Source organism: Balaenoptera musculus, chromosome 5, assembly GCF_009873245.2.
Source record: "Balaenoptera musculus isolate JJ_BM4_2016_0621 chromosome 5, mBalMus1.pri.v3, whole genome shotgun sequence".
In the NCBI taxonomy this organism is placed as follows: domain Eukaryota; kingdom Metazoa; phylum Chordata; class Mammalia; order Artiodactyla; family Balaenopteridae; genus Balaenoptera; species Balaenoptera musculus.
This window is the reverse complement of record NC_045789.1, coordinates 14,641,568-14,785,746: the sequence shown is the minus strand read 5'-3', so window position 1 is coordinate 14,785,746 and position 144,179 is coordinate 14,641,568. Positions and strand designations below refer to the sequence as shown.

The following is a 144,179-nucleotide window of genomic DNA, read 5'->3' as shown; positions in this document are numbered from 1 at the left end:
GGGAGACTGAACCAGGAAGGAATAGCAAATATAAACAGACCAATCACAAGCACTGAAATTGAAACTGTGATTAAATATCTTCCAACAAGCAAAAGTCCAGGACCAGATGGCTTCACAGGCGAATTCTCTCAAACATTTAGAGAAGAGCTAACACATATCCTTCTCAAACTCTTCCAAAATATTGCAGAGGGAGGAACACTCCCAAACTCATTCTACGAGGCCACCAACTCCGTGATACCAAAACCAGACAAAGATGTCACAAAAAAAGAAAACTACAGACCAATATCACTGATGAACATAGATACAAAAATCCTCAACAAAATACTAGCAAACAGAATCCAACAGCACATTAAAAGGATCATACACCATGATCAAGTGGGGTTTAACCCAGGAATGCAAGCATTCTTCAATATATGCAAATCAATCAATGTGATACACCATATTAACAAACTGAAGGAGAAAAACCATATGAACATCTCAATAGATGCAGAAATAGCTTTAGACAAAATTCAACACCCATTTGTGACAAAAACTCTCCAGAAAGTAGGCATAGAGGGAACTTACCTCAACATAATAAAGGCCATATATGACAAACCCACAGCCAACATCATTCTCAATGATGAAAAACTGAAACCATTTCCTCTAAAATCAGGAAAAGACAAGGATGTCCATTCTCACCACTATTATTCAACATAGTTTTGGAAATTTTAGCTACATCATTCAGAGAAGAAAAAGAAATAAAAGGAATCTAAATTGGAAAAGAAGAAGTAATGTTGTTACTGTTTGCAGATAACATGATACTATACGTAGTGAATCCTAAGGATGCTACCAGAGAACTACTAGAGCTAATCAATGAATATGGTAAAATAGCAGGATATAAAATGAATGCACAGTAATCTCTTGCATTCCTATACACTAATGATGAAAAATCTGAAAGAGAAATTAAGGAAACACTCCCATTTACCATTGCAACAAAAAGAATAAAATACCTAGGAAAAAACCTACCTAAGGAGACAAAAGATCTGTATGCAGAAAACTATAAGACATTGATGAAAGAAATTAAAGATGATACAAACAGATGGAGAGATATACCATGCTCTTGGATTGGAAGAATCAACATTGTGAAAATGACTATACTATCCAAAGCAATCTACAGATTCAATGCAATCTCTGTTCAAACTACCAATGGCATTTTTCACAGAACTAGAACAAAAAGTTTCACAATTTGTATGGAAACACAAAAGACCCCGAATATCCAAAGCAATCTTGAGAAAGAAAAACGGAGCTGGAGAAATCAGGCTCCTGGACTTCAGATTATAATACAAAGCTACAGTAATCAAGAAAGTATGGTACTGGCACAAAAACAGAAATATAGATCAATGGAACAGGATAGAAAGCCCATAGATAATCCCACGCACATATGGTCACCTTATCTTTGATAAAGGAGGCAAGAATATACAATGGAGAAAAGACAGCCTCTTCAATAAGTGGTGCTGGGAAAACTGGACAGCTACATGTAAAAGAATGAAGTTAGAACACTTCCTACCACCATACACAAAAATAAACTCAAAATGGATTAAAGACCTAAATGTAAGGCCAGACACTATAAAACTCTTAGTGTTTTAGTGAAACACTTAGTGAAAATATAGGCAGAACACTCTATGACATAAATCACAGCAAGATCCTTTTTGATCCACCCCCTAGAGAAATGGGAATAAAAGCAAAAATAAGCAAATGGGACCTAATGAAACTTAAAACTTTTGCACAGCAAAGGAAACCATAAACAAGACAAAAAGACAACCCTCAGAACAGGAGAAAATATTTGCAAACGAAGCAACAGACAAAGGATTAATTTCCAAAATATACAAGAAGCTCATGAAGCTCAATATCAAAAATACAAAGAACCCAATCCATTAATGGGCAGAAGTTGTAAACAGACGTTTTCCCAAAGAAGATATAGAGATTGCCAACAAGCACATGAAAGGATGCTCAACATCACTAATCATTAGAGAAATGCAAATCAAAACTACAATGAGTTATCACCTCACACTGGTCAGAATGGCCATCATCAAAAAATTTACAAACAGTAAATGCTGGAGAGGGTGTGGAGAAAAGGGAACACTCTTGCACTGTTGGTGGGAATGTAAATTGATACAGCCACTATGGAGAACAGTATGGACGTTCCTTAAAAAACTAAAAATAGAACTACCATACGACCAAGCAATCCCACTACTGGGCATACACCCTGAGAAAACCATAATTCAAAAAGAGTCATCTAACACAATGTTCATTGCTGCTTTATTTACAATAGCCAGGACATGGAAGCAACCTCAGTGTCCATCGACAAATGAATGGATAAAGAAGACATGACACATATATACAATGGAATATTACTCAGCCATGAAAAGAAATGAATTGAGTTATTTGTAGTGAGGTGGATGGACCTAGAGTCTGTCATATAGAGTGAAGTAAGTCAGAAAGAGAAAAACTAATACCATATGCTAAGACATATATATAGAATCCAAAAAAAAAAAGAGAAAAAATGGTTCTGATGAACCTAAGGGCAGGACAGGAATAAAGACGTAGACGTAGAGAATGGACTTGAGGACACGAGGATGGGGAAGCGTAAGCTGGGACGAAGTGAGAGAGTGGCATTGACATATATACACTACCAAATGTAAAATAGATAGCTCGTGGAAAGCAGCTGCATCGCATGGGGAGATCAGCTCGGTGCTTTGTGACCACCTAGAGGGGTGGGATAGGGAAGGTGGGAGGGAAACGCAAGAGGGAGGGGATATGGGGATATATGTATACATATAGCTGATTCACTTTGTTATACAGCAGCAACTAACACAACATTGTAAGGCAATTATACTCCGATAAAGATGTTAAAAAAAAAAAAAAGACATGTATGTCAGGTCCACGAAGTATTTAAGCTTAACTTACAAACAGTGCTTGTGCAGGAAAACCTGGCTTAAAAGGCTGAGGAGAGACATTCCTTTTTCCTTCCAGCTGCTGATCTTGAGACCTTTTCCTTCTCTCCCTCCACCCTCCCTCCTGCCCTTCTTCGAGGCCAGGTTCTTCCTGACTATTCTCCCAGCACCACTTTAGTGTAAAACCTATGGCAAGAGAAGGGTGAGGGCCAAGGAAGAAGGGAAGCCACTCCCCAATAGCCCCCTTGCCCTCCTCGCTGTCCCACTACCGGCTCATCTGTCTGCCGGATCTCCATTGCTAAGTCTAAGATCTCCTGCATCATCCAGAGCCTCCACCTTACCCTGATGCAGAGCTTCTACTCTGACTCCAACGGTGAAATGCCAAAAGGAAATGTTTGAGGAAAAATTCTGAACTTTCCTTTGAAGTATAGACCATCTTACCTCAGTCCATTTTGAACAGTACCTAAAAGGCCAACATTATCACTAAGTGGTCTTGTATTTCCTTAGAGTGTAAGTAAAAAGTACATAAGAGGCAGAAAAAAGGCCTCTTTAACCCCCAAAAGGGGCATAATTAGTAAAATTACAAGTTGTAGAGGTGGGAAGATGGCGGAAGAGGAGGTGGGAAGATGGCGGAAGAGTAAGATGCGGAGATCACCTTCCTTCCCACAGATACAGTAGAAATACATCTACACGGGGAACTGCTCCTACAGAACACCCACTGAATGCTGGCAGAAGACGTCAGACCTCCCAAAAGGCAAGAAACTCCCCCCGTACTTGGGTAGGGCAATAGGAAAAAGAAATAACAGAGACAAAAGAATAGGGACGGGACCTGCACCAGTGGGAGGGAGCCGTGAAGGAGGAAAGGTGTCCACACACTAGGAGCCCCTTCACGGGTGGAGACTGCGGGTGGCGGAGGGGGGAAGCTTCGGAGCCACGGAGGAGAGCGCAGCCACAGGGGTGCGGAGGGCAAAGCGGAGAGATTCCCGCACGGAGGCTCGGCGCCGACCAGCACTCACCAGCCCGAGAGGCTTGTCTGCTCAGCCGCGGGGGCGGGCGGGGCTGGGAGCTGAGGCTCGGGCTGCGGTCGGATCGCAGGGAGAGGACTGGGGTTGGCGGCGTGAACACAGCCTGAAGGGGCTAGTGCGCCACGGCTAGCCGGGAGGGAGTCCGGGAAAAAGTCTGCAGCTGCCTAAGAGGCAAGAGACTTTTTCTTACCTCTTTGTTTCCTGGTGCGCGAGGAGAGGGGATTCAGAGCGCCGCCTAAATGAGCTCCAGAGACGGGCGCGAGCCGCGGCTACCAGCGCGGACACCAGAGACGGGCAGGAGACGCTAAGGCTGCTGCTGCCGCCACCAAGAAGCCTGTGTGCGAGCACAGGTCACTCTCCACACCGCCCCTCCCGGGAGCCGGTGCAGCCCGCCACGGCCAGGCTCCCGTGATCCGGGGACAACTTCCCCGGGAGAACGCACTGCGCGCCTCGGGCTGCTGCAACGTCACGACGCCTCTGACGCCGCAGGCTCGCCCCGCCTCCTCCGTACCGCTCCCTCCCCCCGCCTGAGTGAGCCAGAGCCCCCGAAGCAGCTGCTCCTTTAACCCCGTCCTGTCTGGGCGGGAACAGACGCGCTCAGGCGACCTACATGCAGAGGCGGGGCCAAATCCAAAGCTGAGCCCCGGGAGCTGTGCGAACAGAGAAGAGAAAGGGAAATCTCTCCCAGCAGCCTCAGAAGCAGTGGATTAAAACTCCACAAAAAACTTGATGTGCCTGCATCTGTGGAATCCCTGAATAGACAACGAATCATCCCAAATTCAGGAGGTGGACTTTGGGAGCAGGATATATTAATTTTTCCCCTTTTCCTTTTTTTGTGAGTGTATATGTGTATGCTTCTGGGTGAGATTTTGTCTGTATAGCTTTGCTCTATAATAGCTTTATTTGATTTCATTTTACTTTATCCTCTTTCTTTATTCCTTTCTATTTTTTCTCCCTTTTACTCTGAGCTGTGTGGATGAAAGGCTCTTGGTGCTCCAGCCAGGCATCAGGGCTGTGCCTCTGAGGTGGGAGAGCCAATTTCAGGACACTGGTCCACAAGAGACCTCCCAGCTCCATTAAATACCAAACAGCGAAAATCTCTCAGAGATCTCCATCTCAACATCAAGACCCAGCTTCACTCAACGACCAGCAAGCTACAGTGCTGGACACTCTATGCCAAACAACTAGCAAGACAGGAACACAGCCCCATCCATTAGCAGAGAGGCTGCCTAAAATCATAATAAGGCCACAGACACCCCAAAACACACCACCAGATGTGGACGTGCCCACCAGAAAGACAAGATCCAGCCTCATCCACCAGAACACAGGCACTAGTTCCCTCCACCAGGAAGCCTACACAACCCACTGAACCAACCTTAGCCACTGGGGACAGCTACCAAAAACAACGGGAACTATGAACCTGCAGCCTGTGAAAAGGAGACCCCAAACACAGTAAGATAAGCAAAATGAGAAGACAGAAAAACACACAGCAGATGAAGGAGCAGGGTCAAAACACACCAGACCTAACAAATGAAGAGGAAATAGGTAGTCTACCTGAAAAAGAATTCAGAATAATGATAGTAAGGATGATCCAAAATCTTGGAAATAGAATAGACAAAATGCAAGAAACATTTAACAAGGACGTAGAAGAACTAAAGAGGAACCAAGCAATGATGAAAACACAATAAATGAAATTAAAATACTCTAGTTGGGATCAATAGCAGAATAACTGAGGCAGAAGAACGGATAAGTGACCTGGAAGATAAAATGGTGGAAATAACTACTGCAGAGCAGAATAAAGAAAAAAGAATGAAAAGAACTGAGGACAGTCTCAGAGACCTCTGGGACAACATTAAACACACCAACATTCGAATTATAGGGGTCCCAGAAGAAGAAGAGAAAAAGAAAGGGACTGAGAAAATATTTGAAGAGATTATAGTTGAAAACTTCCCTAATATGGGAAAGGAAATAGTTAATCAAGTCCTGGAAGTGCAGAGAGTCCCATACAGGATAAATCCAAGGAGAAACATGCCAAGACACATATTAATCAAACTATCAAAAATTAAATATAAAGAAACATATTAAAAGCAGCAAGGGAAAAACAACAAATAACACACAAGGGAATCCCCATAAGGTTAACAGCTGATCTTTCAGCAGAAACTCTGCAAGCCAGAAGGGAGTGGCAGGATATACTTAAAGTGATGAAGGAGAAAAACCTACAACCAAGATTACTCTACCCAGCAAGGATCTCATTCAGATTTGATGGAGAAATTAAAACCTTTACAGACAAGCAAAAGCTGAGAGAGTTCAGCACCACCAAACCAGCTTTACAATAAATGCTAAAGGAACTTCTCTAGGCAAGAAACACAAGAGAAGGAAAACACCTACAATAACAAACCCAGAACATTTAAGAAAATGGGAAGAGGAACATACATATCGATAATTACCTTAAATGTAAATGGATTAAATGCTCCCACCAAAAGACACAGACTGGCTGAATGGATACAAAAACAAGACCCATATATATGCTGTCTACAAGAGACCCACTTCAGACCTAGAGACACATACAGACTGAAAGTGAGGGGATGGAAAAAGATATTCCATGCAAATGGAAATCAAAAGAAAGCTGGAGTGGCAATTCTCATATCAGACAAAATAGACTTTAAAATAAAGACTATTACAAGAGACAAAGAAGGACACTATATAATGATCAAGGGATCGATCCAAGAGGAAGGTATAACAATTGTAAATGTTTATGCACCCAACATAAGAGCACCTCAATACATAAGGCAAATACTAACAGCCATAAAAGGGGAAATCGACAGCAACACAATCATAGTAGGGGACTTTAACACCCCCACTTTCACCAATGGACAGATCATCCAAAATGAAAATAAATAAGGGAACACAAGCTTTAAATGATACATTAAACAAGATGGACTTAATTGATATTTATAGGACATTCCACCCAAAAACAACAGAATACACATTTTTCTCAAGTGCTCATGGAACATTCTCCAGGATAGATCATATCTTGGGTCACAAATCAAGCCTTGGTAAATTTAAGAAAATTGAAATAGTATCAAGTATCTTTTCCGACCACAGCGCTATGAGACTAGATATCAATTACAGGAAAAGATCTGTAAAAAATACAAACACAGGGAGGCTACACAATACACTACTTAATAACGAAATGATCACTGAAGAAATCAAAGGGGAAACCAAAAAATACCTAGAGACAAATGACAATGGAGACACGACGACCCAAAACCTATGGGATGCAGCAAAAGCAGTTCTAAGAGGAAAGCTTATAGCAATACAAGCCTACCTCAAGAAACAGGAAACATCTCGAATAAACAACCTAACCTTGCACCTGAAGCAATTAGAGAAAGAAGAACAAAAAAACCCCAAAGCTAGCAGAAGGAAAGAAATCATAAAGATCCGATCAGAAATAAATGAAAAAGAAATGAAGGAGACAATAGCGAAGATCAATAAAACTAAAAGCTGGTTCTTTGAGAAGATAAACAAAATTGATAAATCATTAGCCAGACTCATCAAGAGAAAAAGGGAGAAGACTCAAATCAATAGAATTAGAAATGAAAAAGGAGAAGTAACCACTGACACTGCAGAAATACAAAAGATCATGAGAGATTACTACAAGCAACTCTATGCCAATAAAATGGACAACCTGGAAGAAATGGACAGATTCTTAGAAATGCACAACCTACCGAGAATGAGCCAGGAAGAAATAGAAAATATGAACAGACCAATCACAAGCACTGAAATTGAAACTGTGATTAAAAATCTTCCAACAAACAAAAGCCCAGGACCAGATGGCTTCACAGGCGAATTCTATCAAACATTTAGAGAAGAGCTAACACCTATCCTTCTCAAACTGTTTCAAGATATAGCAGAGGGAGGAACACTCCCAAACTCATTCTACGAGGCCACCATCACCCTGATACCAAAACCAGACAAAGATGTCACAAAGAAAGAAAACTACAGTCAAATATCACTGATGAACATAGATGCAAAAATCCTCAACAAAATACTAGGAAACAGAATCCAACAGCACATTAAAAGGATCATACACCATGATCAAGTGGGGTTTATCCCAGGAATGCAAGGATTCTTCAATATACGCAAATCAATCAACGTGATACATCATATTAACAAATTGAAGGAGGAAAACCATATGATCATCTCAATAGATGCAGAGAAAGCTTTCGACAAAAGTCAACACCCATTTATGATAAAAACCCTGCAGAAAGTAGGCATAGAGGGAACTTTCCTCAACATAATAAAGGCCATATATGACAAACCCACAGCCAACATTGTCCTCAATGGTGAAAAAATGAAACCATTTCCACTAAGATCAGGAACAAGACATGGTTGCCCACTCTCACCACTATTATTCAACATAGTTTTGGAAGTGTTAGCCACAGCAATCAGAGAAGAAAAAGAAATAAAAGGAATCTAAATTGGAAAAGAAGAAGTAAAGCTGTCACTGTTTGCAGATGACATGATACTATACATAGAGAATCCTAAAGATGCTACCAGAAAACTACTAGAGCTAATCAATGAATTTGGTAAAGTAGCAGGATACAAAATTAATGTACAGAAATCTCTTGCATTTCTATACACTAATGATGAAAAATCTGAAAGTGAAATTAAGAAAACACTCCCATTTACCATTGCAACAAAAAGAATAAAATATCTAGGCATAAACCTACCTAAGGAGACAAAAGACCTGTATGCAGAAAATTATAAGACACTGATGAAAGAAATTAAAGATGATACAAATAGATGGAGAGATATACCATGTTCTTGGATTGGAAGAATCAATATTGTGAAAATGACTCTACTACCCAAAGCAATCTACAGATTCAATGCAATCCCTATCAAACTACCACTGGCATTTTCCACAGAACTAGAACAAAAAATTTCACAATTTGTATGGAAACACAAAAGACCCCGAATAGCCAAAGCAATATTGAGAACGAAAATGGAGCTGGGGGAATCAGGCTCCTGGACTTCAGATTATAATACAAAGCTACAGTAATCAAGACAGTATGGTACTGGCACAAATACAGAAATATAGATCAATGGAACAGGATAGAAAGCCCAGAGATAAACCCACGCACATATGGTCACCTTATCTTTGATAAAGGAGGCAAGAATATACAGTGGAGAAAAGACAGCCTCTTCAATAAGTGGTGCAGGGAAAATTGGACAGATACATGTAAAAGTATGAAATTAGAATACTCCCTGACACCATACACAAAAATAAACTCAAAATGGATTAAAGACCTAAGTGTAAGGCCAGACACTATCAAACTCTTAGAGGAGAACATAGGCAGAACACTCTATGACATAAATCACAACAAGATCCTTTTTGACCCAGCTCCTAGAGAAATGGTAATAAAAACACAAATAAACAAATGGGACCTAATGAAACTTAAAAGCTTTTGCTCAGCAAAGGAAACCATAAACAAGACCAAAAGACAACCCTCAGAATGGGAGAAACTATTTGCAAATGAAGCAACTGACAAAGGATTAATCTCCAAGATTTACAAGCAGCTCATGCAGCTCAATAACAAAAAAAACAAACAACCCAATCCAAAAATGGGCAGAAGACCTAAACAGACATTTCTCCAAAGAAGATATACAGATTGCCAACAGACACATGAAAGAATGCTCAACATCATTAATCATTAGAGAAATGCAAATCAAAACTACAATGAGATATCATCTCACACCGGTCAGAATGGCCATCATCAAAAAATCTAGAAACAATAAATGCTGGAGAGGGTGTGGAGAAAAGGGAACACTCTTGCACTGTTGGTGGGAATGTAAATTGATACAGCCACTATGGAGAACAGTATGGAGGTTCCTTAAAAAACTAAAAATAGAACTACCATACGACCCAGCAATCCCACTACTGGGCATATACCCTGAGAAAACCATAGGTCAAAAAGAGTCATGTACCAAAATGTTCATTGCAGCTCTATTTACAATAGCCAGGACATGGAAGCAACCTAAGTGTCCATCATCGGATGAATGGATAAAGAAGATGTGGCACATATATACAATGGAATATTACTCAGCCATAAAAAGAAATGAAATGGAGGTGTTTGTAGTGAGGTGGATGGAGTTAGAGTCTGTCATACAGAATGAAGTAAGCCAGAAAGAGAAAAACAAATACAGTGTGCTAACACATATGTATGGAATCTAAGGGAAGATAAAGGTCATGAAGAACCTAGTGGGAAGACGGGAATAAAGACACAGACCTACTAGAGAATGGACTTGAGGATATGGGGAGGGGGTGGGGTGAGATGTGACAGGGTGAGAGAGTGGCATGAACATATATACACTACCAAAGGTAAAATAAATAGCTAGTGGGAAGCAACTGCATAGCACAGGGGGATCAGCTCGGTGCTTTGTGTCCACTTAGAGGGGTGGGATAGGGAGAGTGGGAGGGAGGGAGATGCAAGAGGGAAGAGATATGGGAACATATGTATATGTATAACTGATTCACTTTGTTATAAAGCAGAAACTAACACACAATTGTAAAGCAATTATACTCCAATAAAGATGTTTAATAAATAAATAAATAAATAAATAAATAAATAAATAAATAAATAAAATAAAGTGGAACAGCGACTAAGACCACAAAAAAAAGAAAAAGAGTTGTAGATGGGTTAGAATAATCACTTCAGATAAAATAAGAAATGGTTAAGTTAATTTGTACATTATTTCTTTCCTTCATTCCTTCATTGTCTTAATAAATATTTATGCAGATGTACTATATACCAGGCACTGTGTTCTATTCTAGGTTTAGAAAGTTAAAAAGGAAAGAATTATGCTGCATTGATCAGAACATAATTTTCAATAGCTTAACAGAATAATGATGCATTTCTTGCTTATGTCTAGGTCTGACGAGATGTTTTGGATGTGCTGATTCAGAGATCATAGTCTCCTTGGAATCCACGCCTGGATACGCCACACTTAGCAGGCTCATAGGCAAAGAGAACAAGGGAGAAGAGGAAACCACAGGATGTTCTGTGTCCAGGCCTGGAAGTGGTCTACTATTCCACTCGCCAGAATCCAGTTGTGTAGCCCGACTGCAATGACAAGGGAGGCTAGGAAAAATAAGTTCCAGTATGTGCTGGAAGAGCAAATGAAATTGCTGGAAATTGCCAGTCCCTGCACACAGGGAATTTTCAATGATATATATAATCATAAGACAATACAAAGATTAGTTCCAGGCTCCTAGTATTGCTTTCTATAACTATTTGTTGGGTGAATAAGTGAATTCAGAGAGGGACCAGAAGATAGGGTTTGGGGAGGTGAGATGAAGAAAATAGTGGGAACAGTTGTAAGAAGAAGTTGGATAGGTTTTCAGTGTTTTTCAATGGGGGACTTTCTTAGAAGTTTGGGTCAGACAATTCCTCATTATCTTAACTCCCCTTTGCATTAAGGACATTAGCTCCAGGGTGCTATAATAGTTATACTTCCATTGCACTTACTATGTGCCAAGCATTGTTATGAATGCTTTCTGTATATTTCACACATGTAATCTTCACAGTAATCTTATGAGATAAATATTCTCAGTCCCATAATAATAAGAAAATCAAGGCACATGTTAAGTAACTTGCCAGTCACACGTCAGTCATTGTGACAATGAAAACACTCCCCAACATTTCCAAATGCTGCATAAGGATAGAGTTCTAACTTGGTTGACAAGAACCAAATATAATTCCACTGTCATCTGGCTTCAATTATTGAAGCTGAGAACTCAGTGGATCATGTATATTAGGGTGATTTGGCTACTTTTAAGATCTTGCCTTTGGTATTTTGAAATTTCACTACCATGTGCTTATGGAGTGTATTTCTTTTTATATATTCTTCATTGGATTCATTGGTCTTCTGAGTCCTGAGGATTGATATCTTTTTATCATTTCCAGAAAATTTTCAGCCATTATCTCTTTTAAGTTCCCTCCCCTATTCTCTATATTTTCTCTCTGTGGAACTTCCATTAAATGTGTGTAGGTTTTCTCCCTCTACCTTCTACATTGCTGATCTTTTTCTTTGGTATCCTTGTGTCTCTAGTTTGCATTTTTGAGTTTCTTTAGCTCTACCATCTCCCAGTTTACTAATTTTCTTTTCAGCCATTTCCAATCTGGTATGTATCCAAAACATTGAGTTTCTAATGTCAAGATTATATTTTTCATTGTTGAAATTTATTTTACTACTTTTCACAAATTTGCTTAATCAATTGTTCTTTTATCATACTTTGAATTATTTTATATCTTTAAACATACTTAATTCTCCCTTATTATCAGTTCTAATATCTGTAGTTTTAAAGAAGTGAATATAGTAGTTTGTTGTTTCTGTTGACTCTCACCCCTAGTACCTTGTTTTCATGTGTGTTTACTAACTTTTTATTGTGAGCTGATTTTCCTTGGAGCTTTCCCCGTGAGATTTCTTTGACAACCAAGTCCAAATTGTTTTCCTCCAGAGAGCACAACTATCTGGAAGTGCTTTAAAGTAAAAAATTTTTGAGTGGGTGTTGGGGGTACAAAAATCATGTGAATGCAGGCTTAAGGTTAGGAATTATTAGAACTTTTCTTTTTTTCTGTCTTCACAGAGTGTGACAGGTATATCTCTCTGTGAGAATGGTTAATTTTTTCCTATGTCACCTAATGAGAATATTGTCCTTTTTTATTTTTAAATAGATCTTTATTGGAGTATAATTGCTTCACAATACTGTGTTAGTTTCTCTTGTACACCAGAGTGAATCAGCCATATGCATACACATGTCCCCATATCCCCTCCCTCTTGAGCCTCCCTCCCATCCTCCCTATCCCACCCCTCTAGGTCATCGCAAAGCACCGAGCTGATCTCTCTGTTCTATGCTGGAGAATATTGTCTTTTAAGTGTCCAGATTTTATGCCAGGGTTTAAACATCTACCCTAGTCAGGGCCCCAGTTTTTTCTCTTTACCACACAGGTGGTCCATTAAAAGCCAGTGCCCGCTTTCCACCTTCTTGGGTTTTTTTTGGCCTCTGAAGATTCCTTAATTCCTCTGCCAGCATTAATCAAGAATCCTTTTTGAAAAATATTTTATACAATATCGTGAGGTGTGTCCTACTAGGAAGGGTTCCTCTGAACCTCAGACTGCCATATTTCCAGCAACAAAAGTCAACGTTGAATGTTTTCTCAGAGACCAGACCTTAAAGTCTTTGCATGCTGTACATCGTATGCCTGTTTATGTGAACTGGTGGATTATATAATATATTTTAGACTATTATAAATGAAAAAGCCACAAAAAGATTCCCTACAAAGGAACCATAAGTATAAAATATTAAAATACAAGCACAGGCAGACAAAAGGAAATTACAAAGCTGACTCTTCTCCTGCCCTTCTTTGACAACTATGTTAGGAGGTAAAAAGCAAATGATAATCTAATCGCATACGAGAGGAAGAGGTAGTCTAATAAAATTAGTCAAACAATCAGGAAGGCCACTTGAGACATGAATTTAAGCCATGATGTTTAGCAATAAATTCTGTGCTATGAGAGAATTATATTTTAAGGTATTAGATAATTATACTAACACACTTAGGTAATTTTATATGGAGGGAATACATACTTACATGCTTAGTTTTCTTTCTTTCTTTCTTTTTCTTTCTTTCTTTCTTTCTTTCTTTCTTTCTTTCTTTCTCTCTCTCTCTCTCTTTCTTTCTTTCCTTCTTTCATCTTGCTTTCTTGTTTTCTTTTCTATTTAAGCATAGCTAATTGTAAAACAAATCTTGGAGACCACTGTTATAATCAATTATCTTACATTTTTGTAGACAGTAAAGAGCTACTAAAGGTTTTGAGCCAAACAGTGACATAATTATATTGCTATTTAGAAAGATTAATTGTAAAATTTAGGGTGAATCTTAAGGAGCAAGACTGGTTTCTGATGATCTAACTTAATGTTCAGGACAGCTTCCTCTTTCTGTGTCCTCAGTTATAGCTTGATGCTAGTTTCTAACAAACCTAAAAAGTGTGATTGGCATTTAAATTGGAATTACCATCAGTTATGTTATGTTAATGAGGTGACTTCCTTTACTGTGTTTTAAAAATCATGACCCAAAATAATTTATTTTAAAAAATTAACTGTGCTTCAGAGTCATGACCAAAAACACTTGATCAACTGTTCAAGCAGAACTTTTAAAAAATTATTGTCAGTAAGTCTGGCCCACAATACAGTGTAATTAATTGAATATTATCAATAATTTCGCTTTAAGGTTATAATTGCTGTGGCCAGTGTACTGTGGTTCAAACTAAGAGAATGAAACTTCTAGCAGAAAATTTAGTAATTTTTTGTTTGTTTCCTTCTATATGGTATGTTTCATATTCATTCACAAGATTTCGTATTCCTTTTCCTTTCTTTTGAGGAGATTAAAGACAGGAGATTAAGGACAAGTTTACCATATTTGTTCTCACAGCATCGCAGCGAGGTAAATAAATACATGTTCAACATCACAGTGTTGGATCTTCTTCCACATTATGATGCTCTTTTCCTCAGAGCAGCCCAGGAGAGTTGTAAGGTTGCATTGCTTTTATTGCCATGGTGCTTAGAGACTACATGTGTTGCTAAGGACCTCTGTCTTTTCTCTGGGAGAAAAGCTATAATTGATAGAAGAGTTCGATTTGGAGAGATAAGAGAAAATAAAGATACTAAAAGGAAATGCCCCTAAAATTGATTTATTTTTATTTTTTTCTTATAAATTTATTTATTTATTATTTATGTTTGGCTGCGTTGGGTCTTCGTGGCTGTGCGCAGGCTTTCTCTAGTTGTGGCGCACGGGCTTAGTTGCTCCGCGGCATGTGGGATCTTCCCGGACCAGGGCTTGAAACTGTGTCCCCTGCATTGGCAGGTGGATCCTTAACCACTGCAACACCAGGGAAGTCCCGATTTTTTTTTTTTAAAGATAAAAGAAAAAGGGGCCAGTGAAAGAGGTCTTGGCTTGAGTAAGCGTGTTTAATGTGGTAACAATGAGGGTGGTCACATTCTTGGTTAGTCATTAAGGATTTTGGAGGGCTAAGAATGAACAAAAGCAAACACAACCAAGGAAATCAAAAGGATAATTTACTCTCTGGAATGCATACACACACAATGTCAATGATTCTCGATCAATTAAATACACCCAAACATGTAGATCCAGGTCCTAAAAGCTAAGGGTGTGTTATACAAAAGAGTGAAGCTGTAAGTAATAATTTCTGGACTACCCAGAAAATCAATGATAAAAATTTTTAAGAAGCTTTGAAGGGTCTAATAATGGCCCTTATTTTGGAAACCAAACTAAGTGATTATGGTATGTGTTAGCTAAGTAATGTGTGTGATTTTTCTTTCCCCAGTTTCCACCACTAAGGGTTATGCCCTCTGTGCGTTCTGTGGGTAGGTTTTCTTTATTGGGAACCAGAAGTGAATGATTTAATCATTATTTCCTTCTAACATGTAGGCAGAAACCATATTTGATGTGCGTTTTTATCTCTAGAGTCTAGGACAGTACTTGACACCCAGGAGTAAGTGCTGAATGATTTTTCTTTAATGAATGATAACTTTTCATTACAATATTTCTCTCAGCCAAAATAATTACCCAATAGGTATGTTTTACTAACCAATTCTTTATAAAAAGTTGAGTAGCTTTGTAAAGGATCTTTCTTGTTAGAGAGATCCTGTAAGGTCTCCATGCAGACATAAGGAATATAAAGACTACCAAATTCTGGCAGTTCAAGTGAATGAAAGGAAGAGGTGTGGTGTGTTTATTCAGGCAAAACAATAATAATTGTCTGAAAAAATTAACCCCATAATAATTTTTTAAAAGAGGAAAATAACAAAAGTCAACATTAATACACAATTAATGATAGAACAGCATTCTGTTATCTTTCCCAAAGCAACTTATTCTTGTTTTTCCTGTAAGGAGATACAGGATTGTCATGCCTGAATCCTAGACCAGCCATTTCCTAATTGGTGACCTTGGGTAAGTTACTTACTTTTTCTGTGCTTTGATTCTCTCCTGTGTACCATAGAGATTATAATAGTTCCAACTTTCTGGGGTCCTTGGAAGGATTAAATGAGAAAATATATTTGAAATATTTAGAAGACTGGACAGACTCACATGTAGTAGAGGCTCAATAAAGTTAGCTACTGTTACTATTCCTGAAACAACAATTTAGATAAACTTACCAATGAGCATTATTCATTAGAATCAAATGGCAAAGGAAACTTCTGAGCAAGTTAGTGCTTTACTATTTATGCACATTCTTTTTTCAAGGACTGAGAATATAACTTCACAGCACTGCATCAGATTAACTAACTTTGCCCAGAGAGAACTTACTACCCCACCATGCTCTGGACACAATGGCATAGTAGAAGCTATGATTCTTTCCTTCCCTGAACTCCTCACGTGTCTCTTGCCTCCTCTGCAAACTATAAATACCTGGGAGACAAAGATGGGCTTGATTTAATTCACCTCTGAATTCCAGAGCCTATCACAGTATCTGGCACCTTGTAGATGCTCACTAGATGTTTACTGAATAGATGATTAGCTATCACCCCATTTTAGCTCGCTTTGACTGTTCTCCTGAGCTCCAGAGGCACAGAACCATATACCAGCTACATGTCTCCACTTGGATGTCCCAGCTACCTCACCTCACCAGGGTGATGCCTAGAGAGTTCCTCATTCTGCATTGTTGTCTTGGTGTCATGTAGCAGACACCGACAGCATGCGTTTTCAAAAGTATCACTGTTTCTTCACTGTCTCTGGAACTTGCATTTTCTCTCCATTGCATTGCAAGTTTCCTCGTCTCTTTGTGCCCTGCCTTTCGTTTTTACAGCCCTCTCTCCCCACTCCCAAGTCCAGTGCATTCTCCTGCCAGAGTATTCTTTCTAAAATGCAAATCTAACCACAATGCTTCTTTGTATAAAATCTTCCAATGTCATCCCAAGAAGTTTGGCTAAAATTTTAATTCTTTAGTATGGCATCATAGGCACTTACTTTTTCTCCTCTCGATATCTAGCCTCTTCTTTCCCACACTCCAGCTCACCCAGACATTTGGGTGACTTGCAGTCTCTGAACAGGTCCTCTACTTTCACAGATTCAAGATTTTTATATATGCTGTTTTCACTGCTGGGGGCATTCTCCCCTTCCCTTTACCTGGTCAACTCTAAAGTTCTGTATCATCTCCTGTGGGAAACATTTTCTACTCTCTCCATTTGGATTCCGTTTCCCGTGTGCTCAACTCTAACACATTCCCAGTCATATAACTGTCTTTTTACTTCCCTGCACCCAGTGTTAGACTGAATTCTTGAGGTCAGAATGAAAAGAGCACTAAATGGGGAGTCAAAAGAAGTAGCCTCTACTCTCAGCCTTGCTGTTAACTCTCATCTTACTATAGACAAATTATGAATGATGCTGGACCTCAGCTTTTATTGTATTTATTACAGTGCTCACCTAGATTATCTTTACGTGGAATTGCAATAATTCCATAGGGAATACTTTAAAAATACATTTGTGGTATCTTTTATTCTATTCATTTCTGCAAAAGCTGATTTCCATAAGACAAAGCCACCTGGGCAATACTTATTGACTGCTAGTCACAACTGACAAGGAGACCAAGACCCAGCAACTCAGAGCAAAGCAATGTAGTCAGGAATATTCTTCTGCTCTCTGCCATATAATTTTCACCAACTAAAATCAGTATTGTAAAGGCCAAAACCAAACCAAACAAAAACAACCAAGAGCCTTGTAATATATGAGCATAAGGTACAAAGAGGCAAAGCCAAGAAAGGAAGCCAGATACAGGCAGAAATTTATCAGGATGTGCCTGTATGATGATTTAGGGATTAAGAGCAATACTTTAAAGTCAGACTTCCTGGGCTCAAATCCTAACTCTTTTATTTATTAGCTGTAACATATGGACAAGTTCTGAGCCTCATTTTCCTTGCTTATCAAATAGGGATAATAATAATAAAACATACCCCATAGTGATGTTGTGAGGATGAAATCAATTAATTCATATGAAGTCTTTATAAAATGCCTGGTGCCAGTAATTTATGAAGCTATAGGTATTAAGAGGAAATAAAGGACAGTAACTTAATCAAACCATAAAACGCAGCCACTGCATTTCAAAACACAAAGCCAAACGTGGTTTTCTGAAGAATTAATCTATTTAATCAGAGATTATTAGATAATACTGATTGAAATATTGACCAGAATCATCCTTAATGTTGACATTCTGCCTAGCCTGCCAGTAGTTGTATGTTTGCCATAAGCTATGTTACAGAAGAGTGTAATATTTGGAAAACAAAAAAAAGCAGAACCCTTAAGATAAGTATCACTGACCAAGAATTGAAACCTTACTTCTGCACCAAGCCTTTTGAATTTAGTTGGATAGTAATCACTTTATGTATGATCAGAATTAAAAATACATTTACATTAATAAAAATACCTATAACCTGCTGGAATTACATTAAATTGTTCATAACAGAAGATTGTTCAAATAAAAACAAAATCAAACTAAACTTTTCAGCAATGTATTAACTTAGACTTACTGCAAAATACCTTATGGTCTATCATGAAAAAATCTTGGAAAGCAACATTCTGAGTCGGTGACAAATAACAGTTGGGGTCAGTTTTACATTAAAAACATACACCTGGTTGGTTTAAGAATCTACTTGAGGTATTTGACAATAATCTCCTGGATCATAGGACCATCAACTCTGTATTGAACATTGATCCCAACGGGCTAGAACTGAACATCACTTCAGCTGTGTACATACCTTGGCCTGAACATGGACATTGAACCATTAACCAGTTTTCCATACAAATATTTTTTGTAAGATTTGGACATCAAATTAAGTCCAACGTGTTTCAATTGAAACAGTCATATGGTATCTCTAGAGGAATAGTTTGGCAAATACAAATGTAAGTATTGAACACATATGCTAGAAAGGCAATAGGCATTTTCTTGGAGCTAAGGATACGAGTTTTAATTCAAAACGGAGCTCAATTTAAGCAGTTTATTTATTCATTTATTTTAATGAATCAGTAAGGACAAGAGTTATATTTTATGTAGCCAATAAATGTTATCCTTCAAAACCAAGCCAAAGACACTCAGAAAGATTTTGGCAGGAACCTAAGAACCACTGGTATGGTAGTCTCTCAAGACTCAAACCAAATAACATATGATGAAAGTTCAAACTCAGTCTGGAGAATATTTTCAAGCTTGGTTTTATTCAGGATGAACTTTTAAAGTATTTCTTTTTGTGGTAAAATATATGTAACGTATATATATATATAAATTTACCATTTTAGCCATTTTAAAGTGTACAGTTCAGTGGTATTAAGTACATTCACATTGTTGTGCAACAATCACCACCATCCACCTCCAGAAATTCTTCATCATCTCAGTGAATGAGTAGTTTTAGAATATATACAGGTTTGGCTTTTTCCAAATGGATTCCCTAAAAATGTCTTTTTAAAGAAACTTTTGATGACTTCACAGTTCCTTAAAAGAATGTGTATCTGAGTTCGCAGTATAAGTTGTTTGTTCAAATGCATGCTCTGCTCGTTCTGTTCTTTAATTGTCTACTTGGGAGCGCTGGAAAACAGCCCTACTGGGAATAGATGCAAAGCAGTGTTGATGAGCAGAAAGTTACCTTGGATTATATTTACATCCAATGCGAAGCAGTGTAAGCATTCCGCAGTGTAAAAATAGTGATATCAATTATGCACATGAGTGATCACTATTCCACTTTATCAAATAATTTCTAGACCTACTATCATAGTGGTCCTATTTTTTAAAAGCTACATCTGAAGAAATTGAGAAAAAAGAGAACACCAATGGTTTGATGTGTCCAACTCTCCTACCAAGCTAGATAATCATATCTTTCATTTCAAGATGACAGCAGGTCTCTAAATATTATGTATAGAATGGAATTAATAGAGTTAATATATGACTTCTCGAGTTGGAGGAAAGCTTTGTGCTTTGAGTTGAGCTTGGAACAGGCATTATAATATTACTGAATTGGCTGTAGAGTTGGTGAGATTACCTTGATTCTGAATCTAATTTAGGGGCCAGTTCATAGAGATTGAGGATTCTTAGATGACATGAACCGTAACACCTACAGAGCTCAAGTATGTCAAGAAATTGAAGTTCCAGGCCATTCCTACTCAGAGGGACTCCTTAGGTGTGTAATTCTTTTTTTAAAAAAAATTAATTAATTACTTAATTTTTGGCTGCGTTGGGTTTTCGTTGCTGTGCGCAGGCTTTCTCTAGTTGCGGCGAGCGGGCTTCTCATTGCGGTGGCTTCTCTTGTTGCAGAGCACGGGCTCTAGGCACGCGGGCTTCAGTAGTTGTGGCACGTGGGCTCAGTAGTTGTGGCTCACGGGCTTAGTTGCTCCGTGGCATATGGGATCTTCCCGGACCAGGGCTCGAACCCCTGTCCCCTGCATCGGCAGGCGGATTCTCAACCACTGCGCCACCAGGGAAGTCCCGGTGTGTAATTCTTGAAGGAAGGGATCTTGTCAGCCTTGTTCATCTCTGTACCACTGATTTCTGGAACAGTGCCAGTCACACAGAAGGAACTCAAGAAATGTTTCTAGAATGAAAGAATAAACCCTTACCCACCCCCGCACATACACACACATCTCTTGATACCACCGGCATGAGGGTACAAATGAGATCACATTAACATTAATTTTGTGAATTTAACAGGTTCAGTGCTTCCTCTGTCTGACTAATTTATTAGCCTCCCTCTCCCCAAGTCTCCTGCAGTTTTTGTAGGTGTCCCTAACATGTGTCTCACTTGTGTATAAGAAGTCTACTCCAGCTCTTCTGACCTGGCTTCCTTGTTGCTGCTTCCTGTGGCACAAACAACTTGAGGGAGTGTCTCTTTATTCTCTTTGCTGAGAGAATGTGAGCACGGTGCTGCGCTTGACAAGAGTGCTTGTCCTGATGCTTCCGTGGCTGAAAAATCTTGAGTGTGCCGAATGGCAGAGTGTATATTTCAGTTTTCTGAGCACTGGAGCCATGCGGCATCCCACAAGGAAATAGGGAGAATCCTTCTTTCACGCCAACTTGATGTTACTCTTGGATGCTAGGAATCCACAAAGCCTATCTGATTTTCTTCAGTGTCCACTAGTACAAATATGTCTTACTTGTACAAAAAGGTTCTCAGTTACTGCATTAGTTCTTCCTTGCCGCTGCACGTGTAAGTGTAAGTGCATTGCATTTTAGCCAGACCAGTTTCCCTCCTGCTGTCTTGTTTAGATTTTTTTTTTCTCTTGGCGACATTCTTTGTTTTCATTTTTCTCCATTTAATGTTCCCAAAGAGAGCTTTCGTTATCCATCTGCACTTTAAAATTAATAAAGCTTTCTTTCTTTCTTATTTTTTTAGATAAAACATGCAAATAGCTTTCTTCCCATTTCCTAATGGATTGTCTTGTGCGTCTTCCCAGGTACATCTACTCCACTCTGGAGGTCACAGCCATGAGGGACTCTGTGCCCATTATTAAGCTAATGTCTCCCAGCTACAGACCCACCCTTCTTTACTCAGCTGGAAGTGGACTGGGGTTGGTTGAACCACCTCCTTCCTTGGCCAGCTAGTGGCCTATTAGGTTCTGCCAAGAGCGGGCACGAGAGGGAGACTTCACACCAGATGAGGAAGGAGGGACTTACAGTTTCCTGTTTCTTCTTGTTGGCTGTACCTCTGAGTGTCCTCTAGCAACACTTCTTCACTCTGAAAGTGGCAGTCCGTTCCAGTAGTAGCCCTTGATTCCAGGTCCTGGTTTTTGGAACACTCACAGGACCAGCCTCACTCTCTCCCCTCAGGGACACTAACTCCAGCTGACTGCCCCCCCACCCCCCCACTCCCCCCACCCCCCCCCAACACTCCTCAGAGATCTGTGGTCCCAGCTCCATGGCCTTAAGGGTCTGAGTTTCAGCAACATGGACATTTGCTTCAAGCTTATAAGTTTAAATAACCTCTTTCCCTTTGTTCCTCCAGGCCAGAAGTGGTAACTACTTCCTGCATATGCTAACTCCATGGTATTCTAAGGTAATTTTTTGCCTTTTTGGTCCCTCAGTAACTAGTGAGTATTTCTATTTCTTAAATTCTCTCTGTTAAGATAACTGGTGTGTGGTCTCCTGATCGGACTCTGACTGACCCTGTCTCCCTCTTGTCGATGACTTCAATGTAACTGGCTTATCTTGCTATTTACCCTGAGTACGCTGGTTTCATGTTTGCTCTCAAAATACCAAATTTAGCCTGATGGTCAATATTAATCTCAAAATGACTGTGACGGTTAATTTTATGTGTCAGCTTGACTGCACCACAGGGTGCCTAGTATTTGGACAAACATTATTCTAGGTATTTCTGTGAGGGTGGTTTTAGATGAGATTAACATTTAAATTGGTAAATTTTGAATAAAGCAGATTGCCTTACCTCATGTGGCTGGGTTCGTTCGATCAGTGGAAGGTCTGAATAGAACAAAAAAAACACCAGCTTTCTTGAGCAAAAAAGAATTCTCCAGCAGATGGCCTTTGGACTTCATCTGCAGCACTGGCTCTTCTGATTCTATAGCAGGTGACCTTTGAACTGGAATTGCAGCATCAGCTCTCCTGGGTCTCCAGCCTGCCAGCCCAGCCTGAAGATTTTGGACTTTGCAGCCTCCATAATTGCATGAGCCAATTCCTTCTAATAAATCTCTTTAAATAAATAAATCCTATTGATTCTGTTTCTCTGGAGAACCTTAACTAATACAATAACTATTGGATATTTCTTGAAGAAGTATTAACTGTTCTGGTTTTGCCTCTTATACACTCTGCTACATTGGCTGGTTTGCTGGAAGCTGTTACTTCTCTTGCCAAACTTGGTGACTATTTATGGACAAAGTGTTCCTGGAGTACCTCTTTTCTTGAAAAAGAGCAGTATATTTTCTATATGTTATTTTATTTTGAAATTTCTCCCCTTCTTGTAATTAGCAGACAGGATCACATTGATATTTAGAGAAAGAGCTTACAGCACTGTATTAGTCAGCTAGTGCTGCCATAATGCTGCATAACAAATTCTCAGTGGCTTAAAACAACAAACATTTTAGTATCCTCCTTCACAAGTCTACAGGTCAGCTGGGGTGGCTCTGCTTCAGGCTTTCTGTGTTCATTCTGGGACCACTGGCTACCCAGGGCATGATGTTATGGCAGAGAGCAGGAGAACAAAAGGGAAATCCAAACTGTGCAAGCACTTCTAAAACCTCTGGTTGTATCATGTCTGCTAGTATTACATTAGGCACAGGAAATCACATGGTGAAGTCCTAAGTCAAATGGAGGGAAATTACACTCTGTCTACTGTGAATCCACAAGGATGGGAAAGAATAATTCTATAGCACATATGTAACACATATAAAGAGATTCTTGAAAATTAATAAGAATTTTTTCCATCTTTTTAGATGGAAACCCTAATAGAAAAAATGTAGAAAATTCACAAAAGAAAAAATATAAATGACAAAAAAACATAGGATGTTCAACCTCTTCTGTAGTCAAAGACATGCTAATTTAAAACACTATAAGATGAAAGACCTGTACACTAGAAACTGTAAAGCATTGTTGAAAGAAATTGAAGAAGACACAAATAAATGGAAATATATTCCATGCTTTGGAAGAATTAACATTATTAAAATGTTACCTAAAGCAATCTATAGATTCAATACAGTCCCTATCAAACTTCCAGTGACATTTTTAACGGAAATAGAAGAAAAAATTCTAAAATTTGCCTGGAACCACCAAAGACCCCAAACAACCAGGCAATTCTGAGGAAAAAAAAAAAAAAAAACAGAGCTGGAGGTATCACACACCCTGATTTCAAGCTATATTACAAAGCTACAGTAATCAAAACAGCATGGTATTTGCAGAACAACAGAGAGATAACAACATAGGTCAATGGAACTGAATTAAGAGTCCAGAAATAAATCCACACATATGTGGGCAATTAATTTATGATAAAGGAGCAAAGAATAAACAATGAAGAAAGGATAGTTTCTTCAATAAATGGCGTTGGGAAACAAAAAATGAAATGATCACTATCTCACACTATAACACAAAAATCAACTCAAAATGAAATTAAAGACTTGAATGTAAGACCTGAAACCATAGAACCTTTAGAAGAAAACATAAGCAGTACGTTCTTTGACATCAGTCTTAGCACTATCTTTCTGCATGTGTCTCCTTAGGCAAGGGAAACAAAAGCAAAAGTAAGCAAATGGGACTACATCAAACCAAAAATCTTCTGCACAGCAAAGGAAACCCTCAACAATATTTAAAGACAAATCACTTAAAGAGAGGAGACATTTGCAAATTGCATATCCAATAAGGGATTAACATCCAAAATATCTAAAGAACTCATACAACTCAACAACAACAGAAGAAAGCTAATTAAAAATGGGCAGAGGACCTGAATAGACATTTTCCCAAAGAAGACATACAGATGGCCAACGGGCACATGAAAATATGTTCAACATTGTTAATCATTAGGGAAATGCAAATCAAAACCACAGTGAGATATCACCTCATGGCCATTAGAATGGCTGTTATAAAAAGGCAAGGAATAACAATGTTGGAGAGGATGTAGAGAAAAGGGAACCCTCACACACTGTTGATGGGAGTGTAAATAGGTATAGCCGCAGTGGAAAACAGTATGGAGATTCTCAAAAAATTAAGAATAGAACTACCATATGATCCTTCTATCCCACTTCTGGGTATTTATCTAAAGAAAATGAAAACACCAATTCAAAAGGATACATGCACCCTTATATTCATTATAGAATTATTAATAATAGCCAAGATATGGAAAAAACCTAAGTGTTGATCAATGGATGGATGAATAAAGAAGATGTGGTACATATATACAATGGAATTCTACTCAGCCGTAAAAAAGATGAAATCTTGCCATTTGTAACAACACGGTTGGACCTTGAGTGTATTATGTTAAGTGAAATAAGTCAGACAAAGACAAATACCGTATGATTTCACTCATATGTGTATTTTAAAAAACAAACAAACAAAGAAACAGAAAACCAAAATAAATGAATTAGCCAAACCAAACAAAAACATGTGGGTACAGAGAATAGTGTAGTGGTTACCAAAGAAGGGGTAGGGGAGGAGGGAAAAATGGGTAAATGGGATCAACTGTATGGTAATGGGTAGAAACTAAATTTTTGGTGTTGATCATGCTGTAGTGTATACAGAAGTAGAAATATAACGTTGTCCACATGAAACCTATATGATGTTATAGACTAATGTTACCTCAATAAAACATAAATAAAATTGAAACATATCAATTTTTAAAAAGGGCAAGACTAAGCTATAGTTTTTAGACATGCCTAGTTGGATAATAAAACCACAAATATATGCAAGGAAGGATTACTATAAAAAGTAAGGATAGTGGTTACTTTTGAAGGGAAGGAGTATGTTAAGGGGAAATTACAGGGGTTGGCTGACAAAGTTGTATTTCTTGATCTGTTTAGTAGTTAGGATTGTGTTTACCTTATTATAATGCACTAAGATGCACATTTGTTCTGTGTGGTTTTCTGTGTATGTATTTTACTGTACAATAAAAAGATTTTAAAAGTAAAAAACAAAACAAAAAACAACTATGAGATGTTTTTACTCATAAGATTGAAAAAGAATAAAATAATTAACATTAACTCATATTAGCTGGAGAATGAGTTTGTGCAACCTTTGTAGATGTCAGTCTGGCAATGGGTATTATCATTTTGAATGCATATAACCAGTTACTCAGCAATTCCCCTTCTAAAAATTAAAAAAAAATTGTGCAAAAATTTATGTACCAAATATTTACTATGGGAGAAAAGAAAAAATTGGCCAAACGAATTGAAGAAAAATTTTTGGTGTCTTGCTTTTGCCTGAATATTATCATTATATACATGGCAGAGCTAAATTGATCATTTCATCTGTGGTATATAATCACAAATTTTGCACAGTGACATAGAAGATTAAATCTACCAATAAAGTAACAAATTTACCACCACCAACATAATGAATTTCCTTTCCGCACTAAAAAATGTGCTTTTACTGTGAAATGTTAAAAAATATCTCTACAGGAAGGAAAAAATGAGATTAAAAATAAAGATAAAACAGAAAAAAATGAAAAAAGAAAGGTTATCAGGCAACTCATTTTAACAAACTTTTTGGGTTTCATTGTGGGACTTTGAAAAGGCTGACTTTTACAGCTTTTCACCCAGAGCTTGCAAACCTTAGCACTTAACACACTTTGTCAGAATCCTGTTTAGCAGATATTATGAAACTAGCATGGAAGGAAAAGATGTGCAGCATAATTGATGTTGAGCATTTTCCAGAAGTTTCTAGTAAAAAGTGACCTGAAGTGGTCGACTCAGGCTCATAATTCTGAGGGACTTCCCAACCAGGCAAGCATGCAGTGGGGTGGTGGAGGGACAGCTTCCCAGTTGCTGCTAACAGGCTATGGATCTGATAAGATCTGTATTACAGACTTCCTGTGTGCCTTAAACAGCCCTACAACTCTCACGATTATGAAATAAGCATACCAAATACTTGAACTGATTGCAATATTCTCACTTTCAATTTTTATGGAAATTATTTTCCCAAACTATATATCATAAAAATATTATTCAATAGTTAGAATACTTGATTCTCTGTCTCATACCTTGCATAGCCTCTGTTTCCCCAAGATTCTCTCCGTTCCTTTTGTTTTAAAGACAGAGGGGTTGGTGGTGGGCAGAAGTGGTTGAGAAAGAATACAGGGCTCTAATGCTTTCTCTGCTGACTTTTGACCAATCACCTTTTTTCTGCCCTGAATCTCAAGTTCACTTTTGTGGGTCCTGGGATCCTAGGGTCTCGTGGGATCTTCAGGGTTATTGGGGTGGCATCTCCTCAATATATGTCCTTCTCCCCACCTTTAGAGAAACTTGGGTCATTACTTGACTACATGGATTTAATCAAGTGCCAGTCCCACAACTTGCTTCCTGTCTGCCACAATATTTTTTGAAATGTTTCCTATATGCTTGACTCCTCCCCTTTTTCTTGTCCTTTCTGACTATACCTTCTGTATACTTGCACCGCCTTTTTAGTCGGGCTTGGGGATATTAACAAGTGTTGTTAATATGTCAGGCTTAACCAGCTGTTTGAAAGAACAAGTCTGGAAATTTAAACGACAGGATTCAAACTAGCCGTGAATAATGAAAAAGAGAAAATTTTAAAAACTTCAAGTAAAGGATGTATAAGAATTTTGATTTTTCAGTTTCCGAAAAGGCGATCAATCCATACATTTAATTTGAGCACATCCACTATACAACTTTTAAGACAATGCACGAAAAAGCTTCAACACTTGTTTTTTAAATGTTTCTTTCTTTTGTGGTGGTGGTGTGGAGTGGGTATGGTGGTGGTGGGACACATTTCTTTTAAAAGCACATTTTTCAGGAGTTTTGCTATCCTGATTCTTTGAATTTATAAATAGGGCTTAATGAATAGGATCCAAAGAATGAGAACTAAAACTAAACACTCAACTAGCTTAAGTTCAAACTTCACTTTTTGAAGTTCATAGGGTGTTAAAAGATGCCTTTGATTTCGGTGAAAGATAAAAGATGGTTTTGATTTTTTTTTTAAAAAGAATGTAATACTTTACATCTGCTAAAACTGATAAAATGAACCATAAACAGCGACTTAATCTTGGTAGCTGATATTCATCTGAGCACAGTTTTGCTCAAGCTGTGTAACTGAAGAGACTTTGCTGTTGTCCAGAGCACACGTCTCTCATCTACTGTTTTAAAACGGAAAACAAGTAGAAAGTTAAAATTGAGGTAGGATTACCACTACATTCAAATAAATAAAATAAAAGACAAAGATTTGACTCTGAACACTTACAAAAACATAGTAGCATATTAACATGAAGTTTAAGTCAATATAACATAGTTTCATATGAATTTCTATTTATTTGTAGAAAAGAAACCTGGCTTTTCAAATTGAGCCTCACCAAATGTCTGCAGTTAGCAAGTCTCCATTAATTTAAGATCTGCTCCTTACTCTGGGCTTTTGGGAAATGGAATTAGGTCACTCAATATTTCATGAACCACTAAAAAACCAAAATATAATTTATTAGAATATACTAAAAATACACTTGCCAAATAAATCACAAAATTACTGTCAGTTGTTTAGCAAATCTTCTTTCCAAGTGTTGCATCAAATTATAGAGAACTGGGTCCTTTTAACAAATAGCGTAACCAGTAGAGGGATAAATTTGCATGGGAAAGGGAATACTTGCACCTGTCTATCAAAGCATCTTTTATCTAAGATAGAGATGGAAACCTGAAAACTGTCTTACAAAGTTTTTTCTTTTAAGGTGTTCTTACCAGACACCCAAAGGCACGTGTTATAAAAAAAAAAAATCTTTACTGGAGACATCTAATAGGGCTGGTACCAGTGTTCAATACATGTCGGTTGTGTGAATGTCAATTGAGCGATAATCTCATGTTAATTACTCATTTCTTTGTGCTTTTCATTCCTTGGTTAAACACAAGTATTTGATTGAGGCAGTTTGCTCTCTTTGAAAGAAATAGAACTTTGAGAGGAAAACAAATGGATTTTGAAAAGGAAGTGAATAGCCAAATGGTCAAAACCACCCTTGCAAGCAATTAAACAAAAATGCTGTGATTACAGCACCGTGGTGTCTGACATTGTTACATGGGCCATAGGGACCATTTTAACATTTAGGAAGCATTCAGTTCTTTTCAGAATCACATTTATCTATCTTCTTTCAGTTGTGACATCAGTCTACAGATGTCAAATTTTTACCATTTATATAAATTCTTCGAAACCCCAGGCCTTAGAGACAATTCTGGATCTTTTCCTCCAGACTATGGTGTTACATCCTAATTGAGGCCTGTAGCTTCCCATGAGCTATTGAAACTGTTTATATTAACAAGATGTACATACTGCCAGGAAACATACCATTTCCAGCCTTTGTGGACTAAGTTCCAGCATTTAACAACTGATGTTTTCTCTCCATATGGCTCAGGCTCGTGAAGGACCAAAGTAGTCGTGGAGCAAAACTGTATCTTGGAGGCCAGAAAAAATTTTTTAGCATAACTTTGTTTATTGTTTTCTGGATCTTTCTGTTCCTTCGCTATAGATGAAAACTGCTTCTCCTTTGCTTATAAAAACTGTATTTATGTTTATATTCTTGTATAAGTCTGTGCTCCAAGGATTGAAGCTTCATCTAATTTCTGTATTCATCACTTAGAATTCTCCTTTCACTGGAGCTCTGTTTCCCTTGTAGACACAGGACAGCAGATGTTAGTTGTGTCAGCAAAACCAAGATTTCCTGGTTTCCTTTGTTCTAAGCAATTTCCTCACCTTGCATTACAGGCCAGTCTGAAAGATTCTGTTAGAAATCCTACATGTTTCATACAAAGGCATGCAAAATCAATTTCTAGAATGAAATGGTAAAGAAAACCAAAACAAAAACATGCTTAAGAGAAAGAATTTAGATCAGAAGTTTGCTTGATATGTATGGCCAGGCTAAAGACAGTTAAATAATCCTAAGAAATAGTATCAGCAAATTATAGAAGCCTGATAGAGTAAGAAATATAAATAACAAATACATAAGTAACATACACATAAATATTTTAAAAATTTATTTAATTAATATAAATATAAAACTGTATTTCTAATATATTTATAAATACACTTATATTTATATTAAATAATAATATAATAGAAATATATGTATTATAAATATATATTTATTATATATTTCATTCTAGTGATGTATTTATGAGACCGTCTAATGCAGTGATTAATAGCAAAGACTCTGAAGGCACTCTAGCTGGCTAAAATATTGGCTCTGCTGCTGTGAGAATTTGACAAATTAAAACATTAGTACTAGGTACATGATTAGCACAAATAATCAGTGTTTGCTGTTATTAGTCCTTTGTAGAGTCCTGGAAATTTTTGGATACATTCTTCTCCAAAATCTTGTTTTGCTAGATTTCATGAGAAAAACACACCTCTTTGCCTTAATATGTTTTCAAAATATGTAAAAAATCCAAATATGCAAATCATTTTAATAGATACAGCTTGGTTGCTTGCTTCTCGATAAGTTCTAGGAAAGGGTTTACTGTCACCAAAAAATTCTCCCTAAATTACACTCCTGTCTGCATTACTTTAGTGCCTGTAAATAGGAAATCCATCCCTGGGATTATCAGAGAGGGTGACCTACCTTTGATCTGAGTATCTTGCCTTTGCTGCTAGATTAGAGGACAAAATAGCTTGTGTCCTTGTAACCCTCAATCCAGAACTTTGTGTCCTTTTGGACTTAGTTTTCATGTAAGACAGAGAAATGTCTTCAGGGAAAAATTATGTTATTGAACAATAGAGCAGAAAGTGACTTTGGAGGTCACGTGGCCTACTCTTACTTTCCTAGAACTGACATTCTGAGAAGAGGTGAACTGCTTTGTGTTTACATGACAGGGTGAAGGCAGAGGTGGGATTTAATGCATGGTCCTTCCTTTTACAGTGTGTGTTGTGATGATACAGAGGGGACAGGAATTAAATCTGGAAGAATCTTGAAAAACAAGTTAACTTACTCTGTTTTAATACTTATTGTCCCCATTCTTGACAGAAGAGTCAACATGCAATCTCATGAATAAGATTCAAATGTTTAAGAAATTTTACATCTAGAAATACTTTCATGACAAGCCCTAGTCAGTTATGTAACCAGAGTCAAGTTATGTAACTATTTGTGATGTTATTTTGTGGGCATTAAATGAGATAATACATGGCAAGCCCTTTGTTCAATGCCGGCCCACAGGAAGCAATGAACAAATATTAGCTATTTTTATTACTATTATTCGCTTGTATCTGGGAATCCTCTTTCCGCCAAAAGGCTAGGCAGTAAAACATTTACTCACATTCTTGGCGATAATTACTGTATTATTCTTCACAGTACCTGAAGAGCCAGGTAAGAAAAATAGCACTATCACTGTGGAAATCTGGGAAAACACAGACGCTAAAAATTTGCAAGCACATTTCAATTACCCAGATAGGTTAGGAGGAGAAAAAGAAACATATTCTTCATTTCCTGCCTTCTCAATCCCAGGTTTAAATACTTTAGTTTTAGATGTTTTTAGTTTCTCAAATAACTGACTGTGAAAAGGAAATTGTTTGATTAAGTAAAATATACCCAAAAGCTTTAGAAGCTGAGAAGGAAGCTCTGTGGTCTTCTTCTGGAGACTTCCTTCTTTTTCCATCAACAGTGCAGCTAGAACAGTAGAAATGGGTTTGGTTGAACACTTCCCCTTTACCAAAATAAATAAAGAGGAACTAATATGTGAGCTATTTTTAAAATATTATATTTATTTTTCCATTATTAAAGAAATATGTAATAACCAGTAATATTTATCAAGCAGAAACCACTTGCCAAGCAGTGCAGAGTGACTTGAATATATTAACCTGTTTAATCCTTTCAACTCTGAGAAATAAGAATGATTTTTATATCACGGTTTTAGAGAGGAGGAAACTGACGCTGAGGGATCTGCCTAAGGTTCCAGAGCTGGAAGAAAGTAGGGCTGGGGTTCCAATTCCAGGGCTCCAGCCGGCAGTACTCCAGACCTGAAGCCTCATTAGTGCTTTGTACGACCACACTACTGCCCAGGTTGGAGAATAAGGAAAACAAGAATAAAATTGGACTCTGAGTTAATGTTGGGTTTCGAACAGCAGTTGGGAACTTGCTAATTATATCAGAGTTGTAAGAGTTTTCCAGCATGGGAACCGCTAGAGACAAGGAAGATACATTCAATCAGATTGTAATAGTCCTTCCAGCGATTGTGTGGACATTGTGTAACAAATTGTCACATTTATTCACAGTTATTTCTCATGTGGTCCAATCTGGACGCACAGGGTCCAATCTGGATACACAGGGTGTCCGTGAAGGGCACGTGGCATGAAGAAATAACCGCCCCGCCGGGAGAGCGTGAGATGGTGATCCACAGGGGGTTTTCACCCTGCATTTCTCACCTTTCTCTTCCCCCCATTCAAACAGAGAGTTGGCCCTGTGCATGTTTCCTTGGGAGAGGATGAAGCAGCATGAAAAATAAAAGTGGCTCAGCAACTGCTTTTCTTCCTGGCTCTTAGTTCCAAAACCTAACCACCGAGAGGGCAAGAATCCGTCAGCATAGGCTTGAAGGAAATCAATCCTCCCTTCAGACAATTGCTAATGATATTAACAATCGCTACCACTCACAGATCTCTATGCATTAGACACCTCTTGAAGCACATATGTATGTACTCATTAAATCCTCTCAAAACCCTATGAGGGAGTTACTACTAATATCGTAAGAATGTGCCATGCCGGCGAGGGCTTTTGTCTGCTTTTGTTTACTGCTTTACCTCTATTATCCAGAACAGTACTTGGCAAAGATTAGGGACTCCATAAATATTTGTTGTAGAGGAAATCTGCATCTAAGGATGAAGGAATCGAGGCGTAGACAGGTTAATAACGTGCCCAAAGTCCCACAGCTGGTGGTAGGCCAGGAGATTCTTCAGTATCCCCACCTGGGCTGGGGATAGAAAGAGAGGGAGGGAAAGCTGTGGTTCCTGAGCAGAGGGGATGCTAGGACCCTACTGTGTTGCCCAGGAGGTGGCAAGACCGCACTGAAGGGATAGTTGTGTTGGGAGGCGGGCAGCTGGAACTTTAGGCAGCATTGTAAGGGACTAAACTGCCACACTTGGGCAGAATGCGGGTAGGGAAGCAGCAGGGTGCTGCTGGTACGAAAGCCACACACACAAAGCCAGTGGGCGGCCTCCAGGACAGCCCGTGTTGATCAATGACCAAGGATCAAATGGCCACCCCTCCCCTGCCCGATGATTTGTTTTCCATCAGCCAAGCAGAATGGGTTGTAAAGCAGAAAATTGTTACAGAAAATGAGGAAAGTGCTATTTTTTTTTTTTGCATATCTGATATTTTTTCCACTGAAGCATTATGTAGGGAAAGAGTATTAAATGTGTCATCAGAAGGCCTAGGCTTTAATCCTAGCTTATCCCACCCCAAATTCCTGGCCCGTTTATCTAATTTCCTTGTATCTTGTATCTCTGTTTCCTTATCTTTAAAATGGGGATTAAAAATAATCGAGGTGAGGACAAAAAGACTTTTTTAAAGTGTAAGTTAAAACTCAGTGAAAGATAACAAATACAGTGTGTTAATTTTGTATAGCTTCCATTCCATTTGCACTTGATTTTGAGTTACATATATCTTTTTGGCAGGTAAGGGGCTGTACTTATGTCTTCTGAATTAGACTTTTTACAGACTAATATATTTAATTTCATTTCTTATATTTACAATAAATGGATGAAAAGACACTTTTCAAAGTTTAAAGCACTTAGAAGAGGAAATATTACATGATTTATCGGTTGCTATTGTTGCCTATGAGTGTCATTTTCTGGAAGTTGAAAGCCAGACTGTCATTAAAATGTTTCATGGATAATCTGCAGGTTCAATAATGCCCAGACAGGTATTACACTGGATCTTTTCACTGTGCTGTTCTAATATTGTAGCTGGAATTAATTCCTGCACTAAGGACTGAAAACATAAATTTCTAAAACATTTAGGCATTTGTTACTAATCTGTATCGGATTATCAGCAAGATGTAGGGGAATCTTCCGCTCCAGGTTTACTTTAAACCACACGATCCTGAAACTGAGCGAAGGGCTCTTGTGCCCACAGCACAGAAAGCCAAACTCTGACAGTGGGAATTTGCATCAGAGGAAGGATTTATTGCAGGGCACCAAGCAAGGGAGTGGGAGACAAGCCTCAGATCTACTCCAACTTGGTCTTTGCGTTAGGGTTTTTACTTTTTAAGGGGTAGAACAAAGAGGCTGGGATTAATTATTGTTTTGTGACATTTCTGTGGCATTTCTTAATCGTAGTTTTGGGAGTCATAGGATGTGTCTGGCCAGGTGGCCTACGCTCGGGGGTCTGTTAGCTCACCTCGCCCTTGAAAAACAACCTTAGTTTGTACGTTAATGATGATATCTATAATAGCCATTTTAGTACGTTCATGAGGTTATCGACAACAGCAATCTTACTCATCCGACTCCGGTTGATGAGCGTTCTGTTAGGACAGCATTGAGGTCAGGGGGTCAAGAAGGGGAATACAATTTTGGACTGAGAAATTAATTACAAACTCAGTCAAGGAACTTGGTTCTAGGCAGACTTAGTTTCAGCCCTTCTAAGAAAACATAGTAAGTGAAATATACTACCAGCAATGAGAATTTAGAGAGTCCTTGTAAAAATATGAATTGTGGGGAAATATACATTGGGGTCATTCATTCGTCAAATCTATATTAGTGCTTATGATGTGCCTGGCACTCCTGTGGACACTGAGGACACAACAGTAAACAGTGAAGTGCCCGCCCTTGTGGAGCTGACCTTCCACTGGGGGAGGGTGAAAACAAACAAATAAAATACATTATGTTGTCAGATGCTGTGGCGAATGAAAATCGAGCAGGTAAAGGATGAGTGTATTTGAGGAGAGGTCCAGGGAAGGGTGGTCAGCCAAGGACTCGCCAAGGAGATCTAGTGAGGCGAGGAAGCAAGCCATGTGTGTACCTGTAAAGAGGGTTTACTTGCACTCACGTTTTCCTTCTCCCCTAGGGCCTGTGGTTCTAAGACTTTAAAAATAAATGAACATGTAGCTATAGGCACACTTCAGCACCTATAACTTTGACTTTCCCAACTGTATGCAAATACCTTAGGTTATTTCCACACAGAGATCCTATAAAATGCCAAGAATAACTAGAATAACAACAAATCTTTGCAGACTTGCACTTTTTGGCAGGCATATTTCATCTAAGAAATGAAGGAAGAGACTTAGGTGGCAGTAAGTCACCTCTTCTCACATTGGCTTGTGACCGTATCTTACTCATCATATAAACCCAAGATGCAGTCACGTACAAGAGCATAGAAGATACTAGAGACTCCACAGAGACGCAGCCTAAGTAAGTGATCTGATTGAACTGTACAAAGATTAGAAATGAGATAGTCTTCACCCTGCATTTTAGGTTTATTTTTATTACTGTCATATGCTGTACTTGTCTGAGTGACTGTCTTATAATCTGTTATTGGATTGAATTGTAAAATGGTTAATACTAAATTCCTTATTTGGAAGCTATCTGTCCATCAAAATGACTCACAAAATTCTATCCCTTTTTTCAATTACCTGCTGAAATCTTTAAGGTGCATAACAAAGTATTTGAACATTAGCCTCCTTTGCCAGAGAGTTGAATTTGGATTGTTGTCACTTCTCTGGCAGAGACACTAGAATTTTTGAGACTGTTTTACTGTGCTCTTATAGCAATATACAGATTAGAATAAAGGCTTAGCTAAAATTAAATGGTTTTATTAAGATAGTTTGTATGTTCATTGACTGCATGAAAATTGCTTCTGGGATTAAACATTCCTGTGTTTTGTTTTTGTTAATCAGCTGAAATGTATCCATGTTGTATAAAGTAAAAAGAGCCACAAACCTAGGAGAAAGAAAGGAAATACCCAAGGTAGAATTTTTTGAAAACACTATTATTTTCTATGTAAAATATTTAATTTCTAAACTAGTTTAGCATATATCAAAAGCTATATTTTCTTTTGTACTTAATGGCTACATTCATATGAGTTCATATGTGGAAGTTTCTATCCAGGGTATTTGCTAGTCATCCATCCATATGTTCCTTAAGAAACTGTATATCTTCTTTACCCCGACCAGGGATCGAACCCATGCCCCCTACAGTGGAAGTGCTGAGCCCTAACCACTGGACCACCAGGGAATTCCCTATATCTTATTTTTCAAAAAGAAGTCTAAGTCAGCTTTTTATTTATCTGCTGAATCAGGAACTTCACATGGTTTGCTTTGGAGTGGGAGGAAAACAGTGGTTAGTTTCTAAATGTAAAGGAGATCCTTAAGCACGATCAAACTTTTTCCTTCTTGTTTCTATATCATTTCAGGAAATAGACACAGCTTCCCCTACATGGGATTCCTAACACAGAATGACAGTGGCAGGGCTCAGAAATGAAGCTAACAGGAAGTAAGAGACCAGCATGACACTGGAATTTGCATAGGCCAATTAAATCATATTCAGGTCTATAATCCACCTGGGTATTACTTCTATGTATTATGGGAAGTCAAGGTCTCATTATGTATATTTTTCCTCTTTTGTCTCCAAACCATTTTAGTCTAGTCCCTTTATGCCCCCACTATAATATCTTGTCTGTCGTATATCTGAGGTTCTGTTTCGAGACTTTATGCACCTCCCTATGTCTAGTCCTGAACAAATATCACATTACCGTAATTATGTGGCTTTATATATGTCTTGCTATCTGGTGGGTCAAGTCTTCTCCTTCTGTTCTCTTAATTTTTCTTGGCTATTTTAGTCCTTAGCATTTCCATTTGAAATTTAGGATCAGATTTGTCTGTAGAGTCTCTTGGATTTTGAATATAGACAATCATTTCTATTGCAAATAAGGACAATTTTGTCTCTTCCTTTCCACTCCTTGCGTGTGTTATTTGTTGTTGTCTAATCTTATTGAATTAGCTAGGCCATCCAGGACCATGTTAAATAGTAGGGGTAAGAGGGGGTTTCTGGTTATTCCTCACATTAAAGAAAATGCTTCCGTTTGGTTCCCCATTATGTATGACGTTTGCTCTGTTTTTTGTAGAGACTCTATTAGATGAAGGAAGTTTTCTTTTATTCCCAGTTTACTAAGAGCTTTGGGTTTTTTGTTTGTTTTGGATTTTTGGTTTTTGAGAGTTTTGGTCACAAATGACTGATTAATTTTATGCTTATTAATTAAGCATTTATTTAACATCTGTTGAGAAGACAATATGGCTTAGAGTTTTTCCCTTTTAATCTATTGATGTAGTATAATATACAGATGAATGTTTTGGTGTTGAAACATCTTGCATTCCTGGGATAAGCCTCATCTTGTCATTACACGTATGATCAAGCCACTCAAGATCTTTGTACATCCCCTTCTCGACCAGGCCCCGCTTCACTCACATGACTATCCAGTTCTCTTAATTATACGGCTTAATCAGAAACTCTCTACGTGCTTGCCCCATGCCCCTGCTGCTGGTTTCCCTGGTAACTGATGAGCCCACCTGTTGTCAATTCCCCCTATAAATGGTAGCCTCCTTCTCCCCTGAGTAGCAAAGATCATTGCTATGTCCTGTTGCCGTCTGCATTGCACGGTGGGATGTTTCTCCAGGACCTTTCGCTTGAGACTTGTAAGATCCTCTATTCAGTAACTATTGATGTCTCTGTCACTGACCCCGGGCTCTTTCTTCAGTCTTGTAGAGGCTGGGTAACTACAAGGCTTGCAGGCCTACAGGGTGCAGCCCAACATTATATTTAATATCTTTTTATACACTACTAAATGTGAATAGCTAAGAAGTTATTTAGGATGTTTATATCTATGTTTATTAAGTGAGCTTAGTCTATAATTTTCCTCTTTTAACATCTTTGCACTTTTTCCATTTTTCTATTCTTTGAAACTACTTGTAAAAGATAAGGATTACCTTTCCCTTGAGGATTAAGTAAAATTCACCTGTAAAATCATCTGGGCCTGGTATCATTCATGGGTGTGACTAATTACCAATGCCGTTTCTTTACTCCTTGTTAAATGCAGGCTTTCAGTTTCTTTTTGATTTGATTGTGTTAGTTTATGTGTTTCTCAGTGTTTCCATTTAAGTGTTCAGAGTCACTGATAGTTATTTGTAGTGTTAGCTTATGATTTTTAATCTATTTTATCTGCTATTATGACCCCTTTTTATTTGTAATTTTAATTGTCTGTGACTTTTCATATATTTTCCTCCTTATCAGTTTTGCTAGACTTTTGCAGTTTGACCTTTTACACATTTTATATAAAAGCCTGCCAGGCTCTAGTTTCAAGCAGTACGACCCTCCAACCTCCCACCTTGTGTGGAGGATTTTTATTCCCCTTTATCCTGAAGAAGCTAAGCTCCTGGCTGCCCATTGCCTCTCTCAGAATTCCACGCCCTGCTCCCTGTATCTTGTTTCTGTTCATTTCGTCCAGGCAAAGTTTATCTTGCTCTTAATTCTAACTTTATATCTTCTTTTTACGTAATTTTCACTTTTGATGCCCCTACAGCAGAATAGGTTTATCAAAGAACACGATCTTGAGGATTTGAGTCCAATCAAACCACACAGTACGGGAGCTCTGTATTGGTACTTTACACACAATATTTTCATTGCCATCTTACAGGTGAGGAAAGTAAAGCCAGGAACAAGTAACCTGCCCAAGGCCACTCAGATAATAAGTGGCAGGGGTGACTCCAGAACTGGTCATTCCTTTCCATCACCTGCTCTACCCTGAGCTAAAGCCTCACTGCATCCCTTGTGGGGTAGGGATATGTTTTAATTTCATCCTTGTAGTTCATGATCCTTATGAAATAAAGGCTGTAGCAAAGTGAGATTTACTGTTAACAGATATGCTGCTAAATGCTATGAGGGACAAAATATGTTCTTGTACTCGTCTTTAGACTTTGTTGTAAATTTCCTTGTGTTTTCATTGGCCACTGAAACATTTACTTGGAATTCCTCCTGATAGTTTTCATGCGAAAGCTTATAAAGTATAGGATCTTTAGAGTCAGCAAATGTTTCCAACAGTGTTTACCTTTAGTACTTATTTTTTTGTGTTATACAATGTGCCCTTATATCCTAAAAAGACAAAAGTCTTCAAGTTTGGAGTTTTCTACTTTTAAAAATCAAGAAGCCAGACTTTTTGCTCAGTAGAAAATATAATTATGCAAGTAACTACAGAAATGTGGTGTGCAAGTACAGCTTCATTACTGAGTTATGACAGTTGAAGGATGTTCTTGAAGGAAAGATAAGCATTTGCCAGATGTCCATTGGCCTGTGGTAAATCTTAGATTTAAAGATCTATTTGCAGAGAAATATAGACAGCTACCAGGCTGTGCTAGGAATTTTTAGATGTCTTCTTTACTTGAATGAAATACAATATAAAATAGAATGCCTTTGCAAATTAACAACAAGCAACAACCCCTTCATTTTCATGCAGAATTATGTGATATTTGACCAAATGAGAAAAGTTACGTTTAATTTTTAATGTTGATCCTATGGACATATATGAATCTATATACACACATAATATTTATAAGAAATACATAATTTCTTTGGAAGCACTAACAACTTAAAAAAATCAATTAAAAAATTGCGTAAAATGCTTTTCAAATAAAAACTCCAACTCAGAAGGACACTTCCACTCTGAAGGCTATTTTTGTTCTTTCAAGCTTTAAAATAGATAGACCAAGGAACAGTAACAATTACGTTTTTTATTTCCTACATAAGAGTGTTCCCTTTATTCTGTAAAATGTTTTTTTCTGAAGGAAACTTATTACTTTACATTTTTTATGGACTATTTTTGTGTTCTCATATCTTTCCCACTATTTCTAAGCTCAGCATTTCCAAGAAACTTGGAAAACAGTCTCATTGTTCTGATGGGCACTTCATTTAGTGCCCCAGATGTGAATTTCCTATATACATATTTCTCCTCCAAAGGAATTTGGGGCCGTAAATCTTGGAATTTTCGTTAGTTGACTCTAGTGAATTCTTGACAGAGAACATCCCCTCACGTACTGATGTGTGGCATGTGCCACAGTCCACTTGGGCGGTGACAAGACTAGCTAATGGAAGTGGACAGGACGTGGAATGTTAGGGTGACTGTCTCTAACGAGGAGCACCCGCTCCACAATATCTACACACGGAAAACCCGGGCCCAGAGAAACGGATTCGCTAGGAATCACCGTCGCCATCATTTCCTGGATCCTGAGGGGGTCTAGATAGGCAATCGGTTATTTCTGGTCGTCCTTTCCACAGACACTTGAGATACACATGTACTTGAGATACGAGCTTAGCAATCTAGATTTTTATAATTCGTGTTTGATCTTTTATGTGATGTGACTTCAGATGGAATTTTGTTTTGCGACTTGAGCTCAACTTTTTTTTTTTTAAAGAAATTTATTTATTTTATTTACTTATTGCTGCGTGCGGGCTTTAGTTGCAGCGAGTGGGGGCTACTCTTTGTTGCGGTGCATGGCCTTCTAATCGCGGTGGCTTCTCTTGTTGCAGAGCACGGGCTCTACGTGCACGGGCTTCAGTGGTTGCAGCACGCAGGCTCAGTAGTTGTGGCTCACAGACTCTAGAGCGCAGGCTCAGTAGTTGTGGCGCATGGGCTTAGTTGCTCTGGGGCACGTGGGATCTTCCCAGACCAGGGCTCGAACCCGTGTCCCCTGCACTGGCGGGCGGATTCTTATCCACTCCGCCACCAGGGAAGCCCTGAGCTCAACTTTTAATCTAATATTCCATTAATATCTCAGAAAGACTTCCTTAGTAGAGAATAAAGTATTTAATCTCACCTCTTTAAATAAATGTTATTTATGATTTTTATTGAATTACTATAATCATTAATTTTTAGTGTGATGTAATTGTGGTGTTTATTCTTGACTATAGAATGAATTCAAAGTTATTAACACCTAATAATTAAGTGTTTAGCATTGTGCTAAATGCTTCACATGTGTTACCTCATTAAAACCCCAAATCCATATTAATCTCTATTTATCAAAAGTGGACTTTGAAATTCAGAGAGATTTTGTTGAATAGCCCAAAGATACACAGAACCTAAATGGAAGAACTGAACTTCAAATGAAAATGTTTCTTTCTCAGTTGCCTAATCGTTATAAGATTACAATACATTCTACTATTAGTGCTTAAAATCATTAACTGTGAAGCTTATAAACAATGGAAATGAAAGAGTACAAATCTCAAACTCACAAAATTATAATGACCTCCATCTAACCAATATAGCCAGTTTTAGCAAACTTTCTAAAACGTAAGAAATGTTTGCTTTCTTTCTTCCTCGCTCCTCTATAGAGAGAATAAAGATGTATGCCCACCATTGTCCCATCCCAGCAGAGGTCCCCAAGATGGGGTATGTTTGTATGTGTAAGCAACCCAATAAAACCCAGCAGCATGGATGCAGTAAAAGAAGAGAGAAATATTTCCTCAAGCCTTTTTGACTCCCTGAGGGAAAAGCAACAGGGGAGGGAAGAGAGGAGATGACAGGTTGACATGGCTGGTTTTACATGCCTTGTGCGTGTACCCTGCTCTTGCAATCCTTACCCAGCTGTCCTCACAAACTCAGCTGTGTCACCAAAGCAAACAACAAACCAAATGTCGACACCATTCATTATGTGTCTAAAGGCAGGACAAAAAAATTCTTAAAATGCCAAGTTTTTGACTCCATTCTCTGAAGTTTGGTATATAGATACCCTATTACTCCGATGTCTTTTTACAAATAAAACCTGAATTTGATTATTTCACTGGAATATTCCATGTAGTTCTTAAAGAGAGTCAAGATTTTATTTCTATCAAGTTTTCTCCATATGTTATTGGAGTAGTGATTTATAATTCTGGTTTTGAAATATCTTCTAATATCTCTGATTATCTCAGAAGATGCCATAAAGTTTTCGAAAAGTCCTCCAAGAAAAATGTTGAAACATCTCTAGAGGGCTGTTAAAATAATTCCTCTATTTTTCTCCTTCCAGAATCACACCATGCCAAACTACAAACTCACTTATTTTAATATGAGGGGGAGAGCAGAAATTATTCGTTACATATTTGCATATTTGGACATAAAGTATGAAGACCACAGAATAGAACAATCTGATTGGCCTGAAATCAAGTCAAGTAAGTAGCACAAATGTAGTTCATGGAAATGTATGTAGAGAAAATGTTTCCAGAACCTTTTGTCTTTCCTCAGGGAAAGGAAAATAGAAAGGTTTTTAAATCTCATGTAGCTTTACACTGAGAAGCAGCAGTTCAGGCAAGTTAAATAAATGCTATGTGACCCAGAAAATTTCCTATTGAGGTGAAAACACAAACCTGACAGAGGGAGCATATAAAAATAACATAACATGAAGCTTTATCAGAAGAGCTGAAATGGAGGAAATACTGAAGTCAAACTTTTGACCATTGGAATAGACTGGGCTTGCTCAGATATCAATAATATTTGGATGATAGATCAGATAAGCTGCTGTAACAGAAAACAAAACTCAAATGGCTTAAATAACAAGGAAATGAACTGTACCACATAACTGAAACTCCAGAAGTAGGCCAGGTTTCAAAGGATGGCTTTATCCATTTTTCCTCCTCAGTGTGTTGGCTAAATCATGAAGCTGGTAGCAATACGTTTGCTGCAATTCCAGCCTCGCAGCGTTGAGAAGCAATTTTGAGAAGCTAGAGGAGAAAACACTGCTTCCTTAAGTGTTCCCAGAAGAATGAGGAAAAACTTTCCAGGTGACCTCAGCAAACCTCTCGTGTTTCACTGGCTCAGATTGGGTCACGTGTCCATTTCTGAACCAATCATTGGCAAAGGGAGTGGGAGGAACCTTAGAATCATCTAATCCACCTCTGAAGTAGGGGATGGAAGCAGTTTTCATGAGGCTTTGTGACCATATGAGAGAGGGGTGGATACGTGAACAAAACTGGGGTCTGTCTGATCAGAGGAAAGAGCAAATTTACAAACTGGGCAGGTAACACAATGAAAACATGCTACTTAGCACTCAGGACAGTGACGAAGAATTAGAAATATTATTAAACAAACAAAAGTGTGTGGTTTTCAGTTAAGTTGTAAGTCATCCTCTAGATGCTTGCCATGTTCCCTGGAAATACTAACTAAATATTAAGTGTCTAAAATTTATATTTTTATGCTAGATTATTAAAATTTCAGATAAAGATGAAGCTGAAGAAAACAACTATATAGCATTTGTAGGCTATCAGAACTGGCTAGTCTGCAGACCCTATTTCATTTAATTTCTCTAGCACGTCAACATGGGATGTATTATTGTTTCTATTTTATAGTTGGATTAACTGAAGCACACAGAGTTTAGGTATTTTTTCCAGGTTCACAGCCCTAGCAAGGTACAGCTGATTTTCAAACACAGGTCCATCTAATACTATAGCCCAAGTTATTTGCACTAGATAATGCCAACAAAAATAATACCATGATAATTGACGTATTCACAATAAATATTGCCGCTTGACTTTTGGATGCATGAGTTTCTCTGAAGTCATTGTCCCTGTAATTACTCTTTTTCTTATCAGAGAACTCTTCTCCGATGGGATGGAATATCTTATTTCCTATTCTTCTGAAACTTTACCTTTAAGATCCAAGCATTTCTTCTGATATCAGAATTTGTACATGAGCTTCTGTGGACATAAAATAGGTGAATATTAAATTTATCCATTAAATAAGTCAAGATGAATAGCAAGTTGTGGAGGTATTACATATAACAAATTCTGCCTTTTAGTTTTTAGATATAAGTTCTTTGTATTCTTTATACCCTATTCTACCTTAACTTTTCATTATGTTATTAAAAATGGAATTACTGCATTTTCTTAATGTTTTCACATATTCTTAGAATTGAAAGGGATCTTAAAGTTAGTGATGGTTAAGCTACAGTATAAAATACTTTAACATACACCCAACACAAAAATGGCTTAAAGAGGATAAAAATTTATTTCTTTTGCATAAAAGCCCAAGTTAGTATAGCAGTTCTGCCCCATGAAGTTGTCAACGATGAGGCTCTTTCATTTCTGTTCATCTGCACCCGTAGTGGGTTCTTATTGACACAGTGTGAATAGTTCACCCTCCTTCCATATTCCAACTCACAGAAAGTGCAGAAGAGGGAAGAGAACACACCTCTTCCTTTTAACAGCCTGACCAGAAAGTTGCACACATCACATCAGTTATATCTGTTTGGCAAGAAATTAGTCACGTGATCATTCATTGCTGCGAAAGAAGCTGGGAAACATTGACTTTATTGTGGACAAGCATTTGCCCAGCTAAAAATCCAGGGTTTTATTACTTTGAGGAAAAAAAAGCAAAGAATAGGTATTGGAAAGCAGTTTCTATTACAAATTGTATCTGGTATCATCTCCTGTCCAATTTAGGGACGCTCTCTGGTGTTTGAAACTCGCTATGACCATCCCCTCTGCTATAATCTAGAATATCATTGGATATTTCTATTAAAATTTTCTTCCTGGTCAAACCTGGTAGACTGTACACATGTGTTTAATCTCTCCTTTAATAACATTAACGTACTTAAAAAAAAGTCACCGCCCCCCCCAAGGACAAAGAAATCAACCTTGAATATGATAGCACAAAATTCTGGAAGCTAGAAAGCCGGTCAAAGAATGGTAAGGTGACTTACCATTAAGGCCAGTGATGCTCAAATATAAGCCTGGAGGAGAAAAAGGCCAGCCAAATCACTCCAGAGATCCTCCAAAGGGTCAGGAATTGGTTGCAAAAGATAACTTCAAGAGCTGAGCTGATACAGGGTTGCCTGGAAGAATATGAAGAAGCAGTATGACCACAAGTTTCCTCTCTCTCCCTGGAAGAAGCATGGAGATTACTTTCAAGAGGATAGACCAGAGGATTCTAGGACACCAGGCATGTCTCGGACACAGTGCTATAGTAAACATGGAATTCAGTGGAAGTCTAGAAACTAGATGGTGATACCAACAGCCCTTTCCCCTGCTCTACAATCAATGGCAACCAGGCTAATATCCCTCACACAGGAAATGGGAGGAATTCTCTCTGGGGAAGCTGACCAGTCTAAGAAAAATGTCTAACAGATACTGAACAGATGGGGATCCCTCAATGAATTTGCCTAGCCCAATCTGTGGGCAAGCCCCTCCTACGCACACTGAGATTCCAGTTAGCTTTTACTTCTTTGCCCTTTTAAATAGCAATGGCAAGTCAAAAGTTAACCCATATTTGAGAAAAGTCTGTAATATAAAACAGACCTAAAACCAAACACCTCTGGAGATGTCAAGATGGTATAGCAAGAAAACAACTTCAAAAATATAAAATCCTCAGAGAAAAGAGAAGATATTCTATACAATCTAAAAGGAATGTACGGACACAAAAAGTTCTTGGAAATTAATGTCTGATACAAAGAAATCAATAAAATGATGAAAACTAAGTAAATCCCCCAAAAAGCACAATAGGAAAAAAATGAAAAATAAGAGAATAAAGATAAGGAAAATTGAGAATGAACCAGTTTAGGAGGTCTAACATCTCCATGAAATTCTGGAAAGGGAGAACAGAAAGAAGAGGGGAGGAAAACTTAAAAGAATCTTCTTTATACAAAATTGAAATTATCTCCATGTGGTTTTCATACATTGGTCTTGGACTTACCATTTTAATCCATGGAGAACAAATTATTTTTTCTCTCACATCCAATTACTAGAAGACATTTAGTATCTAGACATCATAGAGAAAAAGACATTGCTGTATAGTCAGTTTAATGAAAATGCTCTGAAGATAAAGAAGGTCTTTGGCTGAATTCAGAATCGAGTCCCTAGGTAACTCATTACCTGTATCTCTATTTAGATATCAACTTTTGGAGCTTCCTTGATTGTTTCTCCTATCATCATTGTGAAATTCAGTCCACCCTTCCCATCCCTGACTCTACTTCTTGATTTAGGTACTGTTTCCTATGGACTATCTGAGATCTGCAGTCACATCTAGGTTCAAAGGACAACTCTCTTCTCTTCCTGGAGTGTTCCATTTATTTCCCCTGGTTTGGGTTTGCGCACCACCCAAGTAGAACAAGCTTCTGTTACACTCTGTCTGCTATTTTACGTGTAGTGCTTGTGCCTGCAAGCATAAGAACAGCACAGAGCAGAATGGGACCATCACTCCTGGCACAAGTGTAGACATTTTTCTAAGACGTTTTACCAGGATCACAGTAGCTATGCTGGCAGCCATATCATACTGAGGCCTTGCATTCAGCACCACTAAATCTCTTAAAGCTTTTTGACAGGTGCTCCTGTTAAGTTACAACCCCAACACCATGAAATTCTTTTTTTTCTGGAACCAAATAAAGGACTTAGCATTTGTCTTCTTAAATTTCTTCTTGTTAGATGCAGCCCACATTCCAAATGTTGGCAATTATTCCAAGCTTGGCTCAAATGCTTCCAGTAGCTGAAAGCTTACCACCGCATAAGAAAACACATTCCATTGTAAATAGCTCCAAAGGTAACAGAATTATTCTTTATCTTGAGTTAAAATATGCCCTTTAGGACTTCCCTGGTGGCGCAGTGGTTTAGAATCCGCTCGCCATCGCAGGGGACATGGGTTCGAGCCCTGATCCGGCAAGATCCCACATGCCGCGGAGCAACTAAACCCGTGCGCCACAACTACTGAGCCTGCACTCTAGACCCACGACCCACAACTACGGAGTCTGTGCTCTGCAACAAGAGAAGCCACTGCAATGAGAAGCCCGTGCACCGCAACGAAGAGTAGCCCCAGTTCGCCGCAACCGGGGAAAAGCCCGCGTGCAGCAACGAAGACCCAACGCAGTCCCCCACCAAAAAATTTAATTAATTAATTAAAATATGCCCTTTAAAAATTTATTCTTGGTCCTCATTCTGCATTTTAGAGATAGTCCGAATAAGTAAGATTTTTTTTCCCATTTGATATCTATGCCATATTGGAGATGGTTTTTATGTTCCACTTCGTTTGTTCTGTCTTCTTCAGTGAAGAGTGGTAGAAGTTCTTCAGCCAATCCTCATATAATGTGATTTTCAGACCCTCTCTAACTTGGATACTATCCTCTGGACTTGCTCTGATTTTTAATATCTTTCAAAAACATGGCTCTTAGAACTAGAAAACAGCTGAGCAAGAGTTCCAACTGGATTTCACCTCTCACTTGGCTCTCACCTCTACCAGGTGTGTGATCTGGACTATTTCTATAACCTCTCTTCATCTCATTTCCTCATTTATAAAATGAGATGGTAGTTAATACCTACTTCATAGGGTTGTCATAAGTACCAGAAGACTGAACGGGCACGTTAAATATTTAGTACAATGCCTAGCACAAAAGGAAGCACCCCTCAAAATGTTAGGCATGTTAATTCCCTCTTGATTACATACTTTGCTTCAAATAAGGCATCACAATTTGTATCAGTTTTATTTGGGACTTTGTTTTGCTCACTGCAGTATCTCAGACACGTGGAATAGTACTTGGCACACTTATTAGCTAAGTGTTCAAAGATGTTTTTATTCCTGATGTGAACTGTAGTTCGTCTTGTACTTATTCAGTGCATACGAAAGACGCTTGAAGGTTGATTCTAGTAGTTGTGTTACAGTCATGGGATTATGAGTGGCACTTTATTCTTTTCCCTCTTTCCAAAATAATTATATGTCCCAACCTAAGGCACTGGTTGGGAAAATTGTGATTAATTCATATGGCAAAATGTATGCTTTAAAAAAAGATGTATTATTGATTTAGAAATATTTTAAAAGGTATTATCAAATTAAAAAAGTGGTTTACAGACATATACATTATGATTTTGTTTTGATATATATGGGAAAGCAATTAAAATATTAAAATGTTTATCACTGTGTGGTAGAATTATTTTTATTTATCTTCAACTTAGAATTTCTCTATAATGAAGAATAATAAATTATTCTCTGACAAAAATATAATAGGTTTAGATAAGAAAACAAAGTAGGATTTACAGATAAATATTAATACACCTGCTATGAGTCTGTCCTATATTTGTACAAATATGCTTGTTGCTTACTATATACTTCAAATGGTCAATAAGAATTTGGCTAAGTTCCTTACCATAACTCAATATCAAACTCTTCATATTCCTCAGACTATGGTTTGAAAGAATAATTAATGTAATCTCTGAGGACTGAAAATTTAATAAGGCTTTAAAAGTTTTTAAAAAAATTATATAGTAAGTATGTGAGATAATATATAATACATATCGATAGTATCACTGTAAACCTGGGTTTTAGACCCAGTTCTGTCACTAACTCTATAGCAGCTCTTCTAACAACTCTTCTTTTCCCCTTTTCTAAAAAAATTGAAGTATAGTCACTGTTCAATATTTACAAGTTACAGATGTACAATATAGTGATTCACAATTTTTAAAGGTTATACTCCATTTGTAGTTATTATAAAATATTGGCTGTATTCCCCATGTTGTACAGTATATACTTGTAGCTAATTTTATACCTAATAGTTTGTACCTCTTACTCCCCCACCCCTATCTTGCCCCTCCCCTCTTCCCTCTCTCCACTTGTAGCCACTCATTTGTTCTCTATATCTGTGAGTCTGTTTCTTTTTCTAACAACTCTCTTTTTTTAAACTTGTAAAATGTAAAGATTCCACTAGAGGATGCCTAATGTCCCTTCTAGAATAAATATTCAAGAATTCTGTAACGTTACTATCATGTTTTATTTCCACAATTATCAGTAAAATGGAAGTATTATAACTTGATTTTGTTCTGGAAGTTAATTCTTTGCTCATTTTATTTTAAGCGCTTCCATTTGGCAAAATTCCCATTTTGGAAGTCGATGGATTGAACCTTCACCAGAGCCTAGCAATAGCAAGATATCTGACCAAAAACACAGGTAATATATTTACTGTGTGTACAGTTTTTGATAACTGAAAAATAACCACATGGCATATATTCAATATTCATTAAGTAACTTTATTACTGAATGGGATTAAAATATAGTGCAAAGGAGAATGGGATTAAGTGCCAGAGAAGTATAAATATACCATCTCTACCAGTTTAATTTTCCCTGAGTTCCCTAGACAATTAATTTTATACTGCCTGCAGTCTCTCCTGCCCCACACTTCCTTGTCCTCAATCCCTTATTGGAATTTAGCTGAAAAATTAGACAGATGTGTCTGAACCCAAACTTCCGCTAGCATGCATATCATAAGTTATCAGAGAAGATTAATTAATGGGAAATACGTGTGGCATAGGCAGGCTGAAGTGACTCATACTATTAAAATCATGTACCCAATGTCTTTCATCCTAATCATGCTAAAAAAAATAGAAAGGAAGTCTTCTTTGCCTCCATAAAGTGCCATCTGAGGCATCCTGAGTGGGTAGTTGGCTACTGGATTGTTTATTTAGCACATGCGCTAACGTGATAAGATGAGGAGAAATAAAGGAAACTTAGTTCTCATCTTTGCCTGGTGCCCTTCCCCATCTTATGCTCTGCTGTCTTCTCTGTCCCCTCACACTCCCATAACACTCTTTTTGAGGGAACGGCCACATTTGGCTTCTTTTAAAGCCCCTTTCTTTGTAAATAATCTGCAGAATCACCATGCCCCACTCCTGACACTGACACCCTCTTTGCTACCCCCAAAACCACTATGATCCAAGCTGTAGAGACATGGTTAGCTTACCAATAAAATGGGCCATAATTACTAGACCTTCATTTTTGGACCAAAGTAACGTATGTATGTTAAAAATACAAAAATTTGTGTTACACGAACACGTTTCAGCCAACAAAATTTTTTGGAAGTTTAAAAGCGATGGCGGGACTTCCTTTGTGGTCCAGTGGCTAAGCCTCTGCACTCCCAATACAGGGGGACTGGGTTCGATCCCTGGTCAGGGAACTAGATCCCGCATGCCACAACTAAGAATTCACATGCAGCAACTAAAAAAAAAAAAAAGATCCCACATGCTGCAACTAAAAATATCTTGCGTGCCGCAACTAAGACGCAGCAGAGCCAAATAAATAAATAAATAGATAGATAGGTAGCTAAATATTAGAGATGGAGATGACTTCTGACTATGGAAATTTGACTTTGAAGTGAAAATGACATTTGAGTTGAGCCTGAAAAGATACCTAGAATTTCAAGAGACAGATTTGGACTTGAGCAGTGTTTCTCAAATTTTACGTGCATCAGGATCACTTGGAGGCTCATTAAAACAGATTGTTCAGCCTTGACTCCAGAGACTGTGATTCAATAGGCCTAGGGTGGGAAATCTGCATTCTTACCAATTTCCCAGATGACGCTTATGCAGCTTGGTCCATGGAACTCACTTAGAGAATCTCTGGACTAGAACATTCCAGACAGAGAAAAAATGGCAGGAGAAAAAGAAAAGAACTTCAAAATTTGCTGGGTGGAACGGAAGTAGAAAGAGAAAGGGATGGAAAAACAGATTGGAATCTGGTAAGAAAGAGCCAGAGTATTAACGTCATCCCTTAAACAACTGTAGAGTTGTTTTCAAATTGAGATCTAATTGACCTATAACATTACATTAGGTTCAGGTGTATGACATAATGATTCAGTACATGTATATATTGCTAAATGATCACACAGTAAATCTAGTCAACATCCTTCACCTCACATAGTTACAGATTTTTTTCCTTGTGATGAGAACTTTTAAGAACTACTCTCTTAGCCGCTTTCAAATATATGGTATTCTTAGCTATGCTCACCATGCTGTACATTACATCGCCAGGACATATTTATCTTATAACTGGAAGTTTGTATCTTTTGACCACTTTCACCCATTTTACTGCCCCTACCCCTGCTCCTGCCTCTGGTAGCCATCTGTTCTCTGTATCTATGAGTTAGTTATTAGGAGTAATTTTTAAAGATTCCAATATGAGTGAGATCAAACAGTGTTTGTCTTTGACTTCAACTGTAAATTTTTATCTGGAAAAGCAACATAACCATGGCTAAGAGCTTAGGAAGATTATTCTGGCCATACTTTGTATTTGTTTGGCATGACTGCAGGGGTGGCTATTTGGGAAATATGAGAAAGTTTGTGAAGATAGAATCATCCTAGGGTTAGAAGACAGATACTGGCATGTGGAGGGCAGTCTATTTGAGCAGGAGAGTAAGGGCCAGGCAGACGACAACTTGGACATATTTCCTTATTCCCATAGCTCCTTCTCCTTCTCCTCTTCCTCCTCCTCTTCTTAAAAGAAAAATTTCCTTAGCTTGCAATATCCTTTCCGTTGTCTGTCTTTCCCAGTTAGCCATAAGGGCCATGCAGGCAAGGAACTGATCTCCTTTGTTCACTGCTGTAGCCCCAGTTGGGGCCGACCCAAAAGGATACACAGAGAACTATCCAAAAGGAAGCGGAGAATATGGTTCTGGAATTTAGGACTAAACATGTTGAATGAGTCATCTGTATAAAATTGACAGCTGAAGCCTTAAGTGTGGAAGTCAAAGTAGGGATGAAAATGAGTGAAGAGAACTTATGATACAATTCGGAGGGATTTCTCAAGGTCAGAAAGAAGAATCAGCCTTTGAACATCACACACGTGAAAATATAGATAGTTTACAGAAGAACGCTAATTACTAAGGCATTTTCTTTCACTTTTAACAGCTTTATTGAGGTGTGATTTACATACAGTTCACCCATTGTCAGTATATACAGTTCCTTGATTTTTAGTAAATGTATACATTTGTACAAAAGCAACCTATTTTATATTTTTATTTTTTATTAAAGTTACAAGTTATAGGCGTACAATATAGTGATTCACAGTTTTTAAAGTTATACTCCATTCACAGTTATAATAAAATATTGGCTATATTCCCTGTGTTGTGCAATATATCCTTGTAGCTTATGTTATACATAATAGTTTGTACCTCTTAATCCCCTACTCCTATATTGCCTCTCCCCCCTGCCCCCCACTGGTAACCACTAGTTTGTTCTCTATATCTGTGAGTCTGCTTCTTTTTTGTTATATTCACTAGTTTATTGTACTTTTTAGATTCCACATATAAGTGATATCATACAGTATTTGTCTTTCCCTGTCTGACTTATTTCACTTAGCATAATACCCTCTAAGTCCATCCATGTGGCTGCAAATGGCAAATATTCATTCATTCTTTTTTATGGCTGAGTAATATTCCATTGTGTTTATATATACCACATCTTCTTTATCCATTCATCTGTTGATAGACACTTAGGTTGCCTCCTTATCTTGGCAATTGCAAATAATGCTGGTATGAACATTGGGGTGCATGTATCTTTTTGAATTAGAGCTTTTGTCTTTTCCATATGTATGCCCAGGAGTGGAATTGCTGAGTAATATTCCATTGTGTTTATATATACCACATCTTCTTTATCCATTCATCTGTTGATAGACACTTAGGTTGCCTCCTTATCTTGGCAATTGCAAATAATGCTGGTATGAACATTGGGGTGCATGTATCTTTTTGAATTAGAGCTTTTGTCTTTTCCATATGTATGCCCAGGAGTGGAATTGCTGGGTCATATGGTAGTTCTATTTTTAGTTTTTTGACAAACCTCCCTACTGTTTTCCACAGTGGCTGCTCCGATTTACATTCCCACCAACAGTGTAGGAGGGTTCCCTTTTTCTTTTTCTCCACATCCTCGCCAACATTTGTTATTTGTGTTCTTTTTGATGATAGCCATTTTGACAGGTGTGAGGTGATATCTCATTGTGGTTTTGATTTGCATTTCCCTGATGCTTAGCGATGTTGAGCATCTTTTCATGTGCCTGTTGGCCATCTGCATGTCCTCTTTGGAAAAATGTCTATTCAGTTCTTCAACCCAGTTTTTAGTTAGATTATTTGTCTTCTTGATGTTGAGTTGTATGAGCTGTTTATATATGTTGGATATTAATCCCTTATCAGTCATATCATTTGCAAATATTTTCTCCCATTCAGTAGATTGTATTTTCATTTTGTTGACGGTTTCCTTTGCTGAAATGCAACCTATTTTAGAATGCTTCTACACCGAATCATTTTAGAATGATTCCTTAGCAAAATGATGGTCAGCAAATGGCAGTAAAGAAAAAACACAACACTTCTATTATTTTAAACTTATAATTCCCAGGAAGCAAACAAATGCTGCTGACAAAAAATTATCTGCACATGTAACAGTAATTCTTTCTACAAGATAAATGATAATGTATGTACAGGTTATTTATTGTAGTATCACTTGCACTAGCAAAAGACTGGAAACAAACCTAATCAGTTGAGGCTAGTTAAATAAATTGTGGCACTTCCACTTAAAGGAATCCCATGTACCTGAAAAAAAAGCAAGGATGCCCTTAAGGGACTTGTAAGAAAAGATCTCTAGGATATATGGGGGAGGTGCGTTTTGAGTGGGATACCTATTCTTATTTTCATTAAGAAACAATGGAAGAATACAAAATAAATGAATGAAAATGGTTACCAATATGGTAGGTAGGTAAGGAAGCAAAATGAAGTGAATGGGTCAGAGGTGGAAGTTAGTCTTCACTGGATACTGTTTTATATTGTTTTGAATTTTTGAAACATATTAATATATTGCCTATTTTTTAAAAAGTTTTACTATAGTAAAATAAATTGAGCATATTCTTGGGCATAAAATGGCCTGTCTCTATTCCATAGATTTGGCTGGAAAAACAGAATTGCAACAATGTCAAGTTGATGCAGTCGTGGACACATTGGATGATTTCATGTCTCGTTTTCCTTGGGCAGAGAAAAAACAAGATATAAAAGTAATGTGATCAGTTTGCTGTTACTGCTATTAATCATATCCACTTGCCAAACATTATGTTAGGTGCTTTTAAAAGTTCCTTTTTATCAAAGTAAGACATACATCTAGTTTTAAAATATCAAATTATATTAAAAAGTTTAAAACAAAGTACTACAGTGATTCCCAGCCTTACCTCTTCATATTAACCCTTCCTCAGATGCAACCCTCATTTTAACACTTTTAGCTGTTTCTTTAGGATTTATACATCTCCATATTTTCTATAGGATATGTAAATATGGCTTTCTTTGATTCACAAATTTTAGATAGTTTTGATAGACTTATTATAGTAATGAGAATTTATCTCTTACATATTCATTCTCTCTGCTTCCCTTCCCCCAAACTCCTAATATAATATTAAAATTTTGTGGTGAAATCTATATTCAGTCATTATATTAGTATGCCTATGCAGATATTGTACAAAACTGTGCATTCTGGTATACTTTGATTGTATTTCCTTTCTCACTTTCCTCCTCAAATTAGTAATTGTCTTTTTTTCATTTGCTTAATTCCTTTTTACTTTTATTGCTGAACCTTCCCACACTATCCAATGGCCTGCCAATGCAATTTTCCACAAAGTCAATGATATCAGATAATCTATTGTTTCCATTATTTTCTTGGAGCTATCGAGCCAGAGATTTCCATTCTCCTTTGTAGAGCTGTCTAGGTTTTTGCACAGCTGTCATCATTGGACTTTCCTTCACTGCCATCCCAGGAACGTCTTTCTCTTGAGCTGGAGTCCTGTTTCCTGGATGACATCCTCTGTTTTTATTTACTCCCTTGTTTACTTGGGGCACATCTCCAGTATTCATATCTCTTATCCTCAAGAATTCTTCACTTAAAATTTTGGAAACTGTTGTTATCCTCATTTTCCAGATGAAGAAATTTAGGTTCATGTAGTGTAAATAACTTACCTAAGGTTACTTAGCTGGTAAGTGGTACACAAGGAATTCAAATCCCAGACACTCTGGCTCAGACTCCATGTTCTTTACCACTGGATGTAATGCCACAGTGGTAGCAGCTATTCAAAACAGCTGTGCAGGAGTATTTATGTACATGTTATGGCTTAAGGCCTGTATCCAAAAGCTACAGCACAGAACAAATGGCAGTCTTATCAACTTACTTAAGCATATTTATTCTTTTTTTTTTTTATATATAATATAGGCCATATATAACAAACCCAGCTAACATTATTCTTTTTTTTAATTAATTAATTAATTAATTTTTATTTTTGGCTGTGTTGGGTTTTCGTTTTTGTGTGAGGGCTTTCTGTAGTTGCGGCAAGCGGGGGCCACTCTTCATCGCGGTGTGCAGGCCTCTCACTGTCGCGGCCTCTCTTGTTGCGGAGCACAGGCTCCAGACACGCAGGCTCAGTAGTTGTGGCTCACGGGCCCAGTTTCTCCGTGGCATGTGGGATCTTCCCAGACCAGGGCTCGAACCCGTGTCCCCTGCATTGGCAGGCAGATTCTCAACCACTGCGCCACCAGGGAAGCCCCAAGCATATTTGTTCTAAATACTGTTTGTTTAATTAGGACCCTCTGATTTAAATAGAGATATTTGGAACATAAAAGTATTCACATTTACTGATTCCTTGACATAAATGTAAGGTGTGTGGGGAGACACACACACATACGTATACATATACATACCTGACTAACCAGAACAAAGTCTTAAATAAAAACTCATCTTTGAGGATAGAAATACATTTGGGCTCTGGAGTCAGACTGCCAGGCTTGAATCCTAATTCTCTTCTTACCAGTTGTCACTTAACTCCCTATCAAATTTTCACATTCTGTGTCTGTAAAGTAGGGATATCATAGAATCTGCTTCAAAGTATGTTGGGAGGATTAAATGGTAGCATAAGTACCTATGGCTAGGTGGAAAGTGTTCACTAAATATTAGTTATTATAGTGTTTTTATATAATTCAGTGCTCATTGCTTTTCCTTTTATTTGTCAGACATGACGTCTATATTTCACATATCCTTATAAATGCAGAGACAAGTAGATGCATAATCCTCAATTTAGAAAAAAGTATCTAAAGGTTTTTGTTCCATGTGGGCTTGCCCTCTCTACTTCTCTATTTTTCCATTCTCCTTTTCTCCCAAAGGAAAATGTTCTTTGAACGTTTATGATAAGGGGAACTCTACCTTTGTATTAGAATAACAATGCTCGTACATGCTACCTATCTCAGAAAAACAAATTCACAGGACATAATCCAAGTTCATGAATAAATCATATGAAGGGACAACATGTTGCAGAAATAATTGCGAATAGCTAGACTATCTGATTAATAAGCAGGACCTGGCCAGAATACAATGAAAAATACACAGTTCTTTTGCATCTCATTACTTAGTCTCTCCGTAGTGGGTTGCATTGCTGCCACCTTGTGGTCAGATAAAATTTTCAAAAGCAGAATATTGATACAGTAAAGATGGATGAACAGTGAAAATAGTCCTCTTCTTATATGTTCTTTAAAAATCTATCGAGTACACATAATTATAAATGTTTCAGTGCTAAAAATTCCATTTCCAATTTAAAATTTTTAAAAAATTAATTTAAATTTAATTTAAAGGCAAAATATGTCTCTGAGCATTGGCCACACTGATAATCCTTGAATTTATCACTAGTGTTTCTGTGGTTATTCAATGCGTCTGTTTCAGTTTCCTCATCTGAAGAACAGGGCAGGGGGTTGGGGGTGGGAGGGTGATGGGTCAGCAGGATTGAAGGAACATCAGTGGCCCATTTCCAATCCTAAACGATTTGGGCAGTGTGGATTTTAAAATGGTGCTTTGGAGAAATATGCAAACCTCCCTAAATCCTCTAAATGTCATTTGATAGAATACAATAGCAATGACTTTTCAGTGTGCAAAAATCTCCTTCCTTATAACTCTCTGGGGGAGGTAGAAGGAAATTTCTGAGTCCACCAAGTGTAGGAATGGCTATCTAGGGTTTATCAGAAAACACATTTTAAAAAGGATATATAAGAAAATTTTATCTTCTTTAGGTTATTTTGGTGAGTATTCTTTAAAATGACTCTTAAATACTAATGGTTATGCTGTTTAGCAATTTACATTTCATTAGACTGATATGATTCTCACCAAACACATAAAGAGAACCTGGGCTAAAGAACTCAAGAGTGCAGAGATAAGATTTTTATCTGGCACTGCATATACAAAGCATTGGTGTACCTTACGCTGAGGAAATGCACAGTAGAAAAAGTAGCAGAATTACCCAGGTGAATGCACAGGAGTTTTTGGAAAGCTGTACAGCATCTATATCCTGTTCCATTTAACTCCCTCCTGTTTCTAGCTATTCTAGGACAGCCAAGCTGGCTATTACCTCCCCAACTGATGCTGATCTAAGCTAAGCTATGGGAAATGTCACGTGTTTCTGGACCCATTGCCTCTTAGCTCACAAATTCTGTGGAAGGGGCTGAAGGATTCACACTATTTTATTTAGAACTATGAATATATTATCCATAGAGAGAGAACCTTAGGTACAAAGGTGGTATAGAACCGTGGAAAGCATATAAAGGCAAAATAATGACAAACTTCCCAACCTTCAGTTCCTGAAATGTGGCAAACCTATGTAAATCTGTAATGATGCTTTTGCAAACTGTGCCCTACAAATATAAGGCATTATGTTATAATAATCTATATTACCCAGCTAAGTCATAATAGTAACAGGAAGTAAATCAGTAAATTGGTGAGGGAGTTATCCACTATTTGACTTACCTTAATAGAGGCTGGATTTTATTATAGATTTTATAATATTCATTCATTTATGAATATTAATGATATATGTATATTTTATAATATTTTGAGTTTGGCTTACATTTCATATCCACAATACAAACCAGCCTGATTTTCATATATACACAAATAAATACCTCTTACCAAGAAAGAGACCATGAATAAATTATTTGGTCTTCAAAGATTCAAGTAAAAACACAAAGATAATGTTTTTAAATGGATATATCTGTTATTTTTTCCCAAGGATATTATTTGGTTTGTAATAATATCTTACATATTATATCAAAATGGGGCACCTTGGATTGATTTTACAGATGATAGTCAAGGCAGAGAAATCTCACCCTAAGGTACAATGTCAAGCCAAACAGAGGAAATCTGCCCAAGAACGTTGCTATTCATTATGGATTACTTCCGTTAAGTGTAACGGTGAGATGAAAGACTGCTAAACTGGAGGAATCTTACAAAATAATAATATTTTATTAATAATAGTCTTACAGAATAAATTTTATTTACAAAAAGATTAATTTCTTTACCTTTAGTTAAATTATTTCACTTTAAAGGGAGTGAGCCTAAAAAAGGGAGGGAATTTTAGAAATGTAAAAACATAATGGAATAATTTTCCTTAACAAAAATTAAGATAAAAAACCATGAAAAGATTTTATTGATGAAATATTTAGTCATTATATACAAAGAAACAATAAGAACTGATGACACTAATATTTATTTTTTAATCCATGAGTAATAAAGGGAAGAATAAGATCTATAGAAAATCAGACCTGAATCTCCATGCCATACATTTTAAAAAACAAACAAACAACAACCACCAATAACACGTAACTACTTCCTTTTGAACTCATGTGGGAGAAAGAAGATGGAAAAATCTGCTTCCTCTTCAACTCATTTGTTTTTCTTCTTATTATGCTTAAAGGAATCTTTTTCTCCCTCTCGTAGGATCAGATGTTTACGGAGCTACTTACATGTGATGCGTCTCATCTTCTGCAAGATTTGGACACATACTTAGGGGAAAACGAGTGGTTTATTGGTAACTCTGTGAGTATGTTTTACATCTTAAAAAAATACAAGCATATACATATATGGATAAACCAAAAACTTTATAAAAATGTATTGAAAAAAGGGTTACTCATAGGGAGGGAGTAGGTTAGAGAGCAGGGACAAAAGCTAAACTTCTTTGAATAAAACTTTTTTGGTGGAGTTAACTTTGGAAACATGAACTAAAATATTTTATATAATTATATAAAAACAATAAAAACGTTTTAAAAAGCTATCACTGACAGACTAAAGCAAAGTGAAACAAATGAACTTGTGTCACATTGGTGCATAGGGTATGTGAAGTACCTGTGGACTCTATTAGTGAAACACTATCTTAAGAAACATCATCATTTTTAAAAACACAGTGATTTGACTATACATCTCATTATAGATATTTTCTCGGGACAAAAAAATAATATTGTACACCAGTTTCAGTTCACGATGTACTTTTTCTTAAGGTAAAGAAAACAAGCATTTTGTGTCTCTTTTTCTCGAAAAAATAACCAATCTAGTTGTTCTGGCCACCCCTTGGACCCAGATTCTGGTCTCTAAATACTAAAAGTAACCAGAACTTCTTGGAGAAATAGCTCATTCTCAGTTTGGGACAGGAAACGTAAAACATGAGCCGGGAATACTTTGACATAATAGAACCAAATAAATTATCAGACAAAACCCCCCCCAAAACACCAGAGTTGTGTCAGAAGGACTTAGCAGTCAACTTGTAGAGGCTCTCACTGGCCAAAGTTGAGAAAATTCAAGCCACAATAAGAATATTAACTGCAATGGATTGAAACAAATCAAAATGAATGAATCCATGAGTTTATGAAAACCACCATCACCAAATACACACACACACACACACACACACACATACATACATACACACACACCCCTCAAAACCAAACAAAGCTTCATTGGTGACTTTTAGAAGATGTTATGGAGCCAAATTATTACAAATTTTCCTTGACTTATGATGGGATTATGTCCCAATAAATCCATCGTAAATTGAAAATATCATAAGTCAAAAAATACACCTAACCTACTGAACACCATAGCTTAGCCTAGCCCACCTTAAATTTGCTCAGAACACTTACATTAGCCAACAGTTGGGCAAAATCATCTATCACAAAGCCTTTATAATAAAGTGTTGAATATCTCACATAATTTATTGAATATTGTAGTGAAAGTAAAAGACAGAATGGTTGTATGGGTACAGAATGATTTTAAGTGTATCAGTTGTTTACCCTCCTGATTATGTGGTTCACTGCCGTTGCCCAGCAACACGAGAGAGTACCATACAGCATATCACTAGCCTGAGAAAAGATCAAACTTCAAAATTCAAAGTGCGGTTTCTGCTGAACATGTGTCACTTTTGCACCATGGTAAAGTCAAAAAATTGTAAGTTGAACCATCATAAGCCAGAGACTGTCTGTATTCTGAAAACTGTTAAAAACAAAAAAGTTGGGGGGTTTGAATAAAGCATTTATCGTGCCATTCCTATGCCAATTATACCTCAAGATAAAAAAATTGATGGACAAAGTCTGTCTACATAAAGGTATTCTAGTTAATAAGTAAGGAAAGAGGACTTACCTGGTGGTCCAGTGGTTAAGAATCTGCCTGCCAGTGCAGGGGACACGGGTCCGATCCCTGGTCTGGGAAAATCCCACATGTCGTGGAGCAACTAAGCCCAGGCAGTGTGCCACAACTACTGGAGCCTGTGCGCCGCAACTACTGAGCCCACGTGCTGCAACTACTAAAGCCCGCGTGCCTAGAACCCATGTCCGGAACAAGAGAAGCCACTGCAGTGAGAACCCTGCGCACCGCAACCTAGAGTGGCCCCCGCTCGCCGCAACTGGAGAAAGCCCAAGTGCCGCATGGAGACCCAGCGCAGCCAATAAATAAATAGATAAATAAATAAATAAATAAACAAGGAGGGATTAAAATAAATCATCACCATTTTCCAACCCATGATGAATCAATGGATCTAAGCATTGACTATCAACAATTGTTAATATCACAAAAAAAGAGAGAACCAGATATTACGGGCCTACTGACAGAGGAGTGCACTGCCACCTATGAAGTAGTCTTGCCAAGAGAAAAATCAAATCTAAATCTGATCTAGAAGCTGTGGTAAGTTGGGGTCCCTGCCTTCAAGGAGACTCCATTCTAGGAGACAAGATACTGCTTTTTGCCACGCTCTTGTGACTTATTTTAATCACTGTCTGCTGAGTCCTGCGGAGGCAGAGAAGCAAACTTGCCACATCTTTTATGTTCCTTTCTCTGCCCTTATTGATTGAACAATTTCTAAGAATGTAAAATATTTTTTTCCTTCTGTTTTTTATTAAAATTCCTTTGTAACCTAACCCCATCTCTAAGTGCTCTCTCCCTTCCTCAAAGTGTTCCAAACACTCTGGTGTTTTGTTTTTTCCTCAGACACGAGTCATACTCCTGCCTAAGAGCCTTTACACTTGCTCCTCCTCCTGCCTGAAGTGTTTAATCCCCAAATCACTGCATGTCTGGATCTTTTTTTCATCATTCAAGCCTTAGCTTAAATGTCACCTCTTAAAGGACTTCTCTCCCTGACCACTTGAGAATCCCTCTCATCACTCTACTTTGTCTATATCACCTTTATCACTTTATGTTTTTTTTTGTTTTTGATTGAAGTATAGTTGACGTACAATATTGTATAAGTCACTGGTGTACAATATAGTGATTCAAAATTTTAAAGATTATACTCCATTTATAGTTATTATAAAATATTTGTTATATTCCCCATGGTGTACAATATATCATTATAGCTTATTTTATACATAATAGTTTGTATCTCTTAATCACCTACTCCTATATTGCCCCTCCCCCTTCCCTCTTCCCACACTGGTAACCACTAGTTTGTTCTCTATATCTGTGAGTCTGCTTCTTTTTTGTTATATTCACTAGTTTATTGTACTTTTTAGATTCCACATATAAGTGATATCATACAGTATTTGTCTTTCCCTGTCTGACTTATTTCACTTAGCATAATACCCTCTAAGTCCATCCATGTGGCTGCAAATGGCAAATATTCATTCATTCTTTTTTATGGCTGAGTAATATTCCATTGTGTTTATATATACCACATCTTCTTTATCCATTCATCTGTTGATAGACACTTGGGTTGCCTCCTTATCTTGGCAATTGCAAATAATGCTGGTATGAACATTGGGGTGCATGTGTCTTTTTGAATTAGAGCTTTTGTCTTTTCCATATGTATGCCCAGGAGTGGAATTGCTGGGTCATATGGTAGTTCTATTTTTAGTTTTTTGACAAACTTCCCTACTGTTTTCCACAGTGGCTGCTCCGATTTACATTCCCACCAACAGTGTAGGAGGGTTCCCTTTTTCTTTTTCTCCACATCCTCGCCAACATTTGTTATTTGTGTTCTTTTTGATGATAGCCATTTTGACAGGTGTGAGGTGATATCTCATTGTGGTTTTGATTTGCATTTCCCTGATGCTTAGCGATGTTGAGCATCTTTTCATGTGCCTGTCGGCCATCTGCATGTCCTCTTTGGAAAAATGTCTATTCAGTTCTTCTGCCCATTTTTTAATTGTTTGTCTTTTTGATATTAAATTGTATGAACTGTTTATATATGTTGGATATTAACCCCTTATCAGTCATGTCATTTGCAAATATTTTCTCCCATTCAGTAGGTTCTTTTCATTTTGTCAATGGTTTCTTTTGCTGTGCAAAACTTGTACATTTAACTAGGTCCCATATTTTAATTTTGCTTTTATTTCCTCTGCTTTAGGAGACAGATCCAAAAGATATTGCTACGATTTATGTCAAAGTGTATTATTCTGCCTATGTTTTCCTCTAGGAGCCTTATGGTTTCTGGTCTTACATTTATGTGTTTAATATATTTTGAGTTTATTTTTGTACATGGTGTTAGAGAATATTTTAATTTCATTCTTTTACATGTAGCTGTCCAGTTTTCCCAGACCCACTTATTGAAGTGACTGTCTTTTCTCTATTGTATATTCTTGCCTCCTTTGTTATAGATTAATTGGCCATAAGTGCGTGGGTTTATTTATGTGCTCTCTATTCTGTTCCATTGATCAATGTGTCTATTTTTGTGCCAGTACCATACTGTTTTGATTACTACAGCTTTGCACTATAGTCTAAAGCCAGGGAGTGTGATTCCTCCAGCTCTGTTCTTCTTTCTCAAGATAGTTTTAGCTATTCAGGGTCTTTTGTGTTTCCATACAAATTTTTAAATTATTTGTTGTAATTCTGTGAAATATGCCTTGGTATTTTGATAGAGGTTTTATTGAATCTGTAGATTGCCTTGGGTAATATGGTCATTGTAACAATATTAATTCTTCCATCCAAGAATATAGTGTACCTTTCCATCTGTTTTTGTCATCTTCAATTTCTTTCATCAGTGTCTTACAGTTTTCCAAGTACAGGTCTTTTACCTCCTTAGGTAGGTTTATTCCTAGGTATTTTATTCTTTTTGATGTGATGGTAAAGGGGATTGTTTCCCTAATTTCTCTTTCTGGTAACTCATTGTTAGTGTATAGAAATGCAACAGATTTCTGTATAATAATTTTGTATCCTGCAACTTCACCAAATTCATTGATGAGCTTTAGTAGTTTTCTGGTGGAGACTTTAGGAATTTCTATGTATAGTGTCATGTCATCTGCAAACAGTGACAACTTTACTTCTTCCTTTCCAATTTGGATTCCTTTTAATTTCTTTTGCTTATCTCATTGCTGTGACTAGGGCTTCCAAAACTATATTGAATAAAAGTGGCAAGAGTGGGCATCCTTGTCTTGTTCCTGATCTTAGAAGAAATGCTTTCAGGTTTTCCCCATTGAGTATGATGTTAGCTGTGGGTTTGCCATATGTGGCCTTTATTATGTTGAGGTAGGTTCCCTCTATGCCCACTTTCTGGAGAGTTTTTATCATAAATGGATGTCGAGTTTCGTCAAAAACTTTTTCTACATCTATTGAAATGATTATATTGTTTTTATTCTTCAATTTGTTAATGTGGTGTATCACACTGATTGATTTGTGGATACTGAAAAATCCTTGCATCCCTGGTATTTTGCTAGTATTTTGTTGAGGATTTTTGCATCTACGTTCATCAGTGATATTAGCCTGTAATTTTCTCTTTTTGTAGTATATTTTTCTGGTTTTGGTATCAGGGTGATGGTGGCGTCATAGAATGAGTTCAGAAGTGTTCTTTCCTCAACAAATTTTTGGAATAGTTTGAGAAGGATAGATGTTAACTCTTCTCTAAATTTTTGGTAGAATTCATCTGTGAAGCCATCTGGTCCTGGACTTTTGTTTCTTTGGAGTTTTAAAATTACTGATTCAGTTTCAGTACTGGTAAAATTTTAAATTAATTTTTATTGGAGTATAGTTGCTTTACAATGTTGTGTTAGCTTCTACTGCGCAGCAAAATGAATCAGCCATACATATACATATACCCCCTCCATTTAGGAGACTTCAGTGCATTAAGTAGAGTTCCCTGTGCTATACATTATGTTCCCATCAGTAGTCTATTTTATACATAGTATCAATAGTGTATATGTGTCAATCCTAATCTCCCAATTCCTCCCACCCCACTCCTTTCCCCCTTGGTATCCCTGTGCTATACATTATGTTCCCATCAGTAGTCTATTTTATACATAGTATCAATAGTGTATATGTGTCAATCCTAATCTCCCAATTCCTCCCACCCCACTCCTTTCCCCCTTGGTATCCATAGATTTGTTCTTTGTGTCTCTATTTCTGCTTGGCAATTAAGGTCATCTATACCATTTTTCTAGATTCCACATATATGTGTTAATCTGTCATACAGAGTGAAGTAAGTCAGAAAGAGAAAAACAAATATTGTATATCAGTACTGATAATTGGTCTGTTCATATTTTCCACTTCTTCCTGGTTTAGTCTTGGGAGATTGTACCTATGTAAGAATTTGTCCATTTCTTCTAGGTTGTCCATTTTATTTGCATATAGTTGTTTGTAATAGTCTCTTATGATCCTTTGTATATCTGTGATGTTGGCTGTAACTTCTTTTTCATTTCTGATTTTATTGATTTGGGTCCTCTTCCTTTTTTTGTTGATGAATCTGGCTAAAGTTTTATCAGTTTTATCTTTTCAAAGAACCAGCTTTTAGTTTCATTGATCTCTTCTATTTTTGTGTGTCTCTATTTCATTTATTTCTGCTCTGATCTTTATGATTTTTTCCTTCTACTAACTTTGGGTTTTATTTGTTCTTCTCTCTAGCTCTTTTAGGTTCAAAGTTAGGTTGTTTGAGACTTTTCTTGTTTTCTGAGGTAAGCTTGTATCACTATAATCTTCTCTCTTAGAACTGCTTTTTCTGCATCCCATAGGTTTTGGATTGTCGTGTTTTTGTTTTCATATATCTCTAGGTATTTTTTGATTTCCTCAGTGATCCATTAGTTGTTTAGTAGCATATTGTTTAGCCTCCACATGTTTGTGTTTTTTTGCAGTTTTTTTCTTCTAGTTGATTTCTAGCCTCATAGCATTGTGGTCAGAAAAGATGCTTGATATGATTTCAATTTTCTTAAATTTACCAAGGCTTATTTTGTGGTCTAGCATGTGTTCTCTGCTGGAGAATGTTTCATGTGCACTTGGAAAAAATGCGTATTCTGCTGCTTTTGGATGGAATGCTCTATATATTTCAATTTCTCCTTTTATGTCTGTTAATATTTGCCTTATGTATTTAGGTGCTCCTATGTTGGGTGCATGGTGCATATATAGTTACAATTGTTATATCTTCTTATTGGATTGATCCCTTGATCACTATGTAGTGTCCTTGTCTCTTGTAACAGTCTTTATTTTAAAGTCTGATATAACTATTGCTACTCTGGCTTTCTTTTGATTTCCATTTGCATGGAATATCTTTTTCCATCCCCTCACTTTCAGTCTGTGTGTCTTTAGATCTGAATTGAGTCTCTTGTAGGCAGCATATATATGAGTCTTCTTTTTGGATCCATTCAGCAACTCTAAATCTTTTGGTTGGAGTATTTAGTCTATTTACATTTAAGGTAATTATTGATATGTATGTTCCTATTGCCATTTTGTCAATTGTTTTGGAGTTGTTTTGGTAGGTCTTTTTTCCCCCTTTCTTTTTCTTTTCTCTTGTGATTTGATTACCATCTTTAGTGTTATGTTTGGATTCCTTTTTTTTTTTCTATTATAGATTTTTGGTTTCTGATTACCATGAGGTTTTTATATAGCAGTCTCTCTCTCTGTATATATTTATGATTGTTTTAAGTTGTGATCTCTTAATTTCAAATGCATTTTAACAACCCTGCAATTGTACTCTCCTTCCCTCATCACTGTTTTTGATATCATATTTTGCATCTAGTTGTTTTGTGTATCCCTCAACTGCTTATTGTGGATATAGATGATTTTACTACTTTTGTCTTTTTTTTTGTTTTTTTTTTTGGCCACACCCCACAGCATGTGGGATCTTAGTTCCCCTACCAGGATCGAACCCGCGCCTCCTGCATTGGAAGGCAGAGTCTTAACCACTGGACCGCCAGGGAAGTCCCCACTACTTTTGTCTTTTAACATTCCTACTAGCTTTGTGTGTGGATGATTTCCTACATTTACTGTATGTTTGAACCAGTGAGCTTTTTCATTTTGTAATTTCCTTGTTTCTAGTTGTGTCCTTATCTTTTTTGCCTAGAGAATTTACTTACATTTGTTGTAAAGCTCGTTTGATGGGGCTGAATTCTTTTAGCTTTTGCTTGTCTGTAAAGCTTTTGATCTCTCCATCAAGCTGAATGAGAGCTTGCTGGGTAGAATATTCTTGGTTATAGGTTTTCCCCTTTTATCACTATATATATATAGGGGATTTATATATAATGTGCCCCTCCCTTCTGGCCTGCAGAGTTTCTGCTGAAAAATCATCTGACAGCTTTATGGGCGTTTCCTTGTATGTTATTTTTCACTTTCTCTTTGCTGCTTTTAATATTTTCTTTATCCTTACTTTTTGTAATTTTAAATACAACGTCTCTTCGTGTGTTCCTCTTTGGGAACACACATCCTGTATGGTACTCTCTGTGCTTTCTGGACTTGGTAACTGTTTCCTTTCCCAGATTAGGGAATTTTTCAGCTATTATGTTTTCAAATATGTTCTCAGCCCCCTTTTCTCTCTCTTCTCCTTCTGGGACCCCTATAATGCGAATATTAGCGTACTTGATGTTTTCCCAGAGGTCTCTTAAACTGTCCTCATTTTTTTCATTCTTTTTTCTGTTCAGCATCAGTGATTTCCACTGCTCGGTCTTCCACCTCATTGATCCATTCCTCTGTATCATTTAGTCTACTGTTTATTCCTTCTAGTGTATTCATTTTAGTTATTGTATTCTTCATCTGTTTGGTTGTTCTTTCTTTATATTTTCAAACTCTTTGTTAAAAACTTCTAACTTCTCTGTGCATCCATTCTCCTTCTGAGTTCATTAATCATCTTTATGACCATTACTCTGAACTCTTTCTTGGGTAGATTGCTTATCTCCATTCATTTAGTGCTTCTGGGGTTTTATCTTGTTCCTTTGTCTGGAGCATGTTCCTCTGCTGCCTTGTTTTGTCTACGTTGCTATTTGTATTTTTATGTATCTGGTAGGTTGGTCACATTTCCCGACCTTGGAGAAGTGGCCTTCTGTAGGAGACGTCCTATGCATCGCAGGAGGGCACTCCACTTTTGTCGCCCAAGCTATATGCTCTAGGGTTTCCCCAGGAGGGCTGCGAGGGTCTTTCTGTTGTGGCCGGCAGGCTGACTATGTGGGTGGTCTGGTAGGCTTGGTTGGCCCCTAGTCTTATTGGTTGCCAGGCCCTGCCTTGTATGGAGGCTGCTGGCTGCTGGTTAGTGGGGCCTGGTCACAAGAGGGCTGATTTCAGAACCCCAGGGGGTCCTGGGGCTAGTGCTGGCTCACTGGTGGATGGAGCCAGGATCCAGAACACTCCACGGCTGTTCCTGTCCACTGGTGGGTGAAGCTAGGTCCTGGGGTTAGTGCTGGACTATTGGCAGTCACAACTGGTCCTGGAATGTGGGAATCTTGCTGCAGAGCCCAGATCCTAGATGCTAGGATCCCAGGATCCTAGAGCTGGTGTCAGATTGCTGTGGGGGGAGGGGAGGCAGTTCTTGACACAGTTGGGTATGGGTTATGGGGTGTCCCACAGCTTGTGTTGGCCTGCTAGTGGGCAGAGCCAGGGCCCAGCTGCTCCCAGGGCAGGGTCTGGCCTGCTGTGGGTAGGCTGGGTCCACAAGCTGTGGAATTGTGGTTTTCTTGCATCTGGTGTCTGCCCCCTGGTTGGATGAGTTTGGTCTAGAGGCTAATGTAGGCTTCCTGAGGGCAAGGCCAGAGCCTGCCTATTGGTGGGTGGAGCTGGGTCTTGGCCCTCTAGTGGGAAGGGCCAGGTCTAGAGGCATGTCTAGAGTGGCTCTAGGCTCAGGAAGTCTTTAGGTAGCCTGTCTGCTGATGGGTGGGGCTGTGTCCCCCCCTAGTTAGTTTTTGGTCTGAGGCTCCCCAGCACTGTTGCCTACAGGCTGTTGGGTGGGGCCAGGTCTTGGCACTCATGAGCTGGAGGGAGGATCCTACAATGGTGCCCACATGGTAGAAAGCTGCCTAATATGGCTGCTGCCAGTTTCTATGTCTCTAGTTTGAGCTGCAGCTGCCTCCTTGACTCTCCGGAAGACTCTCCAAGACCAGCAGGTAGGTCAGGCCCCTACTAAATTGCTGCTTTTGCCCTGGGTCCTGGTGTGAGATTTTACGTGCACCCTTTAAGTGTGAAGTTTCTATTTCCCCTAGTTCTTTGGAACTCCCAAAATTAAGTCCTTCTGGTCTTCAAAGCCAAATGCTCTGGGGGTTTGTCTTCCTGGTGCAGGACTCCTGGGCTGGGGGGCCTGACATGGGGCTTAGAAGTCTCACTCCTACGGGAGAACCTCTGCATTATAATTATTCTCGTTTGTGGATTGCCCACCTGGGGGTAAGGGACTGGATTATATTGTGAGTCAGCTCCACCTACCCGTCTCATGTGGTTCCTTCTTTATGTCTTTAGCTGTAGAAGATCTTTTCTGGTAGGTTCTGATCTACTTCATCGATGGTTGTTCTGCAGATACTTGTGACTTTGGTGTGCTTGTAAGAGGAGGTGAGCTCAGGGCCTTTCTACTCCGCCATCTTGGCCGATCCCTCGTACCACACTTGACGTTTGTCTTCCTGCTTCTGAAGTAAAAGCTGCACCAGAGAAGGGGCTTGCATCACATCTCGCTCTCTAGTCAATCCCAGCACCTAGACCTGTACAGGGCACATAGTAGGTCCTCCATAAATATTTGTTGACTGAACTCTGAATCCTCTAACCAGTAGACCCTCCTAGTTGACAGGTGTTTAGTAAGCAAGTTCATAAAACACTAGAAATCAGCATTATTAAATTCCAAACAAAAGGAAAACTAAGAATAATCCATATTTAAACTTCATTCTTTGACTGATATTTATAGGGAGGCAAAGTAATGTCATCCAGATTAGTATCTAGTCATAAAAGAACAAACAAGTGTACAAATTTAAAAAAACAGGTATACAAGAGTAGGACTACACTGCCATCATCCTGATACTATCCTGTGGCCAATCTTAGGGTTACACTAATTGTCAGACATGTCTTCTGATGTGATTCAGTATAATGTATGCTAGCCAAAAATATGTAACTTCAAACTATGAACTCTCTAAAGATAACTTGCACTCTCTTCCTTTTTACTCTGCCATATAAAGGAACCGATGAAATAATCATAAAAATCCTGAAGACAGGACATTCTGCAGGACTAGTGTGGAATCTTCAATAATTCAGTGACATGGGAAAAAAAAGGGTACTGTTCTGAATTGAGAGTTAAAGGACATAACCAGGTGAAATGCATGGTCCTGGAATGGATTCTGCTTTGTCCTATAAAGGACATTTTTGGAACAGATGGAAAAGTACTGATGATGTGTTAAATAAGATGAAAATGTACTGTCACAGGGAGATGGAAATTGAATCAAGTTACAAAAGATCATGTACTGCAAGATCTCATTTTAGTAAAAATACACATGCATAAAAAAATACCATATACAGAGGTGTTAACGTGAGTAACCTCTGTGTGTTGGGAGTATGGTGTTATCTATAATTTTCTATAATACACGCATTCTGCTTTTGTAGTAACATATTATTTTGAATTAAAAAGAAACTATTTTTAGATTAAGAAGTTAGGCCTTCTATGTCCTAATGAAAATTTGTTTCCTTTAAACTAGGTAACTTGGGCAGATTTCTACTGGGAAATTTGCAGTACCACACTTTTGGTCTTTAAACCTGATTTGTTGGACAACCATCCCAGGCTGGTGACATTACGTAAGAAAGTCCAAAGCATTCCTGCCATCGCCAACTGGATAATGCGAAGGCCCCAAACCAAACTCTAGGTGATGCCTGCTGCCTCCAAACTTCGTTATTCTTCACAGCACCACTCTCATCAGATAAGAAGCTACACCAGCGTGCCACATAACCTGCACACTCCCCTCCCCAGCTCCATCAAGACTTTCACTTCTGCCATATTCTGCTTATCAAAAAAAAGGAAAAAAGCGGGGGGGGGGCGGGGAGAAAAGGGTTTTGTTTCCAGTATCCTTTTTATTCAGAATAGCTTCACATTATTTATAACTGAAGAAAAAGTTTCCAATACAGGCAGGCTTTGCTTTGCACTAGTTCTGACATGCATGAATTTCAGTCACAATGGTTTAGTTACATAACAAATTTTCAAAAAAAAAAAAAAAAAAAAACCCCGAAAAGATTTGGACTTCAGTTTCCATGCTATATTAACTGTGAGTAACCGCATAAAGTATAAACTTTGCTGCTAGCTCTTCAGTCTGCAAATCACTATGTAAATAACAGATAGATATATGAGCAATGCCGCTTCTTTCAAAATCTGTTAGTGATTGGTCACTGCACATCTGCCATGCATGCACAGACAGCAAAGTGTTGTTTCTCAGTGATAAACCCACTTGACATTTTACAAAAATGGATAATTGAAAAAGGGAACTCACCAACAAAGATTAAAGTGCAATAAAGAAATGAAAAGTGAAAATGGTAGAGTGAAATTCAAATTGAACATAAACGGAAAGAGCTGGCTGTGAGAATGTTGACACTGTTGCAGTTCAAAAGGCTCTAGATATGCAGCCAGAAGAACTTGGTGAAGGCAAACTTATTGACACAAATGAGGAAACTGGTTGTGACAAAGAAGATGAAGATATCCCAGAGGAGGTGAGATTGGCAAAAAACCCTTCCCGTTAAAAGAATTGAGATCAAAAGAATGAGAAGAGAATGTAAAGCAACTATACTCCAGTTAAAATGAATTAAAAAACTAAAAATTGTGAATCACTATACTGTACACCTGTAATGTATATGATATTGTACATCAACTATACTTCAATACAAGAAAAAAAAATGAAAAGACAAGCCACAGACAGGAAGAAAACATTTGCAAAAGGACTTTATCCAAAATACACAAAGAACTCTTAACAGTCAACAATAAAATAAACCTGATTACAAAATGGATAAAAGACCTGGACAGACACCTCACCGAAGATACACAGATGGCAAATAAGCATATGAAAAGATGTTCAACATCATATGTCACTAGGGAATTGCAAATAGGAACAAGGAGATACCATTACCTACCTATTAGAATGGCAAAAATTCAAAATACTGACACCACCAAAACGTGGGGCCCCAGGAACTTTTCTTCATTGCTGATAGGGATGCGAAACAGCACATACACCTTGGAAGAGAGTTTGGCAGTTTCTTACAAAACTAAAATGCTCTTACCATATGATCCAGTAATTACACTCTTTGGTATTTGCCCAAAGGAGTTGAAAACAGGTCCACACGAAAACCAGCACATGAATGTTTGTGGCAGCCTTATCAACAACTGCCAAAACTTAGAACCAAAATATCCTTTAGTAGGTTAGTGGACATGTAAATTGGGGTACATGCAAACAAGAAACCATTATTCAGTGCTAAAAAGAAATGATCTATCAAGCCATGAAAAGATATGGAGGAAACTTAAATGGATTTTTAGGGCAGTAAGACTATTCTGTATGATACTATAATGGATTTATTTGTCAAACCCATAGAATGTACAACACCAAGAGTGGAGCCTACTGTAATCTACGGACTTTGGGTGATTATAACGTGTCAACACATTTTCACTGATCGTAACAAATGTCCCATTCTGGTGCAGGATGCCGATAGTGGGGGAAGGTGTGTCTGTGTGGGAGCAGGGGTATGTGGGACCTCTCTGTACTTCCGGCTGAATTTGCTATGAACCTAAACCCCTCGAAGAAATAAACTCCATTTAAAAAGAAAAAAGAACAGGGATATTTCATGACATTGAAAGAGCAATAAAATGTTGGAAGCTGATCCAAATTTAGGATTATGACTATTTACCGAGAGACAAAAAAAAAATGTTCGCTTGCAAGTTTTATAGGAAGGTACTGTTCAAACTACTGATAAATTTTTTACAAAAATAAAACTTCCTCAATGTTTCTAATATTTTACAGTGTACTGAATATTAGTTTTACTACTTTGTTCACTTACACATTTATAATGTGCTGACAAAATTTTTAAAGGTCATGGAAAAATCATTTTCCCCAGTGATTACACACTTTCAACTTGAATCATTTCTGCAGTCCCACACTACTGTGCAAGAACTGCCCGTATAAACAAGCCATTTATATAGAAATCTTCCAAATAACTATATATTTAGATAACTATAGTGGAACATCACATTTTAGTTCAATTTACCTGTTAATATCATTAATATTGAATAGTCTAATCTCAGTATGTCATGTTGTATCAGGAAACACATTAACAAAATAGATGGCCTTATCCGTGAACTACAGGGCAGAGGAAGGAGAATGTAGTTGAGAAGCACAAAGTGGGGAGAGGTTGTGGGGAGGAAGAAAGAAAAGTCAAGTCCATCTAAGTGTGACCTTGTTGAAGGTGCTTCTTTCCTCCCAACGATGCTCTATGAAACTCGGGAAAAGGAAGTTAAATACTGTACACGTATATTAAGGATTACACAGAAAAACAAAGTGTATTTCCCAAGTACCTTGCTTCTTTGGATTACAATTTCTTACCGTTGTTAGTGGCTGTTAAGAAATGCCAATAGGTTATACGTGACTCTCATTTGCAAAGTGCTGAATCATGTCATCAAGGCAGTCTAAAGAAAAAAAATTACCTTTCACAGAAGAAATTCAAATACTCTAATGAAGGTGGAAACTTTTCTTCCCTCCTATGCGTGTTCATTTTCCTCCACATAATTACATTCTGACAAGCTTTAATGAAAACAGAATTTAGTAAAACTGATAGATACAATGTTTATCTAAATTATGAAAACTCTAAGATAATCAGCCCCACTTGTTTACATATAATTATCATAATTCCAATAGAAAATGCAACCACAGCAGGTTTTATAAGGAAATATTTCAATCACAGCATCATCATAACCTTTATGTCAACTTTTTTTCACTGAAAGGACAACACATTCCAATACCCCATCCTATATCTAAATTAAACATCTCCTCACTGAGCAAGTAAACAAGTGTGAGAGAACATGAATTAATCAGAGCAGAAATGGAACTGCATATTATAATCAGAAAAATAACCATAACTTTTGGGAAGTTAAAACAATCAATTCCTTAATTTTATGGACCATTTAAGTGTCTTGCTGAAGGTCACAAAAATGGACACCAAACCTCCTGATACTCCTATCTAACCACTATACAATAACACCAACAACTAGGAGCAATATTAATGTTTCAACATAGATTATCTATTGGTATAAAGTTACAAGTCTATGGGGTGAGAAATACAGTTATGAAAACACATACGTCTTCTTTCTGTGTGTGACCTGTATCAATAAAAACATAAGTTGCTTCAGTTGGCCAAGATATTACTCCAACAACTGTGGCTTCATAGGCTCTTTAACTGACAATGGATTATGATATTTACTGACATCAGTCCAATAAAGGGACTAATGAGAATACACCCAAAGTAGTAAGTACCAGTTTACTGAGAGAGACGATATTAAGCACACAGTATCATCTCTTTTGTGCTCAATATTATGGGGTTTTTTTTTTGGGTCTTTGTTGCTGTGCGTGGGCTTTCTCTAGTTGCGCTGAGCGGGGGCTACTCTTCGTTGTGGTGCGTGGGCTTCTCATTGCGGTGGCTTCTCCTGTTGTGGAGCACAGGCTCTAGGCACCTGGGCTTCAGTAGTTGCAGCACGTGGGCCCTAGAGTGTGTGGGCTTCAGTAGTTGTGGCATGCAGGTTCAGTAGTTGTGGCGCATGGGCTTAGTTGCTCCGCGGCATGTGCGATCTTCCTGGACCAGGGCTCGAACCTGTGTCCCCTGCATAGGCAGGGGGATTCTTAACCACTACACCACCAGGGAAGTCCTTCCATATTATGCATTTTTAAAGGTAAAGGGATGAAAGTTTAGAAACTACTAAGGGTGTGAAAATACAACTTACGATCACAAATATTTTTATTACACCAAAAACGTAATATGGCATTACAGGGAGAACCCAACTACATTTCATTAAAATAAAAATATGGATTTAACAACAACAACAAAAGAAACAGCCTATCGTTGAAGACACGTTAGTACAGGAAAGTTATGAGAAATCCATTATGCGATTTTTAGGATATTCTCAACATTTCACTAAGCAATTTGGGTACTGTGATGCAGAAGGAGGTATTAATACTATTTGCAGGTCCCTTCAGCCCATTACACTAAAACGTGTTGAGTATATTCAATACACTTGCAAGATTGGCTAAGTCTACTGACTCATCAGCTTTCAGTCTACAGTATCTGAAGAATCAACGTAAGAGCTTCATTAGCCTTCTAAGTCGAGGATTATATTACCTTAAAAACTTAGGAAGTCAGGAGGTCTTGAAGGTATAATCTCCAATAATTAACAAATCTTTGATTTATAAATAAGTTTATTTATAATAATATTTACATAATAAAACAAAACACATGAAACTCACAAGTTATACAAAGAAACTGATGTATAATAAAACAGCAATATAGACTGACAGGCAAAAATTTAAAGAAAGATTTAATAAAGAGTTAAATATCAAGTAGACAACTTTACCTCTTCTAAATTTCACTTTGTCACCCACACTGATTTGGAATTGAACAATGGCTCTCTCTTTAGGAGGTCCCGTACTGGAAATTCTGAAAACTGCTAAGTTATATTTTGATAAGAATTTGAAGTTAATGACCTATTTCCATGCAGTACCTAATGCTGCCTTGAAATGAAGTCACATTCAGTCTGCTTTGAAGTGAAATAGCCTGTTAATCTGTTCTGCCAGGCTAGAAGAATGTCACCAAATATTTTGCTGATGTGCGGAGCTGTGGCAGGAATAAACTACTATTTAGAGAGTAAAGAGAACGGGAGCAGAAATGACTGGGCAACAGTTTCAAGAGAAGCAAAAGCCAGGAGAGGGAAATCAATGAAAACATGCACAAGAATAGGCAGAGTAATAAAGCACAGTTAGTGCAGTTGGGAAATGAACAGAAGGAATTAATCCATGGAGCAAGATAAGGGCTTCTTTAGTTACTATTCACTGGAAAACAACTTAGTGCCTAGCCAAACAAATCTGTTTTAACAGAAGTACTTGGGAGGACCTGGGGGTGTTAGTATATGGAATGCCACCTTTAAATTCAGGTTGAGTTCTTGTTGACAGTGGTGAACATCTGTTTCAAATAGCAATAAAATGAAAGCTATATAATCTATACAGCTGCATTCTTTAACATAATAAAAAAGAACTTCAAATGAGACGAGCAAAAACAAGACATAAGCATTGTCAAATAAGGCACATGTAAAAATCTACACATATTATCCAGTGAAAGACAATATATATATATATTTGGAGGTAGAAATAATTACAAAAATACTGACATTTTCTAAAGCGTTAGCGTATTTGTTACAAACAATCACCAACTAATCCCCATTCAGAAAACTGTTTTGTAAAATGATTATTTAACATCTTCAAGACTACGTGTATCTGTGGCTTTTTTTTGAAATTTCACATGTGAGCATCTGGAGAATTCAGTTAGTGGCAAAAAAAGTTGTCCATACTATGAGAAATGTAATATGGAAATTATAAAAAGTTATAAGTGTTCATAAACCCCATGGCCATCATAATGTAAATGTCCTTGAGTGCACCGAGCTGCTATTTCGTCATCAGTTAGGAATTAACAATATTCTTATCTCACAGGCCCATTGATGTTTTTAGTAATGTGGCTATGTCTGCTGGCATACTCCCTTCGTCACCTGCAGGTCAGAAACTGGTGTTAAAATCGTGATAAAAATATTTTATGCAACGTATTTCTTCTCTCCAATTTTCCCTACTTTTGGTGAATTCTTCATAATCTTTCAAGGCCCAGCCTGATTCAGTGTCACTCCCTGTTAAAAAATATTCCCGAATTCCTACATATGTCAGGGCAACTTCCTCTGTGCTTGTGTTCACATTGCCAGCACAGCAGTCTGCAGCTTCTGTTTTTGATTTGACAGAGATATGCAGATATAGTTTGGATCATATCCTATTCATACAGCACATAGTATTTACTCCTCAGGTTCACTAAATAAAAACATTTACCAAAAAATTCAACACAAGATGTAAAAGAGAATAAAAGAAAATATACAAAAAAAAAAAAATTTTTTTTAATGTAACAATCTGAATAGTGAAAATAAAGACAAAACTCCCAAATCCAACCAAACAGAAATCATTTCATCTACACTTATTTTCAGTCCAAAGATACATTGTCTTAAAAAAATTTTTTTTTTCAATTAAACAAGACCCCAGTATCTAGACACTTATCCAGGTGTGTCTCTCTCTCTCTCTCTCTGTCACCACAGGGACCCCAGTTACAGTCTAAACTTAAGAGACTACTTTTATCTACTCTTCTCCTTTCAGTAAAAAACATGATTAGGAACACAAACTACTGCATAAACTCTCAGGGAATTCACTGACATGCTTGCCTCCAAGCTCGTCCACAGATATGAAAATAGCCCATGAAATCCAAACTTAACATCAAATAAAAAAAGCAAGATGCAGAAACAACTAGTCATACACTTAAAAAAAAACAAACCCTAATGTGTCATCTTTCTGGGGAAGCTGGGTGATAGGGTGAGAAAGGGGCTTTTGTTTGCCCTTTAATATCTTAGGAATTTTGAACTATGTGAATGTATTATCTTTTATATATATATATATATATATATATATATATATAATTTGAACTTTTAAAACTTTAAAAATTATTCTATTCAAAAAGATGGAGGAAATGGAGAGGATTCTTATTTGACAATTGTTTCTAGTACCCAACTGCTCTTTAATCTGAAATTATTCAATTTTTGAATAAATGCATTTTATTGTACTCTAGTGAAATGAGTATTTGGCTAGTCAAAATGAAATTAATATAAATATGAGAGTTCTAAATAACTTAATATTATGCCATGTACTTTAAATCTTTGGATTCATAAATATTACTTAGTAAAGTAAATCATAAAATTGCAGATAAAATTATAGACCTAATTTTAATTTATTTCTGGGATATTTTGATGTCAGAGACAGAATTTTTCAAAATCAAAGTGTTTGTATCAGTTCTGGCAAAATGATCTTAGTTATTGTAGTACTTTTGAAATAAGTATGCTTATCTTCTCCCATGCTATCCCTAAACTGCACGCCAAGTTAAGGACTCAAACCATCTTTATTATCCCCTTGTTACTGCTAAGTTGATGCCTTTTCATATAAGTAAAGTTTATGCTGACAAATAACTTACCTTCATCTACTGTGGTCATATCTTGTTCTAGTTTCAATTTCTGTTGATTAATTTTTAGCATGGATTCTTCGATTGTCCCTTGGCCTATTAATTTTATAACTAGTACTTCTCTAAGGAAAATACAAGATACGTCCATTGGTTACTTAATATATAATTACTTAATATATATAAACGACATAACTCACCTTAGAATGCAATAAGAATAATTTGAAAATTGTTTAACAAATACATCCATAAATTTAAATTCTTTTATTCAAACTACTTGAGATTGACATTTTCTGAGCACGGCACTTTTAAACATCCTTTCCTATTGATTCAAGAGATGAGAAAAAGATATCTGTACTTTAAAATTACTGGTAAAACTGTATTACAACAAACAGTTCTGGGTTGAGGTAGGGTATTCTATTTTTAAAAAGAACATGCTTTGCTTATCAGGTTCCAAGAAATAATTTAGTTCAGAAAGTAAGGAAGTGTAGTAAAGTATAAAGATTACATGGGAGGTTTTAGTTCCACCTTTCAGTACTGATAAATATTTGGTTCATAAATGAACTTATCAATGTCTTTTGGAAATACAGTAAAATACTCCACAAAGAAAACACTGATTGTCTGCTGTTTACATGTGAGAATAGAGCTGAATTATAGGTATTTTCACCTCTTTATGTCCTGTGACCAATGTCTAATCTAACCTTCACCTAAAATATCCACAGCTCACATAATCTATTTCCTATGAGGTAACAAGGTAGCAATCGTATGTATGCACATTACCCAGTCTATCTGGCTCTTACATGGTCTAACCAGCAAGTTACTAATTAGTAATTACCAATTACTAATCTTTTGCAAAGGGGCTGGACCATTGGTAATACTTAGTTTTCATTTGCTGCATAACTACTTGGACTGGGGCTGGGAGGTGGTTTTCTTTTATTTATTTATATTTTTTCGGCCACGCCACATGGCCTGTGGGATCCTAGCTGCCGGACCAGGGCTGAACCTGCGCCCTCGGCAGTGAAAGCACCTAGTCCTAACCACTGCACCGCCAGGGAATTCCCTATTTTAATTACTAGAATATGAATAGATTACACGGTGGAGTTCATCTTCAACACTGGTTGGTATAAAATACAGCGGGAGCCATGCTTTGCTGAAAATACGAAAACTAAGGCAGGGCATCTGACAGATCATATCCTAATATTCTATACAAATTAAACTGGCATTTGATTAAAAATAAATTTCAACTGCAAACACTTACTTAGTCTGGCCTACTCTATGGCATCTATCTTCTGCTTGTTTGTCATTGTAAGGATTACAGTCAATATCGTGAAGTATAACAACGTTTGCTGAAGTCAGGTTTATTCCTAGGCCACCAGCTTTTGTTGACAGCAGAAACACAAAGATATCCATGTCGGTATTAAACTCGTCAATTAGATGAATCCTATAAGACAAATATATTAGGTTAAATCTCACAAAAAGGTATATAATTAAAACTGAAAACAATCACTTCACATGGAAAATAAACTTGAAGATGTAAATACATGCTCTTGGCATTCTAGTTATTTTTCCTGCAGCTGTTTTATTGAAAAGACCTACCCAATTCACCAACTTCTTTTCTATACCATTTATCTCCCTACTAATTCTTACTTTTAACTATTCAGATTTGATTAATTGCTAAGGGACTGTTCTGTCCTTTGTTTAATGACTTCTGGCTTTTCTAAATTCTGCACACGGCTTTTCAATCTTTAACCTTCTCAGAGTCTGTCAGCTGTGACTCAGACAATATACCCGATGAACTAAGAATCTCAAAATCAAACTATATTGATGTATTCTCTTTTAGCAAGACTTCTTTTCTTACTCTAAAGCAGGAAAAAAAAAAATTTACTCTGGCTGATAAAAAAAATAAACCAAAGATACAATGCAGTTTAAACACACCAGAAAAAGCATTCCTTCTAAGACAATCTTTTTAAACTTTGGGAATTAAAAAAGAAAACAAACAAAAAAAACCAAACCCAAACTTACTCAGTTACCCTTAAAATATGAAAAGCCCAAGATTTTAAGATAACCTTGGTTTAAAGATAAAGTGTTTTAGACTTAGAATGATCTTTAAAGAGAAAACACTGACATATATATAATTCTAGTAGTTGTTTCAAAATATATTTGTACACGATTCAGACCAAAAATTAAATTTTCTTCATCTTAAGTTAATGAATGATTTAAAAGTAACCAAATGTAAGACTCAGAGCAATACAATTCCATCAAATGCCCTAGACATTTAAAATTCTAACATTTACTCTTATTTGAGGGTAAGGTGGAGAGATTTTCTGAAACGAAAGTATACCAACCTTTCAGAAATCTGAGTCTTTCCATCTAATCTGAGGTACCTATGCTGATGATGTTTTAAGAGAACCTCTAAAATATCCAGCATCATGGTGAACTGGCTGAATAATACAACTCTATCACCCTGTGGAAATACACATATTCATTAGACACAGAAAAAGTAAAATTATAAGTATCTAATGAAAAACTGCTTCTTTAATAATAATAAAGTAATCATAACTAAGGTTTCCTATTTTAGATTATATATAAGTAAATTATCTTCTAAACTTTGACCTAAAATTGATTTTTAAGACTAACTAATGGGAATAGCTACTAAAAGTACTACTTAGATTGTGATCTTACAAATCTATTTCACATATAAATTGTAGTATTTATTTTACATAGTATCAATATCTTCAAAATATTAATTTTGAAGCAATTATATAGATTGTCACCTATGAAATAATGACAATTAAAATTATTTTAAAAAAATTAATATAGATATATTCTACTAACTTCTGTTAGATGGAAGAAGAGTAATCAGGAAAATATATGCCCAAATACATCCAAAAAATGCTCAAACACCAGTTTCTAGAAGAATGTAGAACACAGGCTAAAGCTTCAAGAAAGTCAAATCATGCCAGAACTGTTTCAAAGAAGTTGAACTAACTGGGGAAACATATAAGGAGCAGTATTCTTCTTTAGTACCTTCTGTTTCAATTCAGACAAGATGCAGCCTAAAACTCGAAATTTTCCAGAATCTAAAATCAAGTCCATGTCTAACTGGAAGTTATTAATGTGTCGATACTGTTTACAAAGTACATGTAATTCAAAGTCTGTCATAACTTCCATATCTTCAAAGATCAGGTCAGGGTTAGCCTCACAATGTGTAGGTTCCTCAAAACAAAACAAAACAAAATATACTTCAAAATGAAGATAATTTATAATATGATTAGAACAACCTAATAAAATTGTTCACATCTGATAAAATATCTAAATCATAAAATATTTTAGTGCAACAGATTTACCAAAGGAAATTAATATTCATTTTTTTAGGTACAATAAAGGGGGGAAGTTCTTATTGTTTTAGAGATAACACACTGATAAATTTACAGATGAAATGTCTAGAATTTGGTCCAAAATGATCCTGGAGAGGATTCTAGGTGAAACAAGAGAGAGTAGTGTCATTCCAGATGATAACTGTAGAATATGGGTGAAGGTTTCATATGCGTAGAAGATTTCATTATACAATTCTCTCTACTTTTACATGTCTGAAATTTTCCATAAGTTTAATATAAAAAATGTTAAAAAGGCAAACGGTTGCCTTAAACACAATGATCTGCAGGGAGAAATAGGGGTAGATTAAGGGAGAATGAGGCAAAAATAGAGAGTAACAGCTAAAACTGTAGACAAAATACAATAAAGAAGAAATAAAATGAAGAAAATAAACAGACAAAAATGACTCATTATCCAGGACACACAATCTGATGAATCTTTTTGGTGAAAAATAAATAAAAGAAGTGCATTATGGAAGTCCAGACCAGGAGTTGGCAAACTTTTTCTGTAAATATTTTAGGCTCTGTAGGCGAAATAATCTGTTTTGCAACTACTCCACTCTGCCCTTGTACTGAGAAAGCAGTCACAGAAGACAAAGAAACAAAAGGGTGTGGCTGTGTTAGAACAAAACTTTATTTGTAGGAATAGTTATTGTCATATTTGGCCCTAAGGCCATAGTTGGCTGACTCTTGATGTAGACTGTCAGTCCTTCTTGGCTCTTATGTCCCCTAAATTATTTTGAACTCTGTGTTAAAAATGTCTTTCTTAAGTACGTGGTTAGTTAATATGCTTATAGGTTCAATGGTCTGATTTTTAGACTAACAATAAACCTCATGTTTATTAGTGTTAATAAAGCTTAGTGTTAGCATAATACAAAAGCCTTACCTTTAGCATAAGCTGAGACATTTCCTTGAGTTTTTCAGCTGTGTAATATTGGCGATGTAATAAAGGATGATTGGCCATTTTTCTCAATTGCATCATGACATTGCACATTTCTGTGTTTTTTTCTGTGACACATTAAAAACAACAACAAGCTGATAGCTGTTTACTGAAATACATCTCAATGCAAACAAAAGGTTTTAAAACTATTTCTTCAAATTCCAACTAATTTTTAAAAAATGAGCAAATCCCACTATCACAGCACTAAACAAAATGCAGCCCTAGTACAGAATTATTTTTCATATAAAATTGTGAAAATCAGGTTATACCCATATTATTGATAGATTTTTTCAATCTGTTGAAAAGACCCAAATAGAGTTGCTCCTGCTTCTCTGACATTGCACACAACTCAATTCGATCTTTCTTGGGGGGTAGCTGCTTGAGAACCTGTGAAAGGAAAACAGTTGAAGCAGATCATTCAAATAAAGAAGAAAACAGATTTTAAAAAACCAATCATAATAAAAATATGCAGATAAGAGTTACCTCTTCTTTTACTCTTCTGAGAATAAATGGTTTTATAATTTGTTTTGCATGTGCTATTCTCTCCTTTTCATATATACTTTGCTCATCTGCTGATTTCTAAGTAAAATAAGAACATGACCTTTAGATTATTCATTTAAATGATCACAATGACAGTATTACACAACATGAAAATCTCCCTCACTACAATCTGAGTTATTTCCCATAGAAACTCAGTTCATTCTAAATGCACTTGAATTCTGGGCTGCAATATATTTCTTAAAGCTCCACATGTATTTTGGGGTTTTGTGACATGTAATCGTGTACTCTGCAGAGGTAATGAAATTGAACTGCACTAGAATGGTGTTCAGAAGTAATTAACTGATAAGTCATCACTGATTACATAGATAACTCTCTTGAAAAAATATGTGTGTGTTTAAGGTAGTTTGGGTGGAGGGGAAGAGAGAGAGAAGTAGAAAACTTGTATTTATTTGTGGAAAATGGTCCCAAAAGAAAGCTAGTGCAGGTCTACAGAAATGGGATGGTTCCTAGTCAAAACCTGTTGATTTTGGAGAAGAGGAATTTTATTCTAAGAAATCCTCCATATCCTATGATCTGCTAGGCCTTCAAGTGGGATGGAATACATTAGTGAAAGCTAGAAAGGCAGTCAGTTTGCAGTAGAAGATTATCACAGAAAATCCTCGCAAAATACATGTGATTTGGGAGTGTCAAGAATCTATATTACCATTGCTGTACTGGAAAATGAGAGTTCTTGAAAACTACACTCTTACTTTTTCTAAGCAATAGGGAAAAAATTAAGCAGATTTTCTTTGAAATAGGATTTCTTTATTGTGACTTTTAGAAATTGCTACTTTTTAATTTCTGGAGTTTTAATTCAAAACGTATTTCTCAGTATAGGAATTTTTCTGGATATTCCACTTTTGCACAGCTTTATAGTTTACCTATTAAAAAATGCTAATTTACCTAATTTTCATAAAGAAGATGGTAGCTCACATATTATATATCTGAGCTACCCACTAATTTAAAATTGTCATTCTTCAGAAAATTAGGATATTAAAAACCAAAACTTTTAGACAATGATTACAGAAGCCACCCATTTATTTCCTATTGTATTCTGGCTGACTTCCCAACTCATCCGAACATAGGGATATCAACTACTTAAACTTATTGCATAGCACGTATGCTACATGAAAACAAGAAAAAGAGGCAAAATAGAAAAATGGTCCGGGTAAAACACAAAGTAAGATAGTTGAGAAAAAATATGAATTTATGCTTACTGTCTTAGAAGAAAACATTCTTCGTATTTCACTGGTGCTACTACTGAACATGTGCGGCATAACAAAATTCAACAGTGACATGAGTTCTAACAGGTTATTCTGCACAGGTGTGCCTGTGAGCAGCAAACGGTTATTTGCCTACGAACAAAGGTAAATTTTAGATTAGTATTTTTTTTTTTTTTTAAGATCCACATCCTTCTTGTTTTTCCCCTCAGTGAGGGAGAAAAAAATTAAAACCATTATTAGTAATATAACATTCTGTCATAAAAGATAAGTAATTTAGAAAAATTATCATATATTGTATTTTAAGGTAGAATGAGTAGAACTAAGTCTCATTTTATTAAGTAGGTAACTTGTGTTCCCACATTACTTTTTGATGAGGCAATGGAAGAAGACAGATTATATCTGATATTCATAAAGTTTGTCCTATAGAACAAAGGTTGGCAAATTGAAGCTCATGAGCTAAGAATGGTTTTTACATTTTAAAAGGGTTGTTTAAAAAAAAAAAGAAAAAGCAAAGAACAAGTGACAGAAGCTGAATGGCCCACAAAGCATGAAATATTTACTTACCTGGTCCTTTACAGAAAAAGACTGTTGGTCTCTGATATAAAATACTATATATATTAAAATACATAATCTGAAATTTTATAATTGGACAAATTCACAGAACACTCTCTTACATTAATTGTCATAAGGTGCTGGTAGCGGATGGAGCCCATATTCTTCAGCATATGGCCCTCATCAAAAATTGCGTAATTCAACTTCAGCCGACGAAACAGACTACGATCATCAGAACTGCTGATTGCACAATTATACCTGTTGCCAAAGAAAAATCAATCTCTAAGATCATACCTTTAAGAGCATGGACTCGTGAGATTTAATGATTTGACAAATTCTTTTTATTTATATATTTCTAATAGCCAGTAGCTAAAAGATAACACTAGACACAGTCGGTACTCAAATAAATATTGATGTACTTATATCCAAAATTACTGATGTACATGTAACCAAGTTACAAAAGCTGCAATATGCAGTTAAAAGACAATTTATATGTTATAATGTAATTAGACAACTTCTACACATCTAGGAAGAGGCCAATTTGGGCACAATTTGTATGTAACCTGTAATTATTACACACTTTGCTTTATGAACCGTTATATTTTAAGAAGCAGTAGAAAAAACATGAAGCTAAGACATTTCTGTTAAGAACATAACACCATTTTATTAAACTAGTAGAGTGAAACCAAGAAATAACAGTTAACAGCAGCTAGCAAGACTATATATGAAAATGGAGTCCATTTTATTAAGAAAAGATGAATTTTGGATGAATTCTTTTAATCATGACCTCCTGTAGAATTAACAAAAGACTGCTATCATGGTATCATACACCAAACTGAAAAATGCCTGAATCTTCAACATAACTCATTCTATTGCTTTTGTTGCATAGTTCTTAGCATAAACTCTTTTATTTTACTACTAATATTTTTTAAACATTTTTTAAAAATTTAAGATGATGCACAAAATTATTTTTCCAAAAAAATTTTTTCTCAATACTTACGTGGTCACGATTACATTGTATTCTTCGTATTTACTATGAATGTTATATCTAATTTGTTTACGTTCTTCTTGAGAACCTAGAATTTAAAAATGACACACACACACTGATTGTATTTATTGTACTTTACTGTATGCTAAGATTTTAAAGAAGTCTCCAAAGTTAAAAGCATAATGACATATTCTTACCATAGTAACAGAGCACCTTTAAAGTGGGGCACCATAAATTAACTTCCCTTAGCCAGTTATCTATGAAACAAAAGAGATATTAGTTGCACCTGCTACAACAGGTAGACGTGTGCACTGAAATGAACACTAAAGTCTGAGAAGTTCTACCCAGAAATTATTTTTATAAAATAATAGAAGATAATTTTTAAAAATCACAGACTCCTCACAATTTTACTCTTGATGATTAAAATGACTTTGAGATTTTGAGGTGGCATCAAAATGAAGAGAAGAAGGCCAACCATTATATTTAGAGGTGATTATTAATTTCCAATTTAAAGAGGATTTTTTTTTTTTTGGTACATTCATACATACATTCTTACTCTACTCTACATTCAATCAAGAAAGAATGAAAGTAATTTGAGTGGGGATGAACTGCATACATTCTTTCTTAACAAATGTTTAATTATAAATTCAAAAGTGTTTCTCTTAAATTACTCATTAAAACAACTTAAAAGTATTATGAAAACAAATGATCTTTTCAAATGGTACATGATCTATAATAATTTATAGATAATCTATATAATAAGCTGAATAACTGACTTATATTGGAGTTATTTTCTTTAAAAAGACTTCCAGTATAATCAAACACACATATGCAAAGGGGTGAAAAGTGTAAGGAAACCAAAGAAATGAATATTCACTTTCACAAACTAAGAAATCTCACACACACACACACAAACACACACGTACACATGGTTTTTCTTCCCCTTGTATAAAATACTACTGAGTCAAGTAAAGCTGTCCACAGTATTACAAACCTATAGTTGATGCTGGAACAACAATCAAATGAGGACCATTATTACCCTCCTGATAGAGGTACGCTAGGAAGGCAATCGCTTGAATAGTTTTTCCCAGGCCCTAAAATGAAAAGTTTAAAAGACAATATACTAAATTTAAAAACAAACAAAAAACCCAAATAAATATTGGGAAAATGAAAGGAAAAAGAATATTTCTGGTTTTATTTATTTATGATTCCCCATGCAACTCTAGGAGAATTTCTACTATATTCTTAGTTCTCAATAACACATAAAACAGATGATAATCTCCAAGTGATACTACAACTTAGTTAAGAGTAGGAATGTATTTTAACTGCTAGTTAATATGTAATACACATTAATATGGAAGACCTCTGCTTGCATACAAAGGATATAATTTTGGTAACTGTTAATATAAAGCTACCATTTAATACATACTGGATGGATGGAGAATGACGTTCCAATGACTAACTGGAGCTGAACACACACCTATCCTATTACCCAGCAATTTCACTCCTAAAAATATATTCAAGAGATATGAGAGCATATGCCCACAAAAAGACTTGGGTAAGAATATCGATGCAGTTTTACTATAATAGCCACACACTGGAAATAATCTAAACTGCCATCAACAGGAGAACAGATAAACAAATTGTAGCGTATTTATACCATGAACTACCACAAGCCAATAAAAAAAACCAAAAACCAAACTACTGATACATGTAAGAAGAGGATGAATCTTAGTAACTTTATTATGCTCCAAATGAACCAGAAACAAACAGTATATACTGTATGGATCTATTTATATAAAGTTCAAAATCAGAAAAAAATTATTCTATAGTGATAGGTGTCAGAATAGTAGTGGTGGTAATGACTGAAAAGGCGCATAAGGGAACTTTCTAGGATGATGGAAATGTTTATCTCAGAGACAGTCACATGGGTGTACATATATGTAAAAAGTCACTGAGCTGAACATTTGTGCATTTTATTTCAAGTAAATTATACACCAATAAAGTATTGCATTAAAAAAAAAAAAAGGCTCCTGAGGAAGTATAGCTCCTTAGGAGAGCTAAACATTGCCAACTGTTAGGAAGTGAATTGCCTCCAACCCCAAACATGCTGAAGCCCTAACTCCCAATGTTGGGGTTTATCTGGAGATAGAGCCTCTAAAGAGATAAGTAAAGTTATCATAAAGTCACAAGGGTAGGGACCCAACTTCTATCATAAAAGAAGAGATGGATGTATCTAGAGTAAAAGCCATGTGAGGACACAGCAAGGTGTCCATCTGCAAACCAAAGAGAGTAGCCTCAAGAGAAACCAAACCTGCCAACACCTTGATTTTAGACTTCCAGCCTCCAGAACTGTGAGAAATAAATTTCTGTTGTTTAAGCCACACTGTCTTCAGTATTTTGTTAGGGAAGCCCTAGCAGACACTACCTTATCATAAGTATTGTACTTTACAGGTTACAAAAACATTTTCACATAATATACCTCATTTGATACCAAATATAATCTTATGATACAGGAATTACATATGTTTTATTAATATTGGCTCTGAGAGATTAGGTCATTTGGTAAGGATTACACAGCCCACGAAAGGCAAATTTGGTACCCAGAACCCAGATTTGATTTCCAAGTCCAGTTTCCACAACTGTACTACTCTATATTCTATATGTAATTTCTAACTATTTTGAAATTCTGCATATATTATTCACTTTTCTATTAGATAAACAGCATCTCTGTTTTAACGACAGTATGAGGTATGTGTGCAAACTGTCTTGAAAAACTAAAGATTATTTTACTAGAAGCTAGCTAGAGAACAAGGATTATTATCTTTGTTAATTTTTATTTTGGAAAACTAATACACAATGTAATACATATATTCAATAAACATTTTCTCCACTGAACATGACTCATTTATAATAAACACTTTTTAAAAAGCATAGCTGGAGGAAGGAAGGTAAAGGTTAGATTAAAGGTCAAGTTTCTACCTGACAATACTTGGACTACTGGCTGTAATGAACTTCCTAAGCTTACCTTCAAGTCAAATGTGATTTGGAAAAGAAAAGAAACTCAGAAACATCTAATAAAAGTAAAATGACTGAAATGATGGTGATGATAAACGTGTAGATTTATTTACTGCCAAGGACAGGCATCTATGATAAATTTTAAAGGGAGCTATAGAAAAGCACACGTAGTAAAATCTCTTTTAATATAACATATATATGTATATGTGTATGTATGTATGCATGCACAAACACACACCTTCAGAAGAAAATATTCTGGAAAAAGATATACACCAAAATAGTACTTACTTTAAGATGGCAGGATTATGTGTGATTTTGTTTTTTTTCCTGTGTATTTTTATGTAACATCTAATTTTAAAAACACATTTATTTATTAATTTGATGAGAAAGACAAAAAACCTATTTTCATTTTTGAGGGGGAAGTAAGGAGGTTAGAACTAAGACAAGCAACAGAAAACTGAGAGGAGTGAGAGGGATTATACTTTGGTAAGAGCAGTAAACTAACAGGGTCAAGGGAAATTTTCATCTTTTGAGTGACAGCAAGGACGCCTATTAATGATAAATCCTAGAAACAGAGTACTACTTACCATTTCATCTGCCAAAATGCCATTCAGTCCATGCTTATGTACCAATGCCAGCCAATTCAAACCAACCTTCTGATAGGGCTTGAGTGACAAACTGGTAAAGAGAGAGTTACCAGATATTATAGATTTATACCTCTATTAGTTTTCTCTACTAGTTTTCTGAGAAGAGGTTTAGGTTTGCAATGCACAAAAAAACTGAAGTATCTAGGTCTAGTCTTACCTTTTAACTTACTGTTAAAAGCTATTTACACTTACTTAAGAAAATGAACCCAAAACATAATACATTTTAAAAAACCTCTCAAATTTTATTCTGTATTTGTTGTTTCTGGCAATAAGGATTACAAAAAAAATTTTCACATTCAGTCATAATGTAATGCCACCAAATTAATTCCATAAATGATCAGAATATTAACTATGATAACATATTACTAATATTTATACTCTAGAAAAATGTATTGTACTGATTTGAATATTAGCACAGTAAGGAACTTAAAGTATTAGAACAAAAACATACGCATAATTTGCTACTTTGCCAGGCTGATTTAATAAAACTTTCTGACTGAATGCCAATCACCTCTAATATCACTGGTATGTGTAATTCTGGAGGATGTATGTATGTGTGTATTTATGTTTGAACTACATATAAATGTAAATTTGCTAGGCATCAATAAATATCAGTGAGTAGAAAGCAGCAGGCATGTGTCAAAAATCTTATTTAATTTGTGAACATGTAAACAGACTAATCCCTGGGACTAACTTGCTTGGATGGCAACATGGAAGGGGTCTAATGGACGAAATGGTTAGTTTTTTCTAAAAGTTCAAGCGGTTAAAAACTAATAGCAGTTATTTACTGAACATCTATTATATACAGATATACAAAAATATCATTTTCTAGCATCACCTCATTCAATCTTTTAATATGCTATTAAGGCAGTTATTTTTTAACAGATGAAAAAACCCGAGGCTCAGTAATTTGCCTGAGGTTGCATAGCTACAAAGTCTTATGGCTAAGATTTTAACTCAGAAAAGTCTATCTCATGCAAAAGCTTATTCTTATACTCACTAGGGAAGCATAAACCCCACCTTAACATGAAAACTTAGGACAAGGCCATGCTTCTCACTCTACAGCTTTTATCCTATCCCCTTAATTTCCTGTTACACAGATCCTAACTGCACATAGAGAAGGGGTCTGATAAATGGTTCTGATAAATGGCTCTGATAAATGGTTAAGGGGTCAAATTCTGAAATCAAGACACTTTAATTAGAACAGGGATCAAAGAGGTGAGGTAGAAAGATATCCATCTTAAATCAGAATCTATGTTTCAACTGTGGGGTACACAATCTATAAAACGGTTCTCATTTGAAAAAATTAAAAGTATAGGTAGGAAAAATCAGCAGTATTGCTGAAGTCTTTACAGTTCATTTTTTAAAATGTCTTTGCCTTCTTGGCCAATATAATTTCTATGCCACTATGAAAGTAATAATAAATAGAATATTATCATAGACATTTTAATTTTCAGGTCCAAATAAATTCTACTATACTGGTAGAGTAAATGCTAATATTGGAATTCTAGACACTATACTTTACATGCATTATTACTTTATTTAATCTACGTTATAAAGTAGATACTATTATTGTCATCATCTCCATTTAGAGATGAGAAGCTCTCTGGGATTCAGAGCAGTTAAGTAACTTGCCCAAGGTCCCAGCTGCCCAAATGCATGTCTGCACTGGCAGAGCTGGTACCCAATCCAGTTCTGATCCAGCCCCTAATCACTAAACAGCAAACATGAAAGTTTTCTCTCTCTGGCCCACCTACTCTACAGTCAAAACTTCCTATTTTTAAATAGAATTTTCATTGTTTTCCTGAGTCTTTCCTACTGTCTTAGTCGTCCCCCACACATTAAGGTTCACATTCCACGAAAATGATGAAACTTGGTAAGGCAGGCATATTACATCACTTATAAATGCATCCCAAGGGCCAACATGCTACCCCAATGTAAATTTATCACAAATAGCCAAGAAATATTCTTAACAAACAAAAATTACTGAATGTATGTATCACCAACACATGTTGAGAACGAGTCTAACTATTAAAATATTCTTCACTATACATAAAATTTTAAAAAGTGACGAGGAAATTTTGAGAAGCATTGAATTTTTCATTCAAATAAAATTGTTTCATCCACATTCACAAAGCAGCTATGGTAGCTGTTTTGATCAGGACATTAAATACCTCTGTTACACTGAAGTGTTTGTTTTAAAAATATAAGTGTGTATGTGTGTGTACTTGCTCCTCTGCTAGATTTACCTAAATTACAAGTAACTTTCTGTTGCTTAGTGTCACAATAGTGCTGCCCATAACATATCCTTTCTTCAGAAAGCAAGAGGATCATTGAGAATGTAGTTCTGGCAAACAGCTTTCCAATTCACTTGTTAAGACAAGTTTTAAAACAGGGCAGCTTATATTCTTTCTCTAGCAGGCGCTAATATTTAGCTGCTATACAATCATACCTTCCATTACTTTTGACATTCAAGAGTTTTGTAACAATTTTTGTGATTGCATATGAACCCCACCCACTAGTTTACAAATAAGAATGTAATCTGCTCAGGGTTATCCAAATGGCAAGAACTATAGCCCGGGCCTTTTGAATTAGGCAAGTGATCTCTTTTCAAAAGGGGACTACAAATATCGTTAAACTGAAGGTTTTCTTACCTCCCAATGAGGAAAAAAGTGATTTTAAGATTTTCTGAGGTCATGAAAGAAAATGAGGTAGCATGTTATTTTAAAGTTACTTGTTTTGTCGGGGGGAAAAAAAAAATCCTTCCAGAGAGTTACTATAATTTCTTTTCAGAGTGAAAATTAAATTGGGTTTAAATTTCCTGTCAGAGAAAACTAGTATCAAAATTATTCTGAAAGGTGAGAAAGGCCTGAAGTAGAAAACTGGAGTATATACAATGTGCTAAATTTAAGTTTAAAATGCAGGAATAGAGGGCTAGAGAAACTTCTTGAAGTAGTTCATATGAAACAGATTAGGGATGTTAGTTGACCAAAAATTTATGTCCCTTAAGTATGTCATGAGTGCTGAAAATACTACCACAATAACAGTTTGTACTAAGAGTAGTATCCAAACTACTAAAATGTTTATATCATAGTACTCTGAGTTAGTCAACACATCTGCACTACTGATTTGCATTCACATCAGATGGTTTCACAGCAACTGTTTAGAAACAGGATATGGAATCATCCTGGCCAGCTGAGGAGGAACAAGATCAGAAGAACGTTAGTAGATTTAGCCCCGAAAAAGACAGGACACGCATAATTAAACATTATTTTATACTGAACATGTGATAAACCTTTTCAGTTAAAACAGTTTAAAGCTGATAAATTTTAGATAAGCCGCTGAAGCTTGAGAGATGGCTACATGTATGATAGGAATAAAACAGGAGAAATACTGAGGTGTTTTTTTTTTTACTTTTTCCTCATTGTATTATATTTTAACTTAAGGTAATTTTAGTTTTGACATTTTAAAATAAACATTATGAATGTAATGGTTTTGAGATACATATGAGAATTTTTTCCCTTGCAAAGACTTTATTTTTAACAGGGAGTTACAGCATGTGTGTATTTCTTTTATCTCTAGAAGGCTATTTTTCTTCTGTTATAATTCTTAAAAATTTCTAATAGGAAAATAGTTAATATAATTTTGCTTCAAAATAAACTTTACTATAAAGAATTTGTTCTGTTAAGCAAAAGCACAACAGCTTATTCATTAGGATAGTTTAATATTTTCCTCTGTGGGAAAAGTACTTTAAATGTTTCTATACTAAGCAGCCATTATGCTTGGCCAGTATACCAAGTAAAAATCTGCAAGTTGCTTGTGCAACTTACATTGGCTAAAAACAAAAACCAAGACAACAAATTTCACCCCCTAAAAGTGCATTTAAATAAACTCCAAAGAGACTATCTATACAGGTTTTCAGAAGTTGTACTTTGGGACTAGATCCAAGAAGCACCTAAAAAACCCCCAAAACTATTTTTCTCACCTGTTTAATATTTCATTTAAAAAATCCCCAGTCTAATGAAAAGGATAGCTTTATTACCTGATCATACTATTTACAAGTAATAGGACTTTGTGGATGTGGGTTTAAGAGAGAAATTTTTTAAGTGATGCAATAAAGCACTTGATTTTTTAAACTCCAAATTATGATAAAGTAGACTCAACTGGGTAAGCCTTGTAGAGTGAAGAACTCCCCATATCCAATGCTGTAGAACAAGAAGGAGCAGCTCCAACTACACTTTTAGGAGATGAATTTGCTGACATGGTCATAGTTCTTTCTATGCAACAGAGAAAAGAGCTTCTTTGTGGGAACTGCATCACGTTTCCCTACACCATCCCATAGCACCCTAGAAGGGCACAGAAAAGATTGTAGCTTACTATTAAAGGCCAGTAACCATATCTTGATTTTTTTTTCATATCTTGACTTTTAATTAACCAATGATCAGCAAATGTGCTTTGATCATTAACTGAGAAAAATATCAGAAGAAGTATATAAAATCACCAACTAGGGTAAATAATTTTAATGAGACCCTAGTGCTAATCTTATTAAATACCTATCAGAAATATTTTGAACAGAAATAATTCATTTTAAAAATTACATTAACACTGCAGAGTATGGATATACCATAAATCATTCTAACTAGTCTCGGATCTTAGAAACTTTGACTGTTTCCATGTTCTTGCCTCTGTATGTATATCACAGTAAACAATTTTATACTTTTTTTAAAAAAGGAAGCATTCTGAACAGTTCTGAGTTCCCAGACAACCTGAAAATAAACTTGTAAAAGAAGTTCAAAACAACCCCCCGCCCGCCATATCCCAACATCATGCAAAGGAGGGGTGTTCACAATTACAAAACGCCGTTTTCATACGTTCTGGCTGTTGGACAAATTTTTTAGTGAAAATAATTTAGTGTTTATTTTTTGCAAGCACTCGGACAAGGTATTTTACTGACAGTAGCAGTTCGGGTAATATACTTTTTAAATACACACTTTTTAATAATTTTTCCTTATATAATCTATTTAATAAAAGTGTCCTTTTCAATTTTTATGTGTTTTTACCTCAAAAAGATTAAAAATTTTGGGCTTTTGAAAGCATTTAATCACATATATAGGATACTTCAATCATTTCACTTACGAGCAAAAAGAAATTGAACGAAGACAAATTTTTACACTGATGCAGTTGAGCAGCCGACTCTCTGAAGCACTAAATTAAGTAAAGAGGTACCTAAAAAACCACCTTTTCAGCTTCTGTGATTATATATGAAATTATCCGTCATCAGACAAGGAAAACATAGGTTATATAAGACCATAATATCTCCTCCCTCTAATTTACAACGTGATAATGGAGTAAGATATCCTGACTGGGGGGAGAGGGGGTGGCGATCAATGAAAAACAATTCATACACCACTTACGTGCCATTACAGGAAACCCTGGGTTTCCCTTTTAAACATTAGTTTTCCTACCGTGTCCACATTTAAGTTTCCTAGGCACAATACAGGAATCAATTCAACATCTCTATACAACTGAGATAACATAATGAATGGGTACATACAACAAGCATTACCTTTGGTTTAGAATGGAGGGTTGCTCTATGTTCCATCCACCTCCATTTCCAGTGAGCATGGTAACTTGTTTTGTCAATTTATTTGAAATGTCTTCACATTTGTTCATAAGCCTTATAACTACATCCCTTTCTTGGATCAGTGTTTTACAGTGCCATATCAAATCTTCTGATAAGCCATTCGTTTTGGACATCTTTGTGAACTATGGCATGAAAAGAAAAATAATTTAACAGTTCAGATCTAGTAAATAGGGAGCCAATTTCTTTCTCTGTGAGGGAAAAAAGTTTGTTAAACTTTTACTAATGACCTTAATCAAATGTGAAGAGAACCTGCATTTGCATTATCACATTTCAGTTTGATAAATCCTACTGTCACCTCAAACTCATCATACTGAAATAAAACATACCTTTCTCCTCAAAACGCACAATCCCAAGCTGGCTACCTTGACCCTGGTAGCTGTTCTCTTATGGGAGAAACTCTAAAGTAATTGTTAATGTCTCCTATCAGGTTTTGTCTTCAAAACCTCGGATTTATGACTATTACCAAAGGTAATAGTGCCAGATATAAAAACTGCATACTAGATCTCTTGCCTCCATTTTTGTCACTTCCTATGAATATAAGATTAATTTTCCCAAAACATACTTTGCCCTATCTATCATCAAAGTACAACCCCTCAAGCTTTCAAAACTCCAATTATTATTTGTCACTTGATATTTTACTCTAAACTGAGACTACTACTACTTGGAAAGATACTGCGTGAATCAAAAGTATACCGTGACCAATTCAATAATTTGATAAAACTTAAGAATAGTATCAATTTCAATACAAGACTTATATAAATGGGTTTGTATGAAAACTCAGAACTTCTTTCAAAATGTATTTGTATTTATTTTTCTAAAGGAGACACTGAATACTTTACAAGTAAAAGCTGTAACAGAATTAGAATTTTCCCAAATAGATAGCTGAAAAAAATAAATCCTGAAGAACTGTACAAAAAAGTATTTTTAGTGTAAAGGATTAGAAAAAAGCCCAGTAGCTATTTCAAAGCTGTTCGTTGGGCAAAAAGAAAAATACCATAATCCAGACAGAATAAAGGAAACTAAACTAAAACCATCTGTTAGAATAAAGCCACACATGGTTTTGATTCATGGTATCATATTTAGCATATTCTTTCAAGTTATGACAAGAATCTCATTAACAACTCTAAATAATCCCCATGAACACAGTATTTCTAAGTTCACAGAGAAGCTCAAGCAATAGAAATTCAATACTTAGAGGATATACTAAGAAAATTTCATAAAAAATGCAGTTTATAATAACATGTATTTTTCATATCTAACCTAGAGTAGGTTGGTAGAAATGAAACTTACTCATCTATTCCAAAGCCATGTTATTACTGTACTGCAGGAATAAAAAACAAAACAAACCAAAAACTTAGCATGCCACAAAATGGCATTGTGAAATAAAGTGATTTGTACACTACTTTGTTATTTTCACAAGGACAACATTCATAATCACAATGTAACCTCCCACTCTGTACTTTCCAGGGAAAAGATTTACACATAAAGAACAGGCTATGTAAGAATCAGTGCCTTGAAGATTTTAATGAGGTTCTACTAGAACTTTTAATTAAAATATTTTTATTTTTAAATGGAACCCCAAAATTATAGGCCAAAAAACCAATCTCATGTCTATTGTGGGGTATGTGTGTTTGCGATATGTTATGTGTGTGAGAGAACCAACAAGAATAACCAGGAAAAAAAAAGGAACACATATTGTGTGCTTTGTATGTGCCAGAAACTACTAGGTGTCTTTTATTCACTAACTCATTAAGTTCTCACAACTGCAAGATCAGTCCACCAGTTCTGGATGAATAAGATTCAATTTCCAAGGTCACAAAGCAGGATAAAAGATTCCAATGTCTATGCTCTTCTCTTTTCACTAAAACTAGTACTTCCCAAAACAAAACAAAAAAAACCTTAAAAGTTAAAAAACACAGGGGGGAAGGGTGGGATTGATATGTACACACTGCTATATTTAAAATGGATAACCAACAAGGACCTACGGTAGAGCACAGGGAACTCTGCTCAATGGTATGTGGAAGCCTGGATGGGAGGGGAATTTGGGGGAGAATGGATACATGTATACGTATGGCTCAGTCACTTTGCTGTGCACATGAAACTATCACAGCATTGTTAATCGGCTATACTCCTATGTAAAATAAAAAGTTAAAAAACAAAAACCCTTTTTTCTGTAACCAATTGCCATGTATTGTGTTGTGTTTTTTTTTCTTTTCTTTTCTTTTGTAGTTCAGTACTAACCTGGATGGTGAAAGTACCTGGTATACAGACATAGTCCCTTGTTCTCGTGTGGTTTATAGTCATTGGGAAAGACATGCAACATACAATTTTAAGTCTTAACAACTGGTATTATAAGGGAAAAAACAAAATTTCATGGGTACTTTTCACAAGGAGAGTAATATAATCTAGGATCTAGGAAGTCCAGAAATCAGAAAGAACTGTTTTGACTCAAAGAAGATCAATTCAGTATGTCAGAACCTAGAGAAGTAAGACAGAAACATACATTAGAAAAAAAAGAAACAACCAGACATTACCGTTTCCTGATGAAAGAACATATCACCAACCATGTAATAGTACTGATGGGAGCATTTAATTCTAATCCTAATTCCACAGAAAATATAACCAGAAAAGCCCAGAGTGGGAAGCTATAGAACAAATGATCCAGTTTCTTCACCGAAGATATTACAGGAAGGGGGGAGGGGGAGGGGGGGAGAGAGAGAGAGAGGGAAAGGGAGGTGGGGAGGGGGGGACAGAGAGGATAGATGAAACAAGGTCAGACATAAGCTGGTAACTGAACCTGGTGATAAGTACATGAGGGTTCATTTAGTATTCTAATTTTTATGTTTGATACTTTTGTAGGGGCAATGAAGGGGTGTGCAAAAAGCAACTCTTACTTCATGATGCTGCAACAGTTTGATTGAGACTTTTAATGAACTTGACACTGGTTATTTCTGAAGTCAAAGTTTCAATTTAACTCCCTGAGGCTTCCCACTCCCTTTATCCTCTTTCCATACAAGCCAACCAACATTAGAGATGATCCAAATTATTGCTGCTGGTTTAGAATTTAGATCTATCTAGTAGTGATACACTGTTCATGAATGCTCGACATCAGTAGACAGATTTTCAAGGAAAAAGTTTCATTGTTTGATAAATTTGCTAGAATTAAGTTCAGTTATGGCTGACAGTAAACCCAAAACATCAGGGGTTTAACTAAAACATAAGTCTATTTCTCTCTCATGTAAATGAAGACCCCAGGGGGCAGTTCAGATCTGGTACAGTGGTTCCAAGATCAAGAATTCTTCTACTTTGTTGCTTCAATATCCTCAACCTGTGAGTCCTCGTCACACTGACATCTCAACCAACAGGAAGAAGAGATCCTTTAAGGACGCTTTCCAAAAATCACGGTATACTTCTGCTTACATCTCACTGGACAGGAATTTGTCAAATCGCCAAAGGGAGGCTGAAAAATGTAGTCTTAATATATTGTGGGTAATGTAACCAGTCATAAATCTGTTTAAAAGCACAGAGGGGGTTAAAAAAAAGAGAGACAGAAAAATGATTTGATCCAAAAAAGTTTGACTCAATATGACTAGAACTGATTTTGGGGGAGAGTAGAAAACTATAATCATTTCTTAACATTTCACTAATAATATATACAACACTTCCAACACAAAATATTGTGGATATCTGCAGCTAACATTTTTTAAGAGACAGACAATTGAACGGGCACTTACTTTATTTAATCCTTAGCCTTCTCCAGAGGTCAGTACCATAATTACACTCCACTTAGAGAGGAAGAAATACAGGAACAGAGAGAGAACTTGCTTAAGGTCTTGTAAGTTGCTAGAAAATGTCAGAATTGGGATTCAAAACCAGGCCATCTAGCTCCACTATATTATTTACCCACCCTCATGTATGGTATTTACAAAACCAATGGAATAAATAAACAGGCATGAATGGAATCCTGAAACAAGAGAACCAACACAGAGAGAAAAACAACATTTCTCAGGATGTTGGGGAAATGAGATTCCAATGTCACAGCTGATCCCCTACCGCAGGTCCTAAGACTCCAGAAGAGACTTTTTCAAGAAGATGAAACTGATAAAATATCTGAAGTGTCTAAAAACTGGGGGGAAATTTAGACAACTAGGGAAGAGTTCAGAGCTGAAGTAATAAGTATATACAAAACTAAGAAAACAAAAACCAAGACAACTAATAAGTAGGGAAAACGAAATGCTGAGCAAGGAAAAAAAGTAATCATGTAGTATATTACACGGCTCAGCTCTAAAAGGCATTTGCATAGTCTAACAACATATACTAAAAAACGATTTTCAAATTTACCACATTATTAACATATCGATAGGACTGGGGAATGGGGAATGGGGACTGGGCATGTGAGGTGAGACAGACAGTGAGAAGAGAGCTAATCCTACCACAACGCTATAATGTCTGTGTCATGTCAAAAGGTAAGGCCTGCAACTGAAAAATTTTAAAAGAGCATTATCTTTATATTCCTAGATATGGAAGTGATAAGAATCAGACAGAAGATGTAGAAGCAGTTATCTGTGGTACAGGAAATAGGCTGGAGAAGGGGATGGATATGGATTTTCAGGGAGAACAAGCCTGTAGAATTTTTTAACTTGTTGATCTAAATACACGCATAAATAATAAAAAAATAAAAACATTAAAAAAAGCCCAACATTTAATTCCAAAACATTTTTATTAGGTGTGTGTGGGGCAGGGAAAATGGGTGTCTGCCCCTAAGGAAAGGTGTAAGAACATTCTACTGTTATGTTACTGCTTTCTGAAGACAAAAAGCATTTAACAATCCTGTAAGTTACTTAGCTTCACTAAAACAAGACCTAAGAAATACAAAGTACTCTGTAAATGCGGGATCCACTAGTAAGTCTAAAGTTATTGATGAGCACAGCAAATATGATGCTAATCACATAAATGAAATATACAAACATATTCATAAACAGATGGATGCTAAATAAAGTCTTAAGTGGGGATTATCTTCGGTAGAATTTTGGCTAAACTTGATTTTCTTCTTTGTTCTCACATGTACTGTTTCAGTTTTAGACAAAACAAATCGTTCTTCAAAAAAATGATAAAGCTATTTTCTCAAAGGGAAAAAAAGAGAAAAAAAGTAACTGCTACTTAACTGGATAATTACATGAAAAAAGAACATCAACATGGCCCTGATTACTATCTCTTTGATTAAAAAGTCAAGTATTACTTTAAGGTCTTTATCTTTTTAAAACAGTCACAGACTGAAGTACCTATCTCTTGCCACCATGTGTCACTCTTACAATACAAATAATTTTGAATTTCTACAGGAAGGGGGAAATTGTTTAAAAGCAGATTTAATTCCCCACCTAAGAAATAACATTATTGAGGACAGGAGTCTTAAATACTATAAATACCTGGGAGCAGCCTACAAAGTACTCAAAATGCATTTATAATTTTAAAATAAATATTTATCAAACTTACAAAAATGAAAACAAAGCCTGGATACAGTAATCACACACTTTACTGAAGCCACCCTATCAGGAAGTAGTATGCATTACAATTCTTCGAGTCACAAATTTAGACAGACATTTTACAATAACGCAGAAAAGAAAACCTGTGGCCTAAGTTACTGGTGGATGGGAGCAGCACAATGACGAGAGTCACGTTTCCACACGAGGTAAACCCAGGTTGCTTGGTTAACAATCAAAGAAAACTGCACTTATGCTGATCTAAATGTTAAGGAAGTAAGTGCATATATGAAAAATTTTTAGATTGAGCTATTTATGAATGAGCTATTCATGAATCTTGATTTGATCAGTATACACTACGATTCTGATTAAAGTACAAAGATGCAACATAATAAGATTACCATAGACGTAATAGCATCTCCACCCTATTTTGCACAAAGCTAGATAAAAATTCAGTAAGTGGTTGGTGAACTGATGGCATCAAATGTGTGAAATCTGGCAATAAGAACCCCAATTTTAGCACATTAACAGTACACATTTTTAAACTAATGACATTTTGGCTGGCTTTGTTTCCAAAGTCTACATGATTTAATGATGTGATTTCTTACCATAAGCACATACTTTACTGCTATGAAGCAGAAAAATAAGAGAAATGGAAAAATTATGAAGAAAATCTGACACACACTATTTAGATTTTGATTTTTAAAAAGGGTATAAAGCTGCAAACATAAATACCCTCAACATAAAGAACTTATTAAATAACCAAATTTTCCTCATGTAAATAAAATAAGGGTGACTAGAATATCTCAGAGCATTTTAATTTTTTAAAAGTGTAATTCTTTGACAATAAAGTCATAATCATAATGTACAACTTTTCAACTTTTAAAAGGCACTGCTAAAATAATTTTCACATTCAAATTAATTTTATAATAAAATAACACAATGAAATACCAATGATTACATTTAACCTATCAATGTTATGGAGACTTCTGTTTTAGCAAAAAATCACAATGAAAATATATGTGTTTACTTTGATTTGTTGGCTCAGTATGCACTGTAATGAAATATTAATGAGCTTTAAAGTTCTGCCAAATTCCCCAATCCTGAAGACTGAACTAAGATTCAACAATGATGTTAAGAGTTTACTAGACATTTGCACATTGTTCTTAACATATAATGCCTTGTAATTTTCATTAAAGTATGACTGACGAACAAAATTAAAATTTCAATTAATTCTCTTAAGAATTTCTAAAAACAGTAGCTATGAAAACAAAAGTAAATGCTTTTTCTTTTGTTTATTTTTGAACTAGTTCACAGGTACATTAGCAAGCCTCTCTGATTAATAGGGAAGGAGTTAATTATATAATATATATATTTTTTTACCAAAATGTACATAATATTGACCTTTCCTTTGATGACTTTAAGACATTAAATTGATCTTTAAATCAGTCATATTCAAAATTCTAAAGTAAATCAAAGTAGAAGCTGAAAGTTCTAAACAAATGAAAACTCAAAGCTCATATACACTGACTTGCTAAACTGTTCATTTCCAGGAACTTGTATTTACTAACTTTTTCAGAATAGCTAAGCCCTGTATTTGCTAAACTCAAGTAGCAAGTTTACTTTTTAACTGTTACATAAAATAATCAACATTTAGATGAATGGCTAGCAAAAATAGTCTCTGTATTCAACTTTGAGAAAAGAGGGCAAGATGCTATAGGAGGTTTAAGTAGATAATGCATAATCTCCAAATTCATGTCAAGACTAATTTAAACTATGCCAATTAATTAGTAGGGGAAATATGCTTTCTACACGTTAAGTTGCTGAATATTTTTAAAAGCATCTGGCACATGTAACTCTGGTATAATTTACTTTTCCTATAAGATATGTGGGCGAGTAGTCACAGGGACTAAACACACTGGGGCAGATAATTGCATTCCTTATTAAGTAAATTAGAATCCCAACAAGCCCGAGCAACCCAACTCTGTAATGACATAGGAGACCATTAAAGATTAAAAGAAAGAAGAAAATGAAGGAAAGAAGAACAAGAACGCCCGTCAGCAAATACTTTAACAAATAAATCACTTAGGCAAAGCCGAACAAGTTTTGAAAGGGCCTGCTTTGACAGATGTTCTCTGGAAAAGCAAAGGCTTTAGGCAAAACGAACATCTTTATTTATTTATTTATTTTTAAAGCCACGAAATACTAGTAATGTTTCTATATTTTTCAAATATTTTAATTTTTTAGAAAATGCTATTTACAACCATTGTTCAGGGACGTTCCCACCCTGCCACTTCAAGATACTCATCAAGGGAACTTAGGTTCACATAGATTTGTCCCAAGTATAAGATTAATCACAAAAGCAACTTTACTCCCTAAGTTAGGGAATAAAACTTCCTAAAAATTTATAAAACATCAAGAGTCACTATTGATGTGACTTCACATTCTAAAGCTGTAAAAAATCATCCATACTGCTTTCACAGGAGGGCCTGTTTAGAATCCATGCTATAAAAGCCCACATTTTCACAACAGGAAGCAAACTTTAAAAGACAGAGTTCTTACATTTCTCTGTATGAATAAGATTTGCTGACTGTTGACATTTATGAAACTCAAAATACAGGTCTTTTAGATAAAACTTGTTTACAGGACATGAAATTCCAGAACATGATCATGCAGAGTGTACTTACCAGCGCTTACGCCTTGCCTTCACCTAACGCTTGAATTCTAGGCTTCCACACAATTTTCTATCTTTCCAATTAAAAACGCTGCTACACCCCACAAAATGGCCGTGTTGTTTAACCAAGAAAAACATGTTAGAGGTTGAGCTGTCACTTTTAAAAGAAAAATAAAATAAACAATTGCTTCTTTTGTGGTGAAGCATAAAACACTTAGGCTGGCATTTTAAATCATGGAGCTCCCCTGGACGTTGTTGCTACTGCTCTTCAAGTAGTTGTAGTAAAACTTCCGCCACATTCTTGCTTTCTGCACTGTGTCTCAGTAGTAACCGATCAGAACAGGCTAGCAAACAACTCCTTCCTAAATGTAAGCTCTAATTTCTTCTTCTGCAGTGAAATGAACCAAGTTTCTATGCAAAAGAATGAGTGACAGTATGCCCAGCCAATCCGCTTGGGGTTTTTCAGGAAAATCACCCCTTAATTCATTCAAAATTAGGTCATATGACACTATTTGAAATACTATTGGCTTAGAATGAAAGTAATGTTTGACTCTACACAGGATAAGGCCACCCATCTATGCTTCCCTGGGCTGAAGATACCTTGACTATAAACGGTACTGTGAATTAAATACACACACACAGGGGAAAAAAAAAGAATGTAGCCTTACCAGAGCTTCCCAACTATTAAAGGGCCGGAGTTCTGTTATCTTCTGAGCCTTTTTCTGAGAACACTGAGGAATCAAAGTAAGTTCACCAATTGAAGCATCTTGAAGGAAGTGAAGAATTTTACCTTTATAGCCATCCTCCATCACTTCTTCACCACTACTATAGTCCTCGTCTAATGAGCTACCGACATCAGAACCTGAATCATATTCAGAGTCTTCAATAACTCTTTTAGGATTAAATACATTTTTTTTACGTTTCTTGTTAAAACCATTTTGTGGTTTCATGGAACATTTCTGTTTCAATTTTGTTTTAGCTGCGTTTTTAGGATAATTTTGACTTCTTGAAGAAATTTCTTTTCCATTTGGAAACTCACTTGGTGAAGCATATTGCATATCTGTGTACAAAGACAAAAATAACTACATTAGAAAGATATAAATTAAATATAAACTAATATAAATTAAATAACTACATTAAAGATAAAATTAAATAAAACTTCAAGTAAGAAAATTATTTAAACAAGTATTCATGCTTTTTTTAATACAGAATTCAACTATAATTTATTGTTAAATCTTGATATACTTTAAAGAGAAATACTGAAGTAGAATTTGAAGTTATACAATGAATTGAAATAGTTTCAAAAATAGGTGACAACTTCTTTTTTTAAACAAATTAAATATAAATCCTCATTTTCTATCAAAGATCCTGAGAATATAAATGGCAGCTGCATATACATAAGCTGTCCCAGATGTTACTTAGCAGCCCCACCCCCAGGCCAAAACTGATGGGTGCAGCAAAAATAATGCTCATCCTAAATTAAAACTATCCATAGTATAATTAATTTTTCCATCACCCATCCCCACTATTCTAGCTTCATCATTACCAAAAATCATTTAAATATGTTATTAAAAAGCACCACTACTTTATCATTGATTACGCTATCATATTCCATGGATTTCTAAGATGCCCGTGATCGAAGGTACACTGTTATTTTATGTACTAGTAAGAAATACAGTTTCTCTATAACACAGTATTTTGTTATTTAGAATATTTATGTTTTACTTAGTCAAAGAGCTTTCAGACTTGCATATTATCATACATTCATTCTTGTACACATATTAAAAAATAAGCAAAATAAATTGAATATTCTTCACACTTATTCACATTCATAATCTTTCCCTTCTGAATCTTTTTTCAGACTCAGAATTAGTGATACTGGTGGTTTTCTTTTCTCCACACAATATCATTCTCTGTGCCATCAAGAGCATTTGTTGTGTAGCATTTCCTAAAATAATTCATTAAAAACAGGCAAAAAACAACAAAAAACCTAAAGCCATTGTGTTGGCCTTTTAAAAAGCTGGCTTTGCAATTAAGAAGAGCTAGTCTACTTGATTTCTACTTAAGGATGTTACTAAACATGTGTGATTCAACTCCTCCCCACTACTTCTCTACCCTTTGGTGCCTAGTGTTAAAAACGTTCCACTATGGGATCAGGGACTGTCTTCCATGCCAGTGATAAGCATCTTATAAGTTTCTGATACTGGTGCTTTTGATATTCATGTAAGTGCAGACTAGGACATCTACGTTACAGTGATTATAAGACACCAGCCTAAGAGCTGTTAAAATGTAAAAAAAAAATGTTTCTTTTGTACTCAATAAAACATGGTAGTTTATAAGTAGACTTGACTATCAAAAAAAGTTAGCCAAATAGAAAAAAATGTTTATTGTTTCATTCTACACTGCAGTAAAGAACAGGCCAAAACATTTGGGAACTGGTTTCTAACATCTCATGCAATCCCATTCCCTGGTTATTAGCTAATAGGTTTGCTATTTTCTTATATACTAAGATATAATATATTGGGAAGTATGAATTTTCTGTAATGACAAAGAACAGATAATTACCTTGGTCTTCCGCAAACACTTTTAAAGATTCTAAAGCCTCTGTGTACATCCATTCATGTTCCTTGAGTACTTCCCTTAATTCCTAGAAATAAGTCGTTGATCCTTTTATTAAAAATCTAAAATTAACAACTTGTTGAAAACTTTTATACTCTTTTAAAAATAAGTAAATCACCTGAAAACTTAATAGAATTCACATCTGATTATTTCACACTTGTTTTTATGTTGCTTTACAAATGCTTTCTGTATATTTAATTTCACTTTTGTAAATTTCTTCAAAGGGAAGGAAGCTTGATAGTTTTTGCATTTCTACTCTTGCTGTGAGGTGCTCTGAACACTAGAGTATGAAAAACTGTTTGCTCAATTAAACTGCAACATGCAGATAGGCTTTTATAAACTGCCAACTTTAAAACATGTAATTTGAACATATGCAAAGAACCAGTAGAGCAACAAGACTTTGCATTCAGCTCATCAGAATTTAGCAGATGTACTACCTGTACATATACCTGAATAAATCAATACAAGTGTAAATGTAGTCCCAATGTTAAACAAATAATGTGTTTTCAAGTACAATAAGGTGATTAAACACAGGCACTTTTAGCACTGGCATGCTTGGCATGGGTCTTTACTGACTCTGAAAGTATTTTTACTATCTAGCAAATACACCAAGGCTTATTAAGACACTGAAATATAGTATTACACTTTAAAATTCTTCATGAAAAATTTAAAGGATGAGCATACTAAGAAAGCTAAAACAAGTGACTTGGGATTATAGATGGCTTTGTAGAGGATCTGCATTTTATATGAGATGACAGTTGTTACTACATTTATGTTTGTTATGATTATATGATGTTACCGTTATAATGCTGATACTATAGTTAGCAAATAAGGTAAATAAACAATGTAAACTAGCAGTACAAAGATATCTTATAATATTGATAAATAAGAATATTTAATCAGAAAAGTGCAAAACTCACCCTAAGCTTTTCACATGGTTGACCTCAATAGACTATTTTGTAATACAAACATTTAGTACATACTGATTAAATTTCTGCACATGACTACTCACCTCTTTATCAAAATTGGGAAATTCCTTTTGCAATTTCAACACAATACTTTCCTGTTTTTCCCAATTACTGCTAGATTCTGCAGACTCATTTGATTCCTCTCCCTAATGGGGAGGTAAAAAAGAGAACCAATTTAAGATATCATCAATAACAACAGTCTTAAGACAATCACATTTGTATTTTGACTTGATTTGGAAGTTTTCACACTCGATCAAGAATCCAAAAATGTTTCTTTTTGTTCATGCGAAAATTGACAAATTTATATCTTAAGGATAAAAAATATCACTGGTTTAAGATCACTCAAAAGACCTTGACTACATATCCAATAACTCACACTTCACTCATACGATGCTCAAAATGAGCTAAATCTGCTAAAATAACTAGAATGATCCTCAAACTAACCTGAAATAACTCAGGTATACAGAAGTCTCTCCAAGCCAATGGCAAAGACCCAACCCAACCCAACCAAACCAAACCACCTCATTCATGCCGACAATTTCATATCCTCTACAAATTTCAAATACTGAGAGAAAAGAAGTTTACTTTTACTTCACTCTTGAATGGTTTAAATATTAACTGCTCAGTCACAAAAGTGACACAATGACAAAGAAATGTATACAAAACTAAATAATATATAAATTAAACATTAATTTGGGAATAACTGTGGCTACTCATACACACTATCTCTTTCCTCTGTCACTTAACTTCATTTGAAGAAACTGGTTAAAATTCCACATTTAAACAAAAAAAGATTCCTTGGGTTCATATATAAGAAAAATCTTGCATTTTAGTCAATCTAAAAGCATTTATCTACTTTGCTAAGAACTGTACCACATGCTATACAAACATGAGAGAGAAAAGCACGGTTTCATACTTTCTCTTTTACCTCCTTTCTTATCCAACAACAATACTATTTTTTTCTTTCACTAAGAGAGAAATATCTAAATTGTGAGCGATACCTTTCTTGCACACAGGAGTAAGATGAAGTTCCACACGACAGAGACATAAGATGGTATGGAAGTTAGGAGTAGGAAGAAGAAAACTAGATGTGTTTTTGTAATAGTTAAGTGGCCTGTGTGGGCTGGACCACAAAGACCATGGATATGCTATAAAGCTGAAAAATTAAACCAGTGCTAATATTGCTTAAAGGTCTGGAGTGCCAAACTGAGGTCAGTCTTTATTCAGAAAGCAAGAGGATTTTGAGCAGGGGAATAATAAAACATTAATATTTGGAGAAAGCATTTCAAAGCCATCAAAAATTCATACCGCCATCCTCGCTTTGCAGATGAAGACACTGAAACTCGAAGAACAATCCTTTTAAAGGTCACAGCTGGATAATCACCAGCTGAGGTACAAACAGAAACTTAGGCGTCTAACCCTAGATTAGTGTTCCTCCATGACCTAAGCGTTTCCTAAACTTTAGTAGTTCACACAGCACGTTCATGATTTGAAATGAGTCAAACACCATCAAAGGATGAATACACAAATTGTAGTATGCACATAAAATTGAATATTATTCAGCCCTAAAAAAAGGAATGAAGTACTGACACATGCTACAACATGGATGAACCTCAAAAATATCAAGCTAAGTGACAGAAGCTAGACACAAAAGGTCATATATTTTATGATTATATTTATATGAAATACTCAGAATCGGTAAATCCACAGACAAAAAACTGACTGGTGGTTGGCAGGGGCTAGGGGGAGAAGAGAATGGGGAGAAACTGCTTAAAAAATACAGCATGCTATTACTGGGTGATAAAAATGTTTTGGGACTAGACAGGAGTGGTAGTCGTGCAACACCGTGAATGTACTAAATGCCGCTGAAGTTTTAATGGTTAATTTTATGCTATGTGAATTTCACCTGAAGAAAAAAAGTTAAAATATTTGGAAAACAGTAAATATCTTTTGGGAATTAAATATGTGGCAGCACAAATTAAACACTCAGTAGGTCGTGTGCCGATCTGCTCTTCGCTCGCGGACCCCACACTTCTATCAGCTCTGCTAATACCTGGTGACTGAAGATACCTATGCAGTCCAGTGGTTATGCTTGAGCTTTACAGAAGCCAGGTGATACACAACCTTTGGGCTCAAATCGTCTTAGTGGGTCCAGGGGTTATGAATCAATCCTGCGGTTATTTTTCTGGTTTCAGAATGCAGAGTTGCAACTGACAAATTTGTCACTGCCAGAAATCCCACATTAGCTCCTTGACCCATGGATTAAGGGCCATAATTGCAGAAAATACCAAATCTAAGGCACTACTAGCATTGTCCCTCTGAAGAAGCAGCAGCAGCAACACCATATTTCTGAGGTGACTGCAGAGACTGACTCCACCATCCCAGATCCCAGGGTAATGTGCCTCCATGGCCTATACAAAAGCTGAATGGGTCATAGAGAATTAGTTTAGATTATCATAAACAAACAGGTGACAACCCCAACTGGTAGCTGCTATACCAGCTGCTATTTTTACTAGAGAAAATCAATATAACTACGAGACTATTACTCTAGCAGTAATTAGAAAAGACTAGCAGAAGCAATCTGCTTTTGTCTGGGCAGGGTCAGCGATGGACACACCTTCACTGTTTTCAGAGCTATGGTAAATCTCCATCTCTCTTTCATAAAACAGTACTCAAGGACTCTGATAGTTCTGCACAGTCCACAGTATATCACTTTGATCCTCTATACTGAAGACGTCACACAGATTGGACTTGAGAAGCAGGAAGCAGTGGCTATTTTTAGATGGCCTTAGTAAGAAACATGCATGCTAGAGTAGAAAATAACCACCCTCAAATCCTGGGCCCACCACTTTCATGAATTATACAGGGGTCCAATCTGGAGCATGCTGCAAATTCCACTCTGGAAAAAAAAAAAAAAAAAAAAGACAAATGGCTGGCACTGGTGCCTCTGAGAGAGAGGCACAACACTTCGGCGGGCCTCTCTGGATCCTGGAGGCAATGTATACTTCAGTACAGTGTGTGCCGCTCTGATCGCTTTATGAAGAGCCCTTAAGTCTGTCAGGAATGGGGCCCAGATTAAGACAAGGCTCTGTAGCAGGTCCAGGGTGCGGTGCAAGGTCCTTCGCCACTTGGGTTTTGTGACCAGCAAGTAAATGCAGTGATTCCCAAAGAATCTGTGGCTCATAAGGATGTTGTATTGAAGTCTCTGGAAATCCCCAACAGGAAAATCATGGCAGAGACCCTATGGCTTCAAAGAAAGGTCATGTCCTCTTCTGCTGACAACTACAAATTGTTCCGCTATAACATGACACATCCATTTCCAAAAATTATTGCACGTGCAAAATCATGAAAATAAAAGCTACCGTGTTTGAGAAAAATTGTGTTAGAGGTATAACATTCAAAAACTTCATTAGTGACACATTTAAAAAAGGAAGAAACATTAAAAGAAGGGTAGCATAATTTTACACATTAAATGGTTATGAAATACGTAAATACTACAATAAATATGAACTCAAGTTTGCTTGGGGATGTTAACATTGGAAGAGTTGTAGCTTATGAGTTACTATGAAATGGCAGATGAATGGTTATTTGAAAATGAACAGCTATGGAAAGGCGTGACTCACTGTCCTTGTGCTATCTCTGCTGTATGGCTGAAAATATAAATATTAACTTAAAAATAAACAAATAAATAAAATCAATAAATTTCTGCTAACTTTGCTAGCCTCCTCCTCTCATATTAAAGCTGCCTGGGGCTTCCCTGGTGGCACAGTGGTTAAGAATCGCCTGCCAATGCAGGGGACACGGGTTCAAGCCCTGGTCCAGGAAGATCCCACATGCTGTGGAGCAACTAAGCCTGTGCGCCGCAACTACCGAGCCCACGTGCCACAACTACTGAAGCCCGTGCGCCTATAGCCCGTGCTCTGCAACTGCAACAAGAGAAGACACCGCAATGAGAAGCCTGCGCACTGCAATGAAGAGTGCAGCTCCCAGCTCGCCTCGACTAGAGAAAGCCCACGTGCAGCAATGAAGACCCAACGCAGCCAAAAAAAAAAAAGAATAGATAAAATAAATTAAAAAATATATATATTTAAGAAAAAAAATAAATAAAGCTGCCTGTTAGGTTCAAGATTCAACTGGTGCCATGAACAACTGTCCTACTATGTTCGGCATTAAAGCCATTATCTTCAGTAAAGACAAGGCTGAAGTAAACAGCAAAACTGTTTTCAACAACATTTAAAACACTTGATAACTTTACTGTTAATCTGTCATGGTGTAAACTTTTGATTTTCACTGTCACTGTCACCATCATCGTCTGCATCCACATGGCCGTCAGCAGCAAATTGTTCCAAGTCTTCTGTGGTTAGGTCATCAGGGTGGGACTCTAGCTCTTCAACATCTTCATTTTCTATCTCCTCAAATCCAACCTGTTTTCCTAAACCAACAGCTTGTTCTGAATTTTAAAAAATTTCTCTGAAGGTTCAAGTTCTTCAAAATCACAAATCAAGTCAAGAAAAATTTTCCACGATACATAATGCAAACACTCTTTTGTTACATCACTCCAGGCTTCTAAAATGGTGGCAATGGCCGCTCCAATGTTAAATCTCTTCCAAAATTCTATAACCATATCTGCATTCTCACCTTCAATGACAGTAATTAGTATCTTAAATGTTCACTTTAAATAGTAAGCCATAAATGCTGCTAACACATTTTTACCAAGATATGAGGTGGTTTTTGGAGGCAAAAGAAAAAAAGCCTCCTTCAACCAATATCTACTGCACTTTGCAGAATTCTTTATGATCAGATAAAGTGGGAGAAAAATCCTGAACTTGTTTTACAGAGTTTACATAACTGTTAGAACCAGCTGAATGTGAACAACTGCTTACAGTATCATCCCATTTAAGACGGCAGCACTGTACACAACTTCAGGCAGTACAACTTACTGTCCATCTTGTACAGAAAAGATGGTTAGAGGTACAGATCAATGATACACCATGGACAACAGCCAAGGAGAAGAACAAGAGTGGAAGATCGGGGAAGAGGTACACTGTTGGACGCAGAAGTTTTTCTGAGAACAGAACGTAAGGGTAAGAGCATGCCATGTGAACGTTCGGCAAACGTATCTATTGCATAGGAGTTTTTAATAATCACGTGGACAAGATGATTCATTCTTTGAACACCAAAATAAGACTGTGGATGCATGCTTGGACGCACCTGGACGCCTGCTCAATGTGTCTATACACAAACGGCCACGGCAACACGGACTAGGTCTGTGCACACAGATCAACAGGACAAGACCAGTCGTTCCTCACACCTAAAACTCACAGAAGTTTTACTTCCTACCGTTATGAGTCCTCAAGGCAAGAATACTTCTGTGGAGGGACACAACAACTATCCCATTAAATTGGGGTACAGACTGCCATCTGCTATTTAGGGCTTCATGCATCACTAAATCACAGGCAAAGGCGGAGGTGACGGTGCTAGCTGGGGTGACGGAGTTTGATTCTGATTACCAAAAAGAAACTGTGCGCTCATGGATGCAGGCAGGGAGGACTACGTCTAGATTCATTAGGGGGCCTCTTGGTAGATCTACTCCATAAAGTGAAAGTCAATGGAAAACTAGAATAACACAGTAAAAGCATAACCACTATTATTTTTAGATAAGCAGTTAAGTATCAAAGGAGTCAACTATAAGAATTGTAAGTAGTTGTCACTGAGGAGTATGAAATGGTGCTGGTACTGGTAACAGCTGTTTTACATAAGTGTTGTTCAACCACATGTATCTAATAAATTTTATGAAATAGAATTTAAAGTATATTTTCCCCAAAAGGTACTTTACCACACCACTAGAATATTTTTTAAGTTAATTTTATAACTCAGAGATAAGCAATTAATACTGGATAAATTAAAAAGAAAGCAAAATCAGTCACAAATGAGATGCAACCATAAATTTTCTTAGTTGTAAGAGAGAAGACTGATTCACTGAGGTGCATTTTTAGTACGTCCACAGACTCAACAAATTCCGTGCTTAAGCAACTAATTTTGATGTTGCAATTCAAATGTAACTCACTTGATCCAATCTCTTCTTTTTCATAGATTGATCATCATTAAATTCATCTTCCTCAAATGGCTCTGAAGAAGAAGATAATTTTCTTTTCCTGGGTCCACCACCTTCTAAAACAGAGAAGGACATTCAAAGTTTGCACAGATATTATAAGAATCATTAATGCAAAACAAACGCAAAAATGTTATTATAATGAATATACTTGTAGACAGTTCTCTTGACATCAGGCCCAATGTTATTTCTTCTACATATGACATACATTCAATAAATGTTAACTGAATTGAAGGAAAAATAAACAGGGCCTCTTTTCAGTCTTTCAGAAGTAGAAATCACTGTAAAAATGTACTTATTTGTAAACCATCACATTATTTAATGCTAAAAATACACATCTGTAAATTGAAAGTAATTCTATAGTAGGAAGAAGAGGTTCTCCCCAATGCCTGAATGTTCAGTAGTGAAAAAAAAAATTGAGCCCATCAGCTTATCTGAATAGCATCAGATAATTGTCAATAATTAAGTGTCTACTATGTACCAGGCTTTGCAGGGGGCTTTTATAAACTGCTGTTTCATTTATTTTCCACAACAAACCTACAAAGTAAGTATATACTCATTTTACAAATTAGGAGGAACTGAGGTACAGAGAGCTCAAGCGATTAATGCTCTTAACCTAAAAACAAGAAAGTATAACACAAGAGAGTGCTGTATGACAGTAATAGGAAATCTGCACATTCTGTTATGACTGAGAGAAGAACTCAATCTACATGATCTGGAGAAGCTATGTTGCGTATTTTTTACTTTGTATACGTTCATATACTTCTTCAGTACCTTCGCTTTCAGAGAGCGAATTCCAGAGACATACTGCAGCGCTAGTATGAAAGCATTTGCTGAAAGCTCACAGAGGTTTAATATTTCAGTATTAATTATATCAGTACCCTAACTATGCAGTTAGAAATAAAACTTGTAGAAATATAATATTCAAAATAAATACAGACATGACAGCTTTTAAGCTGTAAGCATGAAAATTTCATAATATGGCTATAACAAAATTGAATGCCATCAACATTTCAATGTATAGCAATTACATGCTTTAAGTATGCATGCTTAAATTTTTTCCCCCTTTATTTCATAAAGTAAATGTGCATTCTGCATATGCCAACTAATTGCCAGCATCCACTTTAAAAAGGGGAAAATATAACCACCACTCTATCATCTATATATGCTGGGGTTAAGTGAATACCATTAGTAATATTCTAATATTCAAAGTCTGAAAAAAAGCTTCAAACTAGGTGATTTATGCCATGTCACCTAGACATGTTTAATCCTTTCTCAAAAAGAACAAAAGCTTTTTCTTGGTCGATAAAGAATTCTTCAGCCCTAATTATCTGTTTATGTATCTTTCTGTGGTTAATATTATGGCATCAAATTTTTACACGTATGTAAAATGGCTACAGGCATAAATCTGCAAATGTATGTGGGAGAAAACACATAACTAAAAATTTAGTACAAAAGGTTACATAAGAGCACACAATGCTTAGTTACCTACATATAAATTTATTTATAATTATTAACCAAAAACTGTGCATATATGTAAAGAAAACAGGTTAATATTCTATGTTAAATACCACTTCCTAATTACGTGTCTCATACATTTCCATCTTTTTTGGGGTGCACCCATCATCAATTTCAGGAAGAAAAAAAGTAGGTTAGACATGTACCTCACACCCCAAATAAAAATATATTTTACTTAAATTCAATATTTAAAAATAAAAAGTAAAACATGAAGCTGCAAAAAGAAAATATGAACAAAGAACACAAACAGGCAGTTCAACAGGAAAAAAAAAAGAGAAAAGATGGTCAACCTCATTAATAACTAAAGACAGGTAAAATAAAGTAACCCTTTTTTTTTCATCCTGAGATTAAAAGGACAGTTGTAGCAGACTGTGGGCAAACAGCCACTTTTAAACATTATAAATTTTTACAGTCTTTCTGGAAGGTAGTCTAAATAATACATCTCAGAATTTTAGATGTGTGTTTCTTTCAGTCCAACAATTCTTTTTCTAGGAATTTAGTTACAAAACTGATGGAGAATGTTTGCTTAGGCATACATAAAAATTTTAAACTAAGTATCTAAGTGCCCATTAATAAGCTATTAGACAAGTCAGGATACACTGTTATAAAGAACTGAGTAGACTTTTAGATACAAAAAAGGTTACAAAACAGCAAAAATAACAGGATAGTCACATAAAAATGTTTTGCCTACTCTTATACATATATAGAGAAATGGAAGAAATAGCTAGACTCCTGACAACATCAGTAAATTCATATTTTTACCTTTTAAAGCAGGGTAAAACTTCAGATACACATTTTTGTTTTTATAACTTAGTATTCATAAATGAAAACTTTCAGAAGGCGATGCAAAAAAGATACCCTTACCGTTTAACATGCAGGATGATACTGTCTATAAAAGATTGTAATTTGTGGTAAAACCAATGTCCAACATCAAGATTTGTGGAACTGTCCAAGATGTCTTACAGGCCTTTTGTCGGTGAGACAAAGCTGTCATTCTATACATTACCTCAAAAGTGTACTATTCTAAAGATAAGGATGACTGATACATGACTATCCTGTCCATTCTAAGAGGAAGCATGGAAGTTTACTTAAAAAAAACAAGAAAAACCTGATTTTTTCTTTCCTTGTAATTTGCCACTTAACACTTAAAAAAAAAAAGAAACTATATCAAAGTCTAGTAATAAGAATGAGAATAAAAAAAACTCAGCTAAAGTTCAAACTTAATAGGGACTGTAAGCTCCATGAGGGCAGAGGTTTTGTCCATTTTGTTTCAGCAGGTACCCTCAGTGCCTAAAATAGCATCTGGCTTCCAGTAGTAGGTGCACAATAAATATCTGTTAAATTAATGAATAAAGCGGATTGATATAAATTGCTCAAGAGAAAAAAGATTAGACACTGCTGTGGAATAAAGTTATTCAACAAATTTTTCATTGGAAAGATTCTGGAATACTGAGATATTATGAAGACAAGAAAGAATATGTAAAATGCCCCAAACCATTTAGCAACTCAACAAATGTTAACTGAGCCTACCATTTTTCAGGAACTTTTACAGTAGGGATACTGTAATGAAGACACACTCAACCTTCTCCTGTACCATTTCCTATTATCAGATGGCCCTTAAGAACAAAGAAATGCTAACATGTACTATGTACTTACTATGTGCTACACACTATAAGAAATTTACAATAACTTTATCACTTCTTCCTAACAATCTAAGAGTTTGATACTATTATCATACTATTTTCCTGCAATGGAGACAGACAGAAAAGTTAGGCAACACTGCCCAAGGTTATACAGCTAGTAAGTAAAGGAAAAGGAAGAATTGTAAGATTTGGTTATGAATGAGAGATCATGTGGATAAAATATCATCATCTTTGGATCCACTCCAATACAATCCATTTAGGGGGGTAAATATGAGGTAGATAATTGTTGAAGAAAGATGATGGGCCCATGAGAACACATTATGGTGTTTTCTATTTTTGTATAACTACCCACTTAGGAAAACGGGCGCCCATTCACACTGTCGATGGACGCATAAATTGGCAGAACTTTTAAAATTAACACTGAAGTGCATGTTCAATTTTAAAATGTGCATACCCTTTGATTCAGCATCCTAGTTTGAAGTTTAGCCTACAGAAATAATAACATAAAGATTTACTTACAAGGCTATTTACTTTTGTACTATAGTTAATGAAATAATGTAACCATAAATGCTAATTAACAGAAACAGTTAATAAACTAATCCTATGGGTAGTTACAGAGGAATGTTATGGAGGCATTTTTTCATTAGATAAATCTGATTGCACTGACAAGTTATCCATGGTAAATCATCAAATGATTTTTCTCAAAATGCAAACCAATACTATAATCATATTTTGTAATCTAATGTGTGTGTGTGTTGTATAATAGTGTGTAGGTTTGCTTTCATTCCTTAAATACTTTATTTGGTAGTGAGATTATAGGTTATTTTTACTTGTTTGGTATGTACAAAAAATAAAAAATCTAGATAGCATTTACTAAAAAAAAACTGGAGGTGTTTTTAATAATGCAAGCTCCTTTAAATGTATTTATTTTTGTATTCTAAGCCTGGATTACAGAGTAAATATTTACTAAATGTAGGAATGCTGATTACCAGCTAGGACGTTCCTTAAGACATTATGTTCTTGACTCAGATTTATGTAAATAAAACTATAATGCAATTGAAAGGACACTTAAGAAAGAACACATACCTCGCAAAACTTCACTGATATGAGATTTGATCTGTAGAGAACAAGCAAAATTACCAATGAAAAAACTGCCCCCTTCCCTTTTTTGGGGAAAAAAAATCAACCTAGAAAATTCAGTTCCCAAGTAGCTGTATGACCTCAGGTAATTCCCTTAACCTTTTTTTTTTTTTTTTAAACCTTCTTAATCTTCACAATTTTCACCTAAAAACCCTGAAGCTGTTAATACCTCCTAAGGTTCCTATAAGAATTCATGAAGGAGCTTGGTAAATTAAAGAGTAATATTAAAATGAGAAGATATTTATTATGTAACTAGTTAAGTCAGCATGGGGTGAAACTAAGTCAGGCATACCTGCATCACCAAACATCAGCAAGGCAGCAGCAATTGCTCCATCCATAGTGCTGGTTGATTCAATTAACTAACAAAATGAGAAAAGATTAATGTTTTAAAAATAATACTTTAAGAATTATTTCACAAAGTTACCAAATATTGAAGAACGAATATATTAAATATACACAAAGTGGAGAAATATACATACATATTAGCTTAAGTTCATTAAATCCTATGATAAATTTTCAGAAAATCTGGTTTATCTAAAAAGTCTTACCTAAGCATACCTTAAAATGTATTAGATTTACTTAACACCACTTTAAAGCAAAAAATAAAACATAGTCTATGTACAGTGTATTCAAGGTTTTGTTATTTTAATTGCAAGGCTGTGCACTAAAGTCTCAAAAACTTCCTACCTATGAGTGAGTCCAGGCACTGTGTGTGTGTGTCTGAGAGAGAGAGAGAGAGAGAGAGAGAGAGAGACAGAGAGACAGAGAGACAGAGAGACAGAGAGACAGAGAGGGAGGGAGAGAGAGAAAGGGAAGGAGAGGGAAAGAGAGGGAGGACAGGGAGGGAAGGAGGAAGAGAGAGAGAGAGAGACACTGACAGACATTTAAAATAAACCACAATTCTGGCATAATTTTTTTTAAATCTAATACTTCTTGAGTGGGATAAAGGACTCTTGAAATTTGCTCTATTTCTAAATTGCTCTAAATTAAATTGCTTGAATTTGTTCACAAGAACATATTAATATATGGCTTACATAATTAACAGTTTCAAAATACTATTTTTTTATACTGTTCTGTAACATTTTGGATTTCAGAAAAAACTAAATATCCCATATTTTTCTCTTGCTATAGTTTCCTGTATTTCCAATGAGCTACTTGTTTTAAAAAGATCTCACTTTTTAAAATAAGCTATTTTTGTATTAAATTAAATAGCCTCAAAACAAATTGATAATGCTCTTTTCTATACTAGTTTTCCTCATCTTGGATCCTCAGATATCCTGTAAGCCCCTCCTCATTTTCAAAACAGTCAAAGCATATTCTTATCAAGCCTAGGACTAAATTTATATTTTATAACTTCTTGAATTATTTTATGTGGGTCTAAAAGCCTTTGTAGAGTAACCTATGTCACCTTTAAATCTTTTGAAATGATGGGAGCTCACTTGAAATCCAGATTATTTCAAGAGAGTGCTGTTTTGAGCAAGTGATAGGCTAAATTCCCAAAATTTCAGATACTACTGAAATATACATACAAAGTTCATTTATTGATATCAATCCTATTTTTCCACTGTAATTATAAAATTAGAGATAAATGTTTCTATAGGAAATAAATCCCCTTGAACTACCTGAAAAACTGGCAATCAAGCTAAAGTATTTTTAAACTGAGATTTGTTTCTTTATGTTGAATATTTTACTACTCCATCATGTTTATTCTGCTGAAAGTTCTTTCCAACACTTTTAAGTGTTGCTACTAGTGGCTACATCCGTTCCTTCTTTTTCTAGGAAAAAACCCCATTGGGTGGCAAATTATGCTACTAGAAGGGGAAAATGTAGACCCAAGATACCATTAAAGTTTCATTTAGCTAACAGTAAAAAGGTATCAAAATGATCTGGGAAAAAAAGATTCATATTAAATATACCAGAGAACAAAGGAATAATATAATCTACACTTAAAGAGTTCAAACTAGCAGGCCTAGGACCATTTTTGGTTCAGACATGCTTTGCTTGACCTGAATGGTATTTTTGGTTTTGTCTTTCTTTAGTTACCATAAAAAGGAATGAAGTACCGATACAACAAGAAAGAACCTCAAAACCTTACACTAAGTGCAAGAAGTCAGTCATAAAAGATCACACATTCTATGTTCCCACTTATATGAAATGTCCAGAATAGGCAAATCTATAAAGACAGAAATCAGTGGTTGTGTAGGACTAGGGGAGGGAAATGGAGAGTGACTGCTAATGGGTAGAAGGTTTCTTTCTGGAATGATTAAAATGTTCTAAAATTAGATTATGGTGATGGTTGCACAACTTTGTAAATATACTAAAACCCAATAAATTATACACTTTAAATAGGTGATCTTTACGGCATGTAAACTGTTATCTCAATAAAGCTGTTAAACTGATGATCAACACCAAATAAAAATCCAGCCCTTTCACTTTATTTGAAAATCTGAACTATCTGATAAAAACAGGCTGTCACTGATTTCACATGGTCATATCCTACCGAAGCCAAGGAGCAGCTACCCCTCTTAGAAAGGGTATGTGCCAGTGTCCACCACTTCAGAGTTACCTGCCAAGCCCACAAAGATACGGCACCTCCTACGCCTCAGCTTGGGGAAGGGGAATTGTCGGGGGTGGGTGGGTGGTGGTGATGATCAATACAAAGGCGAAAAAACTGTGCACCTATAATTAAATGATTCCCCGAAGATCATTCAATTACTAAGTGGCAGAGCTAGGGATAAACTATTTACTAACCTTCAGAGGTTTATTCTCTATCTAAAACTTAATGGAATGGTGAGTTTTTATGTCCTTTTATAATAAGACATAGATACCTATAACAGTCCAACTACAGCCACTTATTTTGTTTCTACAGTTCAATCAATACTTCTCGGCAAGGGTGCTACTAGCAGGCAATTCTTCTGTTATGCAGGACTGGCCTCAGTATTGTAGGGCGTTAAGCATCCCTGGTCACACGCACTAAATGTGAACAGCAACAACTCCTTGTTATTTCCGGGGAAAAAAAGAAAAAAAGCCTCCTGACATTTCTGAGTTTCTAGTGAGAGGTGGAGGGAGGAAGGTTGTCCCCATTTCAGAACCATTCAAACACAAAAAACTTCACAACCTATGTGAGATACAGAGAAGCCCAGATTATACTATTTATAGGTGAATAAACCTCACCTACTATAAGACTCAACAAGTAAATCTCTGGCATTTGCCTTTATTAAATATTAAAGTTAATAATTATCTTCAAACATAAGATATCTTTAGAAAAATGACTATCCACTAAATACAGCACTGGATATAGGAGACATTTTAATCATCAATACAACTATAATAACCAATTACTATAAAGGGGTATATAACCTTAAGTAAATCACTGTCACTTCTCTGCGGAAAAAGTTCCTTCAAGGTCTGAAGTTTAGCATCTTTAAGGTCTTCCAATTCCGAAAGGTCTTCCAATTCTGAAATATCATTATTATTTCTACCTGCCATGGCAGGAAGGCCTTGGGACTCTTCATCTTCAGATGGCTCAGAACTAAAAATATTTTCAGAGGGAAAAAAACAGTGTTTTAATGCATTACTAAAGTTATTTCATTAATATTGTATATATGTGTATATATAAAATACAGTATATTTGCAGTTCTTTTCAATAATAAATGCAATCTATACCTGTCAAAGATTGAAACGACTTTTTTCATTTCAGTACAGTTGTGCATATAAATCTACATTCCCAAAGTCAGCATACTTTGAACATATCTCAAATTATCTGGGCTGGGATAGAAAAGAACAGCAAAAACCTGCACTTATTTTGTTAAGATCCATACTCATCCATTGCACGCCCACTTTCTCTTTCCTACTTTTTCACCTGTACCCTGAATAAAAGATGAGTGTTGTCATGTTGCTCCTGAGAAATTCTGAAGCATACACTAGTACAAAGATAAAAGAATTTTCATATCCTAGCTAGGTGATCAGAATCTAAGTGTTAAAATCGGAATGGCCCCATTCAATATCAGACTGTCTACCAGGAACAAAACACTTCTTCCACAGACGGGGAGCATTTATTTTATATAAGGCTCCGTGCAACAACAACTAACTTAATCTCATTACATTTCACTTCATATGTTTATCCTATATAAAAGACATTGTGAGCCAAATTTCACTCGTGTATTTCCAAACAACAAAAAAAAAATCTCATTTTGAAATTGTGATTTTCTACCACAGTAAGCATTCTGAAGATCAAAAAGCAGAAGTATAACAAATGGGCAGAAGTTATAAAAATCAAAGAAAGAAATATAGTTAAGTATATTCCTAGTGCCAGAGAATGCAGACTTGGCTATGCAGCTAATTCTATTTTTGGACAGCTCTCTTAGACACATATCCAGGACCTGTATTTTAGTAACTTCTCTATACTTTATTCATGTTAGTTCAACTGAACCTGTTAGGGCACCGGTTATGCCTAAGAATCCTCTGAAAACATATAAAAACAGATTGTGAAGGATGAGGAATACGTATTTTAACAAGACTCTAGGCTGACTTCTTGAACCTTGCTCTGAAAAACCGTTCTAAAGTAACAAGGTAAAATAAATCTCTTCTTTTAACACTCTGTCTGGCCTTCAGTATTTGAAGACAATTACATGTACCTCCCTTTCCATTACACCCAGCCTTTTCATTCCTTATGCACTCATCTCTAAGTTTTCACTCTGCCTCACTACGTTCACGCTCCCTAACTGATTCTGCGTCTTAGCTCGCTGAGAACATGAAAGCTTTCCGGTTTGAACCCTTTTCCATTCCTGTACTGGATAAACCACTTCAAAGGTCCTGGCTCTTCTGACCATCACAACCCTAACCTAGCGATCAGATTCATCACCATTCCACGGGACAAACTGAGGTGCCCTTGATGTAATAAGTCTTCATGTTGACAATGAATCTTATCATGCCTTGGACTTAATGCCCAATTTACAGGAAATACAAATAACAGAGGAATAAATTCAATACCATCATGAAGAAACAATCAGAAAAGTCTATTTCGTCTAAAAGACTTGATCTCTTCAATAAGTTAAAATCCTTAAAAAAGAGGAGAGGAGGGGAGTGGACTATTTTAAGATCAAAAGATAGTTAAGAGTCATGACATCCAAATGTACCTTATTTGGATTCTGGTTTGAAAAACTAGCTACAAAACACATGAAATCTGAATATAAACTGGGAATTAGATTATGTAGAGAACTGTTCACTGATAACAGTACTTGTTTTTTGGAAGTGGGATGTACAGCAAGTATTAAGGGAAGAAATGTTGGGGTATCCTTAATTTACTCTAAAATACTTCAGCAAATAATAATAATTAATGAAATAATGAAATAAGGGAAAACATTAAAAATTGTTAAAGGTAGGTGGTATATATAAGTGTTCATTAGCTATTATTTTATTTTCTTATATGACTGAAGCTTTAAAGATAAAAGAAAAAAATCTACAAGAACAAGAATGACCACTTTGTGTTCTTTTATCCGGTCTCAGATCAAGTTATTCCCTTCTGTTGAAGTCCCTGCTTAGTGCTAAGGGATTCATTCTAGCCCTTTCTACTTCCTACAGGGCCCTGCTTAACTGGCCACCATCTTCTCTCCTGAATCTTTTCTCTCCTTAAGCTCTTTCTCCCAAGCCTGCAATGCATTCAAGACTGCACTTCGTTTAGTGTGCCAAGGGTTCTAGGCACTGTGGACACAGCAGTGAAATAAGCAGACTCTCCTCTCCTTCACAAATTTTATAAGGCTGATTTTCTATTTCAGCGTTTCCTATATTGTTCCCAACTTACTGGTTTGTATCTTCTGCCCCACCACTTTGGTGAAACTGTCCTAAGGGCAATAATACCCTCTAAAATGTCAAACGTGATTTAAAAACACAAACCAGAACCCCCGGAACCTTTCACTGGTTGTGTTCTCCTCTGTGTTCCCACCACTGTTACTCTTTGCAAAGGCGGCCCTACCCTAACCCTCACCCCAGCGGTTCTGCAGCATCATTACTTCTGATTTTCCCTTGCCCTCTGAGCCTGTCCTTAATCTCTGTAGAAGGCTTTCTTCCTTTTTCACCTCCTTGAACTGCCAATATTACCTAGGATTCCGTCTTCAGCTCCTTCGTGTCTATTAATGCTTCCTGAGAGATTGCATCAATTGCCAGAGTTTCTATCATCTACATCAGTGGTTCTCAAAAGGGGGGCAATTTTGCCCCCAGAGGACATTTGGCAATGTCTAGAGACATTTTTGATTGTCTTGACTAGAGAGGTGCTACTGGCATCTAACCGGTAGAGGTCAGGGATTCTGCTAAACATCCTACAACGTACAGGACAGCCCCTCACAACAAAGAACTACCTGGTCCAGAATGTCAACAGTGTCAAGGTTAAGAAATCCTGATAACCAAAAAGGCCCGTGCACGGGTACTGATTGTAACGATGGAACGTGCACACAGTGCAGTACTATGGAGTTGTGAAAAAGAATACGGATTTTTATGAGCTGACATGATTTCCAGGATATATATACTGCTAAGTTAATAAAACAGAGAATAAATGTACATATATATCTATACATACCCAACACAAGATACAGTGCTGTCTTCTGTGTAGGAAACAAGAAGAAAAGATACACCAAAGGAAAACAAAGTATGACTAGAAACTAAACAAACTGGTTAGTTCTGAGGTAGGAGGAGGAAGGGGTCAGAAGGAGAAGGGACGGAAAGTTAATACTTCTCTAAGCACACTGTACATGGAGTTTTAATTTTTGGAACTGTGTTAATATTTTAAATATTTGAAAGTAAAATTTTTTTAAAAAGGGACAAGGGAAAAACCCTAAAAGGAATACACACAGAAATTAATGAACTGAACTACATTTCAAGTGAATAACAAAGAAAAATTTAAATAAATAAGCCAAGTACTTTAACCATACACCCTCATCTAAAGACAAAATAAAACTTATAAACAAATCTTAAACTCTTAGTGAGCTTAATGGTCAAGTAGCATGATTACAGCAATTCTGAAACTATTTTATGTACATTGAGTGATTGAACAAATCAGCAAATATAATGATATTGGTGGAAGCAGAGTTCTCACTGTCAGAGAAAGAAATATAGAGAAGAGGCAAGGAGGAGCCTTGTAGTAGTAGATTAGAATGAAATATATTATTATAAACTCATGATTTAAAAAACAAACCAACAAACAAACAACATTCTCTCGTTCTCTTATATCCTAGCCCATTCTTGTTAAAAGGGCAATGACATAATCCCCTGCTTCACCCAATAGCAAAGAAAGGACACACCTAGTCCACACATTTCCAAATACCATTCCTTTAAAAAGGAACCAGTGCTACTTGGAGAAATGGCTAATTCTAATTTCAGGCTTGGAGTAGAGAAAACACTAGTCTGCAACATCTTGCGCCAGAAGGGAAAGGCTCAAAAAATGATAGGAACCTGTCAAAACCAGGGTCTATGTAAAGGGGCCCTGCCAAAACTGAGCAATTTCAGCATCAAAATGAGTAATTATAGTAATAGATTATAATGTTAAGCAAAAAAGCACCTATAATTCCATTTTTGTATTTACTGTGCTAAATAAATATATGAATAAATAAGGAGAAAAGGGAAAACTATCTATAGTAGAATAGCAAATAATGAAAGTATAAATTCTAGACTGTTAGTTAGAATACCACATTTCACAACTACCAGTGTAGTAACGGATTCAGGCAAGAATCATCAATAGATGCTACAACTATTGAAGGGAAGTCTGCTAAGGAAGAGGATCCTTACCCAGTCTTAAAGTATCTCATCAGAGATTACTTAATCATTAAAAACGGGAAAATGGTTAACTTTATAGGAGAAACCTGGCAGGCTTCTGACTGGTTAAGTTCCCTTCACCCATAATGAGACAAACTGGTTATCAGTGTGCCTCCTAACATAACACACTGAGGAGGACACAAAATCATTTACGTCACTCCTATCACTTAACCTAAATTTAATCATGAAGAAACAACAGGGGTGCAGAAATTGAGAGACATCCTAAAAATCCTGGCCTGTTACCTTCAAAGGCCAATTATCATGAGAATCAAAAAGGCTGAAACTTCCAGATTAAACGAGACTAAAGACACATGAAAAACGAAACCCAATGTATGATGCTGGAAAAAACTTTACTCAAAATATGATCCATGGGCTGACGGCTAGTCCTTGAAATCAAACTGTCTGTTATCCGTCCACGACAAGATAAGGAACTTAAAACAGAAGGAAAAACAACTACATTACTGAGCACATTGCTTAGTTCAGTTTTTTTTTTTTTTTTTCTTTTCATTACAAGACTTTCTTGGTGAAGGAATGAGTACATTGATTTACATTCTAGGGCACATTCCTTACTGATAAACTAGTACTCTGAGTAGCACTACTATAAAGAACATTATTGGGATAACTGGTAAAATTTATATATGGACTATATATTAGATGATATTACTGTACCAACGTTAATCAGTATTTGTGAATTTGAAATGCTACTTTTGGAGGGAATTCCCTGGCGGTCCAGTGGTTAGGACTCAGAGCTTTCACTCATGGGGCCCAGCTTCGATCCCTGGTCGGGGAACTGAGATCCTGCAAGCCACGAGGTGTGGCCAAAAATAAATAAATAAAAATAAAATTAAAAAAAAAAAAAAAGAAATGCTACTCTTGTTATGTAAGAGAATGACCTTGTTCTTAGGAGATAAACGTGAAATTATTAGAGGCAAAGGTTTCAGTAATAATTCTAATTATTATTTTATGAAGAAGGTGACAAGCAAACGTGGGGAAATGCTAACAATGGGTGAATCTTAATCTTTTTAAAAGGATGTGGAAAGTGATTATTCTTGCAACTTTTCTGTAAGTTTACATGTTTTTCAAAATAAAAAGTAAAATTTGGAGTGCTAATATATCAATTTTCCTCAGGACTTATCACACAGGATCATCACTATTTTTTATTTCAGAGTGACGTTCAGGATAAAGGCATGTTCATCAGGGCTTATATACACAAAGCAGCTCATTTTCAGAGGAAATCCTCATCTTGGGAGTGCACGGTGTTAACCTCTTGCACCTCTGCCACACTTTCTTCACTTAGCTTCTGATCACACAACCTTCTGACATTTTTCTTACCTCAATGACTGTTCCTTCTTAGAGTCTTCTATAAGTTTCTTCTCATCTCCTGTTCCTAAAATCCAGACTTCGCCTGGCCTAAGTCCTTCAATTAAGAGATCTTCTGTTTTCCAGCTATACTAGTGTCTCTTACCGATTTCATCTAATCACGTACCTCTTAATATCAAGTATCCTGACAACTGGTAAATTCAGATGTGGAAGCTTGACCTCTCTCCAGAACCCGAGTGTCCCAAATGCAACTGCCTACCTGACAGGCGCACTTCAGAGGCCTAAGCGTCTCCTCAATCACAGCACGTCCGAGACTGAGCTGCTGATCTTTCCTTCGGGAGGCGCTCCCCGACCGCACCCAAGGCGGCACTCCTCACCCCAGTTAGTGCCGACTCCATCCTTCCAGTTGCTCAGGTCAAGTATCTTAGGGTCAGCCCTGACTCCCTTCTGTCCCATGCCATTTGAAATCCATCAGTAAATCCTCTCTGCTCTACCTTCAGAGTATATTCAGAATCTAACCACTTATTATTCACTCCCATAGCTACTAGCATGGTTTAAGCTTCCACCATCTTTTGCCTTGGTTATTGCAACAGTATTCATGCTTCTACTACGACTCCCTTACAGCCTTAAAAACTTTTAAACATATAGATCAGATCATTTTACTCCTCTGCTCAATATGTTCCTTTAGCTTCCCATCTCGTTCAGAATAATAGCCAAAGAGCCTATGGGCTTAACATGGGAAAGCTCTTTCCCTATCCCACTCCTCACCTTCTGACCTTAGGTCCCTCACTTCGCATCATTAGCCAACACTCTCCCCCCCACCCCCGCCCACTTTCCTCAAAAACAACAGGCAAAGTACTGCTTCAGGGTCATTAAACAGGCTACTCTCAATGCCCCTCCCACCATATCCACATGGCTCCCTTTCTTAGCTCCTTCACGTCTTAAGAAGATGAAGCCTTTTCCGACCATGCACTTTAGAAACCATGCCCTTACCCCAGCCCCAAACCCTGTATTTCCCTTCCGTTTGCCCATCATATGTATTATCTGACATACTGCATTTTTAATTTATTTACTGTTTTTCTATCTAACATACAAAGCTCCGTGCTAGCTCAATGAATGTGTCCCAAAAATGTTAAAATGATTTGACTCTAGGATTCAAGAACAAATCAGAAAGCAGTTACAGGTGACTGAAGGTACTTGTGAAAATAATTTCTCTATCTATGGAGAATGAAAAACTTAAATATTTGCTCTCACTGAACTTGTTATTGAAAATCAGAACCATGGGAGTTCCCTGGTGGTTCAGTACTTAGGACCTGGTGCTTTTACTGCTGTGGCCTGGGTTCACTCCCTGGTTGGGGAACTAAGATCCCACAGCACATGGCCCAGCCGGAAAAAAAAAAAAAATCAGTTATCCAGTCTCTCTCTCTCTCTCACTCACACACACACACACACACACACACCTACCCACACCCACGCACATCTCTCTACATCTCTTAAGTTAGGGAAAAATGATGAAGATGCAGTGAGGAAAAGGCAAAAAAGGGGGGAAGTCATCAAAAATTTTCAGTTTAAGTAACTTTTTCTCAAAAAAAGTCTTATACATGCAAATATAATGAATCTATTAAGGTGCTTACACTATAATCACTGTGTCTTTGCTGAATTTTTTCTCTTGAACTGTGCTGGAGCAATCTGGGGAAACAACATCTTCACTATCTGAAGACAAATCAATATATTGAATTCCTCTTTGATTCTTGAAATACGATATACTTGCTTTTCTTTCATTTTCTGGGGTTTCTGGAACACTAGAATCTTCTGCAAAAGAGAAAAAGCAGAAAGGAATTTTGAATAACTTGAAAATAAAGCAAATTTGTTTTTGATAATTACAAATCATGTGCTAAAAATCTTTAGTTTCATTCACTGTTTCCATCCTAAAACCAAAAATTCCTCCCAAGTTTTAAAGAAAAAATTAATAGTCAACCAGGGCTGGCATTAAATGATTTTCCAATTCACAGGTTACTTACTAGCAAGAACTTAGTGGACACTGCAAAACAGGTTTGCATTTTATATTTTAACCCTTTTCTCTCTGTGCTTTTGCTTCCTACTACCCAGTTCTTGCCTAAGAGAACACGGACACGAGAGCCCAAACAACTTGAATTTCAATCCCATGTCTCAGCTAAGTTACTTAATCTCTCTAAGTCTCTGCATCCTCAGATGTAAAATAGAGATGCCAATAATCACAGGGCTAATGTGCACATAAAATCAGAAGATATGTATTAAGCACTTAGTTCAGTAATTGGCACACAGCCAGTATTCAACAAACATTAGCTCTTACACAAATGTTGGTGTTATGGACAAAATTATGTCCCCTCCAAAATTCCTATGTTGAAGTTCCAACCCCCAGTACCTCAGAATGTAATGTATTTGGAGATAGGTCCTTCACAGAGGTGACTAACTTAAAATGAGGCAGTTAGGTTAGTGACCTAATCCAAAAGGACTGATGTCCTTCTAAGAGACACCAAGGATGTGTGTGCATGGAGGAAAGGTGATGTGAGCACACAGCGAGAAGGCGGCCACCTGCAGCCCAAGGAGAAAGGCCTTATGAGGAACTGAGCCAGCCAACACTTTCATCTTGGACTTCTAACTTCCAGATATGGGAGAAAATAAACGTCTGCTGGTTAAGCCACCCAGTCTGTGGTACTTTGTGGTACGGCAGCCCTCACAAACTAATGAAGTTGGCATCACCCGTCTATGCAAAACAAATGAGTATAGTATTCTATTGAGGTCTCCCCTCTCCAAAGGGCTGAGTTCTAAAATTATTCTCCGTTATACACTTGAGGAGAGATCAGATTTAAGAAATTCATACTAAAGTAAAAGTAGTCAGTGTCTTGGTTTAGTGAATACCGTCACCCCTCAGTATCGGTGAGGTTTGGGGGGACTGGTTCCAGGACTTCCCTGCCCCCCACACCAAAACTGGGGGATGCTCAAGTCCCCCCCTAAAACTCTTGGCCTCGCCCCCCATTAACTGTCATGAAATAATAGCCATCATTATCATAAGGCTCCTGAGTCATATTTGTAAATAACATTAACCAAGGTCTATATAACCAATCGCCTGGAGTGAACTAAAAAATACTTTACTTCCTGCAATGAAGTCCTAGCAACATTACCAAAAAGCAAATCACAAAATTGTTCCAAAAGAACAATTTTATAAATGTTGAGTGTGCCTTGGGTGAAAAACTCTGCTCTGGAACAAATCACAGCTATGTTAACTGTCATATGTATGAAGACATTTACAAGTTCTGATAATTATGTAAAGTAATAAAATTATAGTCCAATTCCTGTAAAATAAGTATAAAGGTACTAGGGACACTGCTTTTACATAGTATTCCTGATATGTGACAAATCACGCATAAAACTAAGAATTTAGATCTTTACTGTATCAAAAATTTGACCTAAACTTAATGCATATCATTTTAACAGTTTAACAAAAGTGTCCTGCTTTCTTATACTTGAAAAGGGCTTTCGCAAAACGATTTGGATTGTCCACTTTTCTTTAAAAAGCTTCTTTACTCAGGGACTTCCCTGGTAGCACAGTGGTTAAGAATCCGCCTGCCAATGCAGGGGACACGGGTTCGATCCCTGGTCCGGGAAGATCCTACATGTCGCGGAGCAACTAAACCTGTGTGCCACAACTACTGAGCCTGCACTCTAGAGCCCGCGAGCCACAACTACTGAAGCCCAGGCACCCTAGAGCCCGCGTGCCGCAACTACTGAGCCTGCATGCCTCAACTACTGAGCCCGTGTGCTGCAACTACTGAAGCCCATGCGCCCTAGAGCCTGTGCTCCACAACTAGAGAGGCCACTGCGATGAGAAGCCCACGTACTGCAGTGAACAGTAGATCCCGCTCACCGCAGCTAGAGAAAGCCGACGCACAGCAACAAAGACCCAATGCAGCCAAAAAAAAAAAAAAAAAGCTTTTCAAACTGGCCATTTAAATGTATTACTGCATGGGGGGGGGTGCCTAAAAATTCTATTAATGAGTACTAGGAGAACTAGAGTTTCTTGAACTTGATTATATATTCATCTTATTAAAAACTACTGCTTCATCAAGAACATTCTTAAGTGAAACTGGTATTTAAAAATTTTAAGGATACAATGACAGTTTAGAACAGTTTGGAATCTTGGCCTTGATTCATGCTAGGGCACTAGCAGTTTTACCTACCATTGCTTTTGCACCATCAGTGCAAATACCAACATAGTGAAAAAGGCAAGTTATGTCTTATTATTATGAAATAGTTTTGACCTTATGGACACCCTTTTGGGTCTTAGGGACCTCAAAGGTTCACAGACCACACTTTGAGGACTAAAGGGAAACAGTAAGAGCTTATTTATATAAAATATCAATTTTCCAATATAGTCAATAATCTGGAATTAGAATAGTGCTGAAATGCTTAGATTTGTTTGTTTGGACTATTTTTGGAAGTAAACAGCAGCAAAAATATCTAATAGCCAATGGTCAAAAAGATATTCCTGATGCAATGATGCTTTCTGACCCAAAGCAAACAAGCACTTTTAAGCAGCACCACAAAGGAGACAGGAAGGAAGCAAAAAAGAAAAATACAGAAATGAAGGAAAGAACGGTGACCAGTAGAAACAATTATAAAGACATGGGCTACCACATAATTCTGACTTTGCTGAATGCCTTCTGTATTGAAGGTACTGTGCCAGGACGTGGGGGGTACTGAAGGACAAAATAGGCCGGTCACAGTTCCACTTGCCCTAAAGAAACTAATAATAGGAGCCAAGTAGCCATGTACATAAGTAGCAATGTTGTGAGTTGTAATTTGTGCCATGCGACAGGAATAAACAAAACGCTAAAAGAACATGAGGGAAAACAGCTATCCTTTCAAATAAAACCAATAAAAAATCCTATGTGTTAGAGACAGAAGATGATATTTTCTCTACCAAAGGCAATGGGAACCTACATCATTACCATATGCAAGAAGATTCCAAGGTTCCAGGGGGTAATTCCAAATGAAATTCCCCATTAGTGGTATGCATGAGAAGACAATTTTATATCCCAAACTTTTCCAGTATACTTTTACCCATTCTCATATCTAAGTCTACCATGAAACAAAACGAGGATTTAAACCTGCCACTGATTCTACCTTTCTAAGCGGTTCAAGATCAAGAACCACTCAAAAAACAAACAAAACAATCACTACTGGGAGATTATGAAAGGTCATCCATAAATAAAGGTGATCTCCCAAAGCAGAATGAAAACACTTAAACCTTTATATCTGGGACTTCCCTGGTGGCGCAGTGGTTAAGACTCCGCGCTCCCAATGCAGGGGGCCGGGGTTCGATCCCTGGTCGGGGAACTAGATCCCACATGCATGCCCGACTAGGAGTTCACATTCCACAACTAAGGAGCCCGCGAGCCACAACTAAGGAGCCGGTGAAACACAACTAAGGAGACTGCAAGCCGCAACTAAGAGACCCGGTGCAACCAAAGAAAGAAAGAAAGACACCTAGTTCTCAAAAAAAAAAAACAAAAACACAAAAAACCTTTATATCTGTCCCGCAGACTTATGTAAGTGTGCCATTTTTGATATTCTAATTGTATATTGCTCTACATGGTTCAATTCTCTAACATGGCAACTGACTTTCAAGGCAGTTCCTTTGAATACCTAGTAAAGCACATCATATATTTGCCTCTTTGAAAGGTTAATTACCAAAATAACAGATTATAAAATCTTGACTGTATTAATTTGAATGCCATAGTAGATAGGGAAAGACCTTTAGCATCTCAGATAAGTCAAACTACCTCTGATGAAAGCTCTCGAAAAAGACAAAGTATACACTGAATACAAGATTGAAGGGTAGTTTCTAATACACTACTCTAAGATAAAATGAGAAAGAAGAAACATTTCAGGTTTAGGCCAAAAGAAAAGATAAAGATAAAAAGAAAAAATGTAAAGGAAAGAAAGTCATGCTATTAATAATGGACAATGTCAAAGTGTTAAACCTGAAAGGTACTTTTTAATAACAGAATTTATATCTACAATAAAAATATAACTGACATATGTACCACTGCATTCTAATAATGAAATGCATAAACACTGCAGGATACATAAAGCACAAAGTCAATAGAGACAAATATGAGGCTTTAACTCTCTTGTCTAAACTCTTAATAGAGAAGAGAGCACAAAAATAATTGATACAGAAAGGTGTTTTTCAAACATTTTTGATTGGAACCCACTGTAAGAGACCCATTGTAGATTATGACCCTAAACACATCGATTGCTAGACAGACATATATAACTGAAACAAAGGTCTCAGAGGCTTTATTGTAAGTGATACTTTGATAATTTTCTATTTATTCTACTCCATTAAAAAAAGTTATATGCATTTAGTCAGGATACAAGAAACTGACTTTATGACATGTTTGTGATCCAGTTTGAAAAAAATGATATAAATAATAAAACATTATTATTTGACATATAATTAAATCTACAGTTAGATTATGTCTCTTTTCAAGTACACTTAGAACTTTTACAGAAATTGTGTAGTGGGCCAAAAAGAAAATCTCAGTAAATTCATCAAAGAAGAAATACTACAGACCACATTCTCCTGTCACAAAAAGTGAAATTGGAAGTAAATGTCAGTAAGAACACTGAAGCAAAATTTCAGTCACTTGGAAATTAAAAAAACAAAAAACAAAAGAAAAACCAAAGAAACCACTTCTTTAAACTTTCAGGTTAAACTTTCTTCAACATTTTATTGAAGAAAAAACAACAAAAACATACCAAAATCTACAATACAGGCATACCTTTTTTTACTGCACTTTGCAGATATTGTGCGTTTTACAAACTGAAGGTTGGTGGCAACCCTGTGTTGAGCAAGTTTACTGACACCATTTTGGTCGTAATTCTTGCAATGTTTCAGACTTTTTCATTATTGTGCTATTTGTTATGGTGATCTGTGGTCAATGATCTTTGATGTTACTACTGTAATTGTTTTGGGTGCCCAAACAGCGCCCATATAAGATGGCAAACTTAACTGATAAACGTTATGTGTGTTTTAACTGCTCCACCAACCTGCCACTTCTTTCATCACTCTCCCTCTCTTCCAGCTTCCCTAGTTCCTTTTTTTTTTTTTAATTTATTTATTTGGCTGTGCTGGGTCTTGGTTGTGGCACGCAGGATCTTCCTTGTGGCATGTGGGATCTTTAGTTGCAGCATGAGGAGTCTTTACTTGCGGCATGCGGGATCTAGTTCCCTGACCAGGGATCAAACCCGGGTCCCCTGCATTGGGAGAGTGGAGTCTTAACCACTGGACCACCAGGGAAGTCCCCAGCATCCCTATTCCTTAAGACACAACAGTAAATTAGGCCAATTAATAACCCTCCAATGGCCTCTAAGTATTCAAGTGAAAGGAAAAGTTGCACATCCCTCTCTTTCAAAAGCTAGAAATGATTAAGGTTAGTAAGAAGGCATGTCGAAAGCCAAGACAGGCCAAAAGCTAGGCCTCCTGCACCAGTTAGCCAAGTTGTGAATGCAAAGGAAAAGTTGTTGAAGGAAATTAAAAGTTCTACTCCAGTGAACACACAAATAAGAAGCCAAACAGCCTTTTGCTTATATGGAGAAAGTTTTAGTGGCCTGGATAAAAGATTAAACCAGCCACAGCATTCCCTTAAGCCAAAGCCTAATCCAGAGCAAGGCCCCAACTCTTCCATTCTATGAAGGCTGAGAGAGGTGAGGAAGCTGCAGAAAAAAAGTTTGAAGCTAGCAGAGGTTGGTTCATAAGGTTGAAGCAGCTGTCTCCGTAACATAAAAGTGCATGATGAAGCAGCAAGTGTTGATGTAGAGGCTGCAGCAAGATATCCAGAGGATCTAAGATAATTAATGAAGGTGGCTACACTAAAGAAGAGGTTTTCAATGTAAACCAGACAGCCTTCCAATGGAAGAAGATGCCATCTAGGACTTCCATAGCTAGAGAGGAGAAGTCAATGCCTGGCTTAAAGGACAAGTTGACTCTCCTGTTAAGGGCTAATGCAGCCGGTGACTTTAAGTTGAAGCCAATGCTAATTTACCATTCTGAAAATCCTAGGGCCCTTAAGAATTACGCTAAATCTACTCTGCCTGTGCTCTATAAATAGAACAAAGTCTGGATGACAGCACATCTGTTTATAACACCAAATACTGAATATATTAAACCCACTGTTGAGACCTACTGCTCAGAAAAAGATTCCTTTCAAAATATGACTGCTCATTGACAATGCAGCCGGTCACTTAAGAGCTCTGATAGAGATGTACAATGAGATTAATGTTTTCATGCCTGCTAACACAACATCCACTCTGCAGCCCATGGATCAAGGACTTCTGACTTAAAAGTCCTATTATTTAAGAAATATTTTCCATAAGGCTACAGCTGCCATCAATAGCAATTTCTCTGATGGATCTGGGCAAAGTCAACTGAAAACCTTTTGGAAACGAGTCACCATTCTAGATGCCATTAAGAACAGTTGTGATTCATGAGAAGAGGTCAAAATATCAACATAACAGGAGGGTGGAAGAAGTTGATTCCAACCCTCATGGATGACTTCAGGACTTCAGTGGAAGAATGAACTGCAGATGTGGTAGAAACAACAGAGAACTAGAATTAGAAGTGGTGCCTTGGGACTTCCCTGGCAGTCCAGTGGTTAAGACTGAGCTTCTACTGCAGGGGGTTTGGGTTTGATCCCTGGTCGGGGAAATAATATCCCGATACTGCATGCAGAGCAGCCCCCCAAAAAAAAGAAAGAAAGAAAGAAAAAGAAATTCAGGAGAAGTGGCCCCTGAAGATGTGACTGAACTGCTGCAATCTCATGATAGAACTTTAATGGAGAAGTTGCTTCTTATGGATGAACAAAGGAAGGAGTTTCCTGAGATGAAATCTCCTCCTGGTGAAGTGCTGTGAAGACTGGTGACATAACAACAAAGGATTGAGAATACTACATAAACTTAGCTGATAAAGCAGTGACAGGGTTTGGAAGGACTGACTCCAATTTTGAAAGAAGTTCTGCTGGAGGTAAAATGTTATCAAACAGCACTGCACGCTACAGAGAAATCATTTGTGAAAGAAAGAATCAACAGATGCGGCAAATGTAAATGTAGTCCTATTTTAAGAAGCTGCCATGGCCACCCCAGGCCTCAGCAACCACCACCCTGAGCAGTCAGCAGCCCTTAACATCGAGGCAAGATCCTCCCCCAGCAAAGACATTACAACTCACCAAAGGCTCAGATGATGGTTAAAAATTTTTAGCAATGAAGTGCTTCTTAATTAAGGTACGTACATTGTTTTTTTTTAAGACAATGCTACTGCACACTTAAAAGACTATAGTATAGTATAAATATAACTTTTATATGCACTGGGAAACCAAAAAATTCATGTGACTTGCTTTACTGCGATACTCACTTTCTTGCGGTGGTCTGGAACCAAACCCGCAATATCTCTGAGGTATGCCTATAATGATGACATTTCAAATATAAGAAAAAGGATTCGTCAATAAATGGTTCTGGGATAAGTGACTAGTAAATGATAAATAATGAACAAAGAAGAAAACGGTATCACCTTTTCTTTAGCCCTTATAACAAACTCCAGATGAAAGATAAGGTTTAAAAAAATTTAAAAAAACAAGTCATATCCATTAGTTGGGCTACAAAAAAACACCCCAAAAAACAAAACAAAAAAAACAGAAAATAACAAGTGTTGGCAAGGACGTGGAGAGAAACTGGACCCCTTGTGCACTGTTAGTGGGAATGTAAAATGGTGCAGCTACTGTGGAAAATATATGGTGGTTTCCTGTATGATCTAGCAATTCCATTTCTGGGTGTATACCCAAAAGAACTGAAAGCAGGGTCTGGAAGAGATATTTGTATACTCATTTTCACAGCAGCATTATTCACAATAGCCCCAAAGTGAAAGCAACCCAAGTGTCATCCACAAATGAATAATAAAGAAAATGTAGGTATACATACAATGAAATATTCTTCAGCCTTCAAAAGTGAGGAAACTCTGATACACGTTACAACGTGGATGAATCTTGAAGACATTAGGGAAAGTGAAATAAGGCAGTAACAAAAGACAAATCCTGTATGATTCCACTTTTATAATGTACCTAGAGTAGTCAAGTACATAGAGACAGAAGATATAAGGGTGATTGCTGGGGGTAAGAAGGAATTGTTTAAGGGGTCAAGAGTTTCAGTTTTGCAAGATGAAAAGAGTTCCAAAGATTGGGTGTACAACAATGTGAACGTACTTAACCCTCTTTGACCTGTACACTTAAAACTGGTTATTGCATATTTTATGTACTTACATTTTACTACAATTAAGAAGAAAATTAACACAGATGTGATAGGAGAAAATATGGATGAATATATTTATAATGTGGTGGTAGGGAATGGCTTTCTTTTACCAGGTCTGATCAGGACCTAAAACCCATAAGCCTTGAAAAAGATGAACAAACTGACCATATAAAAATGTAAAACTTCTCTGTCACAAAAAACAAATAGAATTAAAAGAATAAAATAGGGCTTCCCTGGTGGCGCAGTGGTTGAGAATCTGCCTGCCAATGCAGGGGACACGGGTTCGAGCCCTGGTCTGGGAAGATCCCACATGTCGCGGAGCAACTGGGCCCGTGAGCCACAATTACTGAGCCTGCGCGTCTGGAGCCTGTGCTCCGCAACAGGAGAGCCTGCGATAGTGAGAGGCCCGCGCACCGCGATGAAGAGTGGCCCCCGCTTGCCACAACTAGAGAAAGCCCTCGCACAGAAACGAAGACCCAACACAGCCATAAATAAATAAAAATTAAAAAAAAAAAAGAATAAAATAAAAAAACTTATAAATCATTTATTAGAAAATGAGAAAAAGGAACACAGAAAAAGTTCAAATTGCTAATAACATTTATGAAAACATACTTAACCTTAAAAATAAAGAATAAAAATAATGCAATTTAATTGCTTATTATCCCTTTAAAGATTAAAAATGTTTGCAATATTTTAGCCTGGTATGAAAAAGCAGACATCTGAAAACCAAGCTGTAGTGTGGTGCAAATTGGTAAAACTTCTGTGTAGGGTGACTTGGCAATTACTAAAATATTACTCATATTCCCTCTAATTTGACAATTCCATTTCCCAGAATTCTTCCACAGATTGTACAGAGGCAAAGATATCTATTCAAAAGGATGGTTACTACAGCATTCTTTTAACAAAAAAAAGAAGAAGAAATAAACCAAAACAACCAATGTCTATAAACAGGAAACTACATGAATTATAATACATCTGTGTATAATAAGATACACTGTGGTCACTAAAAAAAACTGAAGTACAGCATATTTTATATGAACTGACATGGAGAGTATAAAAAATCTACTTTTTAGTTAATAGTGAGCTGCATTACAATATGTATGTACATAATACTATTTTATCTAAAAAAAAAAAGCTAGAATATATACAGGCAGGAAAAAAATGCAAAAGAATAAATACCAACACTAAATGAGGATTACAGAAGAGTCCCTCTTCATTACACACTGTTGTAATCATTTAATTTTTTTATATAACATTTTATTTTGAAGAAAATAGCCAAGCATGGAAAGTAAAAAGGTAGAGAAGGAAAACACAAACAAAAAATGTACATTTAAAATGTACTTAAGACATTTAGACTCACTGTACTTTCTATTAGAACAATTGAGCACTAACCCTTTTACCAATTACTGCTTTTCAACTAACACTAATAGACATAAAGAAACCAAAATTCTATCCAAAGATATAATGATGATTCACATCTTGGCCACACACACTTAAAGAGGACTGAGGAATATCTGATGGTTTCAGGTCATAAGGCTAAAATGGTATATTCAGCTTCATCATTCAAAGGATCTTATCCGTTTTACTGCTTGCAAGGACTTCAGAGAACATCTAGACAAAGGAAGTGAAGTCCAAAAACGATAACGTCTTAATCAAGATCATACCATCCGTAAGTGGCAGAGCACTGCTCTTTGGAAATCTTTTTTGATAACAGGTATAATTAAAATTTTTTTCTCTCACTTATTAACAATGGTTACTTTCTACATGACAACCACATCTAAAGAACAACCGCTTTAGAAGACTGAATATATTTTATCAAGAAAAGAAATTCTTCAAGCATATACTGAAACTTTCCTCCAACCCAACCTCATAATAACCTATGAACCCATCTATTTTTCTTTCACTCCCCCTCCCCTGGATAAAATGTGTCTTTATTCCAAGTTAAATAGTCCAGCTATGTGCGCACTCCCATCCCCTTGATGCCTTTCTTCAGATACCTCCCCTCCCTCATCCTTTTCCTCTCCCCTAGCTTCTTCCCCTTGGATGCTCAATTTTCAACATTCCTCAAACATCTTTTCTTGACATTGCTTCCCCGTCAAGCTGCTTCTCTCTTTCCCGTCTTGGAAGAGTAGTCTTCACTTCCTCAGCTTTCTACTGAAGCTGCTAAAGGTCAACAGGAACTTTAATTTCCAAGGAAAGTGGTCTCTGATCAGATCCAACTTGACCTCTCTGCAACATCTGATACTGTTCACTATACACCACCCTGGAAACTCTCCTATCTTTAACTTCCAGGGCATTACCATTTTCTATGACTGTTCTAGTCATCCTTTATATCTTTCATTGGTTTCCCTTCCTCTGTCCATCATTAAATATTGATGCTTCTTACTATACATCTTGCTTAGGACATTTTTTGGTAACTACCACAAGGATGACTCCAAAGTTGATTTCTCAGATTCCGACCACTCTCCGAGCTCCAAACTCCAATGTTCAACACTCAACTAGACCTTGCTACTGAAATATAAGAGGTAACTCAAATTCAACATGCTTTGGTATCTTCCTCCTAATCCTACTGCCTAATTCAGTTGATAGTGCCAATCATTCAGCTGTCCAAGCAAGGAACATCTGAGTTACCTTTAAATCCTCCACATTTAACTGATCATCAAATACCATCAAATAAATATCATATAAAACTTCCCTAAATTGCCTCCTTTGTCATCCCTACTGTCATTTCCCTACATTTAGGCTTCAATTATGGCAACATCTTCATTAATGTTTTTCCCATACTGAAATGCTCTATACTGTGTACCAAATAAAGTCCATCCTCCTTGGCACAGCATACATAGGCCCTTCCCAACCCAGCAGTTTTTGTTTCTAAATCTTTTCAGCTTCATCTATACTGCCCTACACCTCCTCTTCCCTAGATAACCTCACCTATTCCATTTACATACCACACTCCAAGGCCACATATATTTCCATCCCTAGTTCACTGAATAAGCAATGAGTCATTGCTTAGGGTCCACTCAAAGTCATCTCTCTATGACTTTTCCTGATCCTCTGCAGAAAGAAGGGATAATTTAATCATTGTGAATTAGACTGTGGTTCTACACTGCTTAATATCTTCCCTTATTAAGAATTACCACATTGTGCTATTTTAACTATATATATTTACATGTCCTTTCTTCTTGGTGTTCCTTGAGGATCATGCTTAGCTCAACTTTTTATTCTTTACGCATAAAACATAGTAGGTTCTCTCCTCTCACACCCATTTGTCATTGCTTTATTCTCTCCAAACCTGCTATGCTCCCAGAAAAGTCAAATAAAAAAAGAGAAATAAAGTGTAAGTAATAACCATTGATAATTCTGGGCATTGTGAGAGTAAAATAAACCTAGGCAGGGGGAGGTGACCACAGGTTAAGTGTATGCCCTCATATCCAAAGGTTGGATTAAGGGAGCCTGGCCTATATCAAAAGTAGTTTCAAGTATCCATGGCTAAAGAATGACTGACGGCTACGGCACTGTTTCAAGATCATAAAGAGGAGGAGGAATATTTTTAAAATGTGTACAAAGGACTAACACCACCTAATCATCACCCAGAACTCCTTCTTTCAACACATATTTACTGAGGGCCTACTATACACCAGTCACTGTTCTGGCAATGGGGATGGATAGACGAACAAGGTCTTTGCTCTTACAGATCTTATATTCAATAAGGGAGAAACATATATATAACGCAATGGATATAGAAAAATACAGTACAGTAAAAGAGGGGAGGAGGGTGGTTGCTACTTCACAGAGAGTGGTCAAGAAAAGAGCTTCTAAAAAAGGGTAACACTTCACTAGGCCCTAATGGAACAAAGCAGTCACAAGCAGCTATCAAGAGAAAGTGTCTTGGAGGCAGATGGAAGAGCAAATGGGAAAAAGGAACGACTGAATGGGTTTGGCATATCCAAGGAACAGTGTATCTGCGGCACAGTAACTGAAGGAGAGGGGTAGGAAATTAAATCTTAACTCATATTAGGTAAAATAATAGGATTAACTGAGTAAGTTACTAGTTGATGATAAAGAAAGTAAGGTCAATATTCATATCCCACTGACAATTCCCCAATGTCCATATCCAGTCTGATCTTAAATCCAACTTTAGTGTCTTGACCTCCGCACAGGCCCAATGCGCAATTCAGCATGTCCCTCCCCTATGCTAAGTTAAGCTGCGTTTGGTCTACTGCTAAATTGAGGGCAGGACCTTTGATTCTCATTTGAATTTTTAAAGGCATGCCCAACGTCTTACAGTGGGTATTTCATACCTATTCTAATGTACAGAACTACCTTTTCTCCCTCAATTACTTAAACTAAAATTCTTAACATGCATTTTTATCTCACTCCTACACAACGACCTAATTGTAAAATCTTGCCCTTTCTTACTGTGATCTCTCATACCTCGTTCTTCTCTATCTGTACTGCCATCATTAAGTTTGGACTATGAGAGCTTCCTAAATGATTTCTCTCTCTTTAAACTCTACCCTTTAACAATACACAGTACTCATGACTGCTAGACTGATTGTTTTTACAAAACAAGATTCTTTCATCATTTTGCCCTTCTATTCTTGCATGGATCTACAATGTAAAGTCTCAACTTTGCCTTAGTTTTCAAGATTCTCAAAAATACACAGGATCAATTACAATAATCTTTTCCAAAAGCAAAGCTCTCTATTCCTAGTAGGATGAACCCTCACCATTCCTGAAAAAAACCTGACTTCCATATTTCCCAAGTGTCATCAAGACTGACCATATGATTTCTAAAGACAATCTCAATTTTAAGAGTAATTTACGTATGAAAAGTCCCAATAAAGAAAGATGGAGTGAAGTCTCCTTAGGAAAAAAAGAGGAAGGCAGAAAAACACCTTCTGATTAGAAAAAGCAATTAAAATTTTCATATTACTAATATTGATAAATAACTAAAACATTTCATTGAATTCCAGTTTACAAAGTGCTTTTATTTTAGAGGTGAAAAAATTGTGGATCTCAGATAATCTAAGTGACTTGTCCAATGTCCCATTTAACTAAAATGAAGAAGCAGAGGCTTCCAAGGACTCAAAATCCCATGCCTACACCCTGGCCTTCCCTGCCCTCTGTAACTACATAAGAAACAGATTAAATTATTTACTGTTGAAATATTAAAGTACCTGGATGTTTAGACATTAACCACAGCACGTTATGCAAACCAAGTATCTGTTCAAAGAATGCACACAGGGATGTCACTCCAGTGCTTAAACCCTCCAGTGGTTTGAAATCAGGTGAGCTCAAAACTCTTCAGATAAACAAAGCCTTTCAAAATCCGACTTCTAATTACCACTTAACCCAACCTACCAAATTGTTCCACCATGTTCCAATTACACCAAAGTATTTTAAAATATTATTCTAATGATAACTTGTAGGGACTCTGCCCTCACTGCTACATTTAAGTAGAAGAGTAGCAAACAAAATGGGGATATCAAAGGTGAAGACATATATTACCAATTTTGAAATTTAAAAGCTGCTTGTGAAATACTGAGTTTTGCACTAAAAAAAGGTATTACTGAATAAATATTAAAATATAACTTGGAATTAGACTGCTTGGATTTGAGCTCTGGTTCCACGAACTTGTTAACAATTTAACCTCCCTGGGGCTCATTTCTGCAAAATGTGGATAATAATATCTTATAAGCTTGTTGTACAAATTAGATGAGAGGATGTGAAGCACTCACCGCTATGCCTAAAACACAGTAAAAGATCAAATATATTCTGATCGTTAACTGTTCGAAGAACATAGATTAAGATGGGAATGCTAATTTTTGGCTCCTTCTCAAACCCTACTGTCCGTAACAATTAGCTGAAGAGGTTAAAAATGGTTCCTTCACCATGAAGAATACCAATTATTCATTTGCACTTTGGAGAGCTCCAGGAAGTCAGGTGGTTGGCAAAACCTGAATGTGATCTGCTCTTCATCTGCTCATAGAGGCTGTGTTCAGGCACCTTGAATAAAGTCTAACTCACAGCAGGTGATCAATATTTTTTGGAGAAATACTGGAATGAATGTAAACGTCTGGCAATAACATCCTCAAAGTCTATCATAGGACTGACTCACCTAGTTCTTCCTCCCTTAGCTACCACTCTGACCTAAATTCTGATTTTAGCTTCCATCACTGGGCCATAATCTAAGAACTCCCATAAAAGCGGAACAACTATGGAAGGATGATCAGCTGGAGGTACATGGTGCCTTTGGCAGTCCCAAAGCTGTATGTAAAAGGGCATGGCGAAGGACGATGCATCAGTATGTATGACATCAAGCACAAAAATTAGAAGCTCTTCTGCCTTTCTTCTTAAAAAACAAAAAAGAAAACCCCAAAAAACAAACGAAAAAAACCTCTCTATCTCTTGATGCTGTATCCATTTGCAACACTGTAACTCACCTGTTTTTTCAGTTATATCTGAATCAGGGGTGCCTGCCCTGCTAACTTCCCCTTCAGCATTCTCCTCTTCAGCACTAAGAGAAATTGGTGAAGAAGGGCCAGGCTGGGAGGGCTGAGGGGTTGCTTCGGGCGCTTCCTCAATCTTATTCCTTTTCTCAAAGCGAAAACGGTCCAGGTTGAAAAGATTCATATTGGTAGAAACCACCACCTCGTGGGGATGGGAGCTTTAAATGAACTATCTGCAGGGAGAAAATAAAGAGAGAAAAACAGGCCATGAAATCAATATAAAATACAAAGCCACAGCAGTTCACTCCGAAGGCAATTAAGAGCCCGCAAACATGCCAGTGGCTCAGGATGACGATTACGGCTGCGCCTCATTGTTAGGCCACAACAATCAGGTGGGCAGTGGTATCCTTTTAAAATTTTCCATTGCTCTTTTCACTCCCCTTCGTTTCCCACCCCCCCCCACCCCGCCCCTCCTTCCTCGAACCACACGCTGACCCTCGTGCAACCTCCTCTTACCCCAGCACGCGCAGGCACGTTCCCCACGCTAACCCGCTGCGGGCGGCGCGCCCGCCCACAGTGAGAGGCTCCCTGCACTACGATGCTCCCTGCCTCGAAAAAGGACGTGCCAGGGCCCGTGCCTCGACACTGCGGGGACACAAAGGGGCCAAAGGAGGGGAGCGGCGGAGGCCGTGCTGGCGGGCACCCGCCCGGAAGTTGACGCGGCGCGATCCCAGCTGAGAGGAAGCTGATAGGATCAAGAAAACACAGGGAAGGTTCAGAAGTGGGGAGTGTGCTGCGGCACCTCTTTTAACGCTCGCTCGCTATCACTCTTCCCTTAGTACTCACGGTCTTGCAGCCTCGGTGCCCTGTAACAAAGGTTGAAAAGCGAAGGTAATTCCTGGCGTGGAGCGACGGTAGCCGGGCCGGGACGTTCTAAAACGGAACGGAGAAGCCTAATGAGCGCGTAGTGATGACGCAACACGCAGCCCAGGCTTTTCTCTTCCCCAGCGACGTGTGAGTGGAAAATGTCTAGGCGCGCGCTGTTGTCATGGTAACCAATACCCGCCTCTTTGCCCTGGGAGCTTGCTTGCGGCCTGTTTCTTCAGGTTAGCCAGAAAGTTGTTAAATAGAACAATAATAAATAGCACAATGACAATATATAGCCTAATAAGAATATTTAATATAATATATGATATGTTATAATCTATAATATTTACATAATATGTCGACAGTATAACACCGTTGTTCTAAAGCCTTTACGTATAATCTCAAGAAGACTGTTTTTATAAAATAAGGAAACTGAGGCCTGCAGATGTTAAGTAGTTAATTAGTAAAGAGGAAAACCCAGGTATGTTGAGCTTCAAAGCGTATGAACTGCCTCCGCACTGTTGGCTGGATTGTTCCTAGAGTGGAATATGACAATTAATTCCCATATCTTAATGGAAATATTACGTTAAGAATATTTCCTCTCTTTGTTCTAAGGTTAGATTAAACAGGCAATTTTTTGAGTCGTAATTTGATCCACTGGTTGGCATTTACCTTGAAGAAGAATTACTGCAAATCATTATTCTGCCAAATACATTGGTCACTGTAAACTCAAATTAGCACTTTGTTTATAAATCAGTGTTTTGAATTGCAGAACACGAACCCACGATTTTATCACATGTGGGCATGCTTATAAAATTAAACGTATAGGCGCATAAAATTCAGGATCAACGACTGAACAATTGGGATTTCCATTGTACCTATCTTTAATATCCCATGAAATGCCCTAGATTTATGCATGCATGTTAAATTATGTGGTCAAAGGATACATCAGCTTATAAATAGTAAAGTATTTTTGGTGTTGAAAAATATTTGCTTTAAAATCTACTCCCTTAGCCACTTTCAAATATGCAATACAGTATCATTAACTGTAGTCACCGTGCTGTACGTGTAATAGAAAAAAAAGGAATATTTGCTTTATATTCAGAAAGATCTAGCATTGAAAATGGATTCCATTAGCTGAATGACTTTGAGCAA

The 144,179-nt window shown here is 36.6% G+C and overlaps 2 protein-coding genes across 4 annotated transcripts; one reads left to right on the top strand and one right to left on the bottom strand.

Annotated features, from left to right (window-relative positions):
- Positions 1 to 41,706: 41,706 nt before the first annotated feature.
- On the top strand, positions 41,707 to 69,744 carry HPGDS (hematopoietic prostaglandin D synthase). The gene is made up of 5 exons (XM_036853716.1): positions 41,707 to 41,839; positions 48,495 to 48,587; positions 53,338 to 53,447; positions 58,187 to 58,285; positions 69,580 to 69,744. Exons 1-5 carry the CDS (start codon positions 41,707 to 41,709, stop codon positions 69,742 to 69,744), a joined length of 600 nt encoding a protein of 199 aa, XP_036709611.1.
- A 4,617-nt stretch (positions 69,745 to 74,361) lies between these two features.
- Positions 74,362 to 143,130, bottom strand: SMARCAD1 (SWI/SNF-related, matrix-associated actin-dependent regulator of chromatin, subfamily a, containing DEAD/H box 1). Of its 3 annotated transcripts, XM_036853488.1 has the most exons (25): positions 143,004 to 143,025; positions 142,674 to 142,902; positions 142,152 to 142,390; positions 126,993 to 127,170; positions 119,593 to 119,764; positions 116,525 to 116,591; positions 111,887 to 111,990; positions 105,864 to 105,965; positions 104,798 to 104,879; positions 102,901 to 103,292; positions 94,001 to 94,200; positions 88,375 to 88,465; positions 85,764 to 85,863; positions 84,967 to 85,026; positions 84,782 to 84,857; positions 83,904 to 84,039; positions 83,224 to 83,361; positions 81,950 to 82,045; positions 81,736 to 81,853; positions 81,413 to 81,534; positions 80,180 to 80,368; positions 79,498 to 79,616; positions 78,411 to 78,593; positions 77,168 to 77,277; positions 74,362 to 75,659 (listed from the first exon to the last, which is right to left on the bottom strand). In XM_036853488.1, exons 3-25 carry the CDS (start codon positions 142,339 to 142,341, stop codon positions 75,598 to 75,600), a joined length of 3,087 nt encoding a protein of 1,028 aa, XP_036709383.1. In that variant the 5' UTR covers positions 142,342 to 142,390; positions 142,674 to 142,902; positions 143,004 to 143,025; the 3' UTR covers positions 74,362 to 75,597. The 3 variants fall into 3 exon arrangements, with proteins under 3 accessions (XP_036709383.1, XP_036709384.1, XP_036709386.1); XM_036853489.1 differs by lacking the exon at positions 142,674 to 142,902 and having other exon boundaries at positions 143,004 to 143,130; XM_036853491.1 differs by lacking the exon at positions 142,674 to 142,902 and having other exon boundaries at positions 111,887 to 111,987; positions 143,004 to 143,130.
- Between the last annotated feature and the right edge of the window lie 1,049 nt (positions 143,131 to 144,179).

What these genes read in the sequence shown, in the direction of transcription:
- HPGDS (XM_036853716.1), top strand. Translation starts at nt 41,707, where the DNA reads ATGCCAAACTACAAACTCACTTATTTTAATATGAGGGGGAGAGCAGAA. An exon ending in TTGGCCTGAAATCAAGTCAA is followed by an intron (nt 41,840 to 48,494) that starts GTAAGTAGCACA and finishes TTTTATTTTAAG; the next exon opens with CGCTTCCATTTGGCAAAATT. An exon ending in AGAAAAAACAAGATATAAAA is followed by an intron (nt 53,448 to 58,186) that starts GTAATGTGATCA and finishes TCCCTCTCGTAG; the next exon opens with GATCAGATGTTTACGGAGCT.
- SMARCAD1 (XM_036853489.1), bottom strand. Translation starts at nt 142,341, where the DNA reads ATGAATCTTTTCAACCTGGACCGTTTTCGCTTTGAGAAAAGGAATAAG. An exon ending in GAATGTTTTCTTCTAAGACA is followed by an intron (nt 82,046 to 83,223) that starts GTAAGCATAAAT and finishes TATTTTACTTAG; the next exon opens with AAATCAGCAGATGAGCAAAG. An exon ending in TGTCTCAGCTTATGCTAAAG is followed by an intron (nt 80,369 to 81,412) that starts GTAAGGCTTTTG and finishes TTTTGTTTTGAG; the next exon opens with GAACCTACACATTGTGAGGC.